This window comes from Ischnura elegans, chromosome 2, assembly GCF_921293095.1.
Source record: "Ischnura elegans chromosome 2, ioIscEleg1.1, whole genome shotgun sequence".
In the NCBI taxonomy this organism is placed as follows: domain Eukaryota; kingdom Metazoa; phylum Arthropoda; class Insecta; order Odonata; family Coenagrionidae; genus Ischnura; species Ischnura elegans.
The window spans coordinates 32991854-33113749 of NC_060247.1; the positions used below are offsets into that span (position 1 = coordinate 32991854).

Here is a 121896-nt window from a genome sequence, read left to right on the forward strand (position 1 = left end):
ACCAACAAAAGAATGATTAATCTCCAGTCCCCCCGTCATTCCTATGCCCTTTCCCACAAACCCCACACCAAATCTCTTCCTCTTCATCTTAACCCCACAATTCGTCTTGAAAACCACAGTCCAAAAGATTAACTGCCCCGTTTTTTCCGCAATGTTTATTTGCACGACGAATCCCAACCCTTTCCACGCCGTGTCCCGTCCTCGCCACCACGCGCCCTTCGGAGCCTACCGCACTATGGTGGGAAACTGCCGCGCCTTCGTATTTTCATCAGTACTTGTGCTGCAACGACCACGACCTTCTGCGCTTGAGCGGAGATTATAGTGACGTCAAGAGGTCCAGCACGTGGGCTGATCGCTTTCCTCGCAATCTTCTACTACAAAGCAGACCGTGGCAGACGCAGAGATCGTAACTCCAGCACACTTGGAGCCTCAATCCGTCCAAGAGAAACTGAATTACTATTGTCCCAGTAGCACTCTTTTCGGAGTGGTCCGCCTATCACAAGATCGCCTCCTTGCAGTTTCCATGGCATATTCCAAAATTTCTGTACCTATAGACCTAAGTCACGAGGAAAAATTTAGAACCTAATGAAAGATGTCATAATGGTGAGCATTCCCTGTCAGGACTACAAGTTTGGCCATCTGAAAATGCTACACGATAATGAAATAAAGCTCAATCATCGCATGCTTAAAGGGACTAGGGAAATGAAAATTTAGAAAAAATGAACGAAAAGAATAGAATAAAATAAACTTCCGACGCGAGGAGGGGGAAGAAGGCCTATCATACTGATTTTCCCGCGGTTTCCAGGGCGTTGATTGGATGTAACGGTTTGTTCCCACTATACTGTTCGTATTAGATAAAACATTTTCAACCATCATCAATCCTATTAGCAAGAGCTAAGCCGTAAAATCTCAAATTATTTGGCCTGAGGCCGTATGGTAACAATAGAGACACAAACTACTCTTTACTGAGAGTGTTGTCGAGCTAAAATAGTTCAGCAGTGGCATGAGATGCGAGACAAAAACTTAACCAATTCGTTTTCAAATATTTTAATTCATTATTTTCAAGGTCATCAAATTATCACTTCTCTTGCTGAGAAGGAAATTATTTCACGGGTTGAATAAAAATTAATATTGTGCATATTCAATCGAGGATCTGAGTTAGAATATAAATGAAATATAAAAAAAGTTATAGAATCAAGGGAATATCGATCATACTGGAATACGACCATGTCCAAGGATTCAACGAACATATTCCGCGAAAACTGAAAATTGATAGTAAAGAACCTCTCCGGTACAACAACGATGTTAGGAGGACGATATTCCCACAGAAGATGCTGTCATTTACGACGCAACACAGTGGAAGCATGCGCAAAGTTACGCAGCGCAAACGCTCAAAATCCTAGCAATCGATGCATATTGCACTGCGAAATTTAAAAAAAAAGTACTCGGTGAATCACCCTACGAAAATCAGAAATCTTTTTGGCCATATGGGAAAGAACTTCAGGGAAATCTTCACCATATATTCGTTATTTGAGGGGTTGTAAACTTTTCATCGAAAATATTGAAAAAACAAAACGTTAAATTCCCGCTTCAAAAGTTTACGCACTGCAGACGGAACTGCGTGTAGTATAAACATGCCATTCGCTGAGGAACTGATGAATTAAATCACCATTCATCGCGATGGGATAACTAAACAGCTACAATCGATTAAAAAAGGAATAAATCTCCACATTCGGAGGGAATACCCGCGCGTATCATCAAGGAGTTTTCCCCATAAATCGCACCAATCTTAGTTAGATATAATAGTCAAAGTCCTGCGGTCTTTTATTGCCATTCTATCATCAGACTTAAAGAACGCTCATAGTAGGAGCCGAGAGTGGGAACTAGAACTTAAACTGAGCAAATGTACGGCGGTGCATTTCTGGCTTATGTCATCCAACTATCCCTTTATGAATGTTGTGTATGGTGTCATCAGAAAGGCAACATATTAATTGAAGTATCATGTAGTTACGATAACTTCGAAACGATTGTGGAGAACACATACAAGAAATATTTGTAGCAGAGACCTGAAGAAGGTAGGATTCGTCAAGCGTGTTTTAGGAAGAATTTCGGAAGAAAAAGTAAAAGAGAGAAAATATTTCGCACTCGTCCGGCAACACCTTGAATACACAGCGAGCATATATTGGATCCGGCGCAGAAAGACTTGACCCGTGAATCTAATAAAATACAAAGGTAAGCTGTACTATACTTCAAAAACTGCTTAGGGCATACAGAGAGCGTTACACAGATGTTAAGAAAATTAGGCTGGCAGCCGCTAGAGACTCGGAGGCTGCGCGCTAAGCTTAGATTGCAGCAACAATTGAGAATAGTTATCTTTCACAGCGATACGGAGAACATCATATTAGAACCCCACTACATTTCCAGGTCCGAAAGAAATGGTAAGCTAAGAGAGATATTTTACCGAACGGGTAGGTATGGGAATTCGCTTTTCTCCCGAACAATGGAAGACTTAAATAAATGCTGGGCAGAATTTCTTTAGTGCACTTCCTTTCTATTTGTTAACGACTGGAGTCTTTACACCACTAGCCTCACGCCTATTGTGGCGGCTTGCAGGGTCGTATGTAGATGTAATGAATTCCAACGGGTAAGTATGCGAATTTTTATATCACAATAACCAATGACACATTCATGGAACTTAAGAACTCATGCATTGCATCACCATCATTACAAATTTTACTACCTTCACAAACTGACGATAACGGTACGCGTCCCCAAAATTGCGTTACCCATGTTGAAATACACGGAGCTCCAATTTTCGCTTCGTGAGCAGCGTTTCAAGTAGCGCCCATTTAAATGACGGCACGTTTCTTGCGGATACCTCGGGGTTAATTCCGCACACGACAAGCTGACAAGGCCTCGGCAAGAAAATGTGGGAAACCAGAGATAGAGGGGATGGTTCGTGTTCCCCGTGGAAAGACGCGAGAGAGAGAAAGAGAGGAGAGAGGTGACGAAGGCGGTCGCGACATCGGATGAGAGAGGGTGAAAAAAACAACGCAGTCTCGTTGGACGCATCAGCGGGTAATTTATCCCCGCTCGCGCATCCAAACCGCCCTCCACCGCCACGTGACGGGGGTGTGAGCCGAGAAGGGTGGTCAGCGGCAAGCGGCGGAAAAAAAGTATCTCTCTCCCTCCCTTATTTGACACGCTCGTCCGTTTAGCAGTGGAAGCGTGGACGATGCAAGGCAGCGAAGAAGTGCAAGTGCTGAAAGGGATAAATGACGAAATGTTGGTATTGGGGTGAGGGAAGATTTGGAATGAAAGAGTAGGGCTTCTCTCCATAAACTTTTGAAATAATCCTATCAAAACCGTTGAGCGTGGTGGCCTGTAGGGTAAAATGGTTTGAATTCCAAGTGAAGTCCTCGAATATCCCCAAAACCCTAATAACTCGTAGTTCAGGGTGGCAAGGGAAAAGACTGCCCCCTTACCCTGATTCTGTGAAACCCAAACGCCTGTCGCTTAATCTATGACGATTCTGATAAGAGATAACAAATCAACGCTTACCAGCCTCCTGGTCGAATACCAAATAAGAAGGAAAGAGTAGGAAGGTTTTAATGATTTGGGGTAAACAAAAGCGAAAAGACCATTGCACTAAAATTTCTTTATTAAGTTCCTTTGAACGAATGACATAGTGAGCATCGTTGAAATCATCTCCTAAAATTTTTCATTTCATCATTACGTAATAAGAGTCATACTTAACAACATTTATTAATTTTACTTTCTAGTGACTATTTTCTACCACTATTATATCTATTATCAAGATAGAAAAATGAATGTGGCCGTATCGCATATACGCTTGCCGCGTCGTGCTACCATCCGCCGCGCCCGGCTAGAACCCGAGTCGACAAACGCTCGAAAAAACCATGTAAAATTCAGGGTGAGAGGTGGAGCAATATTTTACTTTAGATTTACTATGTAGTAGCTTCATAGAACGACTTGGTCACTTGGTCACAGCCACTTAGCAGAACTTGGTGGAATTATCTACTTTTTCTCTTCGTTTATGTAAAAGATTGGCTGAAAACAGGATCCGCCATTCGTAATATATCTATGGTTAATAATTAAAAAAAAACTTTTAAAACTCTCCAAATGAAAGAGGAAGAAGTTTTTATAAATATGGCATAACATTATTGTGAAAAGCAACTTATGTAAGCCCAGAAAGAGGATAAAGTTGGCAAATTTCAGAAAAAATCGAGGGTGGTCGTTTTTCGCTAAACTTATTCAACTTTGACCTCATGTATATTGTTAACGTGAATGTACAGGAATGAATGAATTGGGAAAGTTATGCACAATATATTTTAAAATATTAATGCGAAGTTTCAACTTTATAGCTCAAAAAAATCGTTTTTTAGGTTTTAGCCAGCTTTTTTCGAATCAAGCCCACTGTTCGCTGTCATGAATGCGACGCGAGCTATCACTAGTGAAACCGAATTTCCTGTATCTAGAAAAATGAAGATAATACCCCGATCTTACTATCAGTCTCCTAGCTGGTACAAAATTACCCATATGCTGGCATTCTTTAAATGTGTTTTAATTATTATGGAAAAATAAAATAATTTTACGCAAAAGATCAATTGTGTTAATTTCATGCGATGAAATTTCTCTGAGCTATGATCAATGAAGGCTTATAAGCAAGTCCTAATAAAGTAGTAAATAGCCACTGATTAGAAGTAATCAGTTAAATTTGGTGCCGATTCCCAAATTCCAATTCGTCACACGAAAAGTTTTCTTTAAATTGTGAACCCACCTCATATAGATTTTGCCAAGCATCTGACGCTGAGAGGATAATGCTCCGGATAAATCCCCATATTTCCAGAAGCGCTTACCTCCTGGATATAATCTCGACTCCACAAAAAACTCTCTGATGAACGTGACGACGGAAGGATACGTAACGGGCACGGCATACGTCTAGAATACCTAATGATTTTTCCTACGTTGGCTACTGCATTACTCATTTAAAACCGTATTTCTCAATGGTCATGATACAAACACAAGAAGAGGGGCAAAATCTGCTATAAAAAATACTAAGTTATTTAAAATCAAAATGGAACATAGAACCGTATAATGTTTATCTTCCCTTATTCTATACTTTATTCCACCAATTTACATCTCTCGACTAATTTTGGAATTTACCATTCCGTCCACCTACTACGCCATGCTTGAGAAAAATTCAGCTATGTTAATATACGTTCAGCTTTCATTATTCAGCTATGTTAATATAATAATACGTTCGATGATATGAGGATAATTACTAGAAAAATGCAGCACTGGAACAATTTATTCATTTAATGATAGAGAAACGAAGAAACTCGAAAATATAAGATGTCGGAACGGAAAATAGCAATAGCAATCATAAAAATTGAAAAAACCATTTTATGAAAAAATAATTTTCCCTTATTATTATAAATGTATAAAATGTATAAAGAATCGGATAAACTTACAATTTTCACAAAATAGTTATCCATCATGTTGATCTACAGCTGCGCTATACGCGCAAACAACCACAAAAGCTGTCCACTACTTCATCAGAATAGAAGATTACGCATAAGAAATTGGAATACCTCCAAAATGGATACAAATGATTGCAGGTTCTATTACAGACACTTCTAAGGTCGTGGATTATTCATCGTAGATGAAATATTAATTATAATGTTCATTTTTATCAGTTGTTATATGTACGAGAAAAGCTATCTAAAATCATAGTTGGTCATGTGTTTCACGAATTCTTAATTACGCCGTGAGAAATACTTACCCCTTCCCATTGTTATCAATGGAAAAACGAACAATTAGTAAAATAATATTCGGTTTTCAAGGCTTCCTGCCAGTTAAGGAAGGGCTGATTACCCAAAATGTAAAGCGTAGGGTCTGATCCAAACCATCGTCACCCGTCGGCGCGTGACTGTAATAGTCTTTAGAACCTCTTCGCTATCCCTCCAGCAAATGAGTCGATTTTTGGCAGCATCCTAACTAAATTCAACTCACAAATATCTATCATCATTTTTATTTCTTACAAAAACTAACAGTAAAAATATATCTTTAGAGAAATACTGATATACTTGTGGATCGGACCATAACAGTTGCCGGTTTCACTTTTCATGGTTGTATCATAAATGGAATTGAACGTTTAAGAGCCTTCCAGATAAATTTTTTGTGACAGCAAAAATATTCCAGGGCCACAAGAATGGGTAGCAGTAAATAAATGTTGACATAAATAGGGCACTATTTACATTGCCTGACAATAGAATTCCTTACTTAATTTTGGCTCGGTTCGACGCGTAAGTACACGGCGCGAAAACAACGTCTCTTGGCCACAAATAGGATCTCGTAAATCACCATCTCTAAGAAGCGGAGAACAATTCTATCTAAGCATATTCAAACCGTAGTACTAAATCAATCTTACTACTAAACATCTAAGGAAATGACTCAGCCACCATGATCTTTGCATCAAGCAGTAAGTGCGCCATGCTACAGAGGATAAACATCTTATAAAGCTCTTATCTTTTCCTTCATTAGTTTTCAATTTCAGGATATCCTTATTTTTGGTTTAGCTATGGCACATCAGTCATCCATTGAGGTCTCTTTCTTTAAGAATATGATGACATACATCGGCTCCATAATGACAGGTATCCCATCAAACAATATATCTACATGGTTTTAATTCTGATTTCCATTGCTACCAAGCATAGGGCCTGTTTGTATGAAGTACATCCCTCAATCTTCCGCTAAGGTATGTAAATCTTAATTCGAAACAAACCACTGCACGATGACATGCTCAATTGCATTCTATTTTTTTCATCAAAAAATATTCGAGGGAAACTTCAAAGACACCTTACTTTCAGCTTCACAATCCAATACGTTGAATATAATATGCTTGCTAAAATGCTAATTTAATATCAGCCATAACAATACGACTTAAGATAAAAATGGAGTACGGGAGCACATTACTCCAGAACTGTTGGCTCCTGGAAAGTACACTTCCCTATGAGAGTTGAATAAGAGAAAGAAACTTTACTTCCAAAGAAATTAAATTTCCAACCAACATCAATCTGATGTTGATCCGCTTTTTAAAACTGCGAGTCCTTCTTTATCAATGCAACTATATTTAAGTACTCTGGGTACTTATTCGAGCAGATGGATGCGTTATTTAACGAAAGGAAACGATTCCAGAAAAAAAGAGATATATATTTCAACTAGGAAAATTTAAAAAACATATTACTGAGATTCACCGCGGTGAACTACAGTAAATACCACAATCAATTCCTCACTATTCTACGTTAAAACTACGCAAAGAGTACGCAAAATAGCAGCACGTACTAGAAGAGAGGGAAAAATCACATGACCTCCCCACTCATCATTTTAAAGTAATAGCAGAAAAAAATGAAGCGAGGCACCGGGACGAATATAAACCTCATCCCCCTCACCGAACGAGTGCTTCCAACCAGCCGTCCACAATAGCCGTTTTGTTTATGGCTGGTCGGAATCAATTCCTCTTCTCCCCTCCTGCCATTTCGATGCACTGATGTCCCTCCTCCCCCCCGGAGACATCGAATTCCGTCAACGTATCCACGATTTCCTTCGGCGGGCGGGTGGACGGCTTGAGGACAAGGTGAGGAGTGAGGTGGGGGGGGGTATCAACAAGAGGACCCACCATCCATGCACCGCGAGAGACGTGAGTTTTCGGATGACGACCGCCTGGCCGTTGCAAATCCAGAACGGGATGAACTCCCTTCCACCTCCACGCTCCGCCTTTATGGGTGCAGCCCAGCCCCGGATCCCCTTACGGCCGACCGTGGACTGACTTAATAAGTAACCCGTCATTACGAGCGCTTTCGAAACCCCGGACCCCCACCCTGTTTTCTATGGGGTTGCCCTACCTCACCCTCTCTCACTTCTCCCTATGCGTCCCCACTTCGAAGCCTTTCTCCGATGTGCATCAAGTCTCCTCATAACCGTGTTCCCGCGTCCTCCTAGTCTCATTAGAAACGAGAGAGCCATTCCGCAAAAAATGTAAACACAACGATATGTAGGTATACGTGTTTACTATAAATCGATACTAATGTTTTTAAAACGGATTTCATTTGAATATGGTCCATAGGTGATCAGCTTATGTCCTCCAGGCTTTTTATCGCCAATTACAAAAAACCAATTGGCTACCAACGATTATCTAGACCAAATTTTTACTACATAAAGTTCCGATCGATAATGAGATCAAATCGAATAGTGAGTGTGGCATCTCTTGTTTAAGGAAATAACCACGAACTGACCAGAGGCGTGCCTTTACCCACTACCCCGCAGAGTGAAATTCAGGGAGTCACCAAAAAGTGCGAAAATTTCACAAATGAAAAGTCAATCGCCTTGACCGGGAATCAAACCCATATCCCAGAGAGCTTTGGTAGAACTATTATTAGGGCACCTGGCTCAAAGCCTGGGATTCCGGGTTCAAATCGCAAGGAAATGACTTTTCCCCTCAGGAATTTTCAAACGTCTCGTTCACATAAAGTGTTTACAATAAAAGAATGATTTTACCTGATGATGGTCTTTCTCCATTATCTAAATGAAATGACATTTATTGGAGCACACCATAACCAAGCATTTAATCAATGAAAATTTAAAGAAATGAGTATCGATTGGCCATCACCGACTCCATACAAGAAGGTGAAGTTAAGAAAAGATGAGAATTTCGTCGGAGACAAGTAGTACACGTTAACAATAGCAACGAACACATTCAAAATTATGCTTTCATCTCATAATTTCAATGTATGCGACAAAATAAAAGATGAAAACAAAAATCACGTAAAGTGGAAAAGCCACTAGACTTCGTCACTGATTCCACAAAAACATAATGCTAGTTGATTAGTTTTCCCGAAAAGCTAGAATTTTATTCCCTTAAACCAAACATTCCATTTTAAGCTTCCCACACAACCCTTATTCTAGCGTATAATTGACCAGTACCTCGTCCTCATTCGACGTTATTAAAACGTACCCAGAAGAATGTAGGTTTGAATGGTAAAAAGGTGATCGATTCCCGACATACCCCACTCGGTTTCACAGTGAGAGTACGAAGTGAGTTTATCCATTTCACCTTCCCTAAAATTAAAGACCTAGAATGAGGAGTCGGCCGAGCATGAACTGTGGAGCGAAAAGGACAAGAGAGAGCTGGGAGGTGATGATGTGACCAGAAAGTTTTATGAGAGCAGACGAAGTCAGCGGGAGAGAGAGAGAGAGAGGGAGAGAGATCGGTGGTGGTAGCCAACTTCCCCGTCGTCCTCGGAAAACTGTCCCCAAACCTCCACCCCCCTCCCCGACCCCTTACACCCCCACCCCTTCCCGCCTGTCTCCACCCCGACATCCATCCCGCAACAGACGACCAAGCATCCCACTCTCTCGGCGAGAAAAATATCTTTTTTTCATTCCCCTGTCCTTGTTTTTCTTGACCTTGTTTCGCAAATTCACTCCGTGGTTGAAATGTGCGTTACCCTTTTCAATCGGTAATGGCTGTCAGCTATCATACACAATAGACCAGGAATAACATATGAAGTAAGGCGACAACAGAGGAAATGATTCTACCCGGTGCGCTTGAGGAGTTGGTCCGAGAAACGAAGTGCATGTCATCTTTATGAAAACTTTAAAATATACTCTGCTGCTTATTCCTCATCGAATGACGACTAATAATAGGCTTTCCATGATATATTTTCTCGAAATTGCTCTTGAATATCAGTGATATTACACATGTCCTTATTGCGACCTTGTCTGAGCATACGACAAATTTTTCTATAAGTTTGAATGTATTTGTTTTCAGTCAAAAAACTGAAATAAAGTCCGTCATTCTTTGATGGTGGAAATAAAAATAAAATTTTGGCTCGTCGCCGGACTATTTAATGAGTTAATAGAAATAAAATGCTTTACCTTAAGTAAAATCGTGTTAGTTACATGAAAATGACGATAATGTCGGCTGAAATAGTCGGAAAAAGTGTTAACTTAAAAAATAAATTATTCAATTACATACTTTGTGCCTTAATTTTACTCATTAAACTCGATGGATTTCTTCTACGATGGCAAGTAATTTTTTATAACATGTCTATGCGAAAAGCATTTTTTTAATCGTGCAGTCTCGAACGTACCTCCAAAAAGTGTTCTCCCGGTTTTGTAAGGCTAAGGTGAATTTCCGCTCTCATATCTTTCAATTATTTTTCCCTCACTAATTTTTACTTCCAAACAGCGTGCCTTTCTGCGTTCCAGTTCGCATTCTTTGCGTTTCCCTTTCTTTTGCCTGTTTTCCAAGTATTTTACCCCAATTAATGTCATAAAAAAAACCCTGCTTCTCTTAGATTGTAGAATAATAATTGCAGATGATGGGTAAAATCGAACAAAATATACGTCTGGCTTAACCTTGATAACTATTCTTGATATAAATATTGTCAATACTCCGAGATATTCCGACTTTTATAACATATGTTTAAAAAAAGAAACGGAGGCATAAGATGTCGTACAAGATCATCATGTATGGTGTAATAGGGTGGTCCTTATTTTTAAAGTTTTCGGATTACTTTTGGGACGCCCCCAGTTTTTCTTCGTTTAGTGAGAAAATAAATAATGAAAATCATTTCTGCAATCGGATACCGGGAAAACGTGCCGCATCGCACTTAAAGTTTTGAAATTTCAGTAAATTTAGGCGTTTTTCGGACATAACTGAAGATGGTGTCACCCTTGGACTATTCAATCACTTTTTTGTCTTCTACAACGACTCGTTAGACATTTTCAGTTTATCACCTCAATTATCTTTCATGTCTGCCCTTTGGTTCCCTGGATGTCGCACCGAGAGTGAGCGCGCGCCACCCCTGTCAGACAATTTGGGTGGCACGCGGGTTGCATACTCTCAATATTTTTTTTTTAATCATTCTCATTCATTGTAAAAGCATATATTCTTTAGATAATGTTTAAACTTCGCCAATATAAACTTGAATGCTAGAGTTATCAATTTTTATTGTGCCAAAACGGGCTTAGGAGCAGTGGTTTTTCTCCATATCTAAATATTATATCCAAGAGCTTCTTTCTAAATTCAGATAATAATTTCTGAGAGCTAAACCCCTAAATGTTATGTGAATACACGTTTTTCCGGTATCCGATTGCATAAATAATTTTCATGATTTATTTTCTCATCAAATAGAACAAAATTGGGGGGCGTCCCAAAAGAAATTCGAAAACTTTAAAAATTAGGACCATCTTAATGGTGTATAATTTAAGAGAAGTTGCAAAAATAAATAGATATCCAAGCGTTATCAGTGACAGGAAATGAAAACACAATACAAAAATTCTTAAATAAGTATGTAAATAAAATAATATTGGTGGTAATTACCTAATCGTTATAAGTACCTGAGAGCCGTATGGCATTCTACCCAAAAATGTATAGGTAACGACAACTGAACGACCTTGATTTTAGCATTATTAGGGTTATTTTCTATCTCACGTCAATCCATTCTTGCATGTGTTCCAGCAAATCACTGCTTTACTCTACGCAAATTTTACTGCGCCTTCGTACACACGTCTGATTGTGCAAGAGCGTACCCAGAGTGAAACGGCCTTAAAGAGGTCAAAAAGCAGAATAATTTCGCACATGGAAACACCATGTCAAGTGCTGGTATACGCAGAGGAATAGGGGCAAAGAAGGCGGTGTGCAGGATAACAGAGGTTTGATTTTTTCGGTCATTTCCACCCATTGGAAAGGCTCCGTAGATTTTCTTAATACTTCCTTAAGATTTACAGTAGTTTCTGAATGCTAATTTATACATTGAGTCCTACAAATCTCAACATGTTATTGGTAGAGATTGGTGGTAACAAAAATCCCTTGGCGAAAAAGATCACTCTGAAGCCACTATCTGAACACTTCGTACTCCAATAAACCTTCGTTAGATATCCTCAAAGCTCTACAAGCTTAATTACGCCGAAAATCTTTTGTTAAAAACCTACGGTACAATTCTACGGTATTCTCTAAAAATTACAGGCAAAATTATGCATAGTAATAAGATACAAGCAGCCGTACTTCAATTATTCAATACATACATACGGCAGTAAATAGGGAAAGCAACAACTGATAAAATCACTCAAATGAGAGGAATCAGAGATTACACAATCTATATCCCATTGATTGGCAATGTACCAAATATCACTTGCCTTTGTGATAAATAACAGGACCAATTGCGCTCCTAGGGTGTATCACTACCAGAAAAAGGAAATGACAGTAGCAACCGAGTAGGAGAGGGTAAACATTATCTCCTGGATAAAATTCACTGAGGAGAATAAAGGCTGCGCAGTAGGCCGGCCCTTATTTTTCAGAATTGCGAAAAGTTATGTTTTCCTGGTCTCAAAATGATCCAAATGGTGTTTATATTCACGTGTTAAAATTTGGTTACTTTAAAATAACGGCAACCCGTGCCCCAAGGGCCCTAAGTACTAAGGACCCTCAATTGAGTTATTTGGAGCCGAAAAAGCACTATTTCTATGTAAAACGTAAAAGTAAAGGTCTTTAGGGCCAATTTTCTGTTTGTTTTAACCTATCTCTAAGCGTTTAGGAGATATCGTCCGTCGTAATGCATCCCCCCCTAGGGCGCCACCACGCACCGCGGCACCGCTGAAGTATGTCCCGCACCACTTACTAGACACTTCCCCTCAACCCCCTCCCCTCCCTCGGCAAAGACTTTGCTCCTGATGACAATATTTACATGCTAGTGGTACAGTATTGAATAGGTTGTTGCTCTTGTGTCATGATTAATGTTGTTAAAGCCTATAATGTCAATTTTAACCCTTGAACGCCGTCCTATGTACTGGGTACCGACCCCTTAAACCTTGATTTTTGCCGCCATACGGCCGCGAACCATTCCAGCAGCCTTTGTTCCAAAGTGCTTTATATGTACAAAATATTACAAGCATGTGTTACAAATTTGTCTATGAATAATAAAGGCATGAAGGGAATGAGCAGGGCTTCCAGGGATCCAACATTAGATAGAAATATTCAAGGAAGAAGAAACGAGGCAGTCAGTTCACGGATGTAGACTACTGTGGATAGATAGAGATAGTTCTTGTGTATATTGTGCAAAGGATAGGAAGTGCTAAGTTTTTTTAGGATGTAAGGAGAGAAGTGGTGAAATAAATACTTTATCATGAACGTGACGTTCATTTTAAGAATAGACCAACAAGGAGAGGCATGTAATCAAGACTAAATCCAGGCATTGAACTGGTTGGAAAAGAAATTGAAGAAATACTCGGCTCAAATTTACCGACAGTGAGAGAAGTACATTGCGTTTTCTCTATCACCTAATGGGTTCGAAATTTGTAAGACTTAGTGCGAGAAAAACCGTGAGAAATGCGTCTCATCCATAGTATAAAACTTGAATTCATGTTGTTACGGAAAATAAGGCGACTGAACAGTTAGAAAAATGAGGCAATGAATGGATGAACGTGCAACGGCATAAAGAGAGCGCGAACTACAGTGGATATGAAGAGAAGAGAATCTTTCGTAACAAAACTTGATGATTTGTTTGACATTGCAAGGAGTGGTACCATTGCATTTTTGACGCGCGAGGAGGAAAGTGCAGTTAATCTCTCGGGTAAATGTGCTTGGGCTGAAGAAATAAAGTTCTTACGCAAATAAAGAGGAGAACGAAATGCAGTGATTGGTGGAATAGATTTCAATATATTCAAAAAGAAATGAAAAGATGTGGTTCTCCGCTCCTTTTGTTGCATTAGCTCCCATCAGTGACCCGCAGTTCCTACAAAGACTTGTTAATTAGGAAAGTGTTAACCTGGACATAGCGAAAGCAGCACAAAAGAGGTTTTCAAACCACTTGTGGTACATGAGTGAGGAGTTGGTATGCCTGTCATTCTTTGACGGATCCATTGCTAGGTGTGAAAAAAACGTGATACGCCGTATGTGGTCTTCTGTAGGAAAATATGATCCACCGAAGAAGGCATTCTATAAACGTAAAGACATGTAAGGTATCTATACAAAATTTTGTCAACACTAATTCGAGAAAGCTATTTAATGTATTGTAAATATGTATTGCATTCTTTGATGTGAACATGCGAGAATTTGATGAACATACAAGAACGATTTGCAAATTATTCGGGGTCATTAAGTGGGAAATTATTGTGCAGCGAGAGGAGTGAAACTAATTCAAGAATTTTAGACAGTCACGTTGAAGGAAGAGAGCTTTCTAAATTTATTACTAACAATAAGTGTGACTTTTCATCGCAATACAACCCTTACGTGCGGAAAGGCACTTTAATTGCCAAATATGGGATGTCGGTGAAAAATATATTTTATTTTGGTTAATGTACCGAAATTCATGGACAGAGTGAAAATAAATTGATCTCTTGGATTGGAAGTATTGTTATGGCAATTAAATTCTTTCTAAGGTAAGCACATTTCTTCAGAGGCTAGATCTTGACATCAGGAGCAATGTCTTTGCCGAGGGAGGGGAGGGGGTTGAGGGGAAGTGTCTAGTAAGTGGTGCGGGACATACTTCAGCGGTGCGTGGTGGCGCCCTAGGGGGGGGATGCATTACGACGGACGATATCTCCTAAACGCTTAGAGATAGGTTAAAACAAACAGAAAATTGGCCCTAAAGACCTTTACTTTTACGTTTTACATAGAAATAGTGCTTTTTCGGCTCCAAATAACTCAATTGAGGGTCCTTAGTACTTAGGGCCCTTGGGGCACGGGTTGCCGTTATTTTAAAGTAACCAAATTTTAACACGTGAATATAAACACCATTTGGATCATTTTGAGACCAGGAAAACATAACTTTTCGCAATTCTGAAAAATAAGGGCCGGCCTACTGCGCAGTGGCTAGCACACTTGCTAATACGAGGTAATGAAGGCCAAAATCTATGAGATACGAACAGTAATTAAGTAGTACGATTGTATCAAGTGAATTTCGCATACTTTTCTATAGAAAAATCACTCCGCACCGATAACAGACTATAGAGCTTCGCGCTATTAAAACGCTGATTTAACTCCATTAAAACGTCAATAGGTTTATTTATAACAAACTGATTAGGTAATCCCTTAAAATCAGAAAACACGACAAAAAAAATTCAGCAAAGGCCAATGAACATGCCATCGGTTCCTCCTGGCTTCCACTCCTTTTGAGGTGGAAAATGAACTTCTCACTACTACCCTCAACCCCTCTCATACTTCCACCCCCTTGACGATATATAACATTGTTGCGAAATAAACAATGTCATTACACCGAGGAAGTCTCCTACAACGGAAACGAAACTGTTGGTGCATATTTTTAAACTGTGTCGCGGGCTAACCCAAAAGGCAAACGCAGAAGATCTATTAAAATGGCATAAGGGAAGTTACTTACGCAACGAGAGGAAATGAGAGATAAGTAAGTGAGAATCCTCTCGTTCTCATACTCGAATTCTTTGAGCCCATCCCCTCCATTACGCATCCAGCATCACCCGCCCGCTGCATTCCCACGCCACGTGAACAAAGAGAGCGCACGGCAGGCGAGGGAGAGGGAGGGCAGCGAAGGTTTGCAGACGTTTAATCATGCAGCGGAGACGCCAAGACGATGCACTCACGAGATGAGGGAGGGAGGGAGGATGTATTCGCATGGAAACAATGCGACTCGTCAGCATCGTTTTTCCCGACCGGGGATTGGTCCGGAAGACAACCGCTAGCCCTCCATCGAACGTCCATCCCTCCCTCATTTTTCGGCGGAGTTAAAGGGGGGTGGGCATTTGCGGAGAAAAAGAATGCGCCCCACGGTCCGGGCGCATAATGACGCGAAGTCGGTCCATTTATGACGCGGGCGGGCGGGGGAGATGAGAAGGGAAGAGAGAGGAGTTGAAATAATGGATTCCATCCTTTCAGACTCGATACAGAGGTTGAGCGGCATAGAGAGAAATTGAAAAAAATTGAGGGAGAAAATAAAGTGGCCGACGGAGGATGAAGATTGGCGGGACCGAAGCAGCGGATTATTCCATCCCTTCGGACGCAATCCCTTGATTGCACTCGTGAAGCAGAACCATGGATACCCCTTTAAGGTCCCGATCCACCGCGATGGGGGGATTTTTTTTTTTGCTGGAAAACGATGCAAAAGCTGAAAAATATAAAGCTGTGTTGCAACGGGGACCATCGCTGAAACGCTAACTGCAAGAAACATTTCACTCCCCCAGGAGTATAAAAAAACTACCTTTCGCAAATATTTACTCAAGATACTACGTGAATTTCCGTAATACTGGGCCTAAGGCTGCTCGAGATGTCATTTAAAAGACTATTTTACTTCCTTTTCAAATGACTAATGACATTAGCTTGTACTTCGCGGCTAACAAATACACACTTTCCCAGTGACTTTGGTAGTGTTGGTTTGAACAGGTGAGGTCAGAATTCACCCCGGACCAAGTCCTAGGCGTGTGAATTTCACACATCCAGGGTAAGTGGAACAGTTCCCTTCTCTGTGCAACCTTGCACTTTGAAAGCTTTTCGGGGGCTTCGAAACCTTCACCACTCCGTAAACGAACCAGGGACCCTTGGTTCAGAAGCCAAGCACACTCGCATGCTCCAAAATCAAATACTCTATCTCATAAAATTAAAAGCCAATCAATGCCAACATGTAGACACATCAATTCAAAAAATATTATCTAGAAACATTTAGGATTAACAAAGAAAAATTTTTCACCTTTTGAAGTATTCGTTGGGCTCAAAATCAGATCAGTTAGTCGCATTTAATAATTTGATTAAATCATTTCAGTCGGGGCAGCACGGTGAAATGCACAGGAACTACTATAGGATCTTGAACACTGTGGACGACATCTCTTTTGACTGATTGGTTGCTATCAATTCCGTGTGTCATTATTGTCCGAGAATGAATAGAATGTCCGAGTTTACACTCGAATTTCTAGAAATTTACAGCTATTCAGGAGGAAATTACAATGCAGACTCTTCAAATTTTTCTCTCCAAGCACATGACGAACTAAAATCACGTTCAATGAAAGATAATAAATCCTCTTACATCATACAGGACCACCGATAACTACCAAATAACTTTACAAAATTTATTTTCACGTAGTCACTTTTAACCGCAAAGAGAATTTTTGAAGTATTTGAAGACATAGCTGCGTTCTTTCATTAAAAAAGAGAGTAAGAAGTAAGATTTATTAACTGAATTTTTTCCAAGGATATAAATTATGGAAAAAATTCGAAACGAATTCCAAAGCATTTTCATGAAGGGATTTTGATACATAACGGCTGGATTCAAGTAAGAATTCATGTGTTTTTGCTGCGATAAAGACGTTCCGCAGCTGTCATCTCGTCTTTTCAGAATGTTTGAAAGAGAAAAAGCCACTGCGACAGAAATTTTGTTCCTCAAAATTATAGCATCGTAAAAACCCACTAAATGATAAATAACGGTTCCCAAATTGTATAAAAGCAAATTTTCTCATCTAGTGATATCAATGGAGAATGAAGAGGTGTTTATAAGCATTCACAAGGTATACCAGCTGTGTTGGGTAACTATTAGACGGTAGCTGTGTAATGTGAATACCCTTTCATTGCGGGTGAAAAGCGGAGATTTTCAATTAATGCATGATATAGCAGAAAATACCGTTTTCATCACATTATTTGATACCATTATGGTGATGAAAAATTTTTAATGGTTATATGGGAGCGGAAGGTATCATTTTTATAGAATGATATCAACCTCAAATTATCGCTAAATGTCTTCCTTTCCTTATAAGTTTTTTTTGTGGCTATCTTAGCCTCCTCGACTTTCGCTGCATTAAAAAAACCATGAGCCTAAAACGACTTCTGAATTCATTCGAAAGAGAGAAATACCAACAAAAAAGTTAGCTTAGACATAAGAAGGAAATCTTTGAAATTTTAAAATACACCTTGCTTCGTCTCGAGATAACTTTCAACGATAACGTGAAAGAGACTGAAAAATGAAGGAAATCGCGTAAAACCACGGAACTTAAGCTCCCAAAAAGGTGAAATCTATCCTGCGCTCGATTGATGAATGGATATAATGAATATCAACTCAGCCAAAGATAGAGAGGACGTATAAAATTGTTCGCAGATCGAACCTTAATATGGTGGAAGGTGATAGTAAGTGTAAGACAAGAAGCATTTTCACATAATATCCCACAGTCATTATTATGTGCTGAGTCATTCCAAAGTGATGATAATTTAGTGATTTGAAACGCGTAGCACGATTAATAAAAATTTTTAAATAATATTTCTAAGAATTTTGTCATTTCTGAGCCGCACAACCCTTTTCATAAGCTATAGCTATTGATAAAAGCATAATAGCAAATAAGCATATAAATAAATGCATAATTTAAAATATTTTATGTAAAAATGGTTAATATTTCCTGAAAACTACTCTGCTGAGGATTTAATTGGCAGAGATATTCAAAATATTATTGAACGAAAATAAAAATTCACATAAATATTAAGTAAACGATGTAAATAGAAGATTGGGCTGATTAAGAGAATTCTATTATGGAACTGTCCAATTTACGACGTTCATGAACCCGTCGATACACTAATGATCGCTCAATCAGGAAATCAAAAACAGGAGGAAGAACTCATTCGACCTCATCACTGCATTTGCCCTATGGACTTCGCAAGAGAGTGAGATGGAGGGGAAGATTTCTTCCGATGATCACGCTTCCTGCATTGCGGCCGGTTCTCCATTTTGATCCTTCTGGAAAGAGCGGCCGTCTTCCTCTCTCATCGTCACTCTCTCGTACAGGAGCACACAATCCCTCCTCCCCCTCCCTCTTCTCCGACTCACATCCCACCCATCATACCCTGAGATTCCTCTTCCAACCCCTACCCCAAACTCCTACCCCCGCCCCTTCCAACATCCACATTTGCGGATCAACATTCTACTTCCAAAATGAGAAAAATCGGAAGAAAGTAGGTGCGATTGGGATGAGGGGGGGGGGAGTTGAGGCGTCTGGGAAAGGAGGTTTGAAGGTAGCGGGGAGAGCCAACGCAGAGATTGTCGCTGGAGATGCAAGAGGACGGATTCCAGGAAAAGCATGTCCATAAGGGAGTGAGAAAAAGCCGGAAGGAGGATTGGTGGTCGTCTCACGCAATATGAACGTGGAAAATGCCGACTCGAGACAAAAAGGAAGATACCGTTTCCATGTTTTAAGTCTAGATACGCACGTAGCCGCTCGCGAGATACGGACGTTGAACTGCTCCGAGTAATTTACGAGAGAGGAGTCATTGTCACCGCCATCGTCACGCGGAATGAGCTTGGGTTAACGAGAGGGGAAGTAGCTCGTCGCTCCATGGTTTATACGACTGCAAAGCGAAATGAAAGTATTATCTTTATGGAAAACCTGAGTTTAAATACAATTTGTCCATGGTAATGGGTAGGAACAGTTTTTTTCTGCCCATAACACTAGGCTTCAACAGACGCTTAATCCTACGGCGCGATAAAAAGGTTGAACATGAATTTTATTAATAATAAGAAAACTGAATCAAGTCATTGAATTGAAGAAATTCGGAGCAAATTTAAAAGGTATAAAGCATGTTCATACCTTAGAGTGTGAATTTTTCCAATATTTCCGAAAACTTAACCCCAAAAAAGTTTATAGGTACTTGTATGTCTCAAATTAGGGCGGAAACTCGCATAACGCATGTCAATAATAATCATTTCATATTAAGAGGAATGCAATCGACTCTAGTAAACTCAAACCAGCTGTAAAATTAGTGAAAAAATGCAAAAGAAGAACTCCTACTATAAACTTCACAGCAACACATAGTGCCATACACTTATCATTTATTATGTTATACTTCAAATATAAATCAAAAGTAATACATCCGCAAGAAAAGAATCAGATTGAAAGAGAAGATTGCCCCTATTTAATTTTATATACTTTAAATTATATTAAAATTGAGACGGAATTTGATGTTAAAATGTTAAAATAATTACATAAAACACATGGGATCACTACAATTGCGTTTGAAAATGTTTTTTCCCTGAATATCCTCAATACATGCGACTTAATTTGTGATTTATCTCAAAATAAATACGAAATTTAAATGAGTACACACTTAAAACCAAAGGGCTTTGGGCTCCTTAGTTATCAGCATTTCATTATTTCTTTCAGCAATTCTTTAGACCTGTATTTTCCAATTTATACTTAATACAAAAGCAATACTGTGAAATTTCTTTCGATTTGGTTTCATGCCACCAAGTAATCAGCATTTCAAGTGATTTCTGGCATGCTCTTAATTCGTTTGTTTGAAGAGAAAACAAGCCGCGCATGCAAGCATTGAAATCTCCAGCATTCAAGTACCTATGTATAAAGCGTGATGAAAGCTACAATCCATTTATTGGAATAGTACTATCTCATACATGCGTCCCATGACTTCAGAGATTTCAGGCGCTTGAGACGTTTATCGAAGATCTAATCTCGAAAGTATGTTTTTCCCGGAAAAGTAACATAGAGCGTAAATGAAGTATTTATGAGCCACAGATTGAAGGGCAGAAAATATTTTAAAGCCTTTAATGCAACGAATAACCATAAAATAAAAATCAGGTAATTATTTGGGTAGAGCGAAATAAAGTTTACTTTTTCCCGAACTAAGGCGTGACAAATAAAAAACTATCCCGTAGCTTACTATCGGTACAACTAATCTTTAAAAAATCGATTTTCACTGATTTTGGGAAAACCGTTGTTGTTCAGAAACTATTTTTTTTGTTTCTTCATCGGAATTAAATTATATTGACTTTTAATTTTTATTTTAAATTTGCAGCTATGATGTTCCTCAGAATGAAACGTTGAGTAAAATATTTACCCACGCATACAGGTTAGCCGCTGAGGGATTAAACCCTACCACCAATGAGAGTGACTTGAAAAACCTAAGAAATTAATTTAAAGGACCCCATTTGCTATTTTCATTCGGAGGGCCCAAAGTTTATTTCCATGAAATCCAAAACGCTTAATGGAGAGGATGCAATAGAAGAGAACCTTCAAATAATGTCGTATTATTCAAACATAATCATGAAAATAGTATTTCATGTTCTTCATCAATTATTCAAGGTATATAGGAAAATTCTTGTGACGAATGACTCTTAACGCATTTTTTAATAATTATTACACAGTAAATAAGGGGAAATCGGAAGAATCGAAAGCATCCATCCACCTCTGCGGACCACTCCGCGGTACCTTTCTACCTAAAATATAAAAAATTAATTGGAATTTCTATCACATTAGTATAAAAGGATAAACTTATTCCATAATAAGCCGAAGGAGACCGTTGCTATTGTTTTTCTTTATTACAACGGCATTAATGACGCATGAGAATGAACGAATATAATAGACTTCTAAACTTTTTGATAGAAAATGAATAAAACGTATGCCAGGATTGTATAGAAGATACTAGAATAGGGGGGTGGGTTAGTTGAAAAGAGTCAAAGAGTCAGAGTCTCTTCCACACATGGCTTAAATTATATCCATCATCCCTGTTAAAATTCATAGGTCGTTTAGAAATTTCTATCGCCTCTCTAATAAGCCGTGGATAATACGCAGATTTTCTTGCAATGGCTTTGGCCTCATTTCATGCATTTAAAGTACCAATTAATTTACGGAAGATGAGAACCATAAAATAAAAAAATGATTTTGAAAAATCAGTTTATATACTACAAAAGAGGCCTGTAAAAATAAAGATGACTTAAATATTTCCAGCCCCAAATCTCATCTTCATCCACTCCATACCTCACTGTTACTTGTACTCAAACATTACAACTAGTTTATCATCGACTAATGCGCAGTTTGAGATACTTCGCGAAGGCGTAAAACTTATTTCTGAGGACTTGGAATGATTTCTCAAAATTTTATCGAAAAGAGATAACTCCTCAAAGCACAGCACGTGTGCTACCCCTAGTGCAATCAATAAATGAGTAAAAATTATTACCAACCATAACTCGATTGGCAATACGGTACATGCACATGATTGTTATAAATGAGTGGCCGAACACCAGTGGAAACGTCAGAAGCAATGTCATCTGTGCAGCGTACGAAGTTGATCCCGAAGGCCGTCGGAAGAGAGCTCGGTCAACCCCTTCTGAGTCCTTCGGATGAAGCCAAGAAGCGACGAGGAATAACAGGGGAATATGAAGATGGGATGAGAGGTAGTTTCAGCAAAAAAGGAAGACCCTCTTCCTCTAGAAGAATAGGGGGGTGGGTTAGTTGAAAAGAGTCAGAGTGTGGGTTGCACATTGGGAAGTAGGCTGGAGAGGTTAGGGGAGGATACGAGCGGTGGAGATGGACCTCAAGGGGATCGCTGAGGAACTGAGTGGGGAATCCTTGAAGTATAACGATATAGAGAGAGAGAGAGAGAGAGAGAGACAGAGGGGCAGAGGGAGGAAATAGGAGCGAGTTTTTGAAGACGCAAGGAGGAGGGGAAAAGAAGAAGGAAAGAACAGTGGCTTTTCCACTCATATATACGTGACCAAGGCAAGAATTGAAAGACGACATACTCGCATTCGTCAGGTGTATTGGGCGGCGGTGGTGGAGGCGGGGAGGTAGGACGAAATGAGAGGAAGCGGAGGAGAAGAGGCGGCGAAAGGACTCCGAGAGGGGAGAGAGGGCACAGGAACTCAAGTGGAGCGGGGCAAAATATTAATTTTTTGGAAAAGCCTCAAATGGGCGGAGGAGAGAAATGAAATGGGGCGGGTAACTGAAAACAGAAGGCGCAACCCATGGAATGCAGTGCGCATACCCGGACTAGCTCCAGCGAATGGCACGATAACTCGGGATTTTTGACCGTTTTTTTGTTCCTGCTTTCGATCCCCTGCGTCTCCAAGTGGAGCTTTACGTCAATTTTATGATGAGACTTCTCATGGATGTAAAAAAAAGAGCTGGTTCGGTTGAGCAAACGGAAATGAAATTTTGGAGAGAAATCCATTGTAATGTATTATTGATGGGAGAGGAATGCGACTTCCCAAAGAATATAAACTCTGGGAGAAACATGAAAGGTAAACTCCGATCGATTTGCGATGATTTATTGGATTATTTTTTGGCCACAGCTGCGGAACTTCTCTGCACAGATGGAAGACTACCTTTTATGCTGCAGTCTTAGGGGTATTTCCACAAATTCGCGATTAAATAAATATATCACTCACTTATACAAAGCTTTGAACCCTAGATTACCTTGAATAAATGAGGATAGAGCTCACTCCATACTACGCAAGCCTCAAGCACGTGTCTCCCACACACTCGGATGAATAAGTGAACTGGAGCCTATACTTGGATCATCTCGAACCTCCGCGAGAATTTTTATTTGGGAATGTCCAAAGGATTTGCATGGATTTAATCTCTGATTTCTCCGATAAGAAGCCCAATATTCAATTCACTAGCCTGCCATACTACCTCTTGGAAGAAAAAATTTTCTTTTATTCATATTTCCCTGTTCTATGGATAAATATATTTCGGAAATGATAACGACCTCGATGAGTAATACACTCCACGTGTTGTCAGTTTCAAAAAATCTAACTTGACGAACACACCGCATGATCTTCGATTAGTATGGAACTTACAATATTATTTCCTTGAGTACCTACTACTATTGAAAAAATATCAAGATTCATTAATTAATTTACTTTATATACTTGAAATTACCTAAATCCCTGTGGGATTATCTCGGCCTCAAGTCATTTGACTTTTACCGTCAACTATACATTTAAAAACTAGTTAGTTCGGCGCTCTAATTTCATTACAGCCTAATCCAGAGCTTCAGATTCAAGGCACGCCCCCAAATGTCCACACAGACGGAAAGTACGACATGTCGGAAAGAGAAACCTGAGAGAACGGCACAGACGCGAAGGCCGCACTAACGCAAAAATCCCTTCAGTCATCGCAGAACACGCCCGATCGAATGCAATTCAATTAAACGGAGACAGCGGTTAAGCATAATATTTTTCCAGCGGGATACTCGAGAGGGAAGGGAAAGAGATAGAACGTAACAAAGGAGCTACACAACCTCGCGCTTTTTAAACTCCGAGATTCCAGAAAGATAATGCTCCCTACCTTCCTTTTTAACTTCCAACGAGGTGGAGCGAGGGGATGACTTGAGGTGGACGGGAAATAAAATGGTCGGAGAACGAGAATCGAGGTTTAGCGGGAGGGGAACGAAAAGAGGAATGAGAGAATGGAAGAATAAGAGAGAGGGGGAGGGAGAGAAGTCCACGTAGCGAGAGGGGGAACGAGGTGCAGGACTCGAGAAGACTGACGGGAATCACTCAAGAACTTCGCCCTGCCGCTCTCGATCCGCCCTCGTCGCGGAGTCAACCCGTCCCACCCCACTACGCCAGACTCCTCGGAAAACCCGTCCAAAGACGCACACAAGCGCAAATTCACACATGTCAACCCCATCGCTTCGCCGCCTGCTCCCTTTCCAGCAGCTCTTTTACCCTAACCCATTTCCCTTCACCCCCCTCCCCCACTCACTGTTCCTCCTCTACCATGAAGTCCGCTCAACCGTCTCCGCGGACGCTTCAGACGCCGCAGACGGTCGCAAAGAAAAATATATTCGCCCAGCGGTCTTCTGCCCGACTCTATCGTTCACAATCCCCTTATCCATATCTCTCTCCGACTCTTCTTGCGACTTTACTGGCCTCTATCCTCGATTCCTGATTTAGACCACCCAACTCCAGCACATTTCATCGATACAGGCCTCCGACTTGCAGTTCCAAAACTTAACCATAAAAATTGCAGTCCAAAAGAAACTTGAAACCATCGTAAATACATTCAGAATATTGGACTGGTTCTTACCCCTATGCCATCTTCGATTTTAACACGAGGTTCTTACCAGCACGACTCGTGGTCACATGGATGTTATACATAATAAGTTAGATTTAATGCATGAGAATCCTCTACTACGGATTGCGAATTGGAAGCCTTTAATGTTCCAAAAGCTAAGTTATGGAAATAAACGTTCGCAATAACCGTGTGCGCCGACAATAAAAACTAGATGGCGGCGGCGCTGAGTTCGGCCATGTTTTTGTGAAGTCCACGACGACGGTCGTTTCGGCGCGATGTGGTCACTAACGACCAAAAATTGAGTTCTAAAAATTAAAAAAGCGCAAGATAAATATCAAAAATCGAGTCACTTTCATCATCACTGGTCAACAATCCTAGGATTGGTTTGACGCAGCTCTCCACTCAGTTCTCCTATCAGCTAATCTTTTCACTCCTACGTATTTCTTCTCTTTCACATCTCTCTTTCATCATCATCACTGGTCAACAATCCTCGGATTGGTTTGACGCAGCTCTCCACTCAGTTCTCCTATCAGCTAATCTTTTCACTCCTACGTATTTCTTCTCTTTCACATCTCTCTTTACTTGTTCCATATATTTTGTTCGAGGTCTTCCTTTTCCATTCTTACCTTCCACCTGTCCTTCGACGATTGTCTTCATCAGGCCATCATGTCTCAAGATGTGGCCTATAAGGTTGTTCCGTCTTCTTATTTTAGTACTGAGAATATTCTAAGATATATAACGTGTTATTTTCTACAGAGCCGTCGGTATCGCGGCGTGGACTAGTTTCCGGTGTCGGTAGCATTCGCAAAAAACAGCATCAACCGTTACAAGACGGTATATATTTTCTGTATGCCTTACCTTCACTCAAAAGTAAGAACATGGCAAGGAGCGATTAGCTTTACGCTAGCAGAACGACGTTTTGAGCCATTTTAGCTATGGCATGCCATCTACGCGAAATATCATATATTTCCTAAAAACATACGCACGGCAGATAGCCTGACTGCACCAACCTAAAGATCGATAGAGTGGATTAAAAGTCACGAAAGGCCAAATTCATTAAAAGCAATAGGTGAATAGAGTGGAGGAACGAATTTCACTAGCTCACTCCGCCGTTCTAGTGCCATCTAGCTGTTATTAGTATATTAACATCTCAAACAAGCGAAACGACCTAATTACATCAGGACTAAGTTTGGTGTAGAAAAAGGATTTCTCTCACTCAATACACCAAATCCATATGCTCATCACAGAATCTCAACGACTGCCACTATAATACAATAGGGTAGTTTCCTTCATCAAAGAAGACGAAAGGCATTGATTGAGATTCGTTACCCACCATTAGTGTATTCATTATATACTAATTATTTGGTTTTTAGATTTCCCAGTTCAGACGAATGCCAATGGTCAATTTTAACCGCATTTGAAAAAGGCAAGATTGGCGCCCATGCGATGCCACTCAACGTGACGTCACAGGGACCTAGTTTCTATACGAGTAGATAGTAGTTTTACGTCTGATATTACCAATGCATGCATGAGGCACAGAGCTCAGAGAAACATTTCTTAATAATCACCTATTAAAACTGGCTAAGGTCGGAAAGTTTTCTTCGTTTGATAAGGTATTAATAATCCTTATTTAAGCCAAACGCTACCAGCTAGCAGGGTACCCTGCTACATGCTAGCATCCTACGTCGTATCAGCGCTCAAAGCCTCGCCCCAAGGTCACCTCACTGTGCGGCATCGGGAACTAGAATGACGTCACTCGGGCTTTTCCCTGCATTCATACTTAGCCGTCGCGTTTTAGCGCGCTTGAAATTTTTCAATTTTCATTTAATCGCAAAAAATTGATATCGTCATTTAAAAATCTAAAAGTGTGAAATTTGTACTCTAGGAGTAATATCTTTCGATCAAGGCAATAAGAAAATAATAGGAAACCACCCTATTGTTACACTTTTCACTCCACTTTGCGCCTAACGTAACCAAAGGGAAATTTTAGGTTCCGCTCAAACATTTGCAGTGTTTGTATTAATAAAAACTGATTTTGTATTTAGTTAGTGTTATCAAAGCAGCTATCATTGATCCCAGAAGCTCTGATTTTAGCAGGGTCTGCTATTTCACCGCAAAATGTTGTCTTAAGGACAACACCCCGATGCCCTTCATTATTCACCTTAAAACATATACGTATATGTTAAACCGGCGTGGGTAGCGATCACTAAAATATATATCTTACTGTTCGTTATTCTAGACCAGGCGCCCATTGGATTTCCAATCTCCCAGATGCAGTTTTGGTTCTCGATAATGACGTACTAATGTTCACCTCTTCACGATTAGGACAAATCAAAATAAAACTATAACAATCTGGTAGACGGAATAGATTTCCACTAATGCTAGTAATTTAACTTATTTTCCTCGCACCTCAATGATTCGCTTATAACAAACACTTTAATTCAATTTCTTATTACTCCATTGTTGAAACCATTTCCCAAAGCTTTCATAGTTTTGGTCATTCCTCTCTTTATCTCATTATTTTTCTTTTAAGTGTTTATTTGACGCAATCAACTGACTCATACAACATATTTCCTCGCTTGACGTTTCAAAATTCTTGGAACCACACCGATTTTCCGGTAAATCCCCATAACCTATCAATACCTGCAGCTCATTTATGAAAGATCGTCATGGCTTTCAAAAATAAAATAATTGAACAAAGTGTACCGTCGTTCAAATTGTGTGAGTAATCAATAATTAAGCTATTAGTAGTAAAATATTTATTGATTTGGATATTACAACATAAAAGAAACGTGAAATTTCTACCATTTTACTTGCGATGTGAGGATTATTTTATATTAGTGTTGAATGCGATTCGAGCCCAAAATAAAAACCAATGCTTTCATGAACGTAAAGCTCTTCAAAAAATAAAGTAGCCAGTTAAATATTCACTTCTAAAGACTCAGCATGTACATTCAACTTTTTAAATATGATAACTTGTTACCTGTACATAAACACGAGGTAAAGGAAAAAGAATAGTTTTAATATATAGGTTACTACCTAAAATTTGCATAATTTTGTCCACTCCTGGAGTTGGAAGAGAGTTCTCTACCAAAGAGCTTCCTTCTTAGTAGTGTCATGTTCTCTACGACGGTATCTTTTAATTCATGTACATTCATGTTCACAATAGCTACGGCCACCATTCTCCTGCTGATGCGAAAACAACATTGATAAAGCTACAAAAAATACCAAATATAAGTCGGTGTGGTAAGAATGTGGCTCTGAATTTTGGAGATTTTATTCTAAGAACGGCTCAGTCATGTCTGACGAAATTTTCATAGAAAACTTAGCTAATTGAAGCACATTGAGGTGATTAATACGAAATTTTGAAATACCAGTTTACTTTTTGTGTTAGTTCGAAAAAGAGCCAAAATTATCTTGCGAGAAGCAATCCCCAAATTCAATGATTATATTGCAAAAGTTTTAAGAGCATTGGGAAAAACGACGTACATTTTCCTGCCTCAATAGAGAAAAAAAGCAGATAGGATAATATAGAGAACACTCTACACTATCACCCATACTATTATTTTGATTACCCAGGGATAATTTTTTTTAATGTTAAAGATGGATATACTACATACAGCATTTTATAGTGAAGAAGTGGAACTATGACGAATGATGTCGAGATACTCATACTAAGGTCTGAGGAGATATTTATAAAAAAGATAGTAAACTTTACATTGATACAGGATCAAGTGCAATTATACCTTTGATGCAAAGAATATAATGACATAGCGAGCTGAGGTTTCCATAATAAAACAAATCATAATAAATTGCGTCAAAAGAAGTTAAAAATATTCGAAGAATAAAATACATCGAATGACCAGGGATATATTAACTGCAAGGAAAATTGATGGAAAAGGAAGCCAAGTTAACAAAAATGATCATGGCATCTAAACTGTAACACGTTGATAGTTTTATCGATACATCCATTGGTCACACGAAATAATTGAAGCAGCAGACATAATTAGCTCTAATTTGTAGAATTAGTGAAGGAGAATGAAAAAAACGCCAATATCTTTTGAGAGAATCTTCGAATAGAAAACAGAAGGCGTTATCATTTAAATGAAATTTTTGAATACATACTGCATATGACATTTTGATGAATACATCACCAATAAAAACTGAAATAAATTACTTTGAAACAGTAACTACCCGATCGTTGCCGTGAATTTTCTTACGCTTTAGGAATAACGACTAAATATGTCGTAAATGTATCAGGAGGGAAGATTTCCAAATGGAATAAAAATCGTTTTTTGCTGCATAAATTCGAGAAGGACAAAGAATGCGAGGTCGATGCAATAATTGCATGTATTTCATTGGAATATTGATATCGACAAATTTAATGCATCTCAAACCAAACACAAATTTTAGAGCCATATTTCTCCTCAACGTAAACTTCCCCTGCAAAGTAAACGCATCCCAAAATTTTAAAGTTTGCAACGTAAATATAGGTAAATTTAGGGATATTTTGAAGTACGTCGAGTCTTTACAAATATGCATTCCTGTCAGGCCTAAGCCAATTTATTTGGACTAAGAGACCACAAATTCAAGACATGACAACAGCAAATTTCTCTCGCACAAACGGAGTAAAAGATTTCTTACGATGGAAGCTAAAGGTGAATCAACTTTTTATCATCGAAATTGCTCGTAAAATAACACGAGAAAATGTCAAACTGGCTACCAATTATTAATGTGCCGATGTCATTCGCCACACGTACGCATTCGAGCATGCAATTACGTTGGACAACGACATTAAATTAAGGAGCTTGACTTAAAGTACGTCGTAAAGCCAGACGCTGGGAAAAATGTTTTCCACCCCGTGGTTTCATTATACTTTGCACTTTTTTATTAATATCCCATCCGTTGGAATCCCGGTCGGGATATTTGTCTTTTTTACGACGGCCATATCAGTTACAGTACGCGACTATTACTTCTAAAAATTTCAACGCCCCTTCAACCACCCACTCTCCACCAGCCCCTTAAGTTTTTTCCTTTCAAACACCGCCACCTTCCTTAACCTCGCCATGGGACCCTTTGCCCTCTTCCATACCACCCTCATCCTCTCTGCCATTGGACGAACCTGCATAACAACGTCGATTATCAGTGCGATACCAAAACAGGCACGTTTCGGATGTCGGCAATCCTTCTGGACACCGACTCCCTAAGATTCTTTCCAAAGCGCTCTCCCGAGACGAGACGAACCCGATCATTACCCGAGATGGGACAAGCGAGACAAGAATTCCAAGCCACCCCACCCCTCGCACGAGAGAACTCCCTTCACGTGTCCCACACCCCTTACCGCCCGCCCACCACCCGGAGGGCCTACCCACCCCACGCGACTAAGAAAACCGCCCCCGCCCATCAAACCAGCGTTCCTAAGCGCATAACCCCACCGACATCCTCTTCAGCGTCTTGGAGAAGACTTTATCCGAACTTCCCACCCCTTCTCCCCCCACCACCCGACAAGGCTGATCCCACGTCACCCCCCCCTCCCCCGAACTCTTCAAAAAGGTAACCCTTCCTCCTCGCCCCTGCGCCAACCCATTCCCACGTCCCGGCCATATATACACCGTATACCACCTCCCAAAAAGACACGCTCCCCATACCCCACCCCCATTTCCCTTTCCTCTCGCGCCTCCCCCGACTCCCAAATTCCCCCCACCCCTTCTCCTTCACCAACTTCGATCTCCGCGGCACGTGACGTCACAGCGAGGAATGCCAATCCGTCAAAATGGCCGCTGTCCTCCAGGTTGGGCCGGGAGCCATCCCAAGGGGCCAGGTGGAAGGACGGTGATGGCACCACCTTACCTTTCCCTTTCCCTGCGCTTCTCTCTGTCCTCCACGCGCGAGCACTCTCCATCGCTAATAACCCTCCCTCCTCACCCTCCCTCTTTTCCCCCTCCCTCTGAAAACGCAATTCTGAGGAAGGAGTGTTCATCCACGTATAAAAAAACACGGCCCCTATTGAAAATTAAATAGTAACAACGTAGGCAGCGGTGTATCCAGGCGCTTACCGAGTAGGCAGCCGAGGAGGGTTTTGTAGGTGTTTTTAAGCCCCCATGAAATTTTTCCAAAAATATTGCTTGCGGCCGGCTACACAAAAAAGTAGTTAGCGTGTGAAAATTTGTATAATAACTTGATTTGTTTGTCAATGAATATTTCCAAAATTCATAGTAAATCTCTGGATTCAGTGGTCTATGCGCCAGTTGAATGTGCTCACATTTGGCAATTTTAGGGGAGGATTAACTTGCAGTAGAGATAATAAACCCCTGAAATAAATTTCTAGCTCTTGTTCTGGGCGTACCGAAATGGCAATGAGTACGTCGCACTACCTAGATTGGTCGCAACCTAGATATGCAATCTATGATTCGCAAAATCAATTCAAAATTCATATTTTCTGGCATCATTTTCAAATAAAAATTATACCTTTAAGATGGGAAGTCTGCAAGACTGATATCTAAGAGCAGACATTAGTGCCTTCTTAAAAATTGATTGGTAGTATTTCTTTATCATGCCGATGCATTTTAAATACAAGAAAAAACAAGGTAATGGCCTGATATGTGAGTAGGTCCAGGAACTAACTCTCCCTGTCCATCGTAATGCAACTCAAGTAATCGAATGCAAATGCCATGAGAGCTGGGTAAGGCCAGAGCATCGCATGGTTTCCGCGAGAAATTTATTTGCAAAATGGGTACTTATTTTACATGATGCGTAAAAAAACATACCTTTGCCAACCTTTCCCCTTTCCCCAATTTAACGCAGTAATAGGTTAACACTAGTCCCCAGATTTAAGCATATCCCTCACTCATCCGTGAAAAAACTCCAGCGTTAATTTGAAACTATTTACGAGGAGATCGAGTTCGATCTTTGGGGTAATTAATAATAAAACGTTATTGTACTTTTCCACACGATTTAATTAATACGACCGGTTTCGTCGCAGAGGCGACATCATCAGGTACAGAATCCGCCTCTGCGACGAAACCGGTCGTATTAATTAAATCGTGTGGAAAAGTACAATAACGTTTTATTATTAAGAATGGATTTTCACAAAGTAAAGCCAGAAACAATCAAGTTTGGGGTAATTATTCCAATACTTATACTTTTACCCGATAATTTACGCCTAAAACTTGTTTCTTTGATGGTGAGCAAACAATTCTCTGAGTTGCACTTGTTTAATTCTCACTCGCTAAGTGATTCAAACGGATTTAGATATAAAACGGTTTAGTTGGATAGGTGAGCTCACCCCAGCCTTAGCCACAGGCGTTTTTATTTTACACATTCAGGGTTGGGGGGCCAGTTCCTCTCCCTGAGCCACCTCGAACTACAAGGATTTTTATTTAGGGTCGTCAGCAGGTTTCAAGCGCTCTACCCACTAGGAAACCACGCTCAATGTTAAATCTATTTCCTTATTCAAAGCGTATTTATTGGATGTAAGAGTGTTCTCTGAAATCGATTACAGACGATACGTTTTCTGAGTATAGTAGACAGGAGCAGCTGTGGAAGTCTATCCCACCGCCATTCATTTATAAATATATGATTAAATATCGATAGAAGAATAGATGCGGACAGCTCGTGTTCAATTCTTCGTTAAAACTTTCGCGGGTGCTCGTCATTATGATTAAAAACTTTTGGGCCATGTCGCCGCGCACGCGGCGCATAGCCCAAAAGTTTTTAATCATAATGAGCTCGTGTTTACTTATCCAAAAATTAAGTCACAAAATTATCCTAAATGCTTTAGGCAGTTTTCATCAACGTAGGACACTATGCCGGGAGGAATGCACAATAAGTGAATCCAGCATAAGTTTTTAATACAGAAAATGCGCAATTCTAGATAGCTTTGTGATAGTATAAATAATAAATGTGTTTTTCACATTTAAATTGTCATTATCGAACATATAGTGAAAGGTTTATGCGTAGAGAAAATAAATATACATGTGAAACTGAGATTTTCGGGCCGTCGATAAGTGACAATTGTACTTTTATCCCACTGTCATGCCGCAGCGTCTCCATAAACCACGGCTAAGTAGTAGCGTTTGGGGCAATGGGAATTCTAGCATCGGTCATCTTTGGCATAAAATTTTGCCTAATGGAAAGTCCACTCCACATGGAATTTTTCTTTATCCAAAAATTTTCAGATAAGAAAACATTTTAGATGATTGAGATGTATGAGTGGAATAGAATTGAGGAGGTGTAAAGGAAAGAGAGGAAAACGACCGACGACATGATGGATATAGTGGGAGAGGAGGGATAACTACAAAAGGAAATATGGAGGATAAAAAGGGTCTGCCTGGATTGCGTTCTTAATGGGGATATATACTGAAAACCGCGATATTAAGATAAATGTAAGGTAAGCGAGGAATGGGGAGGAAGAGAATAGGAATTACGAATAGAATGAACAGACGAGGGAAGTCCATTTGGGTAGAGATGTAGGCCAGGGTAATCCGCAAAATACACCACGTAAACTTACCTTAACCGGTTAAATACTTTCACTTGACCCGGTAATAAAACTTTTTAATTCTGATTTCTAAAAGAAGGTAAAATTTATCTAATTTCACGCCTAAACATACGGAATTAGTGTGCACTTAATTAAGTTACTACTAACAATGTCCCTGCATAAAGAAAACGTTGCCTTATTCAACCTAAAACTTTATTTAAAATGAAAATTGATCCAAGTAACTTGAATATACGGTCCTTCAAAGACATTATTACAAAACCATACTACTTCCGAGAGCGCACAGGTGCCTGTAAATATTTATGTTAATTGTTAGTCCAGGCGCATGTCGGGATAGCTTTTAATATTGAGTGTGACATGATTAACTATTATACTCATAAACTACGCACAAAAATAATCAACTAACTAACTTAAATTTTCGACTCGATAGCCAGCTTTTCCCGTCATTTTTTCCCACTGTGCGCCACGATCTCGACGAAATACCCACCCTCCCGTGCTTACTCCCTGCCATTCGTCTCCGGCCCAACAACTCATGTCCTGCCCGACCCCTCTTGTGGACCTCGGCTCCCCAGCTCATCTCGGCTTTAAAAAAACACTGTGATTTCTCATTCTGAGTTCAATCCCAAATGATTCCCATGTTTCTTCAATCTCTTACCCTCCCTCCTTCCCATTCCACTCCACGGGCTACCATAGGCAAGACGCAGCGATGAGGTAATGTCACCGGCCACGCAGAGTTTCCATTCTCTCCCTCCAAAGCTTTCATTTCTGCCTCCGACACGACCCATCCTCTACCGATCGTGACACGAAATATGCAACCCCATTACTCGATTACTCCTTCAACATGCTCCTCCCTCATACAGTCGAAGTGGTCCCATTAAAAGACTGAATTGGCGCCGGGAATCGGTGGAATGGAGAAGGTCGAAATCAATTTTCGATGGGCCGCTCGATTCCCAGTACCATTGCGGCGTCTTTAACCTTTTGGAGGATGAAGGGTGACTGAAAGGAGAGGAGAAAAGCGGAGATGATGTATCACTTTATTTAGGGATTGAGCTATCTGTCTGGGTATGCGGATTGATATTTCCCTGCCTTCCCCATTCCTCTAGATTACTACCGCACCATGTCTCTCGTAAATGAATCTCGTTCCATGAACGAAAAACGGACGATATTGGCGGTGGGCAAAGAAAACATCCTTCATGCGACCAAGGCATGCCGAACACGTGCAATCGTGGCCGAACGATTTTCTTTAATAGATAGATTCTCCTTAGATGAAATGTGAGTTCATGAGCGCCGAAAATTTATTTTTGAATCAATCCAACGTCAGATATATTTCTTAGCATGGGGCCAACAAGCTGCCATGCCAAATAAGCTCTTCAAGTCATTGTAAGGAATTAAATATTCTTGATGCATGACTTGCTTCGTTTCGGTGGCAATAAAAATAATATCAGATGAAATCTTTCGTTCCAATAATGAGTATGGGATAATATGATCATAGGCATAAACAAATTCAAGCCTTACCCTCGTTCAAAATCAATCAAAACCGACACATCTTTATATATGTACTACTGCAGAGATCAATATTCAACGCCCTTGAAGGTCAAAAATATTTACTCATCCAAATATTTTTAACGACTAAGCTCGAAATTAAATAACGGCTCCATTAATTCTTGAACCTTGTTTTCACTCGAATGACACTTGGACTGAGTGCCCTATCCCGCGGCAGAACCAGGAAAGGGATAGTAACGGGGAAATAGCTCTTAGACAAGAAAAAATGTACGGTAATAAAGGCATCCGATATCCCAAATCCCCCCGGCCAAATCACATACAAGCGAAAGGGACCATTTGTAATTCAAGGGTAGTGAAAACAACAAATACTTTTCAAAGTAATCAAAATATCTGTAACTGTTTTACAGTGATTCAGACAAAAGCAGCATTTTCTCAGCACCTATTAAATGTGTGCATTACGGGCACTCAAAAAGGTATTCTTCTTTGAGGAGAATACCGTCTCTGTATCTCCCACTCATTAATCGCATTTTCTTTCTGCTCCAATATCACGTAACCAGTATCCATACCGTGGCACGAACTTTGGGGATCCCTCGCCATTTTACGTTGCCTCAACCACTATCTCTACCAGCTCTTTAATGTTTTTCTCCCTCCAAGACATTTTAAGTGCTTCCCCTCTCGTTTTTTTCTCATTCATCACATCTTCTCTACCCCACACTTACACTAACCTTGATCGCCTGTCGCCAATTCCCATGTTAATATCTCACGTTCTACTCCAAAAGATACGTCATGCATAAAATTCAGGACTCAAAAGCCAGCAGCGTGTTACGTTAAAATTTAGGGATAACCAACAAATAATTCCAAAATAGGGTAGTTTCCTTCATCAAAGAAAACGAAATGCATTGATTGCGATTCGTTACCCACCATTAGTGTATTAATAATATACAAATTATTTCGTTTTAGAAATACCGGTTTAGACGAATGGCAATGGTCCATTTTTATCCTCATTTGAAAAAGGCCAGATTGGCGCCCACGCGATACCACTCCACGTGACGTCACAGGGACCTAGTTTCTATACGAGTAGATAGGAGTTATACATCGTCTGAGATTACCAATGCATGCATGAGGCGCAGAGCTCAGGGAAACATGTCATAATAATCACTTATTAAAACTGGCTAAGGTCGGAAAGTTTTCTTCGTTTGATAAGGTGTTAATAATCCTTATTTAAGCCAAGCGCTACCAGCTAGCAGGGTACTCAGCTACCCGCTAGCAGCCTGCGTCGTATCAGCGCTCAAGCCTCCCTCAAGGTCACCTCACAGGGCGGCAGCGGGAACGAGAAATGCGTCACACGGAGAGATTTCCCGGCATTCATACTTACCCGTCGCATTTTCGCGCGCTTGAAATTTTTCACTTTTCATTTAATCGCAAAAAATAGATATCGTCATTTAAAAATCTAAATGCGTGAAATACGTACTCCAGGAGTAATAATCTTTCGATTTAGGCAATAAAAAAATAATAGGAAACCACCCTATTGTCATCTTCAGACAAAGAAGAAGGCACAATTCTTTATAAGTTTACTTCGCACTGCGCTGTACCGAAACAGATTTCAAAATGTACTCAACATAGATATGAAAAATAAGCCCGCAGAAGTGTAGCATGATCATCTTGTGAAAGCCACTGACTCAGTAGCAAAAGAAGCCGCGGGAATCAAAAATAATAAATTTAAAATTAATCACGAAACCTGATGAAGTGAAGAGTTATAAATGTCAAACCAATCACGAGATTTGCAAAGAGCAGTCGTTCTCCTCATATTTTAAATATTCTCAAATGGCAAAGTAAATCTTGGAAATAAATTACTATTTAACGCTTTTTGATCCACCAAGAGTGCCGTTGCAAAAGCAGGGGTTAACGCTTTTTCCCGGCCTTATAGCTGGATTATTTTTCATTTAAATATTTATCTTTTACCTTGGAAAACACGTAAAGACTCTAAAGACATTGATTGTACAATCTATGGCAAGAAATCTGGCACCATATTTGAAACATTATTATGGAGACCTTTGCAATAGACATGTGTCACCCTTAAGCTCTCATACGGAGCCATAAATTATCGCTAGTGTCAAATTTCGAAGTCTCCAGTATTACCTAATTGATTGCTTAACTATCTGGGGATAGATCCATCTAACTTAAATTTCATTTGCGGAAATTCCATACTGACACACTCTAAAGTCAGTATTCTCAGCTGCATATGTTTACAGTTAAATTCCGTGTATAGCGTTTATGATTACTAAATTGACTCATTCATAACTATTAAGTAGATAACTAACATTATAACTACGAATAAATCCAAATCGAAATCCCTTTCGTTTCATTTTCTGATAAAATAAAGTCTCCAAATGTATGAAATTAAAATTAAGTAATAGATTTTATCATGCATTTCATGATGCACGTAAAATTATAACTTCCCCGTAATACAATAACCATTTTTAAGTTCCTAAAGAATTTAAATGTAAATTTTTTTCTGGTGTATTCTAATGGCATAATCACTATGCATTGATGCTTACCGCGCACTTGGTAAAAAAAAATTTGGACCATTTACCCGAGTTTAATGGTTTTTAGCGACAAAGAAAACTGTCAAAAAACTACGAGAATATTCTCCGCCCAGGAACGAAACGCCACGAAATCTATTCTGGATATTCACTTGTCTTCAATTTTTATGAATTCTTCTCCCCCAAATTGGAATACGATGATAGCGGTAAGTTCAAAAGTTTGTATAAAAATGAACGGATAAGGTAAAAATATTCTAGAATACATCGGATTGCAATGCATTTCAACCCAAACCAAGCGTACCTGAGACCTAGTATTTAATAAGATGATTTCCTAAAAGGAAATTCTACATTATTGCTAACATTTGGTCATAGTTATGGCTACAAGTCTTCGACTATGATCCTTCTACACTTATCTATCGCACATTATCACCGTCAAGGACACCTAACTTATTACCCGGTATCATGAAAACTAAGTAGCAATTACAGGGTAATATTTCTCATCTTACGACAGGAAGTACTGATTAAGTCTCACGATGTTATTGCCTTTGCACTTTTTTGGAAAGATGTTTCATTTTTGAATGAACCCACCAGTTCGACTTCATAACAATTAGCAAGATATCTTCAGCGGCTAACGCTTAACTTCGAGCTTCGGCATACAGTAGATAAAACAGAATTAAAACGTGATATTTTCTTAATCAATCATAGCTCTGTGAACTTTTAATGCTGGTAGAGAGCAGAAATTTTCATTAAACACGTTTGGACTTACGTCCGTAAATATTTGCATCGATTTCTGGAAAATTCTCAAGCTTTATTTGTCGTAGGTCTTCGCATTATGGCACTCCGAAAGTATCCATGCAATTAACCTTTTATTCTAGACTAAGAAAGTCTTCATTCTAGACTAGCATTTTATGAGACTGGATGAGTTTTAGCCGGAGATGTATCGTTAAAATCTAAAAATATTTTCAAAAATACCTCGGAGCTGAACTTCAAGGTCCTCTACCTCTACCTCCCGGTAGTAGTTGCGGGTCGTACGTCTACTACCCGCAATAATTATTGTCCGTTCGCCTTGAAAGAGTCTTCAGATTCAATGGAAGATTAATGCTTCGCCATAAAAGCATGATTTTTTATAACTTAGAAACCCTATAGAACATCAACTTCGAATGATATTATTATGGCATGCAGCGGCAATAGAAAATGAGAGGCTTACAAAAATCACACTAGTTCCGTGAATTTCGCATTAATTAAAATTAAATAGAAGACCCCCCTGGTCACTTTTTAAATGCAAACTTTAAAATATATTATTCATTTAAGGAAAAAAAATTATTTTTCGGTAAATTTATTCCTAGCCTATCACAACTACCATAATCTCATAAAATTAGAAAACTTATCAAAAAAATTCATTTTGCGACAGTAAATAAAATGGCCAATGGATGTAGAATAATAATTTTAATATTTCTCATTACTCAGTTCAATGGAGTTATGACCGGAAGGATGCAGAGAATTGGTGCTAACGGAGGGAAACAAACGCCGGTGCACATTGGGTACTCCAGACGATGTATACTAGGGGTTGCATCTCAAAAACCACCAGTTAGATGGACGATGACGGAGGAATGGGGGTGGGGAGGTCACGTTAAGGACGGGTTGAGAAGTCTAATCGTTCATTCGGACTCCGGCCCCAGTTGTCCAGCCGGGCGGTGAATCGGTTCCGCCACGCACCGCTGAAACGAAGGCTCGTTTTCGAAAGATCTCAGTCCGCTTCAAGAAGGGAACAAATCTGAGCAAGTGAATGCTTCCCAAGACACCGAGCGAGCGTTATTGATGAACGCCACGCCCTGCGATATTTTGACGAGTGTTTTCGAGACCACATCCGCCCTGGGGGCATCGAGCTGACCACTTTGGGAGGAGGAAGTTGCTTCAACACCTTTTTTTTGCCGGATGATTAATCCGCCCGCCTTCGGGAAAAGGGGTATGGGTACAGGCTTTGAAAACGGATATGGTCCTTTTTTCATTCAGGAAATATGGAAACATTTGGCCCGCGGGTTTTTCGGCAAGGAATATGGGAAAAGCATGACTGTTAAAAGAGCAATAATTCATGCTTTGGAATGGCAATCTGTTTGAAAGAGCGGGAGGAAAAGGTCCGTTGACATGCGCTGCGAGGGCCGGCTTTGAAAGGGAGGCATCGATTTTTTTTCTCACCTGTCACGCCACCACGGAGAGAATTTTTTTTTTTCTCCTCAGGAGAATTGTGCTGGAAGGAGAAGCATCTTTTCGCAATAGCATCCGCAATTTCTAAAATATTACCACTCGGTGACATTACCCTGAAAAAATCGGCTCGAAAGGATCTTTTAACCCCGCGATCATTTTATTATTTCTCGCCAAAGAGTCTTATTTAATCATATTCCAGCAGTCATTTCCGGCTGGAAACCCAAGTCTCAAGATAAATGTAGCACGACCATATGAAAATATGTACAATTAATACTGGTATTTGAACAATCCATCGTAGGTTTATAGGTTTCTGGTGTAGAATCAACTAAAGCAATGAGAAAACATCAGATTCTGGTAAAGCTAAAAAAAAGGTAATTTTTGTGGTTTTTCCTGGTTTTAAAGAAGTGAATACGGAATCGCATTAAGTATAATGAAAATAAATAGTTTCATTAAAAGTTCATCAGTAGCATATGTACTCTTAAGATGGACAACATTCCAATAGTAATAACAGATGTGGTTGTCACACGCAAGGAAGTATTGAATACCCTCCTAACTCCTCGAATAAAGGAGAACGACTCCAATTTCCCCTCTTACCAAAAGAAAGACAAATTTATCAGTGAAGATCATAGAAAACCTGTGATATTTTCATAGTGTACACTAACGTGGCCAAAATGAATTTTAAAGGAAGATTTCTTACAGGTGAGTGTTGGAAGATAAGAAATGTTAGAGAGACGAGAAAATGTTTCAGCAATACTGATGTAAAGGCTTTTATAAAAAGTGTGGGTGTAAGATGGCGAAGCCAATATAAAGATGAGACAATACCAGTGTGAATAAACAAATTTGGAATAGTAAACATAATGGTACCTTTGATTGGAAATAATTAAATTGGGAAAACAGGAGCAGAATCATTTTCGGCAAGACCAAAGTATGAACATTCACATTTAAACGAATTCTCTCATAGAAAACATAGTTCCAATTCCCTAAAGCACAAGCCAGAGACTGTCCTACTTACTCGTTCTCTGGCCACCCAAAATCGAAAAACCAGTTTCGAAGATATTTTTCTTCCAACATAAATTGGAATTTGGATTTCCTGTCTCAACACTTTTACTTGTACTAGCTCAAAGTTTCGGGCACGGATTTACGTTCATGGACGTGTTTAGGATTTTTTCGCGTGGGTTCCAGGAGTGCTTATTAGCACCCCACTCACCCTCTATAAATTCAGTCTCTCTTGCAAATGACTGAATTAACAGCTCTAATGACGATAAAATAAACGTTTATAAATAAATGGTCCCCTCTATTCTTAAGGTAGAGAGGCCAGAGAGTTTAATCAACGATTAGAAGTTGGAGCTTTTTCTTATTTTACAAAATTTTCCCACCTAACCTGTTGCGGTACTTTCATAACATTATCGAGTATACAGGCGGTCCCCGACTTTCGCACACAATCAGTAGCGGATAAAGAGAAAACTCATGAGGGGCGCAAAAATATCTTACGTTACCTCTACTTTTATTGTAATAAAAAATAATCAAGTCATATGCAGAGCTCCACAAATTTTTAATTTAAGTGATTATACACGAATTCAAGGCAGCGGAAACGAGACTCCAGAGCGGGCTCGCGGGGATACGCTTCAGGGCCGAGGTCTGTAAGCGCGAGTTTTTTTACCTCTGCACCACAGAAGGGGGAGGACAAGGTAGGAAAAAGGAGGGAGGCGCCGCCGCGATAGGAGCCCGATGACACCTCTTGGGATAGGATAGGATTGGAAAGCCAGGGAAGATGAATTTCGCACAGTCACAGAGGGTCCTACTACTAGCAAAACCATAATTTAATTTTTCTTCAGAAAGGAATAAAATCTCTTATGAGAAAGGAAATTTCTATGATTTTCTGTAGATACATTTTCAAGGCAATGTCATCTTATGAAATAGAAAACTTTCAATTGTGGTTCTGCTGTTTGGCAAAAAGGGTGGCCCCGCAAAGGGTGAGGCGCGCTCCCCTGTGCCCCCCATCTGTATCCGCCACTGCACACAATGAGATCCTGAAAACGTGTACGAAAGTAGAATCATTGAGTTCCATATAGTAATTAGGGGTTACGTTCCAAAAGAACGAAATATACATACTAAAGCATTATTTTCTGCACAGATTATATTTTTACGAACTTTTGTTTAATAATAAATTAATAAAATTCCTCACATTGTATATGATATTCCTGACATTGTATATTCCTGACATTGTATATTCCTGACATTGTATATTCCTGACATTGTATAATGACTTTCGAAAATACGTAAAAAATGCAAATAAAATTTTAAGAAACAAGAAATCCGTTGCGGGTACCAATTGAAATTTCCTCTCGGTATTTAAGGACATAGGATACGCAGTAAACATAGCGGGAATTTCAAAAAATTACAGTAAAACGTTCGAAAGTACGAATTTAGTGTATGGAAGTCAAGTAAAAGGTGTCAATTTGGAACGTACCTACGAAATTCAAGTGTACGAAAGTCGAGGACCGCCTTATTTTTTTTAAATTCTCCAACCAGCCAGCTTTGAATTCACAAGAAGAAGAGAGAGAGGTTCAGGGGGAGGGGGATTAAGGAGGCCGAGAGTATAGGAATAGGCAGGGATAAGGAATATGCTCAGGGCCAGGGTGGAAAAATGCTATGTATTTCAATTGGGTAGGAGAGACGCATGGTAAACTGGGGACAGATTTAAATGTTCCATTTCCTTAAAAAAGCATATTTCCTAATTCTTAGACGATGATGCATTCTTAACATTTTCTAACATAAACGTTCTACATTTTTGTCATGCACAAAATTTCTAAAGTATCATCAGACATTTAGTTTACATCAGATTATGAGATGCAAAATGGACTAACTACTTTGACGATTTTAGCCACAAAACTGACTTAAAAGAACAATTTAATAAATTATGTAAAAATAATGTAAAAAAATGTATTGTAAAAATAATGTTACATAGATATCGAAGTTTTAATATTTATGATATTAAAAAATTCAGGAATTAAGGTTGGAGATGGAAGTCAACAAGGAGTAGCTTTGCTATCAAAAAGGAGACTAGGTAGGGTAGTAGGTATTGATCAAGTAAGCAATAGGACTTTATAGAAATTAAGGGATGACATTCAAAATTATATTGGTACAGATGTGCATGCTTACGGGCAATTGTAGAGAAGAGGGAGTCGATGAGATACATGAAGAACATGCAGGAAAAACTAGAGAATCGCCAGATAGGATAAATCTGCCAGTGATGGAGGACTGGAACACTGCAGAAGGAGATGGAAGTAATGGAAATGGATTAGGAATATGATGCAAACAAAGGAAGAAATCAGAGGATTTCTGCAGGAGAGAGTCATTTTTAAGAAACATTTGATTTAGATATCATTACAAGTGTGCCAGGGAGAAACCAGTGAGCCCAAGAAGATATGAGTCATAGATATGTCGTAGTATGGCAAAGATTTAGGAACAATTTGAATAACTAGTGCAACTTCCCAGCAGCTTCTGTGATTAAGACCACAATTTATTACTTATTTATATGCAATCAGGGGCGGACTAAGGTGATTGGGGCCCCTCAGCAGGGGTTCGTGATGGGGCCCCCAATACCGGGGGTCCCCATTATTCCATTCAGGGGTCCTACTCAGGAAAGTTTTTTATGAAATTGCATACCCGGAAATGGATTTGACGCTATTGAGGATCTTAAAAAAAACTAGATAGAAGTTAATAAAAAATAGCAATTTCCTAAGAAAAAATACAATGAAAAGGGAGAATTTTACACGTTATAAAATTTAAATATGTATGATGGATCTATCATCCGTTTAGAGAACTTTTTCCTTGAAACTGCACCGAAATCTAAAAACCTCCGATAGACTTTTCAAATGACCCTTCAAAAAAGCTTTGTCATCGGACAACTTTTTGTCAACATGCCTTTTTACGAAATCTTTTTACATTGAGAATGCTATAAATAAACAGCTAATGAAGACATAGAATTTTAAAATTGCAAAAAAATTGATTCGAGTAATCTGAATCTTTCCTTTTTATAAAACCTTTCACTTACGCTTCACGATAGACACCATTGTTGTGAGGGCTACCTAAACTCGGGATTGCCGACCAGCCGACCTGGCCAGACCACCCCTGTAAGCAATAACAGGTTTGAAAGGGCAACTAAAGGTAGAAAGTTCAGCAAGTAGAATAAAGAAGCTCTGATGAGAACTAAGGGGGGTTAAAACCAGGATCCAGGGCAGGATGAAGGCAAGGAAAGTGGCAAGCATGAACAAAATTCTGGCTGAGCTTCCGCAGAATTTAGAGATCATTGGGAGAGAGTTTTTCAAACTCGCCCAAAGGATGTATGAAGAGGATCTTGGCCTAACAATTTTGCCAAGCAAGTTCTTCATTCAATACCAAAAAGTGGAAGAAAGCCTATGAGTATAGCAACCATAAGTCCATTAGCTTAATAACTCATGCATGGAAATGGGTTTAATGGATTGTTGTTTGATGAGCAGAGACAAGGAATAATGGTCAATTGGTATGAGTTTAATCTGAAGTGAAAGAGAGAAAACTTCCTTCTCGTAAAAAAAATATTCCCTAAAAAATTTTCACTTCTAGATTTATAATTCTCCTGTAAGGCCAGTCCTATTCAAACCACCGCTAGCAGCTTATGTTACATAGCCAGGGTCGTGGTAATTAATTCCATCTGAATTTAAACCTAAATTTTCTTATTAGCTTAATAAAAATGGATATCCTTTTTGAATTAATTCATATTTTTATGCAGATTAACCAGTTAACAAGCCCTCAAACAGTTTCCTCTAGCTCTAATCATACAGCAGTTCTAGAACAAATCAGAAGTGCTGCATGATAAAACAAAATTATCTCTTTGAGAAAACATCGGAGAAATTCTCGGTTTCTTTGTCTAGAACTTCGGTAATTCAAATTCATACAGGACCCAATCAGAAAGTAGATAATAGCATCATAGCAGTCATCTTCATAATAATTCTACTTCAATCCTAAGAAGAAACTCTCCAAGGAAGTGGCATAACTAGGGTGTGACATACTAACTCCCTGTAGAATATCTTGAGTCGTATTTGTTTATTATTACTTCAAATAACTTGAAAGGTATGTCAGAATGTGCAGAAATGCATTTTCTTCCAAATAAAACAATAATTACTGCTCTATGGGTCATGGTTCCTTAGAAATCAGCATTAATGTGATTTTTCATTTTTTTACTCAGAGGCCTGACTCAGTAATGTTCAAATAACTTCATAACGGTTCAATTCTGAGCTGAGATAAAGTGATCATTATTAATCATAAGGATACTGCTTTCACATAAATACATTTCAGAGAAATCGGTGACGGTCACCTGACACCCCTCTGCCTTATTTGAGATGAAATCCCCCTGAGAAGTTTCCCCATTAATAAATACGCTAGTTACAGGATCACATAGGAATAGGAAACAATTAAATCCTCAAATTACTGGTGAGACTATTGACAGCAAATTTGACTTTTTCAAGAGCAACCTCACTACACACTATAGAGCAGTGTTTCCCAAACTTTTTCGATCCATAAAGCTATACTCAACGCCCCCCTAATCGGTATCTTTAAAATAATAATCAGAATGATATACTAATTAACCAAATGAGGAACATTGTAATCATTAAAATAAAAACAATGACTAATTAAATGTTTATTTACAACGCAATGGATGTATAGTTTTTAATCATTTATGCAAATGATCTAATACACTATAAAAGTAACTTAACTGAGAATATACTTTTGACATAAAAATAAATAATTTTAAGAAAGCTTTCTTAGAATTTTACATGTCATTTTTTCACTTAAAATAAGTAATTTTATGGCATGAAAATTTTCAATTTATAGTCATGACCAATCATGTTTTGTTAAAATTATTTTAACAATTAAGTGACTTTTTATTATAGTTTTTCATGGTCTTGAAGTCATTTAAGAAGATTCTATTGCTAAAATTAATTACATATTTCCATCAAATAAAATTTTAATGAGAAGGATGAGCTTGATGACATGATACAGGTTTTCCAACGTCTGGTTTAATGTCACTTAGCAGAAGTCTTAAATCACCGCATTCGCAAACCTGAAGTGTGTTTCTCTGCTTGGAAATAAGCTGAGTGACTGCACTAAAACTACATTCCACCAAATAAGTCGGAAATGCAAGAAGGAGTTTTTTAACCAACATCCATAATGCAGGATAACGATTGGAAACCTCCTCCTGTAGCCAAAACTCTTGATAATTTATCTTAAGCTTTGGTTTCAGTTCAATGTCATTTTGTAGTCCAATTAATTCTTACTCTAATACTCCAACTTCCTCAATATCTATAAACGGATTTATCACCTATAAAGACAAAATTAAGGTTACGGTAAACGGAACCTTCGCATTTGTCACATTGCCAGGACCCCCCGGTGCCCCCCTGCCGCCCCCTTGGCACTTTTCGCCCCCATAGACTACAGCAACTCCCCCCAGGGGGCAGTAGCCGCCCTCTTTGGGAACCACTACTACAGAGCATTCCAAAGTTTGGCTCATACTGTGTTGCATTTCTGTGTAGTAGTCTTGTCCAGAGGGATGGTAAAGAGGGGGCAAGAGAGGGCAAGGTAGGGAGAAGAATTAGTTGAGCACAAGCTTGCAGCTGGGGCAATCAAAATGAAAGCAAAGCATAAGCCTCACCCTTCACAAGCATCGACCGCACATGAGATTTGGAAGTATAACATTATCCAGGGTCAGTGATTAAGGTTAAAAAGCTGCTACCCCACATAAGGTGTTCTAATTCTCAAAATGAAGTTTTGATGATTACATGATTTGTTTTTTTCAAATGTTTCATGTGCGTTAGGCCGGCCCTTATTTTTCAGAATTGAGAAAAGTTATGTTTTCCTAGTCTCAAAATGGTCCAAATGAGGTTCATATTCACGTGTTAAAATTTGGTTACTTTAAAATAACGGCAACCTGTGCCCCAAGGGCCCTAAGTAATGAGGACCCTCAAGTGAGATTTTTGGGGCCGAAAAAGTGCTATTTCTATGTAAAACATATAAGTAAAGTCCTCTAAGACCGATTTTCTGTTTGTTTTGACCTATCTCTAAGCGTTTACGAGATAACGTCCGTCGTAACGCAATCCACCCCCCCAGGGCGCTACCCCGCACCGCGGCGCCGCTGAGGCACGGCCCGCACCACTTACTAGAGACTTCCCCTCCACCCCCTCCCCTCCATCGGCAAAGACTTTGACAGAAAACAAACAGAAAATCGGCCCTAGAGGGCTTTACTTTTACGTTTTACATAGAAATAGCACTTTTTCTGCCCCAAAAATCTCAATAGGGTGGTTTCCTATTATTTTTTTATTGCCTAAATCGAAAGATTATTACTCCTGGAGTACGTATTTCACGATTTTAGATTTTTAAATGACGATATCTATTTTTCGCGATTAAATGAAAAGTGAAAATTTTCAAGCGCGCGAAAACGCGACGCTTAAGTATGAATGTCGGGAAGTCTCTCCGCGTGACGTATTTCTGGTTCCCCCTCCCGCCCTGCGAGGTGACCTTGAGGCGAGGCTTAGCGCTGATACGACGCAGGCTGCTAGCGGCTAGCCTAGTACCCTGCTGACTGGTAGCGCTTGGCTTAAATAAGGATTATTAATAACTTATCAAACGAGGAAAACTTTCCGACCTTAGCCAGTTTTAATAAGTGATTGTTAAGACATGTTTCCCTGAGCTCTGCGCCTCACGCATGCAATGGTAACCTCAGACGACGTATAACTCCTATCTTCTCGTATAGAAACTAGGTCCCTGTGACGTCACAAGGAGTGGCATCGCATGGGCGCCAATCTGGCCCTTTTCAAATGAGGATAAAAATGGACCATTGCCATTCGTCTAACCCGGTATTTCTAAAACAAAATAATTTGTATATTATGAATACACTAATGGTGGGTAACGAATCGCAATCAATGCCTTTCGTTTTCTTTGATGAAGGAAACCACCCTATTGAGGGTCCTCAGTACTTAGGGCCCTTGGGGCACGGGTTGCCGTTATTTTAAAGTAACCAAATTCTAGCAAGTGAATATGAACCTCATTTGGACCATTTCGAGACTAGGAAAACATAACTTTTCTCAATTCTGAAAAACAAGGGCCGGCCTAATGTGCATATAATAGTACACTGCATACTTGATGTAAAGCTTTAAGGTAAATTTGTTATAATCTATATTCAATTTGAAATTATTAAAATTTTGGTTTGGTAGGACAGTAATCCACCAACTTAACTGTGAAATGAAGCCCAATCACCAGTCTCAATATAGAGAGCTATTAGCATAAAATGAAAGGAATTTCAAATTTAAAATATATAATAATATAAATCTCTGCGTAAAAATTAATGGAATTTATTATGCTAGGTATACTCAAAAGTAAAACTGGCATACCATAAGATAGTATACAAGTGAAGGATATTTTTATTACTTTCGCCTGATCAAATGATAATTCTTAGCAACCATGTAATTATGGCATAATTGAAAATCTGTGCAGTAAATTCTTGAACCATGGAATTCACAAATTGAGTCTGCGATTTTATGTTTCTTTCATAATTTTCACTAAGCAATCTATTAGTGACTTTCACCTTTAACCCTTTCCTGCAAGTGCCTCCGTGTTTTTCATGCTACGAGTAGCATAAGAATGTGTATTATTTCAAATCCTGCCGCGTGAACAGCCACCACAGCCCTCCGATTACCTTGTAACATGTTACATTGTGTCATAAAACAAAATCGTGTAATACAACAAGTCCTGGTTCGTGCGAGAAACCAAAAACTTGTTGTATAACACGAATATATTTGTTTTGTAACACAATTTTACATGTAACATGTTACTCAGCGTAAACGCACCTTCACCTAATTTATGAAAAGAAACGTATGGTTTGAATTTGCAAATTAAACTTTCAAAATAGCTGAAAAAGAAAAGGAATTTTGAATGAATCAGCATATGAAACATATTTTGTCTGTTGGTGAATTATGAAAAGCATCAAGGTCGGCAGCGTTCATGGAAAATGCCAACATATGCACATAATATCATTTCCAGAGGAGAGGCAGAGATATTTGCAGATGATAATCATTCACATAGCGACTCATTACCTTAAAAAAAACGAATAGATACAGTTTTCACCCATACATTTTCCCTGAAAATTTTCAATTCGCAATTAACCACATGCCATGTGGACTTCAGCTCGTCATTACCAGTAATTACATTAAATTCAAAAATACCTTACTTCGTTTGATAAGTAAAAGCAGTTAAATTAAAGATTACCCATTGAACTATACATCTATTCCTTAGATCATCACAGCTTGGCACACGAGGCGGGTCGCTACAAAGATCCTGCCGGCATGCTTTATCAAGTTGTCCATTCTCAATTTCACCTAAGTCACTAAGTTTTAAAAGTAATTCATAGACGTTTTATGATAGGCCATTTTTCCACGACCAACACAACGATTTGCCTCGGAGGTTAATATCTAGGAGCCACCTTTAACAAATTCAAATTGACCACATAGCCTCCATTTTTTTGTTTTGAAAACAAAAGAACATAGAAATGCACAGCCTAATGCCGGCCATTACAAGCTTTTAAGAATGCTCTTTGATGTTTTGATTGGTGAATGTTGATGAACTTCGCTCGTTTTTATATTTTGTGATGTTTGATTTTATTTCGCATTGTCATGTTCCCTTCGGCAAGTGCCAGAAAAGTCGTACAAAAGCAAGCGTACGATATTTTATCGCACAAATGCTCCTTTATAATTGCATGTATAACTCTGACTGCGGTCATTGTGTCTACTTTTCATTTTGGTGAGGTAAGATAAATATTTAATGATTTTCCTGAATGTATTAAGGTTTTTGATGAATAATTGGGCTTTTGGTGTGATTATATCGTTTATAATTGGTGTATTTGATTCCTATTTCTCTTTCATATTAGACGTGGCTCACCTGGAGTCGAAAGAAATACGATTCATTTTTCTCAGTGTTTAGCGAAAATATCGTTGGAAAGTCCTTCGAAAACGAGTAAGAAATTATATACGCGAGTTTTAAATTTAAAAATGTGGTGGGAATAATATGGTTTTTTATCTTTATTTTCAAGGTTATGTCAACATGCTCCAATCGATATTGTTTATACTTGGGTGAACGGCAGCGATCCCGAACTACAAAAGGAGTTGATGAAGTTGCGTATGGATGGAAAAGGCTCGGATGGGAAGACTGTTGGTTCAGATCCGAAGGAAGAGCAAGGCCCCAAAAGTGAATGCGGATTTCACCTATGTATTCCTTCTAGACATATTTCACTCAAGTACGTCGCTACTTTGTGGTGGTCGCTGCCTTAAACTCTTGGTCGAAATAAGTATTATATTTTAACTATCAGAACATTTGTAATGCTCGTACTATAATGATTAAAAAAGCATGCTGGAATAATTATAATAGATGATAATGTGATGCAATCAGGATTCTTTGGTGAATCAGATTTGATTGACTAATTCACCTCCATGATCATTAGTTGTTGCAAGAAAAAGTTTCCCCGATCGTTTATGCAAGGGATCTAAATTAATTAAGATTAATGGCAGTGCCAAGGGTGATTATGGTGGCCAAACAGCCTCCCGATCCTAGAGCCAAAGGTGGTCCTGGTAGAAAAGTTCAGTAGATGAAAGCTTTTCTTTACTGTCATATAATTTCTTTTTTTAATACCTTTCCATTTTCAAGTAACAAATTTTGTGATTGGCCTTTAGTTTGACCTTTTTTGGGTCAGTGGGATTCCACTTCCTTGTTTAAAAGTGGAGCTCACCTCTCATTGTCATTATACAAGTTATTGCTTATGTTTGTGGGATAATGTGTTTCAAGTGTGTGACTAAGTTACAGCTTTAAAGTAACCGCAATAACTGATTGACGAGGTTATTTTCAATTATTTCTTCATGAGGCAGGAATTTGTTTGATGTGGTTTCTAGATTACTGGCTTCCCACCATATGGGTCAAACCCCGGCATTGGTGGAGATTTTTCTCAGAATGCCTGATCCCTGCTTGAGTGCTTTATGGAGGGTATACCCAGGGGCACAGCTAGGAATTAAGGGTAGGCGGGGTTTTAGGCACAACTGATACTGGGGGGTCTGAGGGTGTGGAATAATCGCCAGGGTAAGCAGGAGGTGCGGGGGCCCTCCCCCAGAAAATTTTTCAGATAAATGGTTCCAAATTGTGAGTTTTACAGCTTTCTGAGGGATATTTTATTAAACCTTACACTATTCTACAAGTAATATCAATCCAATTAAGTGAAATAGATTAAACTTAAAATTTTCTCTGAGCTCTTGGGAGGGTTTTACCCCCCAAAGCCCCTCTCCTGCTTCAAGTACAACATACGTCTGTCACATTGTCATCACGGACTTGAAGACAAGGTCCCCTATGCCTGTTGTCCTACCTATTGTCAAGAGTACGCTATTGCCTATGCCTGATTTCTTTATACCTTTCTCTCATGGTGCATATGACCTCAGCTGTCAGTCGCCTACTCCAAATATATTTTTCCTCAAACAGCGCTGTATCATCCAAGGGCCAAGATGATACCTGCGGTGAGCAATACATGCATACTGTTGTCTCAGAAACCTTCTTGGCTCAAGTTTGAAGGGAACAATTGTCATAAATCATTAATGATATAAAATACGGAAAAGAATATGGAAAATAAAATTATTGCTTCATATTTTTTCTTGGCTACATTTCAATACCAGAAAGGCATTTTTATAAATTTTACGGTGGTTGAAATAAAGCAGCTACTGATTTTTTTAGGGTGTTTGGGCAAAGCACTAATTTTCAATACCTAAAGCATAGGAACAGGTCATTGAATTCTAACACTAGGAGAGCACTTACTAATTACACATCTTTGCTTGATATGCTCTTCATTATAAAGCAGTATCTTTGACATTAAAGGAGTTGATATATGTTGTACATATTTTTGTACGATGTGAACATATTAAGATTAGAGTGCAATAAAGTTGTTTTTCATAATTTAAAAGGCCTCACATTTTGTTGTAATCCTCATGTCACAATTATGTTATTATTCACTAGATCAGAAAGTGCTCTGTTTTAAAGAATGTAAATAAAAGACAACTCTCAGAAAAGAAGAAAGGAAATTCTTTAGAATGAATTAATGAACAAGTGTATGGTAATGATTCAATTACTTTCAAGCTGCAATAAAAAAACTCTTTGAGTTTTTTATATCCAATGGTTAGTATGCAGCATGCAGACTAGTGCATTTAAGAAAATTCCTTGTATAACTTGAAGACATTTTTTAAAGAATATAAAATTTATTTTCTATTATCATTTTCCATACTAGTATGTACTGATATTCACATGTATTTGATTGCCATTTTCATTTACATAAAGCCACTGGGTATAGTATAAGCGAAATCGTGTGATTCCTTTATTACTTAATGTATGCACAGGTGTATGTACCAGTGAATGATTAATATGGTGGCTTCCCTGTTCTATGTATGATATAAAATATAATTCTCCTCCAGTATTCATTCTATGGTGAATATTTTCAGAATTACGTTATAGATGAAAATGAGTGTTCATATCAGGAACAGGCGAATAGATAACTGTCGTTTCCGCTGCTTCTCAAAGCTTGAATGAAAAATAGTCAATAACAGACAATATTTGCCTGTCTAAATGCAAAATCTGCATTTTGTTTAAATCAACTTTTATGTGCATTTGATAATTAATATTTTTAATTCTTATGAAGATTCGAAGTAGAATATTTCTGTTTTATTAACTGTAATGGTCTCTTACAAAAATTACTTAATGTCTTATTACTTAGCTACTATTAATTACATATTTACTTTATATTACTTATTACTTAGTTACTAAAATCTTAAAAATTACTTAAAAAATTGATGGTATGCATTTGATTCAAACTTGAAAATTGCCTTCTTTTATTCTTAGGTGTCAACTTCCTCGGCATGCATCATTAATTAGCATACGATCTTCTCATGCCTCCTTGGCCAGTGTCACTGAAGTGCGAATTCTTGACAAAGTTGAAAAAAGCAACCACCATTGGACACTGATTTCATTTCCTTCTGAGGAAGCCGTTCTCTCTGCTCTTATATCATTAACTCAAAGCAGCCCTTGGTCTAGTCAAAACTGTTCTGCACACAATGCATATTGGACAACTGGTATGATATAAAATGTTGTTTGACACTAATTCAAATTGACTATTGACTAAAGTAGGCACTAATTTACAGGAAGCAGTGCCATTCAATCTCTAATATCTTTGTTTCAGCTGAGCAGAAAGCACCATTTTCATATGTAATGCCAAGAACTGTACTGGTTAGTGGCCTCCCCAGCACAACTGGTTTATCACATATATTGTCTTCCCCCCTTGGTGCCTATGTAGCTGTTGATCACATACTGCTGTATCCAGAAAAAGGAGTTGCCATTGTATCTCTTCCATCCACTGAAATTATGAATGATGTTCTTAAGGTTGGTGATAGATGTATCTTGTCTTTTCCTATTCAATATGCATCATTTTTTCAAATGGGATCAGGTGTGTTTTCATACATATGAATTCTAGTCTGTGGCTGATGAACATCATGCTGAAAAGGGATTATAATTAAAAGTAAAGGGATTTCCAAATATTATGAATTAAATTACGACTATGATATCTCATTTTCTAATGAAATCTCTCTGATGAAATTTTATTATATTTTGCTATATTTTTCACAACTTTACATGTATGTCAAATTATGATTATAGCAGTAATTTTATTTTTCCTTTGCCACTCTTTTTAAATTCTGCATTTGCCGTCTGTCCTCATTTTAGCTGACTGGTAATGTGACCATCCTGGGAAGGAAAGTGGAAATCAATAGAGCGTCCCTCATTTTGGAACTTCCAGTGACTATGAATTTGGATGATTTCTCTCCTTCACGTTTTGATGACAAAGAGGTGTGTTCATGAGATTTTTTCTATATGTTGACTTATATTCATGACTTAATAAGCTATTGGGAATTTATCTTCCATCTTGAATTTTCAGGAGCTTCGATATTCTCTTCGATCTGTTGAGCAATTTGCTCCTTGGGTCAGACATATTTGGCTAGTAACTAACGGGCAGATACCTTATTGGATCAATCTTGAACATCCCAAACTCACCCTCATCTCTCACAGTGAAATCTTTCCCAACAAGTCACATCTCCCTACTTTTGGCAGTCCTGCGATTGAAAGCCACCTTCACAGGTAGGTTTTCCATGCATTTATACTTTTGTTTGATTTTTCCCCATTAGTTTATTATTGTTATTTCTCTTCAGTGGTACTTCATTATGTTTACATATTTTGCTTAATTATTTTAGTTTATGACTTCATTTTTTATAGTTTTAGTATTTATCTTTTCCCATTAAAATGGCCCCAAGTGTTGGATTTTTGTAAGCAATTTTACATCCCAACATAAAATATTAGTTTTAGATAAAGGTGGGAACAGGATACTGGTGAAAGGTGGTCCATTGAATAATATTTGGTTATATTAGGACGAATTTGGAGATTATATTAGAAAGTAAATTTTTTAAGGTGAGGAATAGAACAATATTATTTAGAAATGATTTTAGTTGGGGATATGAAGCTTTAATGGGTAAAAGGAAGCTCAGCTAGACAAAGGTATGGTAGTGATGTAGCCTGCATTCACATTGATTGTTTTTATATCCTTTTTGAAAAAGTGAAAATTTCCAGGATTATCTCACAAAAGTAAATGCTGCAATGCAACACACTTCTCACCTTAGCAATACAGGCATCTATAAATTGAAGGGGTCATTATTTATTCCAGCAAGTTCATTTTGGGAAAGTTTTACAGTATGTACTATTGTTTACGTATCTAAATTTCAGTGCATTAGCATCAGGGGAATAATTTAATGTTATCTTACAGGAAGCTCCTTTTCTTGTGGCTTTAAGATCAATATTAATTATTTGTTAGTAAGAATAAAAAGTGTAAAATGATTTTTGTGTCATTTGGAGTAAAGATATTTAGAACAAATTAATTCTAAATGAGGTTGAAACAATTTATGCGTAGATAGTCCTTTCCCTGGATGATATTTTCACCTTCTATTGGTATTAGGAGTGATACCACGTCTAACATGATTTGATTGTAATGAACAGTGTTAGCACTTAAAATATTCTTTTTTTTTTATTTGTACTACCTTTCATATGTTTAAATGACTTTTTATGTCCGCAGAATTCCTGGACTGTCAGATAAATTCCTCTATCTAAATGATGACATGCTTTTTGGAAAAGAAGTATGGCCAGATGATTTTTATACAACTACCTATGGACAAAAGGTAATGATTGGGTATTGACTTAAAACAAGAGAAGTGCATTTCTTAATGATTCCATTGCCGCAGAATAGGTAGGTTTGTGGTGCCGCTTCTGCTTCACAAGAAAATTTAGTTTCCCTTACCCCTTTTGTTTTCCTTGCTCACGGACTGCAAGTATTTCACTTCCATGTGAAGATATATGCACTAAGGTGGAGAAGTTACTTGCGAAATTTATCATTTTGTTTCGATCTATGTTGGATTTAATGATTGATTTCTTGTGCATTCTCTGCGTCCTTGCTCTGGTTTTTACTGCTGATTTAGATTTTACATATTATAATATCTGTACTGCCAGTAGTTGTGGTGGAGTAGTGGAGTAAACATGACATTGTCAGGGTAAAGCTTGTAAGATCAATTCCCCTTCTAGGAATAATTTAATCACTACTTTTTTTGGCAGTTTTGCTCTTTTTTTTATGTCATAATTTGTTTCAAATCATTTAAATTCCCTGTCACAGTTATGTACTTTTTTAATGATAAAGAGTTCGCATGTGTCCTTCGGCCCACAACTACTGACGATAGAGTTGTTATAATACGTGAAATCTAAATCAGCAGTAAAAACCAGAGCAAGGACGCAGAGAATGCACACAAAATTAATCATTAAATCCAACATAGATCGAAACAAAATGATAGATTTTCCAAGTACCTTCTCCTTCTTAGAGCATATATCTTCATGTGGGAGCGAAATACTTGCATTGCGTGAGCAAGGAAAACAAAAGGAGTCAGGGAAACTTAATTTTCTTGTGAAGCAGAAGTGGCCCCACAAACTTTGTCCTAAAACTTTTGAAAGTGACTGTACATACCTACTTGTTTCTCACCATCATTAGTTAACATTCCTGAAATTATGTTGATGTACTTAGAGCGATGTGGGGGAACTTTTCAGCATCTACTCTTGAATAAAATAGAATTTTTCTCTTTTAATTAGCTGTAAAAAAAGTGGAAAATTGCATTTTTTTACCAATAACAGTGAAGAAGAAAAAAACCTACAAATATGCAGGTTGGTTAGGGTAGGTGAGGGCAAAGCTATTCCTGGACTAACCCACAGGCTATTAAATTTCATACATTCAGGATAAGAGGGCCAATTCCTTTCCCTGGGCCACCTCGCACCTCAAGGATGATTTTTGGTGTCTGAAGCCTTCACTCGGGACTTAAATCTTGGACTCTTGATAAGCAGCCCTGTCTTTTACCCACCTGGCTACCTATGTCCCTCATTTCATTCATCAGTTTGCTCCTGAAATTAGGTTAAAAAAACCTCTACGCTCCTGTCTACTCCCAGTCAGCCATTTTTTTTCAGTTTTAAGTTTTTATTCTCTTTTTAATAAATAGATAAAGTAACGATCTTTACTTTAGTAAAAGTGGCTCATGTAGTGTTATCTTTCAGGTGTACTTGTCATGGCCAGTCCCTGAATGTCATGAAGGCTGTCCACCTTTATGGATAGGTGATGGATACTGTGATCGAGCATGTAATCACTCAGAATGCCACTGGGATGGAGGAGATTGCTTGCCTGGCAATGAAGTGTCTGCCAGGTGGTTGGGAACTGGCTCCCGTCCTAGGAGAGGTGAGCCTGATGCTCTTGATGAAGATGAAGACACATTGCAAAGGGCAGAAGATGAGGGTGACCTCTGGGGAGATGGCGGAAATAATTTGATGGCTGAGGAGTCATGTGGCTCACACTGCACTGATTCGTGGCTTGCTGACAAGTACTGTGATGTGGTGAGTTTTGACTCGTAAAGTTCTTTTTTTTTTCTTTCCTTGTTTGACTTTTGGAATTTCTTTGTGATATTACATGGAATCATGTGGTATTTATGGCTACACTAATATATGATCTGTTGTCTTGGGTTTGACTATGTGGAATTTACTTATTTTTAATCATAAGAATAACCCCACCCATACTGGATGCGAGGGTGACCAAATACTTTTTTTTCTTGACTTCTCACTAAGCCATTATGAATGCAACCCTTCCCCGGCATTCTTGACATCTGCATCATCTCAAAAACCTCCTCTCTCCCAATACTCGTTACCTTTTGCCCCTTCCAGCCTACATCTCCTACTCAATGTTTGAATGCCATCTCCTTTCCTCTCTCCCCCAAGTTTGAGTGACTATATATTTAATGTCTTATTTATGTACGTGATGCTAACAAGTCTCATTGAAGCGTAGGCCAACTGAAAGTAAATATGCAGAAAAACTAAGTTATTCTTATTAATTAAAACACTTGCTAAAGTATTTTCAATAGATTGAAAGGTTCTGTTCATCGCCACAGCTGAAATTCTTACTATTTTAATGGCGTCTCTTTAGATACATGACTGTTAGTAGTAGGTACTCTGACTATTAATTTTGTATCTCCATGGGCTAGGTTCTGTACTCTTTTTCTTCTGGGACTTAAATATTGCAAGGCTCACGTGTCGCAAGAAATGAATTGACGAGAACAGGCGGTTAGGAGTCAAAATAACAAAGCACTAGGATTTATTTCCAACAAGATACATGTATTTAATTAGCAATTTCATGCAATAGGTACACGATACATGCAATACAGTTAGTTGTCTGAGGTTATTTGGCGTCCTTGCGTCTTCAGGTTGCAAAAATGCCCTGGACACGAACAGGTCCATTCATGTCTGTCGTCACGAGGCAAGAGAGCGGCCGCTGCGCAGAATGCCGAGAAGGAGGCGTGAGAGGGGAGGTGAAGCAGATAGAAGGGAAGCAGGATTCTATCTGACGTTTTCTCATGCCATTGGAAAGGCAGTGGCGTAGAATAATGGAAGTACAGTGAGTCCTTGTTTAACGTCACTTACCGTTCCTGAAAAATGTGACGTTAAACGAAATGACGTTAATCGAAGCACAATGTCCCATAAGAAACAATGTAAAAAGTGAATATCGGCTCCTAGACCTCACAATTCCTATGCGAAAAAATTTTAGCGTATCATATTTGGGCCATTTCTTACGATGGGAATGCCAAACTATGGCATAAACACGAGTCCCTGTCTTCATTGACGGCAATACCAGCAGCGACGTACATCCTTCTCCATTTTTGTATCTTCCCGCGTTTGTTTTTTCGGCTTCGCTATGGTGGTCACCTGGGCATCATCATCGCTGAAATATCGTCGCAGTTACAGGAACCAAGATTATTGAGAACACGGCGAAAAAGTGACAACAAATACTCCGAGTTCTACCCGGAAAAATTCCTAGAAATCACTTTTCAGGTTCCAGAAAACCGTTATGTCAAGTAAAATTTGCTAAAACTTTACTTGACATTTACGCACTTAACATTTGCGCACCTACCTAAGAATTCATTTTGCAGAAAATTTGCTATAAACGTAATCGAAATTGACAATAAACACACCATTTTACACATCGTTTAGACCGACTGTATTACCGCCCACAAAACGAACAACCTGCAACGCCCGCCGCTTCGCATTTTTTCTCGCGCGAAATTTAAAAGACCTGACCAGACCTGACGTTATCGCGAAGCAAAGGTGCGATAAACGAATGACGGTCTCAAAATTTTCGTGACGTTATCGCGAAATGACGTTAAACGGGGTGACGTAGAATGAGGACTCACTGTACACACACAGGGCATAAAGAGGCCGACACCGTTGAAAATTTCACTAAAGAATGTGCCCTGATGTCGGCACATTATCCAAGTTGGAAACTTTTAGCTGAGAGAAATCAGCCCATGTATTTGACTAGATTTTGTATGAAATTTGTAGGCATATAATTACATTACATGCTAATCATTCTTAAATAAAATCACCATCAGCTAAACACTCAATGCAGTTGTTAGAAGTGTATCAGCAGCTACTCTCAAGCCTCCAAAACAATCCTGTGTGATGGACTGTATGAAATTTAAGACTATTTCTCATTTTCTCTTAATTTCAAAAATGTAAAAAATGGATGAGACTTGAGATTTTTTGATGCTTCATTGTGATTTTGAAAATTTTATTTCCAGAAGTTCTATGCGTCATCTCTGTTGAAATTCTTACCATTTTAATGGCTTCTCTTATGGTAGATGGCTGGTTGCAATGAATTTTGAATGTCCATAGGCAAGGTTGATAAAGCTTTTTGCTGAAATCATTTTTGGGTACCTAGTCTCCAGGGCATTTATAATGATTTTTGTCACTTAGGAGTATATTGCTGCTGCTAATATTAGCTAGCCATAAGAAGATAGCGTAATAAACTGTGCAAGAATCACATATTTCCTCCCTAACGTCAGTTTGCAACCGCTAATTATAATCAGAATAAAGCTTCAGCTCTAGGATTACTCTTCACCTTTTCTGCTGATGTATGATGGATGTTAGGTGCTCTTTGGTATTCTTGCAATCTATGTTAGGTGTCTGAACTACATCAGCACTCCCTCAGCTACATTCACTTCATACATAGTGCTTCAGATTTCCTTATATTGGTTTTCCTTCACTCCTCAGAGGATGTCAATGGTCTTTTCAGTTGACCCTGGATGAAAATTTCATTAAAAAGAGTTCTAATGGTGCAGAATTTTTACTGAAGGCGATGATGAGGGACTGTGACTGACCTTGGTGAAGGCAGACTGAGTCCACACATGGGGTTATTCACGTTTAATCTGGGGTCACAGTGTGTGAGTGGGTTTTTTACTACTTCAAGATGTTTTCATGTAAAGTTCTGTTGGTCTAGCCCCTGGAAAACCTGGGCTCGGGTTACTTCTTTTACAATTCTATTTGAGCCTACAGAATCATCCAAGAAACAAAAAAATCACACAACTGCTTGTAAATCACATCCAATACATACCTGTTGGGAGCTGCCATAGTTAACCAAACTTTGGTATTTGTTAGCGGAGGTTAAGTCTATTATAGTCCAATACAATTTCTAAAAATATAAATATTTTTCAGTAATAAATTTTTGATAGAGTACATAAGAATGGCTGTATGGTCAAAATTATTCGTTCATATAACGTTCATGCTCTATTGTATTATTGGCATCTTGTTATCTTAAAATCCTTTAAAAATATGTGGTTATTTGGTATTAAACCTTATCTCATGATTATGCCATTCAATTAGAAATGAAAATAATTGACATCTTTGTGCTGTTGAAGAAATAATGGGAAGAAAGTCAACAGTCAAAAAATTATGTAGGTGTTCCTGAAAACTTTAACATTAGATTTTCATTTTTCAGAATTGTAATACTCTTGCCTGTGGTTTTGATGCCGGAGACTGTGGCACATCTCATTTTCAAGATATGCCAGCATTTGAACTCATTCCTAGTGTTAAAAAATACTTTGTTCCTGAAGGTATGGATTTAATTAATTTGTACTCTGTAATACTATGAGAAGCATGATATGATGGAATTTTGTTCATGCAAAAAATTTGCTACATTATAGGGGGCATGACAGCTGCATCTCCTGTATAGTTGTATGCATGAATTTCATTCATCACTCGGGCCTTTTGTCTGGTGCTCTCCTTTCCTACCATGAGGCTGACATTTTTATTTGTTATGAGCGAGAATGTTTACAAAAAAATGTATGCAATCGTAACTATGTATAACTATGTAGTTCCTTAGATCAAATTATGTTAAGTCGAAGGAGAAGAAAAATCAACTCAGCAGTTGTTTATTAGCATGCCCTCGTATCTATGTATGTGGTCCTTGTTTGATAGCTGATACCCTCACTCATGATTAATCAGTAAATCACCCCTAACAGTTATAGGGATTGCCAGTCCAAAGTGAGCGACCAGTTTTGCCATCCACAAAAGAGGATTTGTGTGTTTTCATTTTTGTTTTCTCCTTGTTCAAAACCCCTTGTATTTTCATTGCACTTGACCCAATGTTGCTGGTGCCAGACAATGTTCTTCAAGGTTTAGGTATACCTTGATTTATACATAAACGATTTATACGTATATATAATAATAATAATAGTTTAATGACGGGAAAATTACCCAATTACAAAAATGTACAATTATCATAAGATTGAAATATTTTTAAGCTCTTAAAAATACAGGAATAATCGTATAAACTTGCTGTAAAAACCAACAATAGAAAAAATAAACACAGTAGTTAAGAATACTAGATTGAACAGTCACATATCTCTTAAACAGTGGAAATAGACATTATCATTATACACAAGAACAAATTATTTAAGTCAATGCACAAACAAAGGTAGTTTTCTCTTTAAATTCTTTGGATTTAAATTACAAAGGTCAATGTTACTACATTTGTAGTTAATGCTCCGCATAGTTCTGGTTAAGGGTGAGTGGAAGGTGTAATTTCTATTGGGATGAGGGAGTGAAAACATGAATGTTTGCCTAGTGTTAAAAATGGGGACATGGAAAGGGATCATTTCTACCAGATGAATAGAGTCAATGTCTCCATGCAGTAGACGGTGAAGGAATGTTATGTCCAGGTGTAATCGACGGGTTGCCAAAGGTAACAGATTAAGAAGGGATAGTGTTAAGTCATAAATAATAGGGAGGATATTAAATCTGTAGGATACTAATCTTATGAATCTGCGTTGCACACTCTCAATAGCTTTGATGTGAATGTTATAGAACGGGGACCATACAATAGAGGCATACTCAAGAATAGGGCGGATTAAAGTGCAATAGAGGATCTTATAAGTATGAATATTATCAAAATCTCTTGAAATTCTGAATATGAAACCCATTGTTTTAGTAGCTTTTATGACTATGGATTGGATATGATACTGAAATGTCAGGGATGAATCAAATGTAACACCTAAGTCACATATTCTACTAACTCTAGAGATAGTAGCATTATTTAAGCTATAGTCATACATAATTGGAGACTTAATATATGTTTTAACGGTTGCCCCTGCTCAGAAGGATGTCCTCCCCCCCCCAATAGCTTAACAATCAGGAGATATGAATGCGCCGGACAGTGCAGCATCACTGTCCAATGACTGCCAGGCCAACCCCTGGAAGTGAACCACACATGCACAAGCTAAGAAAGCAAAGAAAAACAGTGAAATTGAAACACTTCAGGTCCCGATAAAGAATTACATAGTGACCAGCTCTTTCCTTGATGGGGAGAAAAAGAAAACTTGGGCCGAGGGCAAGGTGCTTGCCGATTACTCATACCATTCGATTTAAGTCTCCTTCCAGCACGGCATGCACACCGGGACGACGCTGGACAACGAAATGACCACCTGTTTGACCGCAGGGCCATGCAGTATGAGTTGAAAATAATTTTTTTAAATATTGCTTTCACTCGATAACTTTCTTTAATTAAACAATTGCATAAATGAAAGAATTTATACCCTGATGAGGTGAAGAATGCAATGAAATGGCTGGTGAAAAAAATGAACAAATATGAGGAATCGCAAAAAAAAAATTGATACAGATAACAAAAATTAGCATGAAATACAATTATGGTAAGATGGATGTTCCCTTAAGTTTTGTTGAACAGTTATTTTTGAAAGGGTGACACTTTGCACTTGGTGTAATAATCTGTGGAGGGATGGGACACTTGTCGGAGATGGGAGAACGATGGCTGCATACTCTCATATACAGAGAATATCTCCGAAAATTATGGCACCAACGCTCGCGGATAAACCGCTTCAAAAGGGGTTCACTGGTTCGGAATTTTCTATGCTTATATAAACTGGTGAGATGTTCACGGAAGAACTGCGTCACTCCGTGTAAGGAAGCCACTGCCACACCAGTCGTACTCTGTTGAAGCTCTCTCTCCCGGCCACTTTCTCGTGACCACTGCTCCTCGGTCTCTCTCTCTCGACCGTCTCCCAATGTCCCGTCAACCATTCTCCCTCCGACCTCGTCATATTCATGCGTAACCTTTCTTATTCCCAAAATCCACTGCACACACACAGAGACACGCCTCTATAGGAGTCATTGGGAATCACTTAAGACTCCCACACGGGGACATGAACACACAAAAAAATCTCACTCATACAAAACATACAATGGTAACTGAAATAATTTTGTTACAATATTCAGTATTTAAAATTTTCATGTGACTTAAACTTGGATCAGTTGTAATACCTTTGAGGAATAATAGCCTGAAGTTTGTAGAGCTCATTAGTGCTGAAAAAATCATCCATTAGTGCTGAAAAAATCGTCCGTCATATGTCTGATCAGATTCAGGCCTCGAAAGGTGTAAGCAGTTGAAGACAAAAACTGCCATTTTTATTCCAACTTTGCTGGTTTTTCGCTTGAAAATCAGTAGTACTCCAAGCAAATTCTTAACCCATTAATGCATAAAGTTATTTTTGTCAAATATTCATTTGAAAAGTAATTACGTATTCTGGATAATAAGGTTCATTTAAATTTATATCTGCCATTTTTAAATTTTTACTATCAATAGTTAAAATAATACAGCTTGTCCGATATTTCGGACGCCATGTAGAAGGAGCAATAGTGTGGATTACTTTAGTGCATAACACCGGAAATTTCGCTAAAATTATTTAATAAATGAGAGCAATAATCATGACAGTAACCTAATGATGCTTTTACTTTAAATGAATTTTGTTTTCCCTTCGCACTCTACGATACGTCTTTGGGTACCAATAAACAGTGGCCAGAGGCTTAGGCGATCAAATCTAACAGAATTAATATGAAAAGGGGTACGTTTTCCGTGGATAGTTGATTTTCAAAATTATTTTTAGTATGATCAAGGCAAGTGACCTTCGAAATTTCAAAAGAAAGTCTTTTCAGTTCAGTTATTTTTCGATAAAGATGCCACGCATTTGGGATAGCAGCATCGAATAAATGCTAACATTAGCCACCACCACCATTTATTCTGTCTTATTCTGGACCTATATGAAGCAATAAACTGGTCCATTTGATCAGCTCCACCCACCCCTTGGCTATGAGATAAGAAAACTGTTGGTTGAGGTACAGAAATCTTGCTTTTTTCTCTCTTGACCATCATTTTGTTGCACCGACGGAAAACTTTTCATAGAATGTTGAAGCAGTGACAACATAATAATCTTTGCACCTGACAAGTAGAGCATTATCGCACTTTTAAAGTGATAGGCACCTCTTTGTCCCTTCTTCATCATCATCTTTGTCTTGAGAGGATAATTTTATACCATATTCTCCTGTATTCCACCACTTGCACTGATATTTAGAGAAGCAAGGTACCTTATGAGTTTCATCAAAGTGAAGTAATAATAAAAAAAACTCATATCCTATATCTTTTGGTACATTAGCAGCATTTACAAGGGGTAGAACAATATCTCCACTTAGACCAAATTGCTGAGGTATGTAGGCATCATTACCGAAGTACACTTGAAATGTGAGCTTATAGCTAGCACTGGTACATTAGGACATTTTTAAAGACAAATGAATAGGCTTTCCCTGATGCATTGTTTCGCATAATGCTTCCCATTGTAGAGTTTCCTGCCTACAACAATCGATTAGATTTCTTCCAGGATGCCAAAAAATTGGAAGGGAGTTTCAATCATCATCAAAAACAGTCTGATTTTGAAGAAACAGTCACTTCCTTCACTTTGTGATCTGTCATTCAGGAGTAAATGTAATATAGATTCAAATCGCTTACAGCAAATACTTTCCAATAAATGTGTGGGCACATCATTCTCTTTGATCCAAAACAAAGGTTTAATAGGATAGGTACCTACTAGCCGGCCACCTGGAGTTGCTCGGGAAGGATAGTACCCAGGGAAGGGGAAACTTAAATCTTGGAATTCATGGTCATATTGACCTCTCAATGGGAAAATATGAAAGAACGTATGAAGAAACACGATTTGTCAACATGCACGATTAAAAGGTCAGCAGGGATATTCGTGGGCCATTTACCTTAGAACGGTGAAGTTGCGAGAATTTGCAGTATTGGAACTGGAAGCTTTACGTATAAACATGGCAGAGTGAATGGGGATGTTATCGGAAGGTGGGAAAGTAAGCAGAGGGTGGGGAATGAGTGCTAGGTGGTGCTGAGCATAATTGTAAGGTTCGGTAATGAGAAAACGATGCAAAGGACGGTACCGAAAGTAGCACTACGGGATTTGTGAGCATGAGATACATCTACGTACAGACTTTGGCCGCAATCCATGCAGCTGTATGGAAATGCGATAAAAAAGATTTAACATAGCCTGATGTTATCATATCACCGAAGAATGCCATAAGTTCCTCCTTCTCCAAAGCTAGGTTCACATTTTTACAGTTAGCATACATGCCACTTTGTCATGTAAGTTTGCATCATTTTTCACCTCCAGAGGTGGCATTGGGTGTTTGTTTTTATTAATTGCCAAGACCAATGATCTTTTTATGAATAGTTACTAAAAATATGTTTGTACTCCACCATTAAATAAAATTAATTTGATGCTATAATTATGTATACAATACTAAAACAAAAATTTGTGGTTGTTATATAAGAGCAGCCATCTTTAGATTAGCTACAAGAACTGACCCCCGTGCATGGCGTCCAATATATCAGACTGTCAGTTTTCATTGTTGATAACAAATACAAAATAGTTTAGAAAAACTTGAGAAAATAGAAACACCGACCTTTAGAACAAAAATGAGATAAAATTTATCAACATATTGAGCAAAATACTTCAATAAATAATAATTTACCTACCCCGTGTGGGTGACTGAAAATTCTTTCGATGCCATGTCTCACATAAATGCTACTCAAGTTGATAAATTCAAGGAGGCAACTAAAATATTAGCGCAGCGGTGAAGACAGACATCCATTTGAACTTAATGTAGTATCACAATGTGGTGTATGTCAACCGCAGCCCAGAAAACAATTAAATACGCACGTCCGATATATCGAATGCTATGTACTAATGGGTTAATGTTCATAAATGTAATCTTTAAATTAACTTTTTGATCTCATTCATAATTTAGGAGCTATAGCCAATAAGTGGAAGTTTGGGTGGTGAAAGTGAGATATTTCAGCAATTTTGAAGTTTTATGAGCAAAGGAATAAGTTGAAGTTGGTGAAAGTTTCCTCAGAACCATCCATCTCAAGGTATATTTTTGCCAAATTTCTAACATGTATCGCTTCTGGAAATATTCAGGAATTTGTATCGATTGTTGAGTGAATTACACCAGGAGCTATCTAATACATACATATACAGCTGCATATACCCTTATGCTGTCAGACATTCCATTCATGATTCCAATTAAAAATATAAATAAGTCTCCTCAAGTGTAAAATAATTTTGGAATGAAGTGTAATTCCACTCCATCATCAATAGTGGGTCTGCCCAGGTTTTACAAGGTGCCAGAAGTCAGCTTGCGAATTTTATATATGAGGGGGAGAGAATCCAAGGGATACAAGTGATTTTTTTATCTAAATAGAGTTTGGTACGGAAACTAGCAAAAAAAAGCAAACTAGGTACATACGTATTTATCAGTGCATGTGATTTTTCACTCAATGTCAGCACAGTACAGAGACCCTGTCGTATCCCTTGGCCAGCGAGTTAATGTATATTTCTTCAATCATTATCTGTACCTAACTCTGCATGGAAAAAAAATCACTTGTACCCCATGCCTTCTGAGCCCCTCATATAATTGCACTCATGACATTGTATCATAGTCTCAAAAGCAGCCCTAGACTTGAACCCATCTCGTCAACAGCAAGCCTTAAGCATAAATGCAATGCGTGTCAACCTGCCCTTAAGAAAATTACACAAGTAAAATACAACCGAACATCAATAATTGATTAAACTTAAACTTAAGTTGAAGATAGAGGGAGATATCATCATTTAACAGAGAATACAATGGAACCCCGATCTATCGTTCCCGCACTCATCGTTTTCCCGCATTCATCGTTCGCCGTTCGTGGTCCCAAATAAAGTTCCATAAAGACAATGTAATTTTTTCCCGCATCCATCGTTCCCCGAAGTATCGTTTTCCCGTATTGATCGTTTGAAGATCGCTATCCCGCCGTATAATTTTCCCGCATTCATCGTTTGACGAAAATGAGACGAAGTGTTTACAATGTGTTGTTTGTGGCTTATAACGACAGACACCCCCAGGAGATTGAATTACTATAGGGAGAAGCTGAGTGCCGTGGGATAGTTACATTAGCGCATTTCCCAAGATCCGCTATCCCCCTCCATTCAGCACTCGCATCCCCCCCTCTGAAGCTTTCCTCTTCCCCGAAATAAAAAAAGGTTCCAGCTCGCGCAGGGATCGTATTACGAAGACCTTCGCTTCGAAATAAAATATCAAGTTACATGAGAACAATAGAATCGTGTTTCACGCCTCTCCGATTCTCGCCCACTGAATTTTTTAAGCGTATGAATCACCTACTAGCCCAAAAAGGTGTCTAACAATGAATTTCGGCAATTGGTATTATACTTTTATGAGATCAAAATATTAGTAATGTGCACGTAATTCAGAAAAGAATGATACCATATTTCGATACGTATTTCTAACGTTATTTAAGCATTTTAAGCGAGGAAATAGTTGGAATAATACGATGGTGATTTCTGGCGAATCTCGATATCCTCGTAGCTGATTGTGAGCTTCTCGGCAGTTGATGCGGCATTTTTGTTTTTTAAATAGGGCATCGGGTTACAATTTATCAGTTATGCTACAAGTCTCACTTGCCATAGTTGCTAACGAAGCAATGTCTTCTCAGGATATTTTGTTTCTCCCTACTAGCAATCTGAATTCATCTGCTCATCTGGCGCAATGCTAATTAGAAAAGAATGGGTAATTTGCCATATCTTTCGGACAAAAGATTTCATGACGCAGTCATATGGTCATGCTTCACCCTCTGCAGTAAGCTCTGCTTGCGCCGAACGCGATAGCATTAGTGCCGAAATTCTCCTCGTACGAGTCATTCCGTACTTTCCAGGGTGAGTTGACTTCAAACCAGCGAGTGTTTTCCGTGTGGGTTCAATGAAGTCCGGTTTCATTTTTATTCGTCTTCGGATCATTGCCCTTCCGAAGAAACAAATGAGAACTTTAAAAGATGGACTGAAAATAATAAAGACTAAGAAAAGAATCCGGGCTAGAGGCACAAACAAGAGAGAAACAAATGAGAACTTTAAAAGATGGACTGAAAATAATAAAGACTAAGAAAAGAATCCGGGCTAGAGGCAATATTGCAGAGCGCCTCGGGTTGTCCGCTAGCACATGACGGCAGGGGTGGGGGTAGAGCAAGATACCTGGTGAAATTAGAAGTGGGGTGAAGCCAAGGAAGTGGGATGAAGGGCGTGCCACTGGCGATTAACGCAACATTGTTAACGCTTTGCACATTGCCTCAATCACATTAAAAATTTAATTGTTAGAAAGGAGCATTTCAAATAATAAACTATTTTTGGCTTTTTCATCCATCTCACAACCAATCACTGCATCTGCGAAAGCGACTGTTTTAGGCATAACATGAACATTGCTCTTGTAAATACGTGTACTTGAAATGACATTTGATGGATAAGAATTTTTAAATCAGACAGAAATCCATAATAGCAGTGAAAATGCCGAGTGGAGTGCAAAAATTTTTTAGCAAGGTGGCATGTTCCTTTAGGATATTTGAAAGAGATATAAGTCGAATCAACAATATGACGGAAGTGGTTCGATAAAGTAATAATATTCCTGTAATCAGCTAAAATCTTGTTTGAATCCATTAATAAATATCATAATTCGCAAAAATTCAGGGTTTCCTGGGACATAGGCAACCTTGTCAAACATTCCCTTATTGATCGTTTTCCTGCATTCATTGTTTTTTTTCATCCATCCCCCTGAAAAACGATAGATCGAGATTCCACTGTACACTCTTCATGGAGAAAGGTTGGCCGCCACACAATGCAACAAACGGAATGCTTTGACCAGGAAGTTCACCCAACACATACCCTAACCTTAGAAGTCATATTCTATCTCAATTTCATGCAATCTCAAGTTTAAATAACTAATAATTGATCTAAATAACAAATAAATCAAAATAACTTACAAAAATAGTAAATAACAGACGGAATGCTTCGACCAGAAAATTCACTCACCACATGCCTTATTAACTTCGAATGGTCATTTTCTATCTCCACTTCTCGCTAGCTCAAGCTTAAACCACTAATAATTAATTATCACAACAACAAAATTTAGAAGATACCTTGGACTTGCCGCTCAATTTCATCCTCAATCTGGCCCGTGGCGAACATTGACTCCGAATTGTAAAACCATTCATTTACAGCCATTTGCCTCACCATAATATCCCCCGAATAGTTCTATAACCAATTTTTTTTTAGCATTTACCATCCTGGATTTCTTAGCGACTTCTTCCATCAACTCCAAATGGTCATATAATTGCTGGCTTGGTCCACAATTGTTTTGAACACCATTTTCTTTCGCCTTCCTTCCCGTTCAAATTCATGCTGAAAACCTGTTCGCTCCAGCTCACCCACCTATTTCGCAGGAGCGTTTGTAGCGAGAGAGAAGCGAATATAGTGACATCATGCGTGACGTACGATAAAGCTACGGGAGCTTTTGTAGCTTCTACTGGACCACACAAAGACTCGCTCCCAGCGCTTCGGAGCACTGGGAGCTTGTACTGGACTACGCCCAAAGACATAGCTAGTACCTATGCTGGGAAGAGAAAATAAATATGCATGCACTCATATAAATCAGCAGACTGACAGAATGGATAATACAGAGGAGCATATCAAGGACAAGGATATGTATTAGGATATTACCCACACCAAAAGGGGCATTCAACTATTCCACAACAAAATTTCAACTGACCACAAAAATGAACAGCTCATTAGGAATCAAGTAAACTCTGTTATGATATGGAGAAGTGGGATGTCATGGGGATTTCTGTTTCTCTTGGGCCTATGTAATGAAGGAACTAACAATCGATTTGTTAAATAGTAACAAAAGAGTAAACCTTTGCAATTGAATATGAGTATGTTAGAATGCATTATAGTTTTTTTACAGATTGTATTGCAATGGTAAGCTTGATCTTAAACAGGTAGTTTCTCTTTAGTTACTCATTCAAGAGAATGCAGCAATAAGTATCAACTACAAAAGTTGCGAAAAGGTGTGGATTATTGGACTAGTTGAAGGTGGACTAAGCTAATGTGGTTTCCATATATTCTAAAGTCGAGTAGAATAAACTTGTTTCCTTCTTCTTGTATTCCTTATATTGTACTTTGAACTATATCTTGTTGTGATAATGGAAGTAAAAGTAACTTTGTGGCTACATTCATGAGCTGTAATCCCTTTTAGGTATTTATGTATTTATATTTTCATTCCCTTAAGTGACTTCTTTGTTTCTTTGAGCTGTCACTGTATTAATTCCTCCATATTTGACTTTTCTCTCCTATTTATAGTTAACGCAAAATTTATATGAAAATAGAAAACCTATTAGAAAATATCATCCGGTAGTATGTAGAGAATAAGCACATTATTATTAGAATTACCTTTGGTCTGCAGATTCAAAAATTATTTTTAAGTTATGGTTAATGTATTTTTGATGTTAAGTTCTCATTTTCATTTAAATATTTATGTTCATTGCAACCTGTGTGCTTCTTGTGTTGCAGGTGCTCTCTCAGTTTACTGGAACTTGACTAATTTGATCAAGAGTGGATATGATATTGTACAAGGAGAATACTCCGAGTCAAAAGCAGTCAGAGTTATGGCTTTGTCAATCAAGACATTCACTCTTACTTTAGTTCTCAAATCTGGAGTTAATAATACAAATGTGTACGTCGTCCTGAAAGGAAAGCACAATGGGAACCCAGTCACGGTTGGTTCTCTTCCATATAAATATCTATCCTTCTTTAATAATTGTATTAAATGATTACAGCTGACTACATTCACTTTGTTCATACAGGTGGATTTTAATGTATACTTCAGTTTAACGAAAAATCAAAGTCTGCATATGCCTAAGGGAGAGAAAGCTCCATTCTTTGGATTGAAATCCACGTCGGAATCAGTTCAGGCTAACAAAACTGGTCCACCAACACCGAGTACAGAAAAAACCACCACTGACATTACTCCTTTCCCGATTGGAGTGAGACTTGCTCCAGTGGTTTTGATGAGAGATAAACCAGCCCGGGAACAAATTATCACAAAAAAGCAATTGCAAATCAATATGAAGGTAAATGCAACATCTACTTCATCAAGGAATGTAGAAAAAAGTATAGTGCCTTCACTGCTTCCATTAAAACAACTACCTGAGCTGAAAAAAGAAAATAGAACACTGATAAGGAGTCTCCAGTCATTGGTGGAAAATAAATCCCCTAGATCAAAATTGAAATTACGTGATTTTGAAGTACCACGTACCGGTTTTCCTCAAGATGAAGATGATAGTCATCAAGTATGGCCTGAAACTCCATATTATACACGAAGATGGATAGGAAGAAGGCTCCATGACTCTTTTGCTGATTCTCTGTTATACGTTAATCGGTTATATGACAAGGCATATGGGCTAGAAGCAAGGAAAGTTCCGGCCCATATGGCACATCTCATTGACTCAAAAGTGATGAAGGAACTTCAAGCAAGGTAAGCCAATGACACAAAGCTGTTCATATTACCCTAGGCATTTTTTACGAATCGATAATAGAAAAACTGTCCTTTTAATTATAGAATACAAATTTATATTTCACTGATATTCTGACTTGCTATTTCATTTTTTTACATTTTGTATAAATAAGACCATTCAAAATATCTTAACAGTGGAATATATGTCAAAATGCTCGAAATTTTTGCCCTAGAAGGGCAGTAAGTTGGCAAAGTCTATAGGGACTGACCATAAAATAATAAATTTTCCTATGTTTTACCCTCCCCCCCATAAATGGCATTTAAGCAATGTTCAGGGGTTCACCTAGAGGTCTCAAATTTTTCAAGCCTCATTTTTTATCAGTCCCACAACTTTTTTTCATTGGGCCAGATTTGAAAAAAATCGATTTTTCTGATCCACCCTAGTATATAGTCAACAGGTAAATTTGTAATGTCCTGGGCATATAAGGAAAATTTGAATCTCAAATCACTTATATCTTCTCTTAGAGCAAAGTTTAGCTTAACTCAAATCAATAGAAACTTTTTTATCAAATTGCTCCATGTTTCTAATGTTGAGATACACAGTTGGTTTTCTTAGTCAACAATATTAAATGATCCATTGTAGAGTATAAATCTGAAGATGCCTATGGGGTCAGAAAAATCTGGGTTGGTTGATGTATATTTGGTTTCCTAATCATTCAGTTTCACCAAGTTATTCATATCATTTTGTGGTTTTTGAAGAGATTGCGAAATGAATCCTTCTCTTTCAATCAGAAATAATTGGCTGCATTTAGAAGGTACCTTGAAAGCACCATTGATATACAGTGCTTTGATATTAGTATCAATTATGAGTAGAACAGAGGTCCTTGCAAGCTGGAGAGAAAATGTGCTGTTTTTTCACATAAATAGAAAATATCATTTACCACTCCACATTTACCTCTACTTGAATTATTTCTGCTGCAGTGGTTTTGATATCATCTTTGAAATTTGATTTTATATGTATCAAGAAGAATTTTAAAAAGTGTGTCAATTATCTTGAAGTGCAAACTTCCTCCCCTTCCCTTTTTTGGTCAAGTACTGGTGTGGCAAGGCTAATTTTTTCCTGCCTTCATTCTTCAGGTTTCCTAATGAATGGGATGAAACATCTTCACACAAAGTTCGAAGCTCTCGTGATATGCAGTATGCTTTTTCATACTACTACTTCCTGATGAGCGAAAAAACAGCCGTTCCTAAGTCTCATATATTTGATGACTTTGACACCGACAACTCAGGGTAAGTAAATTTATGTGCTGACATCTTCATGCGTCTAAGTTGAGATACCTACTCTCTGGTTATATCATGGAATTAAAATTTTATCTGTATAATACTTATACATGTATTAATATGTATTACAGAACCTGGTCTGATCGAGAAATTCGCACTGTCCTTGCTCGAATTTATGAACATCCACTTACGTATGATAAAGTACTTCGCTTTGAAAGGATGTTGTTGAATTGTTCTCAGCACCTAAATCTGGATGAAAAAGTCAGTCATCAAGTCATTCCATTAAATGAACGATATTTGGATTCAAAACTGGTAAGAATAACATTAATAAGAGCTAAAACTTTCCGTGTTACATTGCATTTCTGCTAAAATGTATTGAATTCTTGTCTCTCTTCACTACCAAAGAAAATCTTTATATTGTCCTTGTTAATCTTGGTTTAGTCTCTTACACCCATGCCATTCATCCCTGCACTAGATAACCATTTCCTGCAAAGATTGACTTGTTAATTGAAAAATTTCTATCCTGTTAGTGTTCACCAAGGCCAGAAATAGGAGTGTGGTCAGGGGGGTAAAGATCAGTTTGCTGCTTCGCCACCCCTTATCCCCTTTGCTCCCTCCTTCCCCCCCCTCACCACCGAACCACTAAAATATAATACGTCCTCAAAATATTTTTTTGAGATGCTGTAGTTGAAATTATACTCCGTATATTTGCTATTAACACGTTGCGTACCGGGGTATTTAAATTCCTAGGTATTCCGATTCTGGGTGGAGGTAAATTAAATACACCAAAGGATGAAGTTCGCCATGAAAAAATATTTGACTTAGCCGGGATTCGAACCCGGATCTCCCGATTGCCGGTCAGTGTATTTAACTTTGCACCCGTGCGCGTGACTGCGTACAAAGTCACTTGTTCCTTCAGTGCTCTGGGTGGAGGTGTTGAGATTGGAAATATGCCTTTGGTTTAAACATGGTTAAAAAGCTAATGTTTAGAATATAACTTTACCCAATCAAACGTTATGATGCATCAATTCATTATGAATAATGAACAACAACTGAAAACGTACTAACAAATACGTATTGTACGCTTTAAAATTGTTTAGGTTGACGCGCCTAAATGACGAGAATCTTCGTCATTCATCCGGAACGTTCGGGAAAAAAATTACGAGAATTCTCGCCATCTGTACGCAACGCGTCAAGGAGTTTTATTAATATTATTGTATAATAATTTATAAATTAATAATTATTGTTAATTAATTTCATTATAAAAACAAAATAACTTTTTAGTAAACTTTTCATATTTTGTCGCCCCCTGAAATCTGCCGCCTGGGGCACATGCCCCCCTATGCCATCCTAGTTCCGGGCCTGGTGTTCACCATTTCCCACTTTTTAATTATAGAATTGCTTTATAGGTCTCTTGCATCACCTTTTGATGTTAAACCAGAAAAAATATCAATGTTTATCAGGCTTTTTCACTGTGACTCTCCACAACCCAGCCCTGTTTCCCTGTTCACAACCTTATCAGATTGTTTAACTATTGCTATCCTGAAAATTTTACCTCATTGTCTGTTACATGATGTTTTTTTTATTACTTATTCCCTTCTGGTATTTTACCCTAATCCTGAGTATATCCTAATTATGACTCTCTCCACTTAATTGCTTACATGTCTCATGCCTTGACATTTCTGCTGTCAATTGTCAGTGTGTGACCACCATGTAAATTACATCTCGTTTTTTATGAAAATAAATACTGTTATTAAATAATTCTCAATGAACTGAAAATTATCATATATATAGCTTGCTTTGGAAACCCTTTTGTCATCAGCAGTCTGTCTATAGGATTTTTACTTCTCATGATTGATTTTCCTCTCTCACAGCCTGTGGTAACCAAAGCTCTTATTGTTGGATGCCATCCTATACAAGAGATATTGACCAAAAAATTTGGGAAGCATCATCGCTTTAAATTTCAAGTTGTTGGTGATGAAGAAGTTGCTTTCAAAATGTTAAGCTCTGATCTGAACTCTGCCATTGCTCAGCTAGATGATATTCGCAAAAAGCCCAGGTAGGTTACTCAACCAAAAAATGGGAAATTTTTGTTGTTATTGATTTGAATTACCTTAAGAGAGGTAGTGATAGTGGTTGAATTTATTATTGATGGTAATTTATAAGAGACTACTGATATGATTATGACTTCAAGTATACAAGTACAAATTATAGCCTACTTGAATTTCATTTCAGTGCATGAAAAATGCTGCCTGTAAAGTTTGTGCAGTGTTTTTTGGACAGTACATATTAGGGTTATGTAAGTCATTAAGTTGTTTCCCTATGAACAATGCTCACGTAGTTCTCTTGGATTTCTATTCTGGCAAGGATTTTGGCTATACTGACATTTCCATGACTACTCCAGCCTTTGTCATCAAAGCTAATTTCAGATCTATATCTCCTAATATAATTCTCCATCAGATTGGGGTGTTGTTTGATCGGTTGTCTTATTCCCACCTTTTGCTTCAATAGCTAATTTCCTAGAAAATAAGGAAAGTAAATTAATTAGAGAAGGTGAAAAATGTCATTAATTTCAGATGCTCATTGGTGCCCTGTATTTCTTTTTAATATGCTAGTGTTTACATCGACAAGACTGACTTAATCGTTGCAACAGGGAGAGCAACACATAAAAGTTGTAAATGCACAGAAAAGTTGGCAGATGCAGAGCGTAGCATAGGCCACTGTCTTCAAGGAGAAAATGGCTTATTGGAGCCACAGAATGTTGTGACTGGCTTACTAAAGAAGCCATCAAAATTAAAATGGAAAATAAAACAATAACCACCTATATGAATATCAAAATAGATACACTGAAATACCAGATTTTTGGCGCAGTGCGTAACCATTTTGAATTGTACACCTTGAAATGTGATTTATTCTTAATTTCCCACATTAAACCATGACTTTCCTGGTTTTCCAAAAGACTGGCTCCTCTGCAACAAAATTCTTATCGTTAAACTATAAGATTTTTATCATTCACTATGAAATTCCATAAGCTCTTTGTCCTATTTCCTCAAGTGTCAAGTCAAATACTAAACCAATTTTATTTCATTTTTTTGTAATCAGAATCTATCTGATGATTCTTAGTAATTCAGTATGATGTGGGTAAATTTTTTTTGTTGTACATTACAGAATTCTTGAAAATACTCGTGCACGTAGAAACTTATGACATCTGCAGTCTAAGTATGTTTGTAAAAATTCTTATAACATTATCATTTATTTATTTGCCCAAAGACCTAGTACATATGAATATAGAAGATATAAGGCACATTCTCAAAATCTAGATACAAAGGTTTAACTGCCGTTATTAAGGTAATCGTCAACAGAGTAATACATATAGTTCAGTAATAGCCTTTTTAATTTACACTTAAACAAATTGATGTTGTTCACATTTTTTATACATGTAGGTAGTTTGTTAAACAGTTTGATGCCCATTTCCTTTGGGCCCATTTTAGCTACCTTAGTGCGTACAAAATTGTAATGCAAGTCACTTTGTGACCTAGTGGGGTAATTATGAAAAACACTATTCATGACGAAATTATTAAAGTTATTTTTTACATACATAATAGTAGATAAAATATACACTCAAGGAATCGGTAGAATTTGCAATTCCTTGAAGATTGGTCTGCTAGGAGACCTAAAACCTTTGTTAGCAATTATTCTCATTGCACGTTTCTGTCTGGAGACGAAAAATTCTTGATGCGTGATGGCTAGAGCCCCAGAAGATTATGCTGTAAGTAACATGAGGGTAAAAGCCCCCATAATATAAACTTAGCAATGTAGTCTTTCCCACTGTGGAGCTAAGCTGTCTCAGCAAGTAGCAGGTAGAATTTAATTTACTGCTGATGTAATTGATATGGTCGTCCCAAGTCATTTTATAATTCAGAGTTATACCTAGAAATTTACATGTATTAACTTGCTCAATTGATTTACCTTCCAGTCTTACTAGCATGCTTTCCATTGGTTGGCCACTAGACTTAAAATGAATTAGTTTGCTTTTATTTGGGTTTACAATCAAGTAGTTGTCATGGGCCCAATTGCTAATCAAATTACAAACTAACTGAGCATCTTGGTTCAAAGATTGTTCAGAGTTAGTTGAAATGATAACAGTGGTATCATCCGCATACAGTATGTACTGGTGAAATATTGTCCTTAACAGATATAGAAAGAGGTAAGTTGTTAACATATAATAAAAACAAAAGTGGCCCCAAGGTTGAACCTTGTGGAACACCCACTCGTGAATTACATGCAGTAGATGTATACTTGACTCCATCAATTGTAATAGTTACCACCCGGGATCTATGGTGTAAATATGATTTTATCCATTGAAGTGAGATGCCCCTAATGCCCAATCTATGAAGTTTAAGCAAAAGATGGTCATGATTGACAAGGTCAAATGCCTTAGAAAAATCATAAAATAGAGCCATTGTTTTATTTTTCTTGTCTATTGAATGCAGTATTTTGTCAAAAGCTTGTGTGATAGCAGTAACTGTAGACTTTCCTTTTGTGAACCCATGCTGATTGCAAGAGAGATGACGGTGTTTTTCCAGAAATGACACAATTCTTGTGTATACTATTTTTTCAAATATTTTAGCAGAGTTTTGCTAGGCAATAGACCTATATTCTTTTGATTGATGTCTTTATTGAGTCTGTTTGATGAAGATGACTGATATTCCTGGTATTTTCTTTTCTCTGTGAAGGAAATTTGTTTGCTTGAATGACAACTTGGATCCACGGCTGCCAAAGAATAATGAAAAGGTTCGAATTCTCCTTCAAGATCTTTTTGAAGCTCTCTTCCCAAAGCCCTCTAGCTTCGAATTGCCCCCAGAATATCGGAACCGTTTTCTAAAAATGTCTGAACTGCAAGAGTGGCGTACACGACGTGCATGGCTGAGGCTGATTGTCTATGTGAGCATCGGGATTCTAATTTTGTTTTCGCTCACCAACTTTTTCTATTCTGAGGTAAGAGAAATGTGGATTAGACAATGCCACAGAACCATTTTAAAAAATTAGAATTAGAAGAAAATTTTTTTACAGTTAGTCATTTGGTTTTTGACTCTACTGTCCTAGCAAAAAGTTGAGGTTTCAGAAACCAGAATTGTGTAATAGGAAGAAGATAATGTACGGGGTAAAAGGTTATGGATTTGATTAGATAAAATGATTGCTATGATTTGAAGTAGGAGCATCCACAAAATTTAAGCAACATCAAATATATAAACTTCCATGTATGGCTAAAAAAAGTAAAGATAGAAAATGAGAAAAATAAAAGATGAGCAGTGCTTTAGTTCAGCTTTAGTCCTGCTGGCAAACATGGATTTGAGTCCCTATCAGGCTGCATTTTTATGCTCTGATTTCTGGCTTTTTCCATCTACCACAGCACCATTGTCCACATCCTTTTTCAACTACATATTTGTTCCTATCTCTTTCTTTCCTACCTAATGAATTTATTTGTATATTTGCACTTACGGCATCAGGTGAATGAATATAGTGTTGAAGAATCTGAGCTTTTCCCGGTGAATAGCGTGGATGAAAGCTTCTCGGGTTTCCAACCGGGTCAGGGTCTGCATGGTGTAGGCCGACGTTTCGTTGGGAGACTTTCCCAACATCCTCAGGGCTGATGATGCCGTTGTCGCGGTGTTTCGATATATATACCCTCCTCCTTCACCTAGGTGGTCTCTGATTGGTCCGGGATTTTTCCTCCTTCCTCGTCCTATTTAATGCCAGGTTCCAAGCGCTACTTAGCTGCAGTCCTCGATCTCTATTTATATTGTTGGGGTGAAGACGGATCTCCACGGCTTCTTTAGTTATACGGTCCCAATAGCCCCGTGTTCTTCCAAGTTGGGCAGTTTCTTCCCAGTGGATATTGTGATTTTCCTGGACACAGTGTTCAGCAATGGCCGATTTTTCAAGCTGTCCGAGTCGGAGGTGGCGTCGATGCTCCTTCACCCTCGTCTCAATGGTCCTCTCCGTCTCTCCAATATACACTTACCACATTCACATGGAATGCGGTAAATGCCGGCTGTCTTGAGTCCAATAGGGTCCTTAGCTCGGACTAACTGATCCCGGATTTTGCCAGGAGGAAGGTGAATGCTACGAATATTGTGTTTAGCAAGAATCCTTGCTATCTTCCCCGAGACCGTGGAGACGTAAGGCAGGATGGCTTTTGATGCTGGAGGCCGTTCTTCGTTTTGTTTGTCTCCTTTGTCTTGTCTAAAGGCCCTTTTAAGGGCCCTATGGACTTGGAATTGGCTGTATCCGTTGTCAATGAATGTCTTCTTCAGATGTTTCAATTCTCCTCGTAAATTATCCTCGTCGGAGATCTTTTTGGCCCTATGAATTAGTGAGGATAGGACCGCGTTCTTCTGTGATGGATGATGGTGACTTTGCCCATTTAGGTATAGATCGGTATGAGTTGGCTTCCGATATACCTTGTGTCCCAGGGTACCATCTCCCCTGCGACGGATGAGGATGTCCAGGAAGGGTAACTCTCCGTTTGTTTCAGTCTCCATGGTAAACCGTATGTTGGGGTGACGGCTATTCATGTGGTCGACGAATGAGTGCAGGGTATCCATTCCGTGGGGCCAAATGATGAATGTATCGTCGACATACCTGAAGAAGCACTTAGGGCGCAGTGGAGCCGAGTTGAGGGCGTGTTCTTCGAAGTCTTCCATAAAGAAATTAGCAATGACAGGCGATAGAGGCGAACCCATAGCCACTCCATCTGTTTGCTCGTAGAAGTCTCCGTTGTATAGGAAGTAGCTGGAAGTTAGGACGTGGCGGAAGAGTTCCATCATCAGCCCTGAGGATGTTGGGAAAGTCTCCCAACGAAACGTCGGCCTACACCATGCAGACCCTGACCCGGTTGGAAACCCGAGAAGCTTTCATCCACGAATATAGTGTTATAAATACCTATGTCTTTTGACTGCATTTGTTTTTCCTGCAAAATGTTACAATAAACAACATTAACTTAAGCCAACCATGAAATCCAAGGACAAAACAGACAAAAATAAAGACAGAGGTAAAACTTTGTTTCCAAATTTTCATTGACATCGCAATGTCTTCGACACCCATTTTCTGAGACATACCCTTTTTAAAAAAAAGCTCAAAGGATAACTTCAAAATGACTTTCTGATTTAATCACCTTAGAAATAACATCTTTATATATATTTTGCCATCATTTGACTGCATTTCTCTTTCAATCTTGAAAAATCATTGCCTAATTAGAGTGTAACAACATGAATTATATAAATATCAAGTGGTAAGAATTAAAATTTAAATATTTATGACCAAAAATTTAAATTTTCATGCATCATTAAAAATGTTTATTTCAGGTCATGAAGGTTTGGAAGAAATTTTCACGACATTCCCGGCGCCGTCAATCAAGAAACCAAATTAGATCACAAGACATCACTTGTGTTTGATGATTGAAGATGTTTGCCATTGCTGTGATATTGAAGAACTTAATTGTTCATGATCTCTTTCGAATTTTTATCAGTTACCTTATATAATTTGATAAATAAATTGGCTTTAAAGAATGTTTTTCCTTTAAATCTTTCAATTCATATTACTTTCTTTCCTGCGAATGGAACCTCCACATCATACACTGCCAGACACCATAGAAAATTTTGCCAAAAAGTCACTGCACAAGTTACATCTTTTTTTTAACACATGTACTTAATTTGCCTTCTCTTAACTGTAAATCCAATAGGAAGAAATCACTACCTGCATATTAGTTCATCTCTGTCTACTGCCATCAGACCCTGAGTAGGATTAGCAATAAGTGCCACCATATTTATGAAATCCTTTTTTCCCTATCCCAATTTATTCGTTGACCAAACTAACAATCAGTGAACTGAAATTTTAGGTAACGATCAATGAACTTATTTTAGCTACCTCGTTTACACAAAACCAACAAAAATCAATAATACCATAAGAAATGAAACAATTAAGAATTTGCACTGGAGAATCAATGTCACAAACTGAACTGACAATTAAGTGGCACTGACTCATACTTAGAATTATGTAAATTAAGGCAAATTGCTTATTTTTGTTAATGGGAGAATAACCAATAAGTATAATAAATGAGTAAACAAGGAAGAGAAACCTAGGTAGTGTTCATCCTTCACCTCAATAGTCTACATCCCAAAATTCAATTCATAATCGAACAGGAATGGAAATAGTTGAAAATTGCCTTTCTTCCTTTTGATGTTGGAATTCAACCAGATACATCACCAAACCAATTTTTTTTAACATTTGAAAATGAGGGAACTTGGAACACAGCCACAAAGAAAAAAAGTGTATATGTAGATGAGCATTTGGAAAAAATATAAACATTACCAAATGCCCAACTACAGCAAAATACATATTTTTAAAAAATATCTTCCAGGCTTTGAGAGCTAAATGGCTGAAGAAAAGTGATGGCTACTAAAAATAAATTTAATTATTTTGATAAAAGCAGGTGGATATATTGATATTTTTAATGACTATTTTTAAGGCTATGTATGATGCTGCAAGCAAATAGCCTATCCCATAAGGAAAAGGACTTCCCTGGAAAAATACGGCTGGTATCACACATCTGGAAGGGGGAAAAGGTAATGAACCAAGTCACTATAGTGATACATTTTGTTACATGTATGGGGTGTACAGATTGTTATGCATATCCAAATGATATTTTGTGCTTAGTGGGATATATCCATGAGAAAATATGTACATATTTTGTGAATATTATTTAGTTTTCCAGGGCATCATACATATTTGCATATTATGTACATAATCAATGGAATTATATTTGCATCATATATATAATATCCATTTATGCAAATTTTACATGTTACATATAAATTTTGAGTGTGCCGTGTGGGTATTTTGCAGCACTAGTGAAGAAATCGTTTGTAAGAGGGTTAGTAATGATTATAGCAGAATTACTTAGCTCTGATTTCATTTGACGAACACATCATGAAGGATGCAGAATTTTTTAACTTAAATTTTAAATTGTATTAACCCATTCAGTGCTGTGAACGTACCTTTTCTACCTTCCAGCCATGTGCTCGGCACTTTTCCCACATGTGAGGAGTAGGTTTTCGGAGATTGAGCAGCAGTGAAAGGGTTAACTGGGGAGTGTTCCAAAATTAAGACCAGAATAAATTTAAAAAATAGGAGGAATGGCTCATTTGAAAGCATAGGCAGACATGAAATAGAGGAAAAGGTAATCTAAAATGGAGGAACAGACTGCAACCTTAGGAGAGCAGCAATTATGATGAAATGATCTGTGTTTATGATGTACCTTGGTACTTACCATGTGAAATTAATTACCACAAAAAATTAATTGCAGTAGACCCTCGTTATTACGAAATTCACGGGACCGAAAATCCGGATGTTAGTAATAACGAAGTTCGTATGAACGTTTCTTTTAAGAATCGCCGAAAAAAATCGTATATAATAAATGCGTTTAAATTACGCGAAATATATATAAGTAGGAAAATTCATTTCAGTATCTCGACAGAAGAATGCGGCATGACGCAATCTAGGGTTGATATCTTCTCGAATACAGTCAGTCGGATATACGAACTAGATGCGTCCCAAGATCTTATTCCTAAGTTGATAAACCTACAGAGACTCATGAGAGCTCAAGGGGAGCTCTACAAGGATACAACCACTGGGGCCGGGAACCCAAGGCCGAGCCTTATTCGCCCGATCACCCGGGGAGGGGCTGGATGGGAAGGAAAAAGGAGAGAGACGCCGTCGCGATCGGAGCCCGCCGGCGCCTCCAGGGGATGGAAAGGGCTGGGAATAGGGATAAAACACCCCAGCGCTATGGAAGCGAAGGGGGCCCTACCTAGCGAAACCATGCGTACGCAATTTCTCTACCACCATCCCGGGGAGATTTTTCTATGAGGAAGAAAAATCCCAATGAGAGGGACAGTGGTGATAAACCTACAGTCCGGCCGCCGAGAGTTGTCCGATGATAGGATGAATGGTCTTGGTCAGGGTATGGGGCAAGGTTGCCAGGTAAGAAAGGGAAACGTCTACAAAGGGTTCCATGAAGAAAGGAGCCGGAATTGACGACGAGCGTGAAGGGCCCAGAGGAAGAATCACTTGGTTTGGTGTTTCGAAGAAAGGGCTTGTTTGGGTGGATCAGGCTTATTTCAGTGCTCCTTATGCATTTGACGTTGTATGACTGGGCGAGGGTGTGTTAGGTGCGTTTGGGGGAGAGCGATTGGCTGTAAACCGTGCTGGCCCAGGGTTATCTGCCCCTCCTATTGTGCCGTCATCGGACAAATCTCGCCGGGCGGACTGTATGCAAGGAATCGAGAGCGATTATCCTGTAGAATGCAACACCGCATTACACGCATGCGCTAACTCTCGAAATTTGACAATTTTGAATGCTCGTACCTCTGAAAATTTGTAAATAGAATGTGCGTAAGAATACTATGCGTCCAATTTACGAGCGGTTATGAGTGGGTCACCGTGACTCCACAGGAATGAAGCTTACTATATGACGTAGCGTATAAACTGAGTAAAGAACCATAACTGACGCTCTTGAGCACAGTACACGAGAAGAGCTTAGACGTGGCGCGATTATTAAAACTGTTAAAACTTATCGTAGTGAATTTCCTCCTAAATGCCGTTGCTTATGTGTGGAACTTCGTAATAAAGTTCATTTTGTTATCGCTGGGACCGGGACTGAGGTTCTTAATTTCGTAAAAACGAAAATTTCGTAATAACGTTTCTTTTACTATAGCTTGTATAGGCCTTTTCGTAGGAACCAACTATTTGCTTCGTAATAACGAGAACTTCGTAATAACGTTGTTCGTATTAACTGTATACACCATAAAATGTTCATGTTCATTTGCATGGTTACTTCGTGCATCTGTCAGAGCAGGCTTCTAACTGAAGGACTGAGCTTCTCACTAGGTAATGCTACTCTATGGTAATATCTATGAAGGGCATTCTTAATTATGTTCTCCACATTTTATCTCCAGTGTTTGTGGGGAGCTAAGAACCGTCCTTAGTGAGTCAGAAACAATGGATATGAGATGGTCCAAAATCATAAGGGACCAAGATAAAACTAATAAGTTACTTGGAATTCATACTATATCCATATTATTTTCAAGAACCATGCCAAAAAAAGTCTAAAAAGCAGTTTCCAAAGTGAGAGATTCCTATGAAGATAAGGGATGGTCAGATCGGATACCTTGGATTCAAATATCTGCGGATATTGCCCTTAATTGGATACATCGGATCCTAAGTCGCGGATGACATTGGATCTGGATCCAAAATTTTAAAATAATGCTTAGTGAATGCAGCATCCAATAAGAGAGTGGAAAGAGTTCTGATCCTCTCTTCGCATGTACCGCCGCACTGCAGCACTTGTCCTACTCATGAAACATTTTGTTTAAAATCCCTCGTTGGGGTTATGCAACAAAATCTCAGACGAGGAAAATTTTAAGACAAACTACAATAGGCACAGTGTGATTCTTCCCAAGAAATTTAACAATCATAGGGGGAATCTCAGCACCATAGGATAACAACCACGTCAAAAGTAACTACATCACAGATTTCAGAAAACCACTCTCGGCCCTCCATCAGCCCATGCCTCAGATGCTTTTTTTGTTTTAGAGATCACACAGACCATAAATCATTGTCTTCAAATGAAAATATCACGTTACACAAGAACAATCGAATCATGTTTCATCCCTACCCCATCTCACCAACTGACCTTTTTTGGCCAACCTGCTTCAAATCTCCGTTTCTGGAAGACAAATGCTAGGCGAGTGACTGTCTGGACCCGAAGATGTCTCGATGGTTTCGGCAATTGGATGACATGCATGAGATTAAAAAAGAATGAGACCAAACGAGATGCATTTCTGACGATATTCTAGTTTTTTCAGCTCTAACTGATTGACACTAAGTTTTCTAGTTACTACTAGACTATACCTATATTTAACACTGTCCAAAGAAACAAGCATAGTATGAACCCAGTGGCGTAGCCAGGAATTTTGTTTGGGAGGTTCAAATCCGGGAGGTGGAAATTTTTTAAAAACGGTACTAATTGTAAGTAGAGGGTTTTATACTAATTTTAAAACTTTTCATAATCGAAAAAAACTTCATTTTACAAAGAAGTCTTTTAATTCATGATATTTCAATATTTTGTTTTCTTCATGAAGCAAAGTAAATGTGTTCAAGTATTTCAGGGGGTGTCCAGACCCCTCCCTCCCTAGACCACTGCATTAACGCCTCAAAAAAATAAAGACGGACTGGAAACCACAACTGCATGTATCACATAGCTTGCCCGGCTTCGCTTTGAAGGCAACAACATCACAAAATAGCAAGATCTGATGCGTTCGTCCTTGACTTCCTCATTCGTAGTCTAAAGACAGAGGGATCGTGCTCCATCCCCTCCACATCTCCTTTATGCACTTCTTCTACCCACCCCTTCCTTTTGAGATCGTTGTGTGGTCATCTCGTTCTGTTCCTTCACCTCGTCGCATGGGAAGTCAATGTTGTTCTAAACATTTTCAATTGTTTCAGATTAAACAATTGCAATTTAATTTAAGTATATATTGATAAAAATGTATTTCACTGTGTGGAAACATTTTTATTGAGACAAGGAGAGCTCAACATATGCTGCGGCGTGAAACTATCGTAAGGAAATGCAAAATCCACCTCACCGCAACTGAAGTATTTGCCGTTGAAACACAAGTCAGCATGCGATGAGAAAGTGACAAAATTAGGGGAAATGTGCAAGAGGAAAATTTGAATGCTGTCAAATAGCTTGAAAACTTATAAAATGATTTTTAATAAGTTGAAATATTAAAATATGTATGAAAATCAAAATAGCATTCCTTTGATCGCATAGCCATAAGAAACTTGAATAATTACTTCATTTTATAGCAGGCTATTAAAAATGCATTTGGATACGAATATGTCCGAAGTTCCGACACCTGAAATCAAGTATCCGATCCGGATACGAAAAATATCCTGGATCCGTCCATCCCTATCATGTACGACAGAGAAAAGCAAATGGTTTCAACCAAGCCAAAGCAGAATGGCTTGGGTGGAATGCAGGAGAAGGAGCTAAGGAGGCATTTTTTATTTCAAATTAGTTGGAATGATAGGAACTTGAGGAGGCTAACCACATAACTTGCAATGGTATATTCTGGCCTTGCTTCATTGAGCAAAAATGAAGCTACTTCAGCATGTTAAGCAAGCAAGCATCCTTGTAGCTTGAAGTTGTGCCTGTTTTAATTACATATGTACTGTTATCCCCAACCTAATTCTGTAGGTTAGTTTAAAAATTAAAGTATAAGGTGATAGGTATCTATTGGTAGATATTGCAGGTAGCACAGTTGAATGAAACAGTTGCATGAGAGCATATTTCAACAACTTATTTGCAGTGATGTTAAATCTAGAATAAATAATAATACCAGCAGGAGAAAAATCTGACATTGTTTAATTATGAACAGAACAATAATAAGAAATTGCATTTATATTTAGAAAATCACACATGATCAGGACTAACATTGAGAATTCTCACCATAAGCAGAGTATATACACATCTTAGAAAGTCTGGACTGGAGGACAATAAATGATCAATTAGTGCAGGCTAATTAACAAATTAAAATCATTCACATACATAATCAGAGAGGCTTGCACAACTCACGCTTTTATCATCTACCATATTTTTTTGACTGTCCATAATTTTCAAGATAAATACATTAACTCATTCTTACACACATGAATTCATGCAAGCATAAAATATCACAGGCAGCAAGGAGGTACATTCTACAGCTATTCAGCTGGAAGGACATCCATCAACTCATCCATACCAGGCATTTCTTCAGAACAGGCTTTTTCTTTTACATCACCACCATTACTAGCCTCCTTTTTCTGATACCAATGTTTACTTTTCCCACCTCGTAATTTGCTGCCCACAAAAGTTCTTTCTTGACTGTGGCCAAAAGTAAATGATTTTGGCATAGAACAAATTCCGGATTTTGAAGCAGGAAGCTTTTCATTTGCTTGTAAGAGAAAAAAAATATCAATAAGGATTACTCTTAGAATAAAAATAGATATTATATGTGCATGAGGACTTCACCATCTCTTTCACTCCTCTCAGCAGTCATGACTTAAACTTAAGAGTTACATTCCCACCGAGAGAAAAATTGGCAAGTGCAGCTCTACTTTCTTGTATTCACTGAGAAAGCCTAGCATTACCTATTTTCATGCACAGAATACTCTCAGATATTTCTCCCTTCCCTTAAAACACCTTAACAGCAAAAGTACCTATGAGACATTTGCATATACAGTAGACTCCCGATTATCCGGCTGCGGTTTATCCGGGTTGCGGATTATCCGTGCATGATTTTCACTCTCGCTCAATTTTTTCCGCGATCTTTGTTTTTAAAAATCCTACGCAAAATCACCAGAATTACTGCATCAATGCTAGGACATACGGGGCTTATCATTTCCGTTAGAATCCCCTTCGTAAAACGGAAGCGATCGCGCTCTAGTTGCATTCACGGGAGCACCGTGTTCCTGTTTTCCAAGCCTCGCAGTGCGCGACCGCGCTTCTTGATCACGGATACAAGTCCCGCAGCAGTTTCAACCCGGGCAACTTGTGCGAGACGCGAGTACGTGGCGTAGTGCCTGACAGTGTAGTTTGCGACGTGAAGCAGTGGTTTTGAAGCATTCGTGCAAACCACTTTTCTATATCCGTGATCATGCCACGGATGTGTGGTTTTCGAAACCAGGCCATACACAAAGCATTAATAATACGAGTACATCCACGCTATCGTCGCTAAAAAAAGATCGCGAACTGGCGAAAAAAGCTCTCAAGGAGTCCTGGAAGCACTCTAAAGCAACACAATAACTGCATAAATAATAATATATTGTTTGTTTTAAGTAAATTATGAACATTAAAAGACATTTAACTGAAAGTTTGGATTATCCGTGTTTTCCGATTATTCGTGCCATCTCTCCCCATCATTACCCCGGATAATCGGGAGTGTACTGTATTTAGCAGGAAGTTCAGTACATCTCACAAAACTGTCTCATAGCATTTTTCAAGGGGCCCCCACGAAAAATAGTAAAATGTGAGAACAGGTATTAGCAATCGAGATTGATAGCACCTGAAAAAGATACCATGGACAGGGAGAAATATCAGATTCAGGAACTCAAAAATGGGGTTCTAATATGGCTCACATCCCTTTTGAAATGAGTTCAACATTTTAAAGCAATAATTTTTAGTAGCCACTAGCCACGGCATAAATTTGAGTCACCCACAATGCACAGTTTGTGTGAAAATTCCACAGAGAAAAAATCATTCGCCTCGACCTGGATTCGAACCTGAATCTCATAGTTTCCTGCCAAGTGCTTTAGCCAGTTGAGCTACCAAGGTGTCTTTACCCTCTGTGGAAATTTGGGCACTATACCAGGCAAAATGGTGTGGACTGCTGAGCATTTTATGCAATTAGCAGTCCAATTCCTGAGCACTGCACCACAGCTGGAATGCAAAGTCCGAACTTTGACCACTAAAATGTGTTCGATCTTGACTAATTCAAGTATACCAGGACTAGCTACGGTAAAAACTTTTCAAAGAGGGTAAATATGCAGCAGTAGCTAAACTGGCAAAAGCACTCAATTAGAAATCGGGAGATCCATGTTTGAACCCTGGTCAACGTGAATGATTTTTTTCTCTGTAGAATTTTCACACTCCCTCCAGGGTTTCACAAAGTTGGCGGCAAAGCAGCAGACTCAGACCAGATGTGACAATTACAGGCATGTCTGCAAATAACATTACAATTCTCCAACCCTGCCAGTAATCAGCATTTATATACAGGTAGCTACCAAGCTCTATATTTCGAATAGTCTACTTCGTTGGGTAGCCTAATGCAACTCTGAAAATGGGTGAAGAAGTGCTTACTGAGACAGGAGACATTCACGAACAGTTGTCCCGTGGTGGAAAGGGAGAGGGTAAGTAGTTATTGTAGTTTTATTTTCAATTGAAGCTTTCATTACATGTAGGTACAAATGCAGTGTTTAATTAAATATATTACATGCATGTGTGTATACAATAAAACTCATGTAGTTTCTGCCATTTACCACATCACATCATTAATAGAGGTTCCCAGTAATCCAGTGTTTTCTGTAATCTGGCAGTGCTCTCTTCGAATATCTTCCACATTATAAAGAGACCACTGTATTGCCCCACTTTAATTCAAATATGTACTGCCCATAAACAGTGCCGGGGATATTTCAAAGCATATAATTATATGTACATCTCCTAAGTAAATCATGATATAACTTGCATAACAAAAAGTTAATCAATGGTCAATGAGCTCTCTCGTTTACAATGTTCGTAATTGTGAATACCTTCTGTTTTATAAATTAAAGGTTCTACTGTGGTGACACCTTTTGCTGTTGCTCAATCAAGAAAATTATGGATATTTAAATACTTAACTAAGCCAAGAATATAAGTAATCAAGATGAAATTCCTCACCTGCCATAATATCACCGGCTTCCTTGCAGGACACTGTTTTAGCATCTTTGTTTTCTTTCTTGTTTCCACTTTGGCCTTTTTTACTCTTTCCCTTCTTTGCTGAATCATACCGAAAATTTGGAGGAAATTTGTGAAAATCTATGCAATGGCTACGCCTTTCCTCTGGTGTAGTAAATTTGGTAGTACACTCCTCCACAAAACACTGATACTGAAAATTTGAGAAGTTTTTTTTTAGCAATAGGCCATGAAAATGTGGTGGCTAATGTGCAATAAAATGTGGTAAATAAGCCCAGTAATATATATTGATGCATGCACCACCAGGTTATGTTTAATGTTCAGAAGGAATACTATTCTCCCTGCATCCCTACATACAATGATCCCTGAGAATGTTGAATGTGATAAACTAAAAAAGAATTCAAAACAATTTTTCAGAAGAGTTTCAAATCTTTCACCTCACTTAATATATATCTCCTTTCCTCATGATTCCCACTACCCTTGCCTCGAGTCTCAACTTCCGAGTCAGTTATTCATCATATGACACCTTATGATGAAAAATGACTGATTCCAGCCATAAATATAATTTTTGTCATTCACAAAAGGTATTTTAGCATAAGTATAAATAATCATTACTCATTTTACCCCTCCTAGTACTTCACCACTTGTCTACATTAAAACGCTCACTATCCATTCTACTTAAGGTATAAGTTGAAATTGTTAATCAAAAGAGAGTTATAATAACTTCTAACCAATATTTATTTTGGCTTTTGTGTTACTCCTTTTCTGATAACATAAGTAGAAGCTATTCCAATGAAAAACTAGTTATTTTGACGTGAGAAAAGGAAGGAAAGAGAGAAGAGACATGGTCTCCTTTTCCTACACTTCCCCACAATTCATTCCTACCCTCGACAGTGGGGAAGGAGGAGTGTAGGGGTACTATACCCTTTTTCCAAACTGTTGCCGGCTGGGCGGTAGAGAGCTAGCAGCCAATCAGAAGCGCTGTCCCTTCCACTTCACCATTCCCCTTCCCTATTCCCCTCCATATGGCCAACCAGCGTTGCCTTTCCATGGAAATAACTGTACATGAGGCAGTACGAGCACGATCCCCCCAGATTACATTTGGCAACACTGCGACCTGGAGAGCGATGTTCACTGCACGAGAGTCGGAGAGAGACTGCGGCCTCCTACACACTTTCACCTACTAATCTTCTGTGATTGGCTAGAAGAGTGGGTGGGTCTTGAGTGCATTCAAGGGCACTCGTGATCAGTTGGGAATAAGAGTATAACAATAATTGAGCCAGCCAGAGTTATCCCATGACAAGTAGATGCTTTTACTTAGATTACTAGCATACCTTTATTAAAAAGTAGGCAAAATTACATGCAATTATGGCTCACTAAGCCTTCTCACCAATCAGCCTGTACAAATAATATTGCTGTAAGATATCAGCCTCTCCTGGTGATTGTGTCTGCAAGTTATTGGACCAAAGAATCCTCACACAAACATTAATGCCATTTTTATTCTTCACATTCTAATGGCACTCAAGACTGCAGTTGTTCATTAACTCCTCAAATATGTATCTGATGCCCTGATAAAAATAAAATCCTCCATGGTGGGTAGTTACCCTCTGTCAACCCACAATCCACACTAAGTGGAGGGCAAAGGAAGAGTAGAACTACTCCCCTCGCTGGGAACTCCTTCGCTTACCATCCGTCTACTTTCAACGGAGGTTTAGGGAAGGATAGCACTACCCTACTTGCACCTTTGAACTCACAAAAGTGTTGCCAAACGTAAGGTTAAAGTTACTGGCTCAATCCTTACAAATACTTCCTTAATAATAAAATGTTATTGTACTTTTCCACACGATTTAATTAATACGACCGGTTTCGTCCCAGAGGCGACATCATCAGGTACAGAATCCGTTAAAATAAGTTATTTTTCAGCAATAACAGTTAAAATAACTGTTATTATAACGGATTCTGTACCTGATGATGTCGCCTCTGCGACGAAACCGGTCGTATTAATTAAATCGTGTGGAAAAGTACAATAACGTTTTATTATTAAGAATGGATTTTCACAAAGTAAAGCCAGAAACAATCAAGTTTAAATACTTCCTTTACCCTTGCAAATATAACCTTTTGCTGTGAACGAACAAAATTCATAAGAATTTGACCCAAAAGCAAGACATTTAATAGATTACTTCAATTGTATGAAAGTATCATATAACTCCTTATGTTGGTAACAATAACTGAAATAATATGGAGGAGGGGAGAGATCCATGGGACCTCTCCACGTGAACCCCCAATACCCTGGTATACCCGCTTGCGAGGCGTGCACATGGTATATCGCTTCTGTCAGTGTTCTATCCTCTTAGTAATTCGTTACCAGTCTACTTTAGAGTTGGAACCTAGCATGGATTACAAGACATTGTTCGCAAAGATGATGTTCTGTCGTGAACACCGTTAGGGATGTAGCAAGCAGTGAGATCAATAAAAAGTGACAGCAGGCACTACAAGCCATTGGCCCTGGAGGACTTCAATATTCAACACCACTAAGCGAGGAAAATGGATTAACTTTACCCTAACAGAGCAAGGAGAGGTGGTACTTTACAAATTTCAGCCGTCTGGCAGGAATGATTAATTCATTATTTTACCATTGTCTTCACTTGTCGTTTTATGTTCACAATAGGGTGGTTTCCTGTTTCTTTTTTATTGCATAAATCGAAAGATGATTACTCCTGAAGTACGAATTACACACTTCTAGATTTTTAAATGATGATATCTATTTTTTACGATTAAATGAAAAGTGAAATTTTTCAAGCGTGCGAAAACGCGACGGCTAAGTATGAATGCTGCGAAAAATCCAGTGTGACATCATTCTGGTTCCCGCTGCCGCAAAGTGAGGTGACCTTGGGGCGAGGATGTGTGCGCTGCTACAACGCAGGATGCTAGCAGGTAGCTGAGTACCATGCTAGCTGGTAGCGCTTGGCTTAAATAAGGATTCTTAATACCTTATCAAACGAAGGAAACTTTCCGACCATAGGCAGTTTTAATAGGTGATTATTAAGACATGTTTCCCTGAGCTCTGTGCCTCATGCATGCATTGGTAATCTCAGACGATGTAAAACTCCTATCTACTCGTGTAGAAACTAGGTCCCTGTGACGTCACATGGAGTGGCATCGCATGGGCGCCAATCTGGCCTTTTTCAAATGCGGTTAATTGACCATTGCCATTCGTCTAAAGTGGGCTTTCTAAAACCAAATAATTTGTATATTATGAATACACTAATGGTGGGTAACAAATCGCAATCAATGCCTTTTGTTTTCTTTGATGAAGGAAACTACCCTATTCTTTGCCAAGTGTTTGATTGGCCCTATTGTTTTATCATATTAAAGGCTATCCAGCCAATCAAAGTGGAAAAATTCATGCATAATTCCAGGTTGCCTCTAGTGATTAACTATATTAATACTATATCACTAGGAAGAGTCACACACTAATCATAGACTGCCTACCTCTTTGTTCATACACAAAAACTATGTCACTCAAAAGGTGGTAAAGCAGAGTCATTTTGAAATTATCTATATTTGTAGGATTTAAGATACCTAGTTTCCAAAATTGGTGTAACATTTCTTATTTCTTATGAAGATTGATCAATGTTCACATGAGGCATTTTCCGTCCTTTTTCATTTTTGTATGGTTTGATAATAATCTTAGTTTTTGATCCATCCCCTCAACCCCCCCCCCCCCCCCCCCCCCATAGTTATGCCACTGAAACATATATTCTCACAAGTTCATCCATATGGTATATGCCTACGGTGAAATTACATCGCGTATCAATGCAATATGACCTATTACAAATTAATCAAATATAATCTATAATATTCAAAACAAAACCAGGATTCGTAAATCATAAATATAGTACTCTACCATTGGCTGGCGTTCAGAGAGAATGGAAAAGTAAGTGTCGTGGGTTTCCATAATATGAATGTCCAGAAGATGAGGAGACGGCAATGTTTTTCTGCATTCCTTACAAACGTAACGATGCACTGAATTATAATGCTGTTCATAGTCATAGACCAATGTGAAAGTCCTCGTACACCCCGCCGCGTCACAGGAAAACGTTGGAACTCTATTACGAAGATTATCAGAAAATTAAAATACTAAATGACTTTCAAACAAAAAGATATCATATTTCTAGCAAAAAAATTCATACGTCTTATGGCAAAGCTCCTCTTCGTCAGCGTCGTATACGGGTTCAATACGCCCTATTAGACAATACGCATCACCTTCGTGAAATATTTCATCCTTAGGCGATCTCCGGGATACTTGAATTAACCTAATAAATTCATCCATTTCAGCATCGAGGTGAATACAGTTAAAGCCAATAGCCGTTATTATTGCATTCACAGTCGAGTACATCCATGGGCAAAATGTGAGATTTTCAAATTTCACAATTTTGAACAAAAAACTGCGAAATACGATGCTCTTGTGTAACAACAATGTAGCCAACTTCGCCAAATATCATTTTGTTACCAACGAGACACCAAAAAAAATCCGATCATTCCACAACCCGAGCATTTTCGGATTTATCACTACCTTAATAAGTATAAAATAACTTCAATGGATAAAAATTACCCAATAATATTCTTCATTAAAACTGTTTTTGACTAATATATAACCAAATCAGAGAATCTTGATCGTATATCTTATCATGTTGGCGAAACTGTAGCAGGAGAATCAACGGATGTCGCTGCCGCCGTGTTGCGTGTCTCCATTACCCTACTGGAGGATACCCGTACTAATAATTTTGCACCTTGGAGCCTGGGGTGGAATAGAAGCCACAATCGTGACGAGAGAGTAAATTTGGCGGTACGAGTCGTTTGGATTGGATGAATATTTGGCTCTGAAGTTTCGAATGGTTTCTATCAGTTGATTTTCATGTAGTATTGACTCTTACTGAAATGTAAAGCACTTTATTTGTAAGGTACCATTCTGTACCGTTTGTCCGGTTTGATTGTCGTTGAATCGTAGCATCATATATAAATTTTATTGGTCATAAATAATTTTGAAGGAATTTTTGTCGGCATGAGTGGAACACGGTTTAACATTTTTTCTTATTTAATTTCATAAACTTTCGTTTATCACCATCTTTGCAAAGTAATTGCCCATTTTTGTTGATTAACTCCATAATGAGATGCCTTTCGTAAAGAGTAAAGATGTTAACTCCTTCGCAAACAAATTTTATCCTTCGACTCATGTTTGAACCTGCACTCTCATAAGTCTGTTTTTACCTATAATGTTACACACTATGCCCACCAACCTCTTCTGCTGGATGCGTTTGATCTTTGATTGCAGTAAGCCCGGATACTGAAACAGTTAATTTAGTTTTCTAAATGTAGTTTTCATCATTCATGTAGGTGTTCATTGGAAAAGAGCCATGGATGAAGAGTTGGGGTGGAATTCAAACAGCCTTTCATCGTTTGAAGAAACTCAAGGTATTCACGCATACTGTCGTTAGATTAAAGTTAAATCTGTTGAAACACTATTCAAACTCACCAAAATTTATTGATCTTTTAAGGAAATAATGATGGAGGCTCGACACCAGTCGCACGATGCAGACTTTGTGTTGACGGTTGCGAGGAATTGGTACCTATTTTTAGTGAGCGAGGAAAGGAAATGCAGCTCGGCTATAATATCAACAAGTTACTACCCTCCATGGTGAGATCACAATTAAGCTTTAATTGTTTAAGCATGACTAAATTATTCAGTTTTGTGGGTATCATTATTTTGGGAATGATTTCCTGAGATTGTGGATAGATTTTTATCATCATTATTATTGCTGCAATTAATTAATGGTCATTCTTCATCCACCACTCTGGAGGGTAAGTATCGTTACTCAGTCTATGGAGCAGTTCTTTTTCGAACGTGGTAACTGTTTGGTCTAAACAAAATTTGACCCAAGGCAATATGATAATCTATTAATAATGCTTCTAATATTCCTTAAGATACGATCCACCATCTCCATAAAATCATGGATTTTTGTTTTCATTGTTTATAAAGAAATGTACTTAAAAAATAATTTTCATGACTGGTAGTCGGTGATGGGCCTTCCCATTATGATCATTCAATCATTTTGATTGATGAAATGGGTTTGATCAAAATCCCTGGTTGATTCATGGAACCACAAGAATGACCCCGATTATCCAATCAACGCTGATCATAGACGAATGATGATCTTAAGATTGAAATGAACCGGATGACTCTATTGAATTATGATTGAGAGATAGCAAGAACTGATGTCAATAAACACACCATAGAAAGTGTAATCAACTGTTAATTTTAAATAAATCATCTCCTGTAATTAAGTGTTAATAGTGAATTGCTCTTCTTGGGATATGCAAAAATTTTTATAAAATTCATTATTATTTAGAGAGAGTTATGAATTGAGAAGGAAATGTGCTCTATGAAAACATTCATACATGCATTTGTAAAAGCATGTCTGAATAAAAAGATATCCAATGTTGGATTCAGCGTACCAAATCCAGTTAATCTTTTGTTATTAATTTCTAATTTGCCTCTTTAACCCTTAGATGCACGCTAAGCCGGGATTTTGCCGCATTTTTCAAAAATTTGAAATAGCGCATTTATTGCGCATGGATCACTGGTGGTACACTTGGGTATTCCATTTCTGTACTTTTCACTCTACCAAGAACATTATGTTTGCATCAATGTGACGACCAACTATTGCATTAGAATCTTACAAAGTGAGAACGACGACAACTTCTTGTGATTTGCCGCTAGATGGCGTTCACACGATACTAAAGCCGATGTCCCTTGGTCAAATTTGCATCAAAATATTTGCATCAAAATGTTTGTCCAAATATTTTGATACAACTGGACTGGGGGTGTCCCACGATGCATCTCATTTTGATCAAAAACAAACGAAAGACGATATTTATGTAAACAATTAGGAAACTTGTGGAGGTGGATGATTCTTTCTTTTTTAGCAGGCGAAATTGTCTGAACAGGCCTCTTGAACATTAAAGATGCGAAAAAAAGAAAACAGAAGGAATGCTGAACTTGGCCTTGGCTGGAAAGGGGGTATGAAAGCGTTGGAATAAGCATGCTAAACATGTTGGAGAAGGAGTTGGTCGCCGATGTTCCCGTTTATTATCGATAATAATTGACAAGTGAGGATATTTTCATGTCCCTTATCAGCAAGGTTGAGGGCAGAATAAAACGCCAGGATACAAACGTGAGGCAGTTTATTCCCGCGAGGAAAATGTTATTAATAAATGATGGACATTGTGGTTGAGGAGATGTTATGAATAGTGCTGTAAGCGTGCATTTAAATCACATTTTTCTCTCCTTATCTAGCAGTTTCTAAAATAAGGTCCTTATCCGATAATCATAGTAATAGAAACGGGCAGCTGTAGTGTTCCATAGGTACAATCGTCAGTTCATATTAGTCATTTCTCCAGCTGCTTGCTCGCATTGTATTTGCCTTCCACAAAGCGTAAAATTCGGCCTCGATACCTTAAGTAAATCTTTTATTATTTCCAAAACATCCCTCCTGGTATTGCGATTCTAAATATCGCTTCCTTTCTATTAAAGATCAACTAATTATTACAGATTTCCTAGTTGAGAGCTTCCATCGCCTATCACTAAGACAAATTTTTGCTCATATTTACCTTTAGGGCCACACCAGGCGATGAAATAGACGATCACGAACGTATATATATATATATATTTGAAATAATGTTTTTTGAATTCACTTCGTGGTATGTTGATATTATAAATTTAAAACTAAGCCTTTTAGTATTCCATACAATACTAATGAAAAAACTCAACCGGTTTCGATCTTTTCAGGTCCTTATCTAGAGGTTTACGATTAAGATAACAACCTGAAAAGGTGGAAACCGGTTGGGTTTTTAATGCAAAATTGTGTGGAATACAACAAATTTTATTTTTGTGTCCATAATATACATAATTATTAATTAAAATACTCATGCAGACGATAAATATGTTTAACCTATTTGGCCCATGTGTCAGCGCTTGGCGATGCTTTTTTGTGAAAGGCTCTGTGATTGGTCGGTTTCATCCAATTGGATGAAAATTTAGAACCTGTCCTATCCATTTGTACAAATCGGTGATTTGTACAAATGATAGGACCAAAAGCCAGTTGGACAAAATTTTGACCGTGGGACAGGGTGCGCGTCAGTTGCATCAAATTTTGATGCAAATATTTTGACGCAAATTTGACCGTGGGACATCGGCTTAAGGAACTTCTGATAATCTGTCGCTAACGTGGAAACTTGGAAGCATAATTCTTTTTTCAATAATATGTTAATATATTGTTTCGTATTTATTATATTTTTTGTAAGCATTTGCATTATTATTTCGTTATTATTATTATTTGTATAATTTATCTCAACCTCAAACCACATGCCGTAATTTAAAAATTTCATCTTCATACTCAAATATGAATTACATTGGTGTAAAAATGCGTTATTTACATTTTATGTAAATCCTTGACCGAAAAATAAGTTATGCACGTTTTTTATAGTGCATTATGCATTAGAGTTTTAAGGCGAATAGTCGGCACTTGGTGTATCTACCTGCGGGAAAAGAACATAATGCTGCAAAGGAAAAGATTCAGGAATCGTAACCTCCTCATGGACGTAAATTGCATTATGGTTTTATCAAATTGTGAATAAATTGAGTCGGTGGTGACTAATGTAGAGTATATTGTACTCCAAGTTCAGAGTGTATTTATCACCCTGGTGAGTTCTAACGAGTGCTTCAAAAGCTTGATAATGAAGATGGGAGGGAAGGGCAGGCAACCGCCATATTGAGAATATTTTTTTGATTTCTCACATGAAAGTGAAGGGGAGGAAGGATGTTTTTGAAGGCGCATTACATTCCAGCGATAGTTAGCAGTCTTATGATAATAATATTGTTAGCCGCTCACATAATTTCAACCTTTATGTAGTTCAACGGAAACGGTTAAACGTCTTGGCTGTACTCTTCGATACAATTTCCTGACACCAAAACAAAAACTAAAGACATTGTTCTTGTTTCACCAGGGCCAACATCATTTCCTAAGAATGCCGCAACCGAACTCGAATTGTGGCCGAAAACGATTTCACTGAACTTGATTGAAAAAGTGTCGAGAATACCAAATTGTATATTGAAGGGAAACTGACATCTCATGTGTACTCCAGAATCAGAGATTGCATCACTACCTCTCGTGTAGAAATAATATCTTTATTTGGAATTAAATACACTCTCTCTGTAAATAAAGTTGCAAGTCAGATGCTAGAGAAGAGCTTGTAAAACGGATGGAACAGGCCTGATGATTTGCAGAACAGCGTTCGGAATAGCAACGGGAATACGGAAATTCGAATGGGAAAATAACAGCAAAAAATTCTAACTGTTCTAATTCTAAAATGGTCTAACTTTCTTAGGTACCTTGGAAAAAGGCTTAAATCCACAGTTTCTACCCTGCAAAATTCGATAAGCTGGAACTTCATTTCTTGGTTTCCAGGATACCTGCATTCTTGTTTCGTACTTCACTAAACCAAACAAATGTGAAATTCTGCTTTCTATGTTGCACTGCAAAGTTGACATCGATCTAGAAACTGCGAAACCTGAAATGATCCTGACCTACAACTCAACCACGAGAGGTGTCGAGTGTGTAAATTTCAAGACGAACACGAAGGTGGACTCAATCACAATTATTCCGGTTTTGTTGATATGGCTACTCTTAGCGACCACGTGATTTTTGTAGCTAATAATATTGAAAAAAATCCATCGAAGATGAAGAATGGAGTTCATGGAACCTCTCGCGTTAAGTCTTGTAGATGAACATCTGAAGTCGAGGGTGGAAAAGGTAATCTTCCAGCTGACACAAAGGCTTTTCTAGCATGAGACTTACGAAAATTCCTGGAGTATCTGCTTCTACATATGAACCTCAATGTAAGGCGGGTGATTGTTTTACACGTGGAAAATATATAAATTATAAGACGGCAAATGTACGAATGTTTTCGATTTATATGCAATAATCATTCCACCTGCGTCAAAAAATGTCACGAATGTCATTACAGAGACAGTGATGGTCAATAATGATGAAAAAATTAATTTTATTTATAAAGTTTTATTATTTTAATGATCGCATTAACGATTTGGCATATCCATTTCCTTTTTTGTGTGTGCTTTTTGACTTGATAGTGTCTAGATTATCGTCTGCAATTCCTTTAGAAAAATTAGTCTAAGTATTCATCTAGAAATTTGGATATAATTATGCAAAATATTTGTTTATAAATGAATGGGAAAATATTTAAAGTGCTTTTATTTATTAGAAGTTACCCAAATACGTTAAAACACTCTCAAATTTGAATGTATATTTGGGAAAATCAAAAATGTAAAAGTGCGGCAAAAAAGCCGCTAGCGTGCACTGGCGCTATACTTGCAGGTGCGTGCACCTAAGGGTTAATCACTAATACCATATATTTATTTAGTGAGTATTTGTTTTTCTTTTTGTGGTTTTTGTCTTGTGCATGTGGGGCACGAATACATACCAAAGTGTGCCACATGCAGAAGGCAAAAACCACAAAAAGAAAAACATATACTCACTAAATTCACCAGCAGAAAATACTAGAAATATAGATTAACTATACAATTCAACAAAAAGTGCATTATCAGAAGCCTTTAATAACTATCCTCAATAGTTTCTCCGACGAATGTCTGTCACACCATCCACTCACTCACAATAAACTGATCCACATCCACCATAGTTCTATATGTCACTTCTACCACTATGTATTTCTGTATTCTAGATGATAGTTAGTTAACTGTGAAAAAATGGCACATTCCTCGAATCTGGGCACCTTTAATTCCACACGAATTACCTGCCCCATATTCTCGTGCAAGGCCACAGTTTTTCTGATGTCACTCAATCCCTATTGGAAAATTTCAATGGGAAAAAATTCAATTGAACGGTTCAATTGAAAAAATTACAAATACATAAATACATCCAATATGGTAAACTTATTTTTAGGTAGGCTATACTTCACATCTAAATTTCACGAATCCCGAATTCTGAATAAATAAAATACCTATGTGAACAAAAATTAAAGTTGAAATATTTTTAGAAGAAGTGTCATAAAAACTTAAATTGGGCTTTTCCACATCTTCCATCACTTCTCACAAACATGAATAGTTATCGAAAAGCTGTATAGTTTTGCCATGATTATCAGAACAGCAACTATACCACGAGAGCCACATCTTTTATCAGTTCAAACAACGTTGAATAGTTGTCGAAAAGCAAACATTTTTCCGCGATTAGCGATAACAACTTCACCAACAAATATCTCACACGTCTTTATCTAAGAAAGGCTTCTTTAAAATATTAATTATGTAATATAATTCTGGTTTTGCATTAAGCCAACATAACTTGTTTTTGACAACAGAAACATGTCACTCATGTTTATACAAGAATATGTACACGGGAATTTCACTTCACACAAACAAACCTGCGTGATACACACTATTCCTACAATGCTAGTAGTTTTTTGTCGGCAACGTAACGCACGTACACATAATTAAGTGAAATAAATATGCTTACATTTTAAACACAAACGTTAGTATAACCAGTCAAAAAACTGAAGGCTGAATTTCCTAATATTCAATTGAACATTCGTATTTTCAATTGAAAATTTGAAAATTCAATTGAATTTTTGGATATTCAATTGAATACAAGGAAATTCAATTGGAATTTTCAATTGAATCGGCTGATTTTTTCCAATAGGGATGCGAAGGGAATCCCACACACCTAAAATCAATAAATAATAAAATACCATGTGAATTATGTACTTGGTCATATCCAATTTTAGGCATTTCTGCTTGAGAAATATATCTAATGACTAGGCTAGTAAATATAGGAGATGATTATATACCTCAATGATATTTTATTTAAAACTAGAGCCTAAGATAATTTGAGATGATCAAAGCCGGACTCCGTCAAATTCCGGTTCATTGTACCACTCACGATTTTAAGAGAAAAACTCATATTTACATTCACGGTGGTTCAGACACACAAATAACGTTATAAATTCTAGACAAGACTCAATGAATTTCTCATGATTAAATGCTTGTCATGCAACTTATCAAGTAAGTAGCGTTGCTCTTACGAAATGATACGAAAGCTGAAATGAATCTGAAAGCAAGAATAGCTAAAAATGTATGTGCTTTCCTCCGTAATATGTATAAGGCACTATGCCAAAAATAAAATGACTCTGGTAGTTTAATCGAAAATACCAAAGTATGGCCATAAGTTATATACTCAGGTACATTTTACACCGGCGTAAATAATTTAAACAGCTGCTTCTTTAATGTAGTCCTTTGATATATCAACCCCTTCTAGAAGAATTTTTCAAGTCACTTATTCTTTGAATGAAAAAAAATCTTAGGTAGTAAAAATGTCAAAAGTTGCTGAAAAATGTTAATGTCCCCTAATTAAATTTGTAATTCCTTCTGCATGTGACAATGTTTCAGAAGTAAATGAATGGTGTGTGAGGAAATAGGGTTATCAGTAAAACTTGAAAATCGAAGGGTTAGATTTGCCTAATATGTAAATTCATTTAATTTGTTTTAATTTTGTAATATAACACATTAAGTAACTTTTTAAACTCAAGACCTTCATTGCCTTTCCATATTTATAAATTGAAATATGGCATTTAATGCTAAGATGTGGATGGTTGGAAAAATTTGGGTCAATTGATTCTTGCTTTATGTCTCTTTTGCTTTTTTTTTTTAGATACATCCATTGGATAAATTGCCTCAAGAAGTGTGCATGCCTTGTATCGAAGAGTTGAATGCAGTATGCAAATTTATGAATAAATGCATTTCCAGCCAGGCCAAACTTCGAAATATGCTGTACATAAGCCAACAAGATGATGGAATTTCTCTTAAGGTATGTGATGAAATCTTTAATGTAATGATGTACATAGGCAGATCCAGGGGGGGGGGCACGGGGGCACGTGCCCCCCCCAGACCCTTAAAAATATGCTAGATATTTAATACGGTCCCATTATCATTTCGTTCGTTTTGTATAATGAGGTATCCTTGTGGACTCCCCCCTGAACAAAATCATGGATACAGCCTTGCTTGTGCCCCTCCCAGAAAGAAATCCTGGATCCGCCCCTGATGATGTATATGCACAAAAAGCCACAATTTGGGCCAGCATAATTGCTATCATGCTTGGATCCGAAAATTCAGTCACTCATAAAGATAATGGAAAGAAAATCTGAAACTAGTGTTCATTTTTCATTATACATACTGGCAGAACCAAGTTTAATGCCACCTCTTTTTGCATCTCACACAAATTTTCCCAATTACAGGGAAGAAAGAAACATTTTTGTACTTATAACCCACTACATTGACCCGGTAACGTTCCTTTAATTATCTTCTCTTTAATGTCTTACAAACATTGTTATTACACAGTTTAACACGTTTTATTATTTAAAACTCTGCAGCAAAAACCCATCCGCATGCTGTGACTATTACAATTCAACTCTCTCTGCTTTGCCGTCCCGCGCCGTCAACAACAATTGCCTCCCTTCATCTCAATTGTTAATTTTAATTTATTTATTTAAACAAACAACATAGCAGTTTGTTTACATTAGCCCCATTGGAAAAGAAAATGGAATAACATGTAATTATATTTTTCAATGCCTTCAAAACTCAACTATTCTTTCTTTTTTAGACAAAGCAACTACAAACAATTTGGTTATCATGTTATCAATCTACATTTTACAATCGAAGCCCAGACCGCTTCGAGTTAGACCTTCCCTTATTGTTTATCTTGAATCAATGAATGACTACTAGAGACTAGTACAAGAATATTAAACTGGAAATTCAAAATTATTAGTAAAATTTTGCCACAGAACAAATCTCACTCTCCGCCATTCACTTGACTCATTCATTCTATTATCACACTGATACCATAAAATTCTTCAAGTTCACTTAGTATCCATTTTCCAATTAAAAGAAGCAACTAAACAACCCAAAATTTAAAAACATGTAACTGAAACCTGTCAACACATTCATGCTTATTGAAGCACAAAATTCACTCCCCCCTTCTTCAAAATACCCTACCTTACCCTAGGAACTTCTTTCAAACCATAAAATGCCTTCATTTATTTGCAAACCTTGTTTGCACCATTTTCAAAACCCTTAGAATGCTGAGATAGAACAGGCAAGGTGAGCCTCAATAATAAAACAGAAAATCATCTCCAATCAGATTGCTGTTATGTTAGGCATCACGTCACGGGTATGAGACAAATTACTGTGTTGGTTTGCTGGAAGGGGAGGATTTGCAGTTGTGTCCAACCCCAGCCTCTCAACTGGAAACCCTTCACAAAAATTCAATTAACAAAAAGAAAATTCAGTGAGTGTTGAAGGGGCCTTACTGGCCCTAATTGAGACCAATTGCCACTAAAATCTGGGAGGCGATAATGGATTTTTTTAGTAGAGTCGTCACACTGAATCCTGGATTCCTAATTTTTCACAGCATATTGTTAACTTAATTTACAAAATATGTAGTTGTTAAAGAGAGAGAATAGAGAGCAGATGGTGGTGTATGACTCCCTGAAACTTAATTCTAGTGCATTACAGGGGTGATATATGGCATGGTTACACATTGTAATTTTCACAGTTTTTCAGATTGATGGCCTTAGACTTATTATTGAATTTCATTTGTTTATTTGAATTATCAAACTTCATAAGGATAAATTCGAAGTTAACATGCAAATTTCATTCTTCATCAAAGTAATCTTGCAAACAATATTGCTAATTTTTTGGAAAAAGTTTCAAAAAATTTTATTTATACACAAGTTAATATGTTTATTTGGCCAATGGCAGGAAATTTTACAAACTTCCATTTTGTAGTCTTGGTATTCATTTTTGATTAATGGTGTGCCTAACTTGCATGTTTTTACCTGCTGCGTTTGACTTTCATTCTTATATTTTAACAGAACTCATTACTCTTTATGTCATCTCAATGTGTGTTGTAAAATTGGTAATTATTCATTTCAGGCATTACAGAAGTACTCTTCTCATTGGCCTGTTCCAGATAGTGTTAAAAAAATGGGTCATACCAGAGAAATCCACGCCTCTAGGTATGTTTGGATTTGCATTAATCTCAGAATTGTTCTAACATTTTCAATGTGCATTTATATTTTATGTAAATGCGTAAGTTATACCAGAGGCATAGCAAGATAAACATTTTGATGTAGAACTTCCAAGAAGTATAGAAAATAACGAAAAACCCCCAGTCCCTTCTTTGTTCTAATTGTCACTTCTATGATCATAGTCAGGTGTCTGCATAAGTACACCCAGTTCCAGGGCTAGATCTAGGATGGGGTGAGTGAAGGGTCCATTTTGGTGGGAGGCCTACTGTTTCAAGGTGTAGGAACTCATGTTTCCGACAACACCACTTGGTGCACCACTGGTTTCGTACAGAGCTACATTAACAACTCCTATGGATAACGTTTTTTTATCAGCAGCGTAAACCATTTATTAGCCTCAATGTTAAGGACTACGTACATGTTAACAGAAAAACGACCCAGATTCACTTAGAATCCCCTTGTACATAATGTTTTTTCCAATTTTGTGAGATTTACCTCTGTATTGACGGAGGGCTCATGCTTGGTGGGTGGCCCTGGGCCAGGGCCCCTTAGGCCCCTAGGCGCCTTTGATCCTGCCCTCCCCAGTTCTGAATGCCTGGTTCATTGGGGGACCGTAAAGCGTGCATGTAAAAGGAATTCCACTGGAGAGAAGGGGGAGGGACTCCTTGAAAGAAACAACTTCCCATTTTTCTCAGGTAACTTGAAAGTTTTGCTCGATGCCAGTGAAAGTTTCTCTGCCTAAGGAGCTTTGACTTCTTTCCCTTCCAACTCCACGTTAGAATTTTTCATGGGAAAGTATTTCCTTGCTTAATATGCTTAAATAATGACAGAAGCATCGTGTTTTTTATCTTATATCAATTAATTTTAATTCAAAATAGTGAAATTTCACATGCATATTTTCTCTCGGATACGGTGGAGATTTTAAAGCAAAAAAAATTTAAAGCATTTGAAATTGAAATTTATTCCTTGTATAATATACTGAGCTTGAGTAGTACAAAATGTTTACATAAAACAAGGAACTTGAAGTCCCCCTTAGGATAATTCCTGTTTGGGGATAGCCGACTCTTCAAAAGTCGCTCTTTTAAGATATTAGCTACATAACACAAAGCACATAACGCACACTGCAGTTTTGCTGAATCACAAAATCAACTCAAAAACATGATTTTCTTTATTTCAAATGACCAATCTATGACATTTCAAGGAAACATCTCTGTTTGTTTAACAAGATGTGTGATGAGGCGAGAAAGTAAATTTAAAACCTTGACATTAGTAAATAAAAATTTGTTATGCAAGATCAATTGGCATCTTCTGCAAATTAAAAATCTTCCTGTGGCCCGCAACATGTGTATCTGCATTATTCAACAGTTGATGTGAACAGAAAATCAGAATATTTCAGCGTGGTGGAGCACTTAATGCAATTTTAGTATGCACATCCTTTATAATACATTGTTGTCTCATGTGCCTAAAAATACCCAACGTCACTACTATACCAAGTGTCACAGTTCGTGAAAGAATATCTAATTTTTGATGAATAAACAATTTGTTTCAATTTGAGCTTGCATTAGCAATATATTGAATTTGAGTAAATTATCAGATCTAATCTCTGCTAATCCATTTGCCGGGTTAACCCAGTCAACATCACAAAATGAAGAGTTGTTTTCAACTTATATCCAACATGTAACAAAAAATTGCCATTTTTTTTCTCACCCCAAGAAATCACCCACCACCCAGAATTACGACCTGATTGCAAAACTCCCATTCCATAGAAAATGCCAATGAAAGTAATCATTTCATGTATACTGAACATTACATTAAACTCCTGTTTATCTGGGCTGATGTTGGGGGGAGGCGGCAATAATACCTAGCCAGAAAACACGGATAATCCAAAGTTCAACTTTTTAAATACAACGAGCAGACCCGGCAAACTTCGTACAGCCTAATTATCAATGAATAGTTTAGTTACACCGTTTATAAATCAATAGTGGCTGTACTGATTTTATTAATTTGACTATTTTAATAAAATAAGAAAACAAATCAAATAAAATATAATTTAATTTTTATACTTGATTTCATCTCATCAGAAATATGGTGAACTATATTAGAGCAGGCAACATTTCAATGAAGCATGCAGCCCATCAGTTCTAATTTTTTCAGGTCAATTTCTGTTTCAAGCTCTTATAATGGTCTATTTAGCTTTGGTTGCTTCTAAGCTGAGCAAAAAATATGCTCTGTGATAGCTTGTTTTTCCTTTGCCATGGAAACAACTGAGTTCTTAATTTGTTGTTTTTTGGCTCTACTTAGGATTTTGTTAGCTAAAACATAAGCTTGACACATGTGTAGTTGTCAAATAGTTTTTTCTAAAGAGATTTTTATTGATCTCTTTTATTTGATCCACACGAACTTACAGTTCCTAAAACCCATGGCTCACTTAGTTTTAAACCTTTTTTTTTAAGTACCCAGTGTAGATTCATCTCTGCAAATTTTTCTGTTCTGTTCTTTCTTGATTGAATCTTCTTTTTCAAAGAAAGGTGACATCACCAGTTCCAAATTGTAGTTTTCAGTGTTATCATTAACCTTATGTCTTATGCTTAAAGAAGTTATTAATTTTAGTACATACTAAGTATTCGATTTTCATAGTTACAACACTCACAACATATGAAAGTATACCGGGACTAGCCACGGTGATAACTTTTTACGGAGTCACCCGCAATGCACAAATAGTGCGAAAAATCCACAGAGGAAAAATCATTCGCCTTGACCGGGATTCGAACCCGGATCCCTCGATTTCCGGCCGAGTGCTTTAGCCAGTTAAGCTACCGAGGCGTCATTCTCCCCTGTGGAAATTTGTGGACTATACCGGACAAGGTGGTATGGACTGCTGAGCATATGATGCGACTAGCACCCTATGAGATGGAGTGTCCAGGCAACCCTGGGTTTAGAAGGGTGAAAAGGTCATTATAGGTGTCCTTAGATAAGTGGTGTTACCTCTCCAGTAATCCAGATGCTCTGTTTCCGGAGAAAGTATCTCCTCCTTCTAGTACGAATTTAATTCCTACACCTCATCCCTGAGCTTAACCATTCCGAGCTGCGTCTTCATCATTTTATTAGATTTATGAGCTCACATGGCAGGTTTCATGGAAGAATTAATAACTGCCTCATCACTCTTTTCCTAAAGAGGATGTAAACCAAAATATGAAATCATTGTAATGGACAGATAGATTTCCTTTGTCATCCACAGCATAGGGAACCTTACTTGCAATACCCCACTACTCCTGGCTCTGGATTAAGAACTTATTGATTTGTTCCCCACCATGAGACATATCTAGGAGCGGGATAGCATCCAGGCAAATTTGTCTCTGTTCTTGGCAGTGTCACAAAATGAACCATGAAATATGATTGAAATAAAGAGATTTCGGCTCTTTGGACTTGAAACTTCTCAGTCAGTGTAATGCATTTAAGTGGTAAGATGTACAGTCGGATTCGGATTTAAGGTCTTCGCATTTAACGTTTTTCCGCATTTAGCGTTTATTTTTTTGGGTCCCGATTCATTCCCTATTAGGACAATGTAAAAATTATCCGTATTTAGTGTTTCCGCATTTTGCGTTTTTCCGCATTTATGGTCGTAAAAATTTGTCCCGCTCAAGATTTTTTTTGCCCGATTTCACGTTTTTTCATGACGGTTCATCCAAATCTTCGAATTTATGCTCATCAACAAGAACAGTCTCATGAAAGTTTACCAAGAGTCGATAGAATCTACCAGGGAACGCTTCTTCAACTGCTTTCTTCTGCGAACGCAGCGCTGCGACCTTCAACTCGCAAGTTGGGTGATTTGTCTTCTCGTAATGTTTCCCTCCCCTTCTGATCCAAACACCGGGCACTTTTTGTATCAGATCTGATCTAATGGAGCAATGTCATCCCTTAATAACCTCGAACTACCTCATCCTTCACTTCTTGAATTTGACTTCGATAATACGTGACGACTGATGACACGAGTTATCCTCCGAGTGCCGCTACAATAATGTTTTCTCGTAATGTTTTCAATTGATGGCTTATGCCCCTTTCAACTCTACTCCCTACGGGCAGTCCATTATTAGCCCAATATTTTTCCAGTCGGCTACTTTCTCTTTTCAAAAGAGGAGGCCCAATATCAATTGCGCAGTTCACTAGAAGATTCTTTCTGTAATCCATTCCAAGGTCAGTTTCCACGGAGGAACAGCGAAAGAACAGAGGAAGTGTTTCCCCTGTCATGACCGTGAGTGAGAACATACGGAACAACATTATTTTACATCGTAATTTAGATATCCAATTTATCGACATGCGGCTGGTTGATATCGCTGTCGATTCAAAAATATTTATCTGGTGCTAATTAATGTCAAAAGAGAATGACAATCAGAGTTTTGACGAACTATCACGGTCCATGACTCTAAATAAATCGCTCTTGCTGGAAAAAAAATCACTGCAAACTCACGGTAGAATAGATGAGCGCGGAAAAATACGAAAATCCGGCAGGTATCTTGGTGGTTGACTTCGGCATCACAACCCTGACGAAATTGCCAAACTCCAGAGGCACTGACAATTTTTTGGATGAAATCCAGTTATGTTGAAGATTAAACCTTTTCTCTTAACAGAGTTTAGCTAATCGTTATTCAAGGTCCAACCAAATTTTATTAAAAGCTGCCGAGAAACAAGGTGAGTCGGAGTCAAGGTGATCAGCGCGCCGCGTAAGCAACTTCTCCCGGCTCCATTCGACCTGCATAAGGCCGCGGATATATGACAACGAATCTGGTGTTATCATCGAGTTGAATCACCATCGACTTGTACGCATACTAAAATAAGATTCTACTTTTTTGGATTACCTCGAAATCCAAAATGTGCGCATAGGAGGCTTTTTAAAGGCTCATAAATCCCTTGTTTCGCCGAGGCAACAGAAAACGTTCAGTTGGCAAAATTCCAGAAAACCTCCCTTTTACTAGATATTCGGTAGTTGAGAATTCGGGATTAGCGATCTTCTGCTGTCCCTTTATTTCACTCATTCCTCATGATTTTTCGAGTACCTACTTACACCTTTTCTAATTATATTAGAAATTCTATAGTCACCTACATGTCACTTTTACAGAAAAAATTCTAAATTTCATCAAGACCACTGAAATATGCATAAAAATTGAATCACTATTGTCCATAATAATAATCTGTGTGGGAATGCTTTTAAGTTGATGTTTATTAGAATTTTCTTAAAATATTTCATTAAAACAATTGCCATCCTCTCATTACTTATTTTTACCACCCATTTTTTTAGCTGATTCCTGAAAAGTATTATCCAACCTTCATAGGAAGAGAACATTTCATTAAAGAATTTTTTGCTGCATTCAGCACCTTTTAGTTACTTAAAATAATATTTTTTATTCATAAAAAGCCATTCCAATCATTACAGACCCTAAAACCTGAAAAAAATGGCAGGTCCTCATTTAGTGTTTTTCCACATTTAGTGTTTTAAATTTTGTCCCCCCTGAAAAACCTTAAATCAGGATTTTACTGTATTTAATTTAAAAATTTGGAAATACTAAGAGAGAGTCATAGCAGTGCTGCATAAGGACTAAGGTTGTTACATTATTTTTTTTTATCTATTCATATTATTATGCATGAGTGTGCCACAGTTTTCTCCTTTCTTCATTAACTTTCTTTTTAACTGGATTGTCGTAGCTATTTAAAAAAATGTACTGTTTCTACTTACAGAACAAAAAGGCCTTTATCAGTCTCCGAGGAAGAAAGGAATGAGCAGGTGAAGAGACTAAAATCATCAGACATGAGTAATGATGATGGATCATCAAATCAGTCTTTGCACTGTGCCGAAGATATAGGTGAAATGGATGCTGATATTCTCCAGTATGATATAGATTGTGCGAATGATGGCAACAGTGTTGAAAGTGATAGAGAGGGAAGAGAAAATTCTGCTGTGGTTGAAGAGCCAAATACTTCTGCCTTAAATGATATTTCTGATGTAGGCTTTCATGATGATAAATCAAATGCTAGTGAAAGCGTTAAGTACTTGTGTAAATTTTGTGGAGAAGGTTTTCTTTGGAAAGCTGATCTCTTTGAGCATCAGAGCATTGAGCACTCTGAATTAGTAATTCGTTGTGTTTATTGTAGAAAAGTTTTCTACGACAAGAATGAGCTAGTACCACATGAAATTGCTCATGAAAAACTCTTGCCCCCTAAAATATTGATGATGAATAAGGTGAAGACGCCTCAGAAGAGAAGGAGAAGAAACTTATTGGCTAAAGATTTTTCCATACGTTCAATAACTTCTAGCATTTCTACTCAAAATTCTGGAAGTATCCTTCCTTATTCTTCCAAGAACAAACATAATGATAGAATATGCTATTATTGTAATCTCATCTTTCCTACTTTACGTTCACACAGAAAACACATTAAGACAGTGCATCATATTCAATTCCCTTGTCGTTTTTGTGCCATCACTTGTGAATCCAAGAGTAAACATAGAGATCATGAAGCTAGACACTTGAGGAAAGCCATGATATGTGTGTGTAAGAAAAAATTTTTTTACGAAGATGAATTCAGGGACCATGCATTGATTCATGTCCATGAAACCGATCAGCTATGTGAAATATGTGGAGATGCATTTGACTGTCAAGAACATCTTGAAGAACACATTAAGACTCATGATGGTGAAAACAGTTATCTTTGTGAAGTGTGTGGAGAAGGTATGGAGTCATTTTTTTTGTTCCGTGTCCACAAATTGAGTCATATGTACCCTGGTATGCATAGGTGTGTGTTGTGCAATTTCTGTTTTAACAGGGCAGAAGATCTGGAAAACCACTTGGAAAATGTTCATCATGTTAAAAAAATTACTTGTGGTAGTTGTGGAGAAGAATTTGTCACTATGCAGCTTTTGAAGGAGCATAGAGCAAAACGTAAATGCATCGATGCATCTTGTGAGGTGTGTGGAAAATCATTCCCCTGCATGTCAAAGCTGAGAGATCATGCTGAGATACATTCTTCTGTGACAAATTACCTTTGTGACAAGTGTGGATGGGCTTTTAAGAGGAAAGATATGCTGAGGGCTCACATTCTAACATCTCACTCCAATCCCATTCCCTGTGAAGTATGTGGCCGTAAATTCAAGAGTCAACAGAGCCTAATTACCCACAGGCAACGACACTTTGGAGAAAAGACTGTGATCTGCTCTGTTTGTGGAAAAAGCTTCTTCTCTAAATCTGATTTGTCATATCACATGATAAGGCACGAAGAACCTAAAGTCCCATGCCCAATGTGTGGCATCCTATTTACTCGTAAGATCTTCATGTTGTATCACATGAGGCGTCACCGTGTTGCCTGTGAAATCTGTGGTGAAGTATTTGAAAACACACCCCTCCTGGTGGAACATCAGAAGGTACATGCCAAGGAAGGGAATATACCTCCGAGTGATCATCCTGAGTTCCCCAAGTGCCATATTTGCGGAAAACAATTCCTCAGAATCATGCAGCTAAGGCATCACCTGCCTCTCCACTCTGAAGAGCGTCCCTTCCAATGTAACCTCTGCGACAAAAGTTATAGGCGCAAGAAAGATCTCGCTAAGCACACAGATAAAAAGCATGGTGAGCCCAAGCCTTACCAATGTAGCTACTGTCCATGCACTTTTAGGACTGAGCAAGTGTTGTTGAAGCATGAAAATGGACACACACTTGGTAAACCATACAATTGTGCCATGTGTGGCGTTGGTTTCTGGTCACCATTGCACCTTGAGAGGCATCTTGTCAAACATGCTAGCAGTAACTGGTCTGGTAACTATCAGTGTAAGGACTGTGGGAAGACATTTCCTCATAAAAACACTTTAATTGCCCATCAGAGTACCCATGCAAAACCCTTGAATTTCAAGTGCCCATTCTGTCCCCGGAAATTCTCACGCAGAGGATACTTGCTGAAACATAAATGTCAACTGAAGCCAAGGATACAGGCCTCCTCAACTTCTTTTCAAAGTTCCATTATCACGGATGAAGTCTCAACAATCACAGCAGATGATAATGCTCCTCATCACATTCCAACTGAAGTTCCTGGAGTTGGAGAAAATGTGAGAAAAGGTAAGTTTATAATTGATATAGTTGTAATTTTTGTCTATTTTTATCATCTTTAAGTAGGTACTAAAATGGAATGGGTCGACTTTTTTGTTGGCTCCTATTCCAATTCAGTTTCTTGCAGTAGTACAGGGTCCAGGTGCTTGAATCTGGTTATTTAACTATTTTTTCATTTTCATTTCTTAATTTTCAAAATCTTTTAATATTTTTTGTTATCGTATTATTGAAACTACCTAAAATGACACATCAAGTTATTGATCAAGTGATTGGATCCATAACATTACTCTAATTTAACACTAGAAGGACGGCAGGGGTCATTTGACCCATTTTCAGTTTTCAAATTTCTTTTTCTCTTATTAAAATATTTTTTTAAATTTTGAAACTTTTTCACTTTGTTCACTTTGGTCTATATTTTGATAAATTAGTGAAAATTCAACTATAATTTTTGCTTTAAATTTTTATGACGTGTTATACCTAGAAGGACGGCTAGGGGTCATTTGACCCACAACTTGTTTTCGTGCTATTTTCTTGCCAGTGGGCACTTTTGTGCCATGTATATCATGTAATCAGCAAGAGGCTAGTGTGGTAGATGATTTGCTTCATTTTGAAGCTGGAAGTACCCGGTTCAATGCTAGTTTCGTCCCAAGGGCTCCTATCTGTATTCGAAAACCTATGAATAGCGACTTGTTGTGCTCAATCTTTCGATATTTTTCGGGCAGCAAAGGGAAATAAAACCTTTTCAGTCCTTGATTTGCGTAAAATCATGCAATAATGATATTTTAATTTTGTTTTATGAATTGTTCAATGATTATTGTATTACTCACACCGGAAAATCGTCACGTATCCCATGACTTTTTTTCCGTCGGCCAAGATTCAGAGACAATATTTTCAATATCGCCTCATCAGGTTTACGAAAAACTTTCATTTTTCTGGCTTGATGGCACTGTCACTTGGCCTTGCCCCTTTGCCGTGTGTCCAGCATTATTGCTGCCTGACCCGGTCGCGGTTTGGGGCGGGTTGAACCTCCAATGCAACTGGAGAAGGTTCTACCATAATGCGCTTTCGTTTGTAGATTTTTTCGCATGCATATCAGTAGCGAGTTGAGGAAGAAAGTAAGAAGTCAAGAAATATATCAAGAGAAGAGAATTGTGATTCAAATAGCTGTAGGGAATATTGAAGATCGGTCTGTAAGTGCATCGGAAATATCAGTTCAAGGACATTCTGACCAATCCATCAACATCTGTGTGTGATGGAAGCGACGAAGTCCAAGATAGTGAATCCGATGGCGACTTAGGCGTAACAGCAAATGCACAGCTCTATCGAACGAAATGCAGCTGTCCTTTTTATGAGGTATATTCCAAATAAACCAGGCAAATTTGGAATTTAGTACTGGGTTTTGACAGATGTGAAATGAAAATACAGCCTAAATGAATTTCCATATTGAGGCAAAGATGATGATTGGCCATCAAATCAAGCGTTGGGGAAATAAATAGTTACTATAGTGACCGTAACATACAAGAATTCAGGAATAAATGTAACTGGTAACAATTATTTTCCATCCATCCACCTGGCAGGAAATCATAAAAAAATGGAAAACTTCTCTAGCACGGACAATCTGAAAAAACAGGCGTGACGCACGAATATCCATGACCCCTAAAATAGCCATGTAATCCATTCAACGCGAGTATCCAAATATACCTTATACCATACTCTTACGTAGAATCAGGCACACTAGAACAATAATGTACTTTTACTCAGCAGCATGATCTCAGACCACACTATTCTTGAAACGAACAAAAGAATACCAGAGACCATCCTATTTCATAATAAAAACAAAACGGGAGTACATATGATGGATATCATGTATCAATTTATTTACACGTCTCCAAATCCAACAGCCATATCTGCACGGGCACAAAAAAGAAAAAGGTGCCAAATACCATCAAATTCAATCATTGCACCAATTTCCTTTTCATTTTCCAAATTCCCTTTCATGTGCAAATGGCTGGTGTTCTAACACCCCCTGCCATACGCTTTTAAGCAGCTTGCGTGTTAGTGTGTAGATTTAGATGTAGATGAATAAATCGTCCAATGTACGCATTCAGCGCAAAAAAAAATATTTTGTGGAAACGCACTGAAAAAATACTGTTTGTCTGAGATTTACAACAAAGTAATAAGTTTTAAAAATTTTAATGAAAATTTTGTAAATCCAGTACGCCTATTGTTTCAACATGTAACACAACTTTTGTATTGAGTGTATGTATTGTAAGTAGCCAAGGTCCTTTCGTCGTCGTCGCCCGGGGATTGATCAGGAATATCGCACAGAAAAAGGAAACAACTCATGTCGTCAACAATCACTCTTTAATCTTCCCTTCTTAGTGTAAACTCACCGACTGCCTCGCGCGCTGTCATCCCCCTCTAGTAAGCGTTTTTCTATTATTCTCTGGTGCGTAGCAAGCTCACGTTCTTAAGAAGATGTCTTACCTTGCGTGGCCACTTCCTGTCGGGGTTGGGTGTCGGGGAATCAAGGGAGCCGAAAGGAAAGGAGTTATTGCTGAGTTTGTATGGGAAGGGAAATGAGGGAAAGAGGATGACAGTCGCCTCTTACAGTATTTTCATTATTAGATTTGCAATCGACTACTAAATACGGTTTAATTCATGATTCTTTAAAATAATTGTTATTAACTTTTAACAATGGATAAAATGTTAAATAGTGGTTTTAATGAACTGATTCAACAATTAATACGATTAAACTGAATAATGGATGAAAATTAGGCATTTTATTCCAAAATATAATTTAGGGGTACCCCTAGCCGTCCTTCTAGGTAGCGTGAAACTCCCGTCCTCCTAGTGTTAAGTATGTAATTCAAATTATACCTAAGAAAAGTTTTCAATTTGCTTTTGGAGTATTATTCAACATGTTATCTCATGGGTGACTACACTGGTGGCAATATTCTACAAAGAGGGTGTACAAAAACTTGTGCCACGCTATGACAAATTCCTAGAAAATCACGGAATCTACGTCAAAAAATAGTGTAGTAGTGGTAGAGATGTGTGCTATACGTTTCTTTGAAATATCTGAGGTTCTTTTTTTTTTAGTTTAAAATGGAACTTACTTTCTGAACGTACCTCGTATCTAAAGATGAGAATTTCTCGCTAGGAAAGGTATAGTTGTCCCTTCTAGCTTTTATTGTGCTTAGATGGTGTTGATTGTAGATCTATAGCATTTGATAATGATGTAGAATAAGTTGCAGAATTTACTCATAAATGCGCATGAGCATGAGTAGATCTTCATTGGGCTATGAATGACTACTCTTATCTCATAGGAATATGAATTTTATTCAATTTTGAATCAAAAAATTCCCCTCTTTGATGCAAAAGTGGAGACATTTTCATGATAGTTGGAATTTTTTGTTTGGTGTTTCTTATTTCAGGAATGAAAGGTATATAAAACGTAAAAGTTTCCGAGCAACAACATGCAAAAAAATTACAAAAATTAATTCATCTCAATTGATTTGAATAATGCAAACATTCTTCGGCACACTTATGTTTTTGATGAATGCCAAAACTAGGGTATTTTCAGACCACTTGTCAGTTTTTAGGATGCTGTTGAGAACTGTTAGCCGACAGCTGAATGAAAAAGCCACAGAAAATTGCCACGAAATAGCATGTGGCTGGAGTAATTGTGCAGTAAAAACGTCTGAGAAAATAAAAAATTCGCAACTCCTTTCTTCGTATTTAAGATAAAGTTACAATTTTTTCACCAAAAATATATTTATAGTTTTCTCCAAATTTCATATGCAGCATATGTTATGTATATCTATACAGTAAGATATGAAAGTTAGCAGGCCTTTGTGCCAAGCAAAATTACTGATTTTTCCATCCAAAAGATGTAAACAAATATAACAACATTGAAACTGAGTTGAGAACAAATTATATTCAACCAATATGGAATAAAATATGCAGTATATATTTCCTGCAAGTTTCAACATAATATTAATAATAGTTTGCTGGCAACAGGATTAGGAATATGGACTCGGAAAAGCCAAGTTACTAGTTTGAAATTCAAGGAAATATTTTTTATAACTATTGTTATGAACAAAGTCCACTTCACTATTGTCACCACTAAACGTAGCAACCCTTTCTACTTCAGAATAAATTTTCAGGCTTGTGGAACGAGCAAATTCAAAAAATTCTTCCTCGCCATCTTCTTAATTCTTCCAGAACTACATCAAAAATATATACGATTTTTGTACGTGCGGTTAGCCCTCTATATATATATATTTACTCTATGGTGATACATAATAAAAAACATGGTTTACCTGATAACAATAGGAAATTAGTTCAAAAATTACTTGAGACTGTCATCTGGAGATAAACATTATAGCTAACAATAAGATCTCCTTTCTTTTATGTACTTTGTACCTGCTACCCTCATTTTATATGGGATGGTGAAAAATGGGTAGCCAAGCACGTAGTGTGTCCAAATCAGGAATTTGTTGAAATTTAGGAATGTAAATGGACAGGAAAACTCTGGCAATGTTATTCTTAAATATTTTTCTTTAATTATCTATTCTTGTAAACAACTTCAATATTTAAGGACCTTCTAATTGAAACAGCACTGTATGAAGAATAATGTCATAAGAATTGATTCCTTTTAATATTTCATTATTATGATTTTAAACTGTACAAAGAGCTATTTTTGGGAACAGAATTATGTAAGTAGTCAGGTAATGTAGTCTAGTCCAGTATTCATTTTCCTAGTATTCCTGCCTTTCCAAGTGATTTTTCTGCAAAAATCAACTTAAAAATCAATTCTTTTATATGCACTTAATGTATTAAATGCATTTTTCATTTATGAGCATTTGTCTTTTGTCCTGTGTTCACATCCTGGATGAATCCTTCAGACAACCCCAAACAAAATTTGCAGGCAAGGAACTGGTTCCCTACCCCAAGCGCATGATATTCACTTGCCTGTGACTAATTTTGGTGTGAGCTCTACCCTCACCTATCCAAGTCAATCTTTGCATTGAATGACAGAGTGAGTTATCTTATTGATTATTTTCTATAGTTTCAGAATCAGTGGACTTTTACAAGCACCTGGAAAAAGTGACAAATTGTACATTAAAGGAAGCGAATGCTCCCAGTGTTGTCATTGTTGAGAGCTCAGATGAAGAGGAGTATATGCCGCCTGTGCATCCTCATCTTCAACATCCTCATAGCTCAAAGGTTTGTTAAATCAGTTGTCAGTTTCTGTGAGATGATACGTTTGCAGCCGGGAGAGCTCAGCTTTGGCCTAATTTTATTGGTGGGAGGGCTGTACTGATTCAGCTGTAGGTGTGATAGGCCAATGGAAAGGCGGAACAAAGTTTTTCAACTTCTCAAGGTTACACTGTTAATATATTCCCTATTCTCAGTCGACCCTACATAAGTGGTGGGGGGTGATTCTGTTGCCAAGTTCTCTGAGATGACGTAGATGATGGCACACTGCCAATTTTCCACTCTGGTTGCATAATGAGATCTTATTATGAAACTAAGAAAAGATGTCCGATAATTTTCGGGCATATTGTTAGGGAACGGCTGATGGTAAATAAACAATTGGTGTCATCCGGCAGGTCGTGACGGTACATTAATTATTGCTAAAAATACTCTCTTATTGAGCCAAAAGTAGAACCTAATTGTCTTTAAATTACTTCCAAAGTGGTATTTACATGATAGTAATAAGTACGGGGCAAATATGATCATTAACGAGGGAACTTATGTTGCATCATCAAGGTTCATCATTTGCTATTACCTTCCGTAGTTAAGTTTATTATGTGGCAAATAGCGGCATGAAAATGTTTTCTATGGTTACACATAAACTAAGAATTGGTTTCTCAAAAATGTAATAAGAGCCAAACGTGAAAAATATTAATATATATTTGAAGAAACAAGGTGATGTATACCACTATAATTTACTTATTATTCGTCAGCCAATTGTATAATTTATTTCACCTGATGGGTATAATGTGGTAGTATTATTACCTTTCTGCTGTGTTTCTGTAGGTACATTTTAAAATGGCTCTGTGAGCTCGTCTCCCTTTTTATACATTACAACACAGATTCCTTAATTGAAGTGATCAGGAGACGAAATTTAGCCGCCATGTTTTTGTAGGGTAGAGGTTCAGGTACCCTACATCAAGTAGGACCCATTTAGTTCCAAAAATGGCCATATGTAGGACTTGCTGTGGCATATGTAGGGCGAGATCGGTTTATGTAGGGGCTGATGATGTATCCAGGGTCGGTTGGCCCTACAGGGTCGACTGAGAATACGGCCCTCCAAATCACAACATCCCTGATGTCATTAGCAGCATGGCATCTCACAGAAATAATTATTTTAAATCATACGTGCAGAAATAATTATTTTAAATGCAAAAATTCATTCAATATAAAGTTGAATTTTATGAATAAGGTGTAAATTTGGCAATAATTTTTATTGGAACCCTGTCGATTTCTGTAACAATAATGCCTGTTCGTTGTCTGTTCAGTAAGCTGTTTGCTCCCTGTTCCTTGTCTGAGTGACAATAGTCAGGCGACTGTTGTTTTATTGTAAATTGGAACGCCTTGTCTGTTTCATGTCTGTGAGAAGATTGTTACTTGTCTGTTCTCTCCATATTGTAGGAAGCGGCATTCTCTGTTCCTTACTTGTTGAACCACATCCTGTGAACAGGTGGGGGACTGTGTGCTGTCAGTTCACTGCCTGTTTATTAGGCTGTTAGATTCCTATTTGCTGTCTGAGTGACAACAGGCAGGCGACTGTTGACAGAATGTAAATTGTAGCACCTTGTCTGTTTCATGTCTGTGAGACAGTTACTTACCTGTTCTCTCCCAAGCAGCATACTTTGTACCTAACCTGTTCCCTGTTGCTTATTTGGTACTAGACTAGAAATAATTTATGTAAAAATAGAATTCAAATTTGAAATTCATTTGAAGAATTCTTTGAAAAACTTTTATTGTGATTTTCCAAGTCTTACATCAGTTATAACAATCTTGAATAGTTATCGAAAAGCAAGCTTTGCCATTATTAACAGAACACCACTACACCAACAAGTATTTCTCTTGTCTTCATCAAAGAAAGACTTCCTTTAATGAGTATAATTCTGGTTCTGCACGATGCCAATGTAATACATGTGTTTCAAAAGAGAAACACGCCATTAATGTTTATACATGAACACGATTATCTTGCTTCACATAAACAAATCTACAAGAGACATAGTCCTCTGACATTTTTTTAGGTTCTTATTGGCGATGTAACACACGTAGGAATACTACTTGTTAAATACAAATATTAGTAATCGCTCGTAAACTGAAGACACAATAAATGAGCACACTAAAGAACAAATATTACATAGTGACTTTCGCTATCACTGAATGGATGCACGAATGAATTAAACACTGTGGGGATTTGGCACTATTCCTTTGTTTACTTGTATTTTCTCGAAAAATATTTATTCTACCTCTGCATGTACGCAAAATCCGGGTATGCACCTAGGGGAAAGGTGAAAGGGATGGGCATGGGAGTTAACGATGTTGAGCACAACTCAAAAGGAAAGGAAAGGGGCTCCTGTGTGCTTGTCAGGTACTTCCTAGCTTTGATTGATGTCCAAGCCTCCAGTGTGTAGCTTGTGGGGGGAGAGAAGAGAAATATCATCATATTTCCCCAATACTTTTCTGGGAGCTCTTATGAACAGTTGCCATCATGGAGAATCAGCAAGCCTTGGTTGCTGATTGCTTCACTGGACATTTAGAAAGAATTTTTGCTAGGTTTGCACAATGCATGTGAATGGAATTGCCATTTATTGAAATCTGGTCATGGGTGACCAATCGTTCGTATGTTGGAAATTTAGGTTTGGAGTTCAAACACATTTCAAAGCCATTGTCAGCATGGTGGAAGTTTGTGCATTTGACATCCTTCAACCGAGGGCAGCCAAATCTATCAGCAAATTCCTTCCATTTAAAACACAGTGAGTCGCAATAGGTATACTACAGTGGAATCTTGATTTTACGAATCAGGATATTATAAAATTTCGATTATACAGAGCCGGCCTTAGGGCGGGGCGACCGCCCCGGGCCCCGCGCTTCGGGGGGCCCGCGTTCGTGAAAAAAATTAAAATATACGATAGTTTTGAAAACGCAATTTCAACTATTACTGTATTGTTAAGTCTGTGCCAGACAAAAAATAATATTATGAAAAAGGAATAATTACGGTGTAATTACCAAGTCTGAATTTGGGAGGAGAACACACACTTAGCCTGAGAGTGGTAGGGACTCAAAATGCTCGAGTTTGTAGATGGGGTGTAGAGTTTAATATTTTAAGTGAAGGGCCCCGCACTGAAAGTTCGCCCCTAGCCCCGCACCTGCTAGGACCGGTCCTGCGATTATATGATGCAAAATTGTCGGACCCAGCAAAAAGTTAATGTTAAATATATGGCAAAATTCGAAAATACAAAGTGACAAGAATGACGCGGGCCATAGTTTGGAGACCCCTGCTCTAGATAAAATAGCCTTAGAAATATTTTTGAATTTTCATTTCATTGAACTTTCCTGACTTGGTCTTTAACATATTTGTAATATCTGTAATGCTTTCAGACTGTCCAGCTTGTGGATGACATTCCTGTGTATATCAGAAAGCGTTTGTTTGAGAACATGCCAATAAGCACAGTATCCCCGACAACATTGGCTCGTAATTTGGCTGATCAAATATTTACTGAAGAGGCTCTGCGAACATGCTCGGTGAAAGGACAAAGACAAAATTCTCATAGTGTGAGAAAAAGAGAGCCGCTCTGTCCTCTTGGTACTGCAGCCATAATTGGTATGTATAAAACTGTTGTATGTATTTCTAGTCTAGTGACAGTGTTATTCTTATTCACATACATACTTAAATTAGACCTGATTTAAAAATGATTTACTGTTTTCCTTTTTTTTATATATATATCTCTCTTATTCTGTCGTAGCATTTGTGCAAAAAACCAATGATGCCCTTGGCCGACCTCCTGTTAAAAGCTCAGATTTAGTTATGGCTATGGGGCACCGTCTGAGTGAACTTAGAAGACGAGCTCCTCTCAATCCTGTTATGGATATATCTCCTGTGGAAGTCACCATGGACATTGATGGAAACCCTATTCTAGAAATAGAAATTTACTAGACTGTTTTAGAATGCTGATCCTTGTGAAATAATGTTTTAATAAAATTGGATGAATTTTGTTTTTTTTTTAATATATGAAACTATTTTTTTGTAGCCCCTACTATTCAGGTTAATGATCAATGCTAGTATGAAGTAATTTTAAATGACCTTGAACTAGTATGAAAGATAGCATTTTGGTTCCTTATTTAATTATTCTTGTTGTGTATCCAAATTTTGTTACTTTTAACTTACTTTTTAGTTTAATTAGTGCAGTTCCTCGAACTTTTTACCCAAATAAG

At 37.9% G+C, this 121896-nt stretch overlaps 3 protein-coding genes across 7 annotated transcripts; 2 read left to right on the forward strand and 1 right to left on the reverse strand.

Moving 5' to 3' along the window:
- The first annotated feature begins 49183 nt into the window (after positions 1-49183).
- LOC124153561 (N-acetylglucosamine-1-phosphotransferase subunits alpha/beta) lies at positions 49184-80192 on the forward strand. The gene is made up of 17 exons (XM_046526795.1): positions 49184-49424; positions 49547-49632; positions 49709-49912; positions 52543-52772; positions 52880-53079; positions 53419-53541; positions 53630-53829; positions 54815-54917; positions 56329-56661; positions 60089-60203; positions 70398-70603; positions 70691-71361; positions 72478-72630; positions 72753-72933; positions 74496-74680; positions 77358-77619; positions 79989-80192. Exons 1-17 carry the CDS (start codon positions 49293-49295, stop codon positions 80076-80078), a joined length of 3474 nt encoding a protein of 1157 aa, XP_046382751.1. The 5' UTR covers positions 49184-49292; the 3' UTR covers positions 80079-80192.
- A 5901-nt stretch (positions 80193-86093) lies between these two features.
- Positions 86094-93623, reverse strand: LOC124153563 (zinc finger protein 511). The gene is made up of 4 exons (XM_046526802.1): positions 93367-93623; positions 93081-93282; positions 89159-89366; positions 86094-86678 (listed from the first exon to the last, which is right to left on the reverse strand). The coding sequence occupies exons 1-4, from the start codon at positions 93570-93572 to the stop codon at positions 86449-86451; spliced, it is 846 nt and encodes a 281-aa protein (XP_046382758.1). The 5' UTR covers positions 93573-93623; the 3' UTR covers positions 86094-86448.
- Positions 93624-93899: 276 nt separating this feature from the next.
- LOC124153562 (zinc finger protein 585A-like) lies at positions 93900-121677 on the forward strand. Of its 5 annotated transcripts, none has more exons than XM_046526796.1 (9): positions 93900-94071; positions 94571-94648; positions 94732-94871; positions 101971-102126; positions 104250-104332; positions 110075-112440; positions 117506-117663; positions 121063-121285; positions 121428-121677. In XM_046526796.1, the coding sequence occupies exons 2-9, from the start codon at positions 94591-94593 to the stop codon at positions 121616-121618; spliced, it is 3375 nt and encodes a 1124-aa protein (XP_046382752.1). In that variant the 5' UTR covers positions 93900-94071; positions 94571-94590; the 3' UTR covers positions 121619-121677. The 5 variants fall into 5 exon arrangements, with proteins under 5 accessions (XP_046382752.1, XP_046382753.1, XP_046382754.1 ...); XM_046526797.1 differs by having other exon boundaries at positions 93900-94022; XM_046526798.1 differs by lacking the exon at positions 93900-94071 and adding an exon at positions 94075-94137.
- Positions 121678-121896: the final 219 nt, after the last annotated feature.

Bases quoted from the DNA above. Each gene is read 5' to 3' on its own strand.
- LOC124153563 (XM_046526802.1), bottom strand. From the start codon at position 93,572: ATGTACTCGACTGTGAATGCAATAATAACGGCTATTGGCTTTAACTGT. The intron at 93,283-93,366 runs GTATGAATTTTT...TCTTCGTAATAG, and splicing joins GAGGAGCTTTGCCATAAGAC to AGTTCCAACGTTTTCCTGTG. The intron at 89,367-93,080 runs GTAGAGTACTAT...TCAAATTTTCAG, and splicing joins TCTCTGAACGCCAGCCAATG to TATCAGTGTTTTGTGGAGGA.
- LOC124153561 (XM_046526795.1), top strand. From the start codon at position 49,293: ATGTTCCCTTCGGCAAGTGCCAGAAAAGTCGTACAAAAGCAAGCGTAC. The intron at 70,604-70,690 runs GTTGGTTCTCTT...TTGTTCATACAG, and splicing joins ACAATGGGAACCCAGTCACG to GTGGATTTTAATGTATACTT. The intron at 72,934-74,495 runs GTAAGAATAACA...CCTCTCTCACAG, and splicing joins GATATTTGGATTCAAAACTG to CCTGTGGTAACCAAAGCTCT.
- LOC124153562 (XM_046526796.1), top strand. From the start codon at position 94,591: ATGGATGAAGAGTTGGGGTGGAATTCAAACAGCCTTTCATCGTTTGAA. The intron at 104,333-110,074 runs GTATGTTTGGAT...TTCTACTTACAG, and splicing joins AGAGAAATCCACGCCTCTAG to AACAAAAAGGCCTTTATCAG. The intron at 112,441-117,505 runs GTAAGTTTATAA...TATTTTCTATAG, and splicing joins TGGAGAAAATGTGAGAAAAG to TTTCAGAATCAGTGGACTTT.